Here is a 129,509-nt window from a genome sequence, read left to right as displayed (position 1 = left end):
CATCTTCATATGTACACTGTAAATACATATAAAATAATACAAAATACAAGGTTTTACACTCTATAAATTTGTATTTGTACTCTTTCCAAACCGAGCCTATTTGTATTTATACTCTTTACAAACTGAGCCTTAAGGTGTTTATGGTACGAGACTATTAATTACTTTTGTCCTAAAATGCACCACGATGAATGTTTTACCTCATCTATGATAAATATTATTAGATTATTCATCGCATACATTTAGCATACCACTAATGTCAGGCCAAATGTAGTTATAATAGAAATCATGGTTCAAAGTATCAATACGCCCTTGTATATTGGCAGTATCGATGTAAAACTTTGCACTCTTCCACCCATTGCATTTTTCGAAAAGCAACTGTCACTTTCACGGTTCAGTGTAAAATGTTATCAGTGTATTTTTATACCAATAACGTTTTACACTGATTCCAAATACAGCCTTAAAGTTCCCATGTATTTTCTAACAAATTCTTTAATCTACTCTATATTTTGACCTCTCAAATTCTTCCTCAACATTTTGAGAAATTATATAAAAAGATCCCTTCTATTGGTTTGATGTAAAGAAACCGAAGATGGTGTTATCATGCTTTCAAACACAATAAATTTTGCAACTTGCCCATGAATGATAATATTAGAGTGTTTATTGACTAGAATACCCCCAAAAAAAGGCTCTTTTACATATTTCAATAAGAACAAATAAAATGGAACTAAGATCTAGTCACAACAAAAATTGTCCCAACACAGTTCCAACATGATATGTGACTGCTCATCTCACCATAGAACTGGGACCTACAAAAACACTGGGACCCACCATGCATGTGATGCAGTTCTTTCCTAGTTCCATGCTTTTACATTTCATAGTATTTTGAAAGTCACTTTTACATTTCATAGTTGATGGGTCTGATTTGGGTAAAATAAATACAAAAATATTCCTAACTTGATAACGAACTAGAAAAATCTAATTCTAATAGGCCCAAAACCATACCATATTATTAATAGTAGGGCCCATGCCATGAACAAGCTTTGCAATTGAGATGAAGAAGCCTTGTAACATTCTTAGTTGGGATGAGGCAGACCGATTTCAACCCGGCCAAACATTATTTTTTGGTTATGTATTGTTAGACAAAATTTGTATTAATTTTTATATTTTTTTATTTTATTATTTTAAATTATTTTATTAATTCAACCTATTATTAGTTTCAATTGTATTTTATTTTTGCTATTTTTTAAAATATAAGCATTAATTACAATTAAAAGAATTAACAAAATTAAGTATTTACTATCAATTCAAATGAATATTTATATTTACCATATTTATTATCATTTATTCATTTTCTTTTTATACCTTTTTGTTTCCAATGATTATTTGTATTTGAATGACTATTTTTTCGCATTTATGTTTTTTGTTTTCTACTTTTGTTATTTTTTATATGATTATTTTTATTATTTTTTATTTACTCATTTGCTTTCTTTATTTCCACAAACTCTAATTTGACAAGGATAATAGTTCAATTCAGAGTTAAGGATTTTTTTTTGAAAGCAAAGCATCTATTATATCAAAAATTTGTTGTTTAGAATAAGGGTGGGGAAAATCCAAATTAGAGGATGAGTAAGAAAATATAAATTGGATAGAGGAGGTACTCTTCAATGCGTATTTTTCAATAGGTCTTCTATTTCTTTTTCTTTTTTATACTCAATACCTAAATAGAACTCAAGTCCTCTTTCAACTTGGATTGGATTTTGAAAAAAAAAATCAAAATATCTCAAATTTGGATCTATTTGACATTTAATTCTTTATCCAATTAACTAAAATTCCTAGGGTACATTCATTTCTCTATTTAATTCTAGAATTTGGATTTTTGGGTGTATTTACTATTTAGTTTGATAACAACCTATCCCTGTATATAAGTTCATTATGTTTGAAATATATTATTGTTGACTTGGGCATTAATTATGATTTCTTTCATTATTTTTATTTTTGTAAGATTTACATTTCCTTTTAATTCTTTCTATCATCATATAGGACAATGGGTTTTCTGATGCATTGCATGGAGCCGCACCAGTTGAGAAATTGCAAGAATTAGGACCTATTTCCAACAATTAGTGTCAACTTTTTTGAAAATTATTTGTTTTTTTCATCATTTATATGCAACAAACACGGAAAATTAAATAGTGATTTTCAATAGACCTAAAAATCAGGTTAGGTTCAGGCTTACATGGCTTTCCATCGATTACTTTGGCTAGTTGAAGTAGTACACATGGTCGATGCAAACTAACAACTGGAATATGTTTTGGTCTTTGTCTTGAAAATCTGTGTCATGCCTACGGATTATATGGGAACTTGAATGTTTGCAATAGCTTGACTTCTTGCGACTGTCTCTCTGGGTTCCAGCCTCTTGGGCTATGTTTGGTTTGAAAGAAAAGGTAGGAAAAGAAAGGGAAAGGTAGAAAAATCTATATAAGGTTTGTAAAGGTTTCGTACTTTTTCCTTCAAACCAAACACAGCTTTGATGACCATGCATGGAACACCTGTTACTACCTTTCTACATGCTTGTAGAACAAACTAGGTAGGTGTTTGGCATCGGTGCTGGGAACCTTACACTGTTTTCTCATAAAAATAATGTTAAGCATGTGGAGTTGTAAGTACCATTTTTTCTTATTTTTTGTTTGGAACCGGTGCTGCCACATAGGCACTTTTTGAGAAAACATCACTGATTCTGTTTGGTACTAGTGCTGGCAGCAATGCTTTCAACATTGATCTATATTATCCAACATCCAGGATGATACCACATCACTATATTGTTGGCAACAACATGATGTTTTCTCAGAAAACATTGAATTTGGCGTTGCTTCGGACCATATTTTCCCGATTTCCAAGGCATGGTCTATAGTAACATTTTCTCTGGAAAAACAATACCAAAGAAGATGGCGTTGTTTGAAGTACCACTTTCTCTGATGTGGTGCCTACATGGCACCGTTTTCTTAAAAAATGGCATCAATGCCAAACACCCACTAGATCAAAAGTGGAGTGTGGGATGGCCAAAGCTTCAAGAGCGTCCTTGAGTTGACATCTAAGAATGTCATTTGCAATTTCAGGTATATTTATAATGAGAATGAGAGATATTTCACTTACTCCTTACGAATTTGGATCTCCTGCACATCAAATTAAAGGGTGTCATGTGAAGACCGCAACATGTGCAAATCTCACATGTGGAAGTGGGATTAACGGACGTTTCATCCCATCCCATTTTTAACATATTAAATTCATATTAATTTTAAATTTTAAATCAAATAAAAGGTAGGGAAAAGGTTTATGAGAAAGGAAATCTTCTTCCTCCTTGGTTCAAATCCAAGTTCAACGAACTCCTGACTATTCTTCTCCTTTTCAAATACAAGACAAGACATTTATTTTTCCTTTGATCTCTTCCAAATCAAAATGGCAAGGTCACAATGTTATAGGTAGAGACTAGATAATTTTAACGCCATCGACGGGAAATGACCAACTAAATCATTGGTAGTATTAATGTAAGGTTTTTATTTTCAGTTGGAGATTTCTCTGCTTTTTTATTCTGTTGAAGGGAGATTCAAATTTTCAAGAATCTCTCTTCTCCCTCCCTTGCGTTTGATTTTTCCTCTTCCTACTCTTGAGTGCATGGGAAGACTCATTGTTCCACATTGCTTGGGAAAGGAGTAGAAGTAGAGTATATTTGTAGTTTTGCTCTCTCTATGGGTAGATACCCATAGGAGGAGAGCACTATAGATATTTCATGCATGTGAGGGGGGTTGGGGGTGCTTTTCATGCGCGTACGGATTTTTAGATCTGAGAACACTCTATAAAAAGAGTGTTGGATGGCCTAGTTTTTATCAATCACATTTTTTACTTTGTCTTTTCTGCATATCTAAGCATCAGTCTTCTTTGGTTCACGGAGGTCCAGTAAGCGAATGCACACCTACCAATAGCTTGTGGGCTGTTTTATCTTAGCGACCGATTTGCGATCACCCGGTTGCATCATAGGGGGAAAATGTGGTTTTAAGGAGACTGACCAAGTGGCACGACTCAGCCCTCCTTCTCCTTGCAATTCCTAGTTCCGAGTTTCTATAACATCACAGCACTACAAGTTCTGTTTGGAAAGTGATTACCGATAAGTTCCATTATGCCTTCTTTATTATTTTTGCAACAATCTTAAAACTGCATTTATGGAACCTATCCCTATTAACCCCTTCATGAGGAACCAGATACTGTCAATAGTTCCCGACTTCTCTAAGATTGAACTTTTCAATAGAACCAACTATAAGCATTGGAGACAACACTTGCTTTTTTCTTTAAAATAGTTAAGGGTAGCCTTTGCTTTGACTGAACCAAACCCATCAAACATGGAGGAACCAACCCATTCAGTTGTTGTAGAACATTGGACTACAGCCGATCACCTCTGCACCAACCATATTCTAAATTGCATGTCCAATGAACTGTATAATGTTTATTCTTCCTACAATTAAGTCTATGAAATCTAGAGTGCATTGGACAATAAGTATGCTCTAGAAAATGTCGGAAATAAGAAGTATGTAATTGCGAACTTCTTGCACTTCACCATGAAAGAAAACATGGACGTATTTGCCCAAATAGATGAGTTTCAAGTTCTTGTGAGGGAACTAGCAAAATAAGGCATGATACTGCTAGATGAATTCATTGTTGGTTCCCTCATAGAGAAACTACCACATACATGGAATGATTTCAAGACTAGTATGAAGCATAAGAGAAAGGACACTACTTTGGACCAAGTAGTGGTCCGAATTAAGATAAAAGAAAAGAATAGAAAGAAAGATGAAGACTAGTTTTCCAAAACCAATCTGGTGGAGGAAAAGACTATAAAATTCAAAAAGAATATAAATGTGAAAAATGATAAGAAATCCAAGAAGTAACAAAAGAAAGGAAATTGCTATGTATGCGGCAAACCCGGACATTACAAGAATGACTACCAATACCAAAAGAAGGACTCTAGGAAACCGAAAATCAATTTGACTAAGGATGTTATCGCAGCCATGGTAATTAAGGTAAACTTACATAAGAAGCCGAAAGAGTGGGTACTAGACACTGATGCTACCAAGCACATCCGTGGGGACTACAGTTCCTTCTATGAGTATACAACTCAGTCTGAATGAGAGCAAGTCTTCATGGGAAAGTCACAAACTTCGAAGGTCATTGACAAAGGAAATGTGCTCCTGAAATTAACTTTAGAAAAAATTCTAATGTTGAATGATGTGCTGCATGTGCCGGAGATCCGACGGAACTTGGTATTAGGAGAACTCCTCAACAAAGTGGGACTAAATCTCACATTTGAAACAAACAAGGCCATGTTAACTAAGAATAATGTTTTTATTGGAAAATGATATAATGTTAGAGGATTGTTTGTACTGAATGTTTCTGATATTGTTATGAATAAAACTACTTCTTCTGCTACTTATATTGTTGAATCTTTTGATATTTGGTATGCTAGACTAGGACATCATAGTGCTCCTTATTTAAAATGATTATGTAAATTAGGAGTTTTGAACATTCCTACTAATTTTACAAATGAAAAATGCCAAGTATGTGTAGAAGAAAAGTTCACTACGAAACCTCATAAAAATATGCAAAGAGAAACTGAAAACAAAACATTGCAACTTATTGGTTCCTTGTAATTAAAATAATTGATAATGTTGTTGAAAATAACACAATAATAGAGTCCTAAAATGCAGAGTTCTTTGAGCACATATTACCTTGGAGAAAAGAAACAATAAATAAAGAGCCTTCCCAACACCAAATTAGAAACCAAGAACAAGTGAGTGCTCAAGGAGTCAGTACTTCACTTAAGCAAAAACTAGACTTAAGAAAAGTAAAAGACAAAGAAGAGAAATAAAGTTGGGTGACAGAATGTTCACATTTCTAGTAGACAAAGACGTAGTAACCTATTAGGAAACCATAACTTCATCTGATGCAGTATTTTGGAAAAAAACCATAAAAAATGAAATAGACTCTTTAGTCATTAACCACACTTGGGTACTTATAGATTTTCCACTTATAACTAAGACATTGGATTGTAAGTGAATTTTTAAGAAAAACTAAAACCAAATGATACAATAAATAAATTCAAGGACATGTTAGTTGCTAAAGGGTTCAGACAAAACAAAGATGTAGACTTCTTTGACACTTATTCCCTAGTTGCAAGATTAATAAAAATTAGAATTTTGTTTGCTATAGCATTCATTTACAAACTAGTAGTTCATCAAATGGATTTAAAAACAACTTTTTTAACTGGAAAATTAGAAGAAAAAATATATATTAAGTAACCTGAAGACTTCATAATGCCAGGACAAGAAAATAAAGTATGTAAATTAATCAAGTCTCTATATGGCTTAAAACAAGTTCTCAAACAATGGCATGAAAAAATTGATAATGTGTTAGTAACTAATGGACATAATAGAAATGATTCTGATAGATGTGTTTATAGCAAATTTGAAAATAATAAAGGAGTCATGATCTGTATATATATTGATAGTATGCTAATAATGGAAATTAGTCTAGAGGTAATAATAGAAATAAAACAATTCCTAATGTCCAAATTTGATACCAAGGACTTGGGTGAGGCTGATGTAATCTTAGGGATTAAAATCCATAAACAACAAGGAACTTTATTCTCTCCCAATCACATTATGTAGAGAGTATTCTTAGGAAATTTGGACATTATGATTGTAAACCGGTTAAAACACCTCTTGATTGTAGTATTCACTTAAGGAAACATGTAGGGGAACCTATTTCACAAAAGAAATATGCAAGTATAATTGGATCTATGTCTTATTTAATAAACTGTACAAGACCAGACATAGCTATAGCTGTGGGAAAATTAAGTCAGCATACTTATAATCCCGAAAATGAACATTAGAAAGCTCTAATAAGATTATTAAAATATTTAAAATGAACCATTAATTTTGGTTTATACTACTTTATTTTTCCTCCTGTTTTAGAGGGCTTTAATAATGCAAATTGGATTTCAGATTCAAATGATTGTACTTCCACTAGTGGATATGTGTTTACTCTAAGTAAAGGAGCAGTATCGTGGAAATCGGTAAAACAGTCATTCAACACAAGTTCAATAATGGAGGCCGAGTTTATTGCACTAGAATTGACAAGGTCCAAGGTAGAATGGATAAGGAACTTACTAGTAGATATACCACTTTGGCCACGGCTAGTTCCATCCATATCTCTTCATTATAACAGCCAAGCAGCAATAGCCAGATCTAAGAACACGACGTACAATGATAAAAGAAAGCACATCCACTTAAGGCATAACCTACTAAGACAATACCTAAGCGAAGGTACAACCACTCTAGATTTTGCAATGTTTGAAAAGAACCTTGCAGATTCATTAACCAAACCACAAACTTATAAGGTGGTTTATATGGCATTAGTAGGAATGGGGCTGAAGCTCGTTACAAAGTCATTAGTGATGGATACCCAACCTATGTGAAAGGAGATTCCTGGAATTAGGTTGAATTGGTAAAAATGAATCGCTAAATGACTTGAGAAAGCACTATCAACTTGTGTCCCATTTCAAGTACCGAGGTAAGATAGTGCTTACTGCAGTTTGAAGAGGTTGAACATGAGGCTCTTAATTAGTTAAGAATGGTGTGTGCAGTGCACACTAATAACTGACCTAAGTGAGTGTGAAGTGTGGCCACTTTTAAAACAAAATAACTACTAAAGAACTGATGAGTTGAGTTGGTTGGCCAGTTAGCTAGTTATGACAAAGAGGAAAGGTTGAAGGAGTCTGACTCCACCCGTACTCTATAACATAACCTGTCATACCTAAGTGTTGAATGAAGTCCAAAAGACATCACTGATGTGGCATAATCCAGCTACTCTCTGTTGGATACGATCTGTCTGCCAGCAACGATGAGAACGAGGTTCCTGAAAGAAATGAGTCAGAGATCCCAGGGTGGCTCACCCGGCGAGGATACTCCGATGGCTAAGTTAGAGCATAGTGATAGTATAGAGAGCTTGAAGATGATAACAATGAGAGAGCTAGAGAGTGAACATTACACACACAACAATAATAATAGAACGTACCTTCGCCCCTGGGGGGGCGGGGTCCTTATACACTGTGGCCCAGGAGTGTTGGTGGAACGGTCACTGAATCCCTGCTATGATGGGACCTGTCGCATGTTAGGTGGTTGAAACACCGCCAAACGGTAACACTATCACTTCCCGTCAGAACGGGAAGTTTGTGAACTAATTTTACCGTTATAAAGTACGGTCTTGCGGGATACAGAGTATGGGGGTGTGTTCCTTGAGGTTTCCATGCGGAGGTCTGAATGGTAGGCGAACTACTTGTAGGATACCAGGCTGCTTCATAGCGAGTTAATTGGTAGCGAGCTTCTCGAGCTCGTGCTTAGGTCCGCCCCTAACATGAATGCCAAAGTGCCCTTAGGCCGAGGTGATCCCGGTGCGATCTTGTGCTGAGGTATATTTGTCTCGAAAGAGTCCTAACCGAAGTGGTTACATCTGTTCGGGCTCGATTTGTAATGAACTTGGTTTCGTTATCCTGGTCGTGATCTGACACCGGGACGATCTTAGCCCGAAGTGACTTTAGTTCGGGGCACTAGCGTACCCAAGCTCGCTTTGTAGCGAGCTGACTTATGCTGAGTTGTCACCTGTGTTGAGTCACGTCCATGTGCCGATCTGATCATGTCGAGTTGTCGCTTATGCGGAGTTACGTCCATGTGTCTCCCTGTTTGGAGGTCGGGCCAAATTATCCTTCATCAATTGCCCCCACTCCTCGAGCTAGGGGTCTTGACCTGGTATGAGGAGTTCATGATGTGCCAAGTGGATTTGGCTCGAAGTCTAGCTGTTGTCAAATGGATCGCGTGCGGTTTATGCACGGATGTCAAGCGGTCTATAGGCTCGGCGGACGCCAAAAAACACACTAAACTATTTTTTATCTCGAGGGTCGTGCAACCAGTTTTCTCAGGAGCTGTCGGATTGCTTTAATCTTGATTGTTGCTTCTCTGATACAGTGGCTATAAATAGGGAGACCCGAGACTCATTTCCTTCACCACAATCTTATTAGTCTTCGATCTGAGGTCGCGCTTTGGCTTCTTTAGCTCGGGTTTTCTAGTTCGCCATTTTCTTCTAATCCGGTCATCTCTCTTTGGTGAGTCTCCCTTCGCTTTTCATTTCAGTTCTGTTTAGTTCCATGTCTACTTCTAGTTTCGATAGTCTTCTTGATGAGGCCGAGGCAGGTACCTCAGCCCAGGTCGGTAGCTGAGATGGGGCTACCCCGAGCTCAGAGGAAATCCATGGCCTTCCCGAGGTACAGGCACCTCGGGAAGCGTGAAAGGCCTCGGGTAGTCTGGCATCCACTTCTCACCAAGGTCGGGTGCCAGACAACTTTGGCCCTTCGACAATGACTTTGGACCGGCTTCAGGCCTTAGTTCGCCGGTACAACCTCCCGAGAGAGTTCTCCTACAGTCTCCCCTCAAGTAACTTCACTTGGGAACACGATCATAACGAGATCGTGATTTTTGAAGAGTAGCTCGTGGCTGGCCTTCGCCTTCCTTTACATCCCCTAATCGTAGAAGTCCTGATGTCTTTTGATATCACCATAGACCAGTTACACCCGAACTCCATCCGTAATGTAGTAGGGACCATTTCACTTTTTTATGAGTAATGTCTTCCCCTCGACCTCGATATCTTTTCCACCATTTTGTCAATCAAGAAAAATTCTTCCTGTGCTCTTCTCAAGCATAGGAGAACCTATTACCTATCTCCTCGTCCGGGCTACAAGCTATTGCATGAACTCCCCAATAGGATCCCGCCCTGGAAATGGGATTACTTTGTGGTCCATTGCCCCAAGGGGTGGCCTTTCCCAACCCATTGGAGGCCGACGATTCAGGTTCCTGGTGTTAGACTGGGCTTGAAGACAAGGGAGATGCTCAAGTCTTGGGTGGAGCTCGGCTTCATTTGCTCGGACTACCTTGCTGAAGACAAGCTCGTGCAGGCCAGCTTGAGTCCTGGTAGGTCGCCTTGGGCTTTTACCTTTTTAAGATTCGATTAGTTCATGGCTAATCTTACCTTTTGTTTTTTGCAGCTACCATGCCGATCAATGCTGAAAGCCTCTTGAGGAGCTCCCAGAAGGGGAAGAAGAAGGCTGCGAAGAGACTGCGCTAGGAGGCCGATCTTTCACCTAAAGTCTTAGGTGTAGAGCCGGTCTCCACTGTGCAGGTTACCCCGAACTATTGAGTTACCAAGCTTGGTAATGAGTAAGGGTAACAGGGGTGGAGTAGACATCTTAGGGTTTATACCCGAGCTGTCTTTTCCTTCGGTGTTAGAGGTAGCTTACTTATGCCAACGAGTTATCCAGGTCTTATGCAGCGCCTAGGTTCTTGTTAGTTCAGCATTTTGTGGCCCTTAGGCTTTGGGAGGGACCCGTAGTCTGCTCCCAAACTTTGCCCACGCCGGAGTGGCAATTGGGTCTTCTTGTGGCCCTTAGGCTTTGGGAGGGACCCGTAGTCCGCTCCTGAACTTCACCCATGCCGAAGTGGCAACTGGGATCTTCTTGTGGCCCTTAGGCTTTGGGAGGGACCCGTAGTCCGCTACTGAACTTCACCCATGCCGAAGTGGCAACTGGGGTCTTCTTGTGGCCCTTAGGCTTTGGGAAGGACCCGTAGTCTGCTCCTAAACTTCAGCTATGCCGAAGTGGCAACTGGGGTCTTTTTGTGGCCCTTAGGCTTTGGAAGGGACCCGTAGTCCGCTCTTGAATTTCACCCATGCCGAAGTGGCAACTGGGTCTTCTTATGTCCCTTAGGCTTTAGGAGGGACCCGTAGTCCGCTCCTGAACTTCACCCATGCCGAAGTGGCAACTGGGTCTTAAGCAGTAATGTGGCCCTTAGGCTTTGGGAGGGACCTGTAGTCCACTCCTGAACTTTGCCCATGCTGAAGAAGTGACTGGGTCTTAAGTAGTAATGTGGCCCTTAGGCTTTGGGAGGGACCCATAGTCCACTCCTGAACTTTACCCATGCTGAAGAAGCGACTGGGTCTTAAGCAGTAATGTAGCCCTTAGGCTTTGGGAGGGACTCGTAGTCCGCTCCTAAACTTCACCCATGCCGAAGTGGCAACTGGGTCTTCTTATGGTCCTTAGGCTTTGGGAGGGACCCGTAGTCTGCTCCTGAATTTAGTTGCTCCTTGGAGACCTGTAAGGAACTAAATGTCAGAGGACCCGGGGTGACTAACCCGGCGAGGTCGCTCCGTTGGCTAAGTTAGTACTCTCATAGTAGACTGTGAGCTAGAAATCACAATTTGAGAGTTAGAGCTTACTTACTTGTTTCTGAGGCTGGTGCCTTTTCAATTCGTAATCAAAGGTAGTATCGCCTTAGGTTGCTGATGTTCCATGCCCGAGATACTTGCTTTTATTCTAGGGTTTCGAGCTCGTATGTACCTTCCCCGAGTATCCGCTTTACTTGGTAAGAACCTTCCTAGTTTGGTCTGAGCTTGCCTACACCGGGCTCTGGTACCATAACTTTCCGGAGGACCGAGTCCCCAACACAGAAGTGTCACTTCCTGACTCAGGTGTTATAATACCGAGCTACTTTTTACTGGTAGGTTGCGGTCCGGATGTACGCGAGATCCCGTACTTCTCTTACTAGGTCGAGGTTGGTGCGGAGCTCGTCACCGTTTCCTTCCTCTTCATAGTCTTCCAGACGTAGTGTAGGTACCTCGATCTCGGTTGGGATTACCGCTTCCGTGCCATAGGTGAGGTTAAAGGGGGTTTCTCCTGTGGCGGTCTTGACGGTAGTTCGGTAAGCCCATAGTACGCTGGGCAACTCTTCTATCCATAGCCCCTTAGCTCGAGATAAGCGGGCTTTCAGTCCGCGGTTCCCATTTTAGCACACCAGTTCTGGAACTTGATATCTTCAAAATGCTTACCATTGTCAAAAATGAGCACTCGAGACAGTCCGAAGCGGCATACTATGCTCTTCCAAAAGAAGTTTTGCACGGTTCGAGCTATGATTGTTGCTAGGGGTTCCACTTCTACCAACTTTGTGAATTAATCCACTGCTACTGCTAAGAATTTCCTACGTCCTACCGCTGGCGGGAATGGTCCAAGGATGTCGATCCCCCACTATGCGAAGGGCCATGGGCTGGTGAGGTACTTCAGGTCGGCAGCAGGTTGGTGATGGATGTGGGCGAGAGCCCTGCCCCCCAAGTGTCCGCCGCATAGGCCTTCATGGGTGTCGTGGAGGACGAGCTCAGCCTCTGAAAGTCGCAAACAATGCAAGTAGGGGAGCGTGTAGGATCTTCGATACAATCGTTCGTCTATCATGACATACTTGGCTGTCTGTCGTTCTACCCTTCTGGCTGCATTGCGATCTGTAGGTCAGGTTCCATGAAGTAGGTAGCTCGCGAGTGGGTCAATCCAGCTCGGCTCTGTTTGTGCAACGGGAGCCATACCTCTAGTCTGCTCAGGTCGGCTAGGTCGCGCGAGCTAGCTGGGATTTACCGCTCGGGGTGCTCCAGCATGCCTCCTTTTCCGCTGCTCAACTGGTTCCGCAGCGGTGTTGCTGACCTCTACACTGCCAAATGGTGCTTTGGTCGGAAGCGATTCGGACTGCCAACTACTACGGACTAAAATGTCTTGCCTAGAGTTCTCAGCTAGGACTTCGAACCGGTTTCCTGCAAGAGTGCCTTCAGGTCGTGAAGGTCGAGGTGGACTGATTCTGGTGGGCCGAGTATCTCTCGACCTGCTTACTTGTTGAGAAATGGGAGGGACTTGTCTTTCTCTCCTGCCGCGAGATGAGACCTGGGAGGTCTCCCCCCAACCAGGATGACTGCTTTGGTGGCGAGGCTTGCTCGAGGTGATTGGACACTGAGGTGGGGTAGGTTGCTGGTTCTGCTACAGCGGCAGGAACTGCTGCTGGTACATGTGATGTAGAACTTGTTGTTGGTACTGCTGGAACTGTTGGACCTACTACATTTGGGCTCGAATAGCCCGTACGTAGTATACCAGGTCGCTTAGTTGGTTTTGTCCTACTCCAGGGGGAACTATGGATGGTTCAACGGAGGTTGCACCCACTACAGGGGGAAGTGGGGCGTTTACAGGCTCAGATGGTTGAGCTACAACAGGTGTTGGGATCCCACCCGCGGGGAGTGGTATGGTGAACTGGCCTAAACAGACGGTTGGGAACTGAGGCTGCCCCCCGGAGACGTTTGCTTCTCTGTTTGTCCGGCGTTGCTGGAAGAAGCCATGGGTTTGGTTTTTGAGTTTTTAGGGTTTTGGAATGGAGATAGAAAGGCTTTTTGTAACAATTTCCCATAGATGGTGCCAATTGATGTGGCATAATCCAGCTACTCTTTGTTGGATACGATCTGGTTGCCAGCAGCAATGAGAACGGGGGTCCTGAAAGAAATGAGTCAGAGATCCCGGGGTGGCTCACCCGGCGAGGATACTCCAATGGCTAAGTTAGAGCATAGTGATAGTATAGAGAGCTTGAAGATGATAACAGTGAGAGAGCTAGAGAGTGAAGATTACACACACAACAATAATAATAGAACGTACCTTCGCCCCTGGGGGGGCAGGGTCTTTATACACTGTGGCCCAGGTGGGTTGGTGGAACGGTCACTGAATCCCTGCTGTGGTGGGACCTGTCGCATGTTAGGTGGTAGAAACGCCGCTAAACGGTAACACTATTACTTCCTGTCAGAACAGGGAGTTGGTGAACTAATGTTACCGTTATAAAGTACGGTCCTGCGGGATACAGAGTACAAGGGTGTGTTCCTCAAGGTTGCCATGCGGAGGTCTGAATGGTAGGCGAGCTACCTGTAGGATACCGGGCTGCTTGATAGCAAGCTTCTCAAGCTCGTGTTTAGGTCCACCCCTGACATGAATGCCGAAATGCCCTTGGGCCGAGGTGATCCCGGTTTGATCTTATGCTGAGGTATATTTGTCCCGAAGTGGTTACATTTGTCCAGGCTCGATCTATAACGAACTTGGTTCCGTTATCCTGGTCGCGATCTGACACCGGGACGATCTTAGCCCGAAGTGACTTTAGTTTGGGGCACTAGCGTACCCGAGCTTGCTTTGTAGTGAGCTAACTTATGCTAAGTTGTCACCTGCGTTGAGTCACGTCCACGTGTGATCACGTCGAGTTGTCTCTTATGTGGAGTCACGTCCACGTGTCTCCCTGTTAGGAGGTTGGGCCAAATTCTCTTTCATCAATCACCATGAATACTTTTCTCACAATGATGCTCAGATTGTTCAATCTTCTTGTAATTTTGAATCTTATGGGGGATTGTTGGAGGGAGATTCAAATTTTCAAAAATCTCTCTACTCCCTCTCTTGTGTTTGACTTTTCCTCTTCCCACTCTTAAGTGCATGGGAAGACTCCTTGTCCCACATTGCTTGGGAAAGGAGTGGAAGTAGAGTATATTTGTAGTTTTGCTCTCTCTAAGGGTAAGGACCCCTAGGAGGAGAGCACTATAGATATTCCATGCATGTGAGGGGGGGGTTGGGGGTGCTTTTCACACGTGCGTGTTGAGCCGGGCCAGGCTGGGTCTAGGCATGGGTGTGAGCGTGAGCGTGGGTACGCACGCGTTTTATACTGAATCATTTTTTTTGCTTTTGACTGGATTTGATTTCCGAATTAAACAATTTTGTGTCCATTCAAACAAGTGTCTATTCTAATTTCAAACTTAATGTTTTAAAACGTTTTCTCTTTCCTTGTTCGTGTCTCTTCCTCTTTGTGCCTCTTCGAACAGGTGAACTGTTCTAAAGAGGCTCCTGTCTGAAAGGACACCTTTGTGTCCATTCAAATCTGAGAACACTTTATAAAAGGAGTGTTGGACAACCTAGTTTTTATCAATCACGTTTTCGACTCTTTGTCTTCTCTATGTATCTGAGCATAGTCTTCTATGATTCATAGAGGTCTGGTAAGTGAGTGCACGCTTACCAGTAGCTTGTGGGCTGTTTTATCTTAGCGACCGATTTGCGATCACCCAACTGCATCATAGGGGGAAAATGTGGTTTTAAGGAGAGTGACCAAGTGTAATGACTCAACCCTCCTTCTCCCTGCAATTCCCAGTTCTAAGATTCTGCAACAACATCACAGCACTGCAAGTTCTGTTTGGAAAGTGATTACCGATAAGTTGCATTCTGCCTCCTTTATTATTTTTACAACAGATTATACCCCCTTTATTCGTGTTCAAGATGTCCAAATGATGAAACTGAAAGATTAATTTAGGTTTTCTGATACATCCGAATCAATACAAAAATCAATTAATTGTTGGACATTTTTTCTCTATCGGTTATTATTCATGGTTTTCAAATTGTTTATGATGTTGAAAGTTGAATCATGGAAGAAAAATGGTGGGGATCCTAGTAACAGGTGATTGTATTGTTGCATGAAACTTGAGGTGCTGAGAAAGGCTCTTTATCTCAACAAAGACCCTCCAAAGGGTACGATTTAAAGCTCCGATAGTAGATCCAAATATGCTGCAAAAATCCATGTCCCTAAGGTAAAGGCAAAACGGAAGACTTGTTGTAGAAGGACAAAAAGTCTATATGGGATTGTAAGCCCTTGAAAGCTTCATCACACATTTGGAGACATAGATTCAATTACAGTTTCTCTTTGCGCAAGTAAACTCAATTGAAGGTTTGCCACTCAATTTCAACATCGGTCTATGCGTTCACTGGGAGACAAGGGAAATTGGGTTGCAGATGTGAGATTTACACATGGATGACATAACACCTTCTGATTTGATGTATAAAAAGTTGTGTAAAGCATAGTGCAGGAGAGGTGAATTGTTCTATCCCAAACATGTGAATTACCCTACCTAATATTTCTCCATATAAGGCTATTTTAGCGTGGGGCTAAAATATAAAATAGAAAATCATAAACTTAGATATACTGCATTAGCCCCAACAAGAAATCATTTCATCTAATTGAAGGTGGGGCTACGACACTGTCCTAGCAAATATAGGTTGGTATTTCTCCTTTGGCAACCGAACCATTTGGCACCATCGCATCCTCAAGGGCCTCCACCCATGGATGATGGGATTTCATCTTTTACGGATGTCATTGTTTTGGGCCCATGGGTGCAAATACTCGGACGTTGCATGCGGACTAGTAAATGGGCCTTTTGCAACTGGGTCCCTAGGCGCTCGATTGTACACTAGATCCTCTGCCCTGGTCCACCAACATCCTGTGGGCCTATCGGGTACCAACGACAAAATCATCTGCCTTCTCATTGACGAATTCTTTCCCAGTTTTCCCGAATATCTGAAGTAACGCCTATGATCAGTCTATATTCCCCTAAAACCATTCTATTCTATTTAATTTAACGGCCATGCTCAATAAAATATTCCATCAACCAGGCTATGAAACACTGAGATCTGAGATGTGAGATCCCATCTTCTCTGATGGGAAAATTATCATACATCTAGCACACAAGCTCAATCAAGATAAGCGTGACTCATATGAGATCCCAACCTCACAATGACAGGTGGCAGAGTGTTACTGGTTAGACATTAGCGTGACTCATGTCAGCCCTCATCATTCCACGTGTCAATTTTAAAAGCATTCTCATAAGTCATAACTCATATGAGTGTTTTTGTACGCAACTTTGCATCTGGTACGCTCCATGTGCACGTTAGAAGAATCACGGAGCCACCAATACACGCTCCAATCCCTCTCCCTCTCTCTCTTTCTCTCTCTCTCTCTCTCCTGAAGTCCATCTCGTCAGAGTGGCGTTAATATGACGAGTCGCTCGATCCATCCGAGAAATGGAATCATAAAACGTATCCACGACCCTTCAGTCCCCCCACCCTCTCTCTCTCTCATTTTTTCTCGCGCTCTCTTTCTTTGTTTCATTTTTATCCCAAACCCGAAAAGAAAGAAAAACCAAACCGAAGCACGCAACGCAACCTTCGCGAACACAAGGGAGATCGGATGCTCGTCTCCCGCCCATAACTCTTCCACCTCGATCTAACTGTTTTGAGGTCCTCAACTCACGATCTCTCGCTCTCCAGAACCCTATCCCCTATCAAAATCCATTCATCCATCGACGCCGCTACATTTTTCGGATGATTCTTCAGGTATGCCCGACTCCGGTTTGTCTCTCAGTTCCTTTCTCTAGGGTTTCAACGCCATTTCCATTTTTAGCTTGCTCGAAAATTCGAAATTTTAATCGATTTCATGATGTTTTTGTTTGGCTTGTTTTGTTTAAGGATCTTCATGTGCATTTGTTGTCGATTGAATGAAGTTTGAGATTTGATTGATCAATTCTGACTTTTTGATTTTAAGAAAGATTTAGTATTTCTTTTTGTTGTTTGTTTGAGAAGTTTGGAATCTTTAATGATAAATCCTAGCTGGGTAAAGTTCGATTTCCCATGTGATTGTGATTTAATTAATGCCTGGTTCCGTGGAATCTGGTGGAAATTTTAGTTGTGCAGCTTCATACTTTCATTTCTATTTCCGACGGTCTCCCTGTGTGGTCCTTTATCTTGCACGTTGGTTGGAATTTCTTGAAGCGATTCATTTTGGTTTGTCGGAAGTTTGGGGCTTGAATTTTATTAAAGGGGATCCTGGGATGGGTGCATCTGTGTCTTTGTGACCAAATTATCTTGGATCTGGAGTTGCTCGAACTACGAGGTAGGTGGGTTGCTTTTTGGTGGTTGAATTAGATTTTGTTTCAGGATGGTAATCTTCTTTTCTTGTTTATCATTTGAATTCTTCTAAGTTATAATGGCTGCTGTTAGTGGGAATTCGTTTCTGCACATGGATCAGGTTTTGGGGATAGAGGGAAGTAGGAGCTACTAATGGAAGAACTGGGCATTCAGTTGAACTCTGATTTGTTCACACGGAAGCCCAGGAATTTGGACTGGACCCTGAATTTATCACTATTTTATGGCATTTCTCCCAACTTCCCCATTCCCACCAAGGAGAAATGAACAAATAAACATAAAGCAGTTTGAACATTTTTTCCTAGTCTGTTCTGATGTTACTTTCTAATTACTATAAGGAAGAGTGTTAGTGTGCTCTTTTGTGAACTTGGATTAATGTGGGAATGATTCTGTCCTCCATGCTTTCCCATTTCTTTTTGTCTTCTTACTATTGAATCTGTTTTCTTTGTGGACTAGGTCCAATAACAGGAAATTTGTGTTTTTTTTCCACTGTCCCACATTCATGGATTTATTATCTTTTGTGGCATCCAGCATCCTGACATTTATGCACTTAAGAAACCATTCTTGATTGATGGAATGACCCCATCTTGTTTGTGAAAAGTTCACACACATGGTTTTTTCCTGATAAAAGCTCCATTTTTGTCATCCCCTGGTACCAGAAAATTATCAAGAAAGAAGAGTGAACTACAACTACCAGTGTTTATGATCTATCCCGCCTATTAAAAAACTATAAAACATCAATTTTCTTTTAATATGGCTTTGTAAAATATTTTCGGAGAAGACTGCAAATGAATTCCGAAGTGCAGAGACTTGAGAATTCAATAAGATTGTGGCAGTTGCAGGAGTAGGAATCCAGATTAAAATGATCCCTTTGGATATTATTAAGATATTGGGTGCTTCCCTTGGTGCATAGGAATAGGAATAGGATTAACAAGTCTGGATGTGGTTTACCCCTTTAGTGGATAGCAGTGTAAAGATCTTAGTTGGTTTTAAAGATGTGAAAATACCTTTTGACTAGTCTTTGGAGAAAGTTCAGATATTTTGTACTTGGGATTAGTTCATCAAAGCGCTTAGGGCCATAGTGACTGCTTCACTAACTAGCAGTCAATATCCATGATGCAGTCAACTGGAAGACAGTGTAGTGTTTTAACCAACACCACTTTTATTTTTAGTTTGTTATCACATTCATGCCAAATGCTTTAAGCACTTGTGGTATTATGTGGGTGCTGATGGTATTTAAAATAGAACAAAGCATAAAATAGAAGAACAATGGAAGAGTTCTCTTAGGTCTTTTCCCAATCAATAGTGTGCTAATATGGAATTGCCACAAAACAAGGGGACCTTCAGTTTTCTTTGAGAACCTGCTGATAATCTAGGCCCTATAGATACTTGCACAACATCTTGTATTCATAGATCAAAATAATTTGTGAATGAAGTAAGTTTTAAAAACAGAGTAAAAGCTCTTGTAAAGACTATCTTTCTATGTTTGCAAAATAAAGATTGTAAGTTAAACATATATAGGGTATCACCCCCCTTCATTGGATATAATAGTATAATTAATACCTCACTATCATTCATTGAAAAAAATAATACCCCACTATCAAAATAATGAACTCAACAAATTGACCGTTAAGTTTTGGAACTTTTAGTTTGGTATTTTCTGTTTTTGGTATTTTTTCTACGATGGAGGTTTGGTTTATTTTGTACCTATGTACTTTCCCCTTTTCACCTAATAATGAAGAGTTTTACTTGATATATGAAAATGGTTCTCCATGTATTAGCTTCCACCCATGTGCTAAGTTTCTGCTAGTAACTCACTATCATGTGGCATCTTATTCTTTCTTTTTATTTGTGTAAATCTACACTTCAATCATGGTCACTTCTTGGGGAACAAGAACAACAGCTGATGATTTTTAAGGTTGATATGTAACTGATATGTAACTGATATGACACTAGATGCTCTATGGGCATTTCTGAATGTACTCTATAATATGAATTGTATTGTTAAAATATGTAATATGATATGGTGGTAAAAACAATGATATGCCTTAACAGAATGGAATGGAAAAACAAGATTCATGTAGCTGACTGCATATAGACATAGTTGGGACAAGGCTGAGATGATGATGATGACAATGTCTTAACAAAAAAATGTGTACATGTTAAAGATTTAATTAAATTTGGTGAGACGTAAGTCTTGAGAAATGAAATTTAGCTTCAAAAACTAGATATTAAAATTTGATATGATCATAAATATGAAATACCCATACCAGTAGCCGATATGAGATTTTAGGAGATGGAGGGTTGTATCCCTAATTCCTGTATCCATGTCTATGCTTGGTATCCATTATCTGGGCACAGGGCTAAAAAAGAAGGGGAAGAAGTTACAGAAAGTCTCTCAGATAAGAAGTGAGAGCTCTTTCTTAGACAACGGATGTGCTTAGAAAATGGATAAAGCAGGAGATTTGCCTCTCAGCGGAAATGGTTTGTGGGACCAGGGTGTTTTTTCCATTGTATTAAGGTAGGGGATGTGTGGGTTGGATGGATTTGCATTTTTGTTTGATTATTTTCATGTTCTGTGGTAGGGATTTTTGTGACATTTGATTTGAGTTTTGGTAGTGGTTATTGGAATGGAACTTTTCAGGATGTCATGTTTATTTGAAGGGTTGATCACCTTATGCCTAAGGGATTAGATGTGAGTGTGGTACTGTTGTTTGATGGGTGATGTCTTATCACCCTGATGTATCCTCTTTAATCTTTCCCTTAATAAAGTGTATTTTTTATTTATCTTCCAAAAAAAATCTGGCCACAATAGCTTGCTTGTTCAGAGGATCACCTTATCAAGTGGATAGGCTGGATTTGTCATGTCATTTATGTACATGGTTTCTGTTGAGGTTGTTAAGGGGGTGGAGTTACAAATCCATGCTTGAAAGCTTGAAATTTAATTCAAAATGAAAATAGACCTCCCAAAGATCTATTATCAGTGGAGTATTTTTACAATACGATTATTAGTCTAGTCCTTATGAGCATCTGTTATATGGTTTCATGTGCTCTATTCCTTATGTTTTAATGTCAAGGATGAATAGCTTTGTAGCTTTTGATGCATTCTGGGTATAAATTATTTATACTAAGCACATATTCTTAGATTAAAGTTTCTTTTGCTATTTTATCTGTCAGTTTGCTTGGGAAACACATTGAGGATTTCATATCAGAGAGTTTCTTTGCTTTTCAGGTATTATCATACTTATGTAGATTGTCATGCATGAAGATGACTTTTACAATTCTTTTTTTATTTGGAAATTGTCAGAAATAATATGATGCTTTGTTCATTTCAGTCCTCGAAAACTTCCTAAGATTCTTGTGACCCTTATAATTTCCTCTAGGATTTACTTTCAAGTTCAACTCTGACTCTGTTAGGTTGTGTCTATTGAATAATTTGATATTCACTTTAAGCTCTGCCCTTTATCTGTTTCAGTAATCTGGATTTGCTAATCTTCATTTGATTTTATCCTCATTTTATCTTTATAAAAAAAAATAAAGATATGTTACCATGTGTAGTTTGGGATAAGGCTTAGATGTTGATAATGATGATGGCTTTTCCAGCTTTCTATGTTAATATTCACATGCTGTCTTGAGTAAGTTATGGTTCTAGTTTAGTTTCTCATCTGGAGAATCCAGGATCCATTGTTATCTACTGTATTTTGTTTTCAATGACTTTAGCTTGAAATGCTTCATTTCAAGACCTGTGGAAATTCTGATTGATTAAACAGTTAATTAATTATGTATATATGTAAATGTGCATGACTTTATATAAGAGTTAAAATATTATGCTTATATACATATTAGAAGAAGAAAACTAAAGAATTAGACAAGGAATATAGTTTCAGTGAGGTAAGGACCTTGGGTGCTGATTTCAAGGCACCTGGTCTCAGGCTAAATGAGGTTCCACAGGAGTGCCATCTTGGTGTCTCGGCTGCTATAGGGCTTTAATACCTAAATGATATATGACAACTTTGGGGATCAATCTCTAGTAGAAACTAGGAAAAAGCAATAGGAAATACAAAATATGGAATTAAAAGCATACATAGAGTCACACCCCACTTCCTTACTTTTTTTTGGGTTTTATGTATACTGATTTCCCTAATCTAAACACAACCAAATAGCTTTTAGTCATACCTGTAGATGGAATGAATTCAAAATGAAGTAAAGTTTCCAGAAATCTCTCATAAAAATAATTCTTTGACATATCCAAGATTGACATGAACTTATGAATAGAAACAAATTCTAAAGCTAATGATTACAAACATGAGTTCTAAAATAACACGATTCTTTAACTTAAAAACAAAAATAGAAACCATAACAGGACTCTTTGGACAGTAGACCTTTTCTTAAAAAAAAAAAAAGACTTGACCACTTCCATCAACTCAGTAACTTTCTCAATTGATATGCGAAAAAATGCAATGTTTTTATTCTTTGACAAATTACTGAATTACCTACCTACTTAAATGACCCCAAAGTCAAGTTGAAATGGTCCATATGTCTGTTACATATGTTTATTTAGGGGGTGTTCGGTATTGTGGATGTTCCATGGACTTGGTTCTAAATGTGCCACACCCATTAGGTGTTCTTTTAGGGGTGTGGCACATTTTCAAACCATCTCTAGATGGTTTTGAAAGACAAAATATTACAATTTCTCTTCCACACCAAAATCTTATGGTTTGGTCAACTCCATGGTCGATTCAATCATTATTATTATGTATTGCATTAAATGACCAAGACATTTTATTGAAAAATTTGTTGACAATGGATCCACACCACAGAGAAAGGTCCAGTGGATTAAAAAACACCACATTTTGTGAAGACCTAGTACTAAACACCCCTTAGTGATTTAGTCACTCTTTACTCAATTATGAGATTATGATTAAAGATTGCTTGTTGACTTTTGTCTTTGTTCATATGTTCTTTTCTTGAATCTTCCATTATACTCTTAAGGAAATTGATATTTACAAACATGGATTCGGTTTTTCCCCTTTTCCTCTTCACCATAAATATTTGATTCTTTTTGAGTGCTTACTCTGTCTTTCTACTGGGTTTTGTATTTTCCTATTTTTGGGATCTACCATCTTGATCTTCTCATTTTACAGTCTAGCCTAGAATGCACTTCTCAGGTTGGCAAGAATGTACTTAATGGTCGAAAAACAATTTCTTGCCTCTCAAAAATCTTTTACATTCATTATGAATAAAGTCAGTATTGGCAAAGGAATTGTTTTGTACGTCTCAAGGCCCAAAAACAATTTTTTACCCCCTCAAAAAATCTTTTGCCTTCATTATGAATATAAAGTCCTTATTGGCAAAGGAACTCTTTTGCAAGTCTCAAGGCCCATCATTTGGGTTGTTTGCCCACAAGTGTGTGAAACTACAGGTATTTAGATTTTGGGACCACTGTCTGTTAAGATGATCACTGACTAGAGAGACCCTAGATGCTTCTCATTGGCTTGGCACCTACATGATGTCCAGGAACATAGGTGAACACATTGTTTAGTTAATAAGCTTGTTCTCTTACATTTTTTGTTGTTCATCATATAGCAAAACTTTAATTCTTTTAGTCTTGTTTTCCAAAAGTAAAAAATGAATTATTTAATAGGATGCTAGCAAACTTTGGAAAAAAAGGAAATCTTAAAGACTCTTCCTCCTAAAAGGTAAAGTATAAAAGACTATAGCAGCTTCTCCTCCAAAATTGAAGATGGGAAAAAAGAGCAAAAACTTTAAAATTAATGGTGCCAAGCCAATAAGAAGCATCTAGTGTCTCCCTAGTTAGTAGTCACCTTAACGGACAATTGAAATTTTGGGCGGTGAACTTTGAGCGGTGAGAATCGAACCAGCGGTGGAAATCATAGCAGGGATCATGTTGTCTTGCTGGTGAAGGGTTTTTTGTCTGAAGTTTTGATGGAGCGTAGAGTCTTTTACAGTAGATCAGGTGGAGGGAAGCGAAGATGGGAAGCCTCCAACAGGTATCACAGACTAGAGATGGAAGGAAGGGCTAGGCGCAATCTTTCTTACAGTGAAGTGGTGGTTGCGGGGGTTTGGCCTGCTCTTGGGGGGTTGGAGGTGAAATGGGTTAATGGTAAAAGGGTGGTTGCTACGGATCCTCAGGGGGTGAATGTGAGAAGAGAGTTTTGAGGAACTGTTTGGTGGGTAGGTTTCATTGGGGGGAGGAGATTAGGGAGGTAGAGAGGTGGGCAAATAGTTTCTAGAGGGAGGTGGGGGGTGTGAGAGTGAAGAAAATGGCGGACGGACTTTTCCTCTTTATCTATCCGTCAAGAGCTGGTGCAGAATTGGTTCTAAGGCAAGGTCCTTGGCAGTTGGGGAGGAACCCCCTTTTGCTGGACTGGTGGGGGGTAAGTGCGGAATGTCATTACCCTTACCCTTTCGATATTGGAGAGGACCTGGGGTCGTGTTGGATTAGGGTTTTCGGCCTTCCACTCCTGCTCTGGTGCCCAAGTGTCATAAGGGCTATTGGGGATGCTTGCGGGGGTTTCATAGAGACGGACGATTCCCCATTGGAGATTGCAATCTGTGAGTGGGTAAGAATGAAGATCCGCAGGGGGAACCAAATCCCGAACAAGGTTGAAGTGGTGGTGGGGGAAGTGGTCTTCACTATTCAGATTTGGAAAGAAGTTCTACCGTCTGTTCAAAGATGGAGAGGTGGAGAAGAGCCGTCTTGTGATGTCCAGAAGGAAGACGAGGAGTGTTCAAACTTCTCCAAAACCTTGGTCCTGGAAGATTGTGGCAAAAGTGAGCTCCCCTGTGTTTCTGAAACAATGCGATACAAGAAGACTGTGACGCGAGGTGCTTCTATGACAGCTGGTGATAGAGAATATGACGCAAGTTTGGGAGATCATTTGAGCCTTCTTATCTTGGCAACTTTGAATGGTCCAGATGGGCTCACCTAGGGTCCAGCTGTGAAGGAGATTCGAAATTTAAATATGGGGGCAGCGGGTAGGTTTTGGGAGCTGAAGCCATTAAAGACTTAATTAGAGAGTGTCTTGCTGAGCTCCAACTGGCACCTAGGGAAGATCCTGCACCAGTGAGTCATCAGCCAGCCTCCTCCAATTGGGTCTCAAGGGGACCATGATACTTCGGATGAAGATTCTGGGCCTTGAGTGCTTTACCCAACCCAGCTGGCTCTTCAATCTTTCAACCTGGAAATTGGCCTAGGCTCAATGGTTATAATGAGCTCAGTCCCCCCTTTGCTAGATGGGCGATAATGTCTCCAGATTTCAGTCCTCCGGTTGGATGTTGTCATCAGGGTATGGGTACTAGGGAGGCTTGGGATTCTCAGGATCGAAGGGGGATTGCTTCACGTAGGGAGAAGAAGGGTGGAGGGGGGATTTTGGACCCCAACGGGTTGTGAAGTCTTTACCGTCCCAATCGACTGCTTTGGAAGATGAGGTTCAGTTAAAGTCCAACCAGCTTGTGGTCTGGGAGAGGAAGAGGATCTGTTGGAGGTGGATCCATTAGTGATGGTGGCCGCATATTCTCAAGTATTAGGTGGTGGAGGTGTTCTTGAGGGTGCTGGGTCAGAGGTGGAAGGTTGCTCTTTCAGTGTAACTGATAGGGGTGCTGCCTTGGTTGGGCACCTCAAAAGATCAGCAATATGTTATTGGATCAGCCGAATCTGGTAGGGGAGCAGCTTGAAAGTGCTTCTGGTTCTTCATGGGTTTCTTCTAAGTTGTTGGGATTGGGAAAGTTTCTAGGGATCTCGCTAGAATGTTTGGAAGAGGAAACAATCAAGTACTTGGAGGGGGTAGAGAAAAGAATGTGTTTGTTGGCTAGGGGGAAAGCTGCAGTAAAGAAGGGGGTAATAAATCTAAAAGAAGTAGAGAATTTCTACGTTTGACGTGGAGCCTTAATGAGAAAAGCAAGCAGTAGTGAGGGGAGTTTGAGGGGGGAGAAAGGCTTAAGTGCCAAGTGTTCTGTTAATTTTAGTTTGTTTATGGAGCTCAAGATATTATCTTGGAATGTTAGGGGGTTGGGATCGGGGAGAAGGAGGCTTGTAGTATGTGATTCTCTGAAAAATTCAGGTTTAGAAGTGGTTTTGATTCAAGAAACTAAATTGGAAACTATGGAGGCTGAAGTGGTTAAAAGTATCTGGGGGGAGGGGGAGGGGGAGGTTAGGTGGAGGTCAAAGCCGACAGCTGGTAGTGTAGGTGAGTTACTGAGTATGTGGGACCTGACAGTTTGCAACTTGATTTCTCATCAGATAGGAAACTTTTCAATTTCCCTTGTCTTGAAACTCGCAGATGGTAATGTGTGTCAAATTACTAATGTGTATGGCCCTAATGACCGAAGCCGGAGGGAGGAGGTTTGGGAGGAATTGGCTGTAGGTAGTCGAAGTCTTGCTTTTCCTTGGGTCATTGGTGGGGACTTTAATGTCACTCTTTCTGGGGATGAGAGAAGCTCGGGTGGGAGAAGATCAAGGGATATGGTGCAATTTGCTGATTTTATCAACAGATTTGAACTTTAAGATTTACCCCTTCATGGCAACAGGTTAACTTGGACCAACAATCAAGACCTTCCTACTCTAGTGAGACTTGATAGGTTTCTGGTTACTTCTAACTGGGAAGATATTTTCCTGGAGTTTAAGCAGATTGCCCTTCCAAGACTGTTGTCAGACCATATTCCTATTCAGTTGGCTTGTGGTGTTAGAGTGAGAGCAAAAATTCCTTTCAAATTAGAGAATGCTTGGTTTGAGGACGATTCTCTTGTTCCTTTGTTGAAGTCTGTTTGGGAGGATTTGCAGGTGGGGGGTACTAGTTCATTCATCTTAGCAAAGAAATTGGAGGCCATTAAAGCAAGACTAAAGATTTGGAAATTGGAGAAAAGTTTGAGTCTGGATACTGAGAAGAAGGCTCTCCGGAGTCCATAAAGGAGATTGACACAGGTGAAGATTTAGGCCCTATTGCTGAGGAGCTTAGATTAAAAAGATTCCAGGTTAAGTTGAAGCTTGACAAATTGGCAGTGGCAGAAGGAATTAAATGGAGGCAAAGAGCCAAAGTGGCTTGGCTGAAAGAGGGGGATAGGAATACACATTATTTCCACAAAATGGCAAATGCCAAAGCTAGAGCTTCTGTAATTACCAGGCTGGAGGGAGAGGGCAGGGTGGGTATTACTGAGACTAATATGAAGCTTGTGGCAACTAGCTTTTACAAGAAGCTGTATAAGGAATCTTGGTCCTTCAGACCTTTTCCTAGATTCCTTTCTTTTAACCAGTTGAGTGATGAGCAGTCTTCATTCATTGAGAGAACTTTTTCTAAGAAGGAAATTAAAGAAGCTATCAAGTTGTTGGCTGATGAGAAGTCTCCAGGGCCTAATGGTCTTACAAATCTTCTCTACTTTAAATGCTAGGATGTTGTGAGACAGGATATCTTGAATGTTTTCTAGGACTTTTTTGAGAGGGGTGGGTTCATTGCAGAGAAGTCTGAATACTACCTTTATTACCCTCATTCCAAAGATTGAGGGTGCAGTGAATGTTAAGGATTTCCGGCCGATTAGTCTGCTACATAGCTTCTACAAAATCCTAGCTACGGTTCTTGTTGAAAGATTGAAAGTAGTTCTCGGTATTGTTATCTCAAATAACCAAAGTGCTTTTATTCCGGGTAGGCAGATGCTAGATTCAATTCTTATTACAAATGAGCTCATTCATTCTAGGAAAAAAGAAGGTTCTCCAGGTTTGATTTGTAAACTTGATACAGAGAAGGCCTATGATCATGTTAACTGAAGATGTGTAGACCTTGTGCTTCTTTAGATGAATTTTGGGTAGAAATGGAGGAATTGGATTAAAGTCTGTATCTCTTACCCAAAGTTCTCATTCTTGGTAAATGGACAGTCTGCAGGTTTCTTTGATAATTCCAGGGGTCTTAGGCAGGGAGACCCTCTATCTCCTCTCCTATTTATGTGTTGTGGAGATCATCACTCTTTTTTTTGTAAGAAGGCTGCTATGTTAGGGGAATGGGAAGGTTTTGCAATGGTGCCGGGGGGTGAGAGTGAATATTCTTCAATTTGTAGATGATACATTCTGTTTTGTGGAGGCGTCCCCCTCTCAGGTGGTGTTAATCCTTGGGATTCTCTCTTGGTTTGAAGTGATTACAGGTCTGAGAGTTAGTTGGAATAAGAGCCAACTTATCCCAGATGGACAGGTTTCCAATTTAGCTGAGTGTGCTGGTATTCTGGCTTGTCAGATTGCATCTCTTCCAGTCAAATATTTGGGTCTCTCGCTTGGGGTGAGTGGTGGTTCCTCTGCTATCTGGAACCCAGTTATTGAGAGATTGGAAAGGAAGGTGACTTCTTGGAAGGCTAAATATCTATCTTTTGGGGGGAGGGTGACTGATTAAGAGTACCTGCAATCTGCGTATCTACTTTCTATCTCTGTTTTCCATTCCTAGGAAGGTTGCAAATCAGATTGAAAAGCATCAAAGGAAATTTCTTTAGAGAGGCTGGGAGGAGGAGAAAAAAAGTGCACTTGGTGAGTTGGGAACAAGTTTGTCTCCCCAAATCTGAAGGGGGGTTAGGTATAAGGAAGCTGAAACCATTTAACTCTGCCGTTCTATGTAAATGGATTTGGAGATTTGCTGTTGAATCTGATGCTTGGTGGAGGTCTCTTATTGCCAGAAAATATGGTGTGAGTTGGGGCAATCGGAGAACTAGGGATCCCCCTCCTAACTGGGGTATCTCACTGTGGAAAGGGATAATGAAGCATTTTCCAGATCTGGCCAGGGGGATCTCAATCAGGGCTGGTAATGGTAATAGGACCAAATTCTGGAAGGACTCTTGGTGCACAGATGCTCCTCTTGCTGAGTCCTTCCCACTCCTCTTCCAGTGTGCTTCAGACCAAGAGGCCTCAGTTGCTGGGTGCTATAGTACTTCTGGTTGTTCAGTTCTTTGGACTCCCTCTTTTCGAAGAAATCTCTTTGATTGGGAAGTCGATGAGGCAGTGAATCTCCTGACCTGTCTCCAGTTTCAAGAGTTGGATTATAGCTCAGGGGATAAGTAGCTTTAGACATGGAATTCTGATGGGATGTTTTCAGTTAAATATTTGGCTGCTATGCTTGGTAGGAGGGGTGTTCCTGATTTCCCAGTTCAGCAAGTGTGGAATCCCATTAGTACGACTAAAGCCAGTTTCCTTGTTTGGACTATGGCTCTTAATAAATGCCTTTCCAAGGAGAACCTTGTGAGCAGGGGATTTCAGATTTTGGACCTATCTTGCAGCTTGTGTGGGTGCAGTGCTGAATCTACTGATCATTTGTGTATTCACTGCCCATTCTCTGCTCAGCTGTGGAACCACTTCCTCAGCTCCTTGAAAGTTTGTTGGGTGATGCCGAGGTCGGTAAAAGAGCTGTTATGTGGCTGGCATGTCGTGGGCTTGAGCAAGAAAAAGAAGACTTTATGGAAGATGATTCCAAGTGCTGTAATTCGGTGTATCTGGACCGAGAAGAATAGAAGGGTGTTCAGTAATAAGTTTCTAAGTCTGGAGCACTTAGCTCAGAAGTTAGTGAGCAAGCTGATTTCTTGGTTGTCTGTGGCGGCAGATTTTAGAAACTGTAATGTGTCAGATGTACTTTTTTCTTTGTCTTGATGGCTTATGTAATTGCTGAATAGATCAGTCAGCCTGTTCAGGGACTGATCTCAGCCTCTTGTGTGTATTTCTTTCTCAATAAATATTACTTTACCTTTTCCAAAAAAAAAGTTGTTAATAAGCCTTGCCTAATACTCTACACAACAGAATTGCTATTTTAAGTTGATGATAATGTCAACTAGCGCTGTAAATGTACTAGATCAATGAAGCAAAAAAATGTTGGATCAAATGGTGTTTACCTGGATCCAAATTTGATCTGTTGATATTTGGTGTGGAATTGAATCTTATCTGTCTGATTTATATTTGACTCTAATTGGTTCGGATATTGGATGCCATTAATAAATTATACTAAAAATTATCAGAATATTATTTATCATTAATAAAATTAATAGAAAGTACTTTGGTATTGTATATCAAGAATAAAATGACTTGAAAATAACTTCTATGTGACCTATGAACTCGTAAGCATATAACATTGAAACCAACTTTACTAATATTTACATATTAATATAAGCATATATTTAAAGATCATTGGATTGAGTATTATTTGGTATAAAAAAAGAAATATTGGATGTTATTGCTTGATCAGGGTGAATCCTTACTTGATCCAATTATAAACAGATTGAATTTAAATAAAGTAAAAATAATTAATACCATTGCAGTCCTAATGCTGACCTAGCAAAAAAAATATTCTTGTTGCAGTCAGTTAAATTTGGATTTTAGTTGTCTAGGTGACTGCCTAAATTATTAATGGACATCTTTGTACTATTTCTCTAGGTGACATTTGCTCACTACTCTTTAGGGTGTCATCTAACTTATGTGGCGCCTGGGAAAACCATTGACACATCATTTGAGTCTTTCAGGAGAAGCATCACTTCAGGATTTCTAGTTTTGCACCAATGGTAGCAAAGCCTACTGTTTATTATCAAAAAAAAAAAAGTAGCCAATCCTACTGTAGTGCCCTTCTCATGCTTCTGCCTTCCCTCGAGTTTTTCTGAGTACTGTTGCATGTAATAATGAGCATATGCTTGTTGTGGTGCTCAAACAACTAAAATGAATTGGTGGACTAAATTAATTTGGTATCAATACTTACGTAGTGTTTGTGCCAGCTTCTTGTGTAGTTGCCTGTCAAGTAAATTAGTGAATTAATAATAGACATTTTTTAATTATATACCAGATAGTCTGGACTTTTGAGGTTACATATTTACTCAATCGGGGTTTTTGAAGTTGCATATTTACTCCTTTTCTTCAAGTTTCTTTCTACTTGCCATGGAGTAAAAAGAGGAAGCTCAAAGAGTTTTGTGTTAAAAATTCAAGTGGAAGATGCAGAATTGTTTTTAATTTCTAGTTTGCACCTTGTATATATATTTTTCTGATTTATTTATCTTCTTTTTTTTTTTATATTTTTACCACTTATTCGGCGGCACTTATTTTTATCTGTCCTGATCAAGCCTAACTTGTGGAATGTCTTTGCCTATCAGGAGTAGCTTGGAGATGGCAAGGAGTTCCAGGGGTCGTCGTAGACTTGCTTCCCGCCAATACAGGTCAAATCCATATCCATTGCCATCTTGCCAGCGGGAGGTAAGGGAGAAGGAAATCAACCAAAAACAGAAAGGCTGCAACGTCTTGGAGAAGAAAGACTGGGAGGATGCAACCTGTTCGGTCTGCATGGAGTATCCTCATAATGCTGTTCTCCTCCTCTGTTCCTCACATGACAAGGGCTGCCGTCCATACATGTGTGGTACCAGCTATCGCTATTCCAATTGCCTTGATCAGTTCAAGAAAGCCTACACCAAAGTAATGTCACCTCCTCATGGGCAAGCATGGCATGGTTCAACTAACCACACTGTTGGTTTGAATCCGGATTGGCCTAATGAGAAGTCTGAAGTAGTGGAGCTTTCATGCCCTCTCTGCCGGGGCCAGGTGAAAGGATGGACAGTGGTTGAAGCTGCACGTGAATATCTCAATAACAAAAAGAGAAGCTGTATGCAGGATAACTGTTCATTCATAGGAACATACAAAGAGCTCAGAAAACACGTTAGGGCAGTCCATCCATCTGCACGACCTCGTGAAGTAGATCCCATACTTGAGCAGAAATGGAGAAGACTTGAGCGTGAGAGAGAGCGTGATGACGTGATTAGCACAATAAGGTCATCAATGCCGGGGGCAATGGTCCTTGGAGATTATGTGATAGAAGGGAACCATTATGGCTTTGATACAGATGATGGGGATGCTGACGAGGATGATGGGAATTATGGGTTGCACTACAATGACAACTTATTCAATTTTGTCTTTTTCTTGAGGCACCAAGCAGGAGATGGTGTCAGTTTTAGTACAAGGTTGAGGCGGCTTGACAGGGGTCTTCATCGTTCATTGGATGAAGATGGCCGTGGTGGAATTCCTCATGTCACAGCTGGTGGTAGTTCAATCAGCACAACTGATGGCAATGATGATGACTTACCAGTTGATCGCCGTCGAAGGAGAGTGGTGGAGCTGGGTAGATCAGAGAGGAGGCTGAACCGTAGAAACCGAAGAAGGGCAGTTATAGATATTACCTGAGCGAGAGATGACTGGGGGTGGTGGGGGTTCCCTGGGGCTTGTTGGTTTGGAGCATTATTTGGGTTGGGAATAGGGGAATGGGATGTTAGGTTTTTAGTTGATGGATCAAGGCAATTGACTGTCTTGTTCCCTACATAAGTGCATGGTTATGCCTCATTTATTTATGTGGAATAGTCATGTGATAAAATGACTAGTAAAATTGGGAAAAAGGAAAAAAAGTGATTTCTTTTTTTTTTTAAATGTTGTGTTTGTAACATTTCCTTTTCTGTTCTTTAGAAGAAGCTCTTGATACAAGGGGAATTTCCAATTGCTACATTGTTTCGTTAGGGCTTTTGTCAAAAATATTATCTTAAACTTTCCAAATTTGTTCTTTTTCGTTCTGGGATTATTGATTTTATTAATCTTTAACTAGTAAAAGAAGGGGCAATCCAGTGAACGAGTCTCTCACCAATGTGGGATCTGTGGAGGGACAGATATATTCAGTCTTACTCTTACCCTTGCACATACAGAACTGTTTCCAAGATATGAACCCTTTTCACCCAAGTTGTAAAATTTAATTAGTAATTATACATCAATTTGGACATACAACCGGATGACAGCATTTCGGAGATTATACTTGTTGAGGATGCAGGGCATGCAGCCAAGCCAAGGTTCAGATTATCAATACAATATATATATATATATATTGGTTTCTCGGTGTTGGGCCGAAGGGCACAATACTTTAACTGAATCCCACTGCATGAGGCTTTTAAAGTTTTCTTCCGTATCCAACCGATGCATGGATAAATTTTGATGTAAATATAATTTTGTATGAAACTGTATGCTTTTAAATTTAGTTAAAATATAATGAACTGTGTATATTTAATTCCCCTATTAACATGAAATAAATATTCGCATATAAGTTGATTTACTGTTTTTTTTACTCCAATGTGCAAATTATAAATTTATGATATATTATTTAATATTTATGCACATTAATCCACTGTAGGTTTACCATTAATATTTTAATTTTGGATGTTTTATGCATATTAATTTGTAATAATATGTTGATGTGCATTTTAAATGCAACACTGAAATTAGTTGGAAGTCTGGTATGTTGATAGTAATGTATTATTTTATGCATGCCACTTTTAACTATTTACAATAATGCCACTAAATTTATACTTTTTTCATATTTGTTAAAAATTGTCTTTATCTCTTATTTTATTTACAATCGGGCCATGTTGGGCTGTGCCGTGTGGATTGTGCTTCCCTCCCTTGAAATATTTTAAGAAGTCGGCCTGGCACAGCCCTCGACCCAAGACTGCATAGGCTTGTGTCATGTCGTGGGCTGGACTGGTCCGCGGGCCAAGTTTTAGGCCAAGACTTAACATAAATTAAAAAATAGATAAAAAATTAAAAAGATATTAAAATTTTATTTTATATGAATTTTGATGTATACAATTGTTTATATATGCAATATAAAATTAAAAATAAAATTATATAGTATATAGTTATTATATATAATATATGGCCCAAGCCCATGCGAGCTTGTGCTGTGCCATGGGCCAAGTCTTAGGCTAGGCCATATATATATATATATATATATATATATATATATATATATATTATTTTGAAAAAAAATAATGAAAATTTTAACATAAATTAAAATAAATAGACAAAAAATTAAAAAAGATCTTAAAATTTTATTTTATATGAATTTTGATGTATACAATTAAAAATAAAATTATATATATTATAATTATTATTGGGCCATGAACCGGGCTAAACCATGTTTTTATAAATTAAAAAATAGATAAAAAATTAGAAATTTATTTTATATGAATTTTGATATGTAAAATTGTTTATATACGAAATAATAAAATGAAAATAAAATTACATGTTAATATATTATATAATTATTGCATATAATATATGGCCCAAGCCCACTTGGGCCTGTGCCATACCACGGGCCAGGCTGGTCCAAGGGCCAAGTCTTAGGCTAGGCCGAGCCACGAACCTATTTAAGCCATGTTTTTATTTAATTTTAAAAAAAGTAATAAACATTTTAACATAAATTTATAAAAATAGACAAAAATTAAAGATCTTAAAATTTTATTTTAGCCCAAGCCCATACGGGCCCGTGCCATGCCACAGGCCAGGCTGGTTCGCGGGCCAAGCCTTAGGCCAAGCTGAGCCACGAACAGATCTAAGCCTGTTCACGGATTTGGTAGCCTAGTAGTTCAGCCCAACCCATTAACAACACTAAATTAATCAATTAAATAATTTGAGATAGTCTTTACCAATCTTGTGTTGATAATACATAAAGCTTTATTATTTATTTACTTATTTTGCTAAATTATTTAATTAGTTATTATTGCTACAAAGTAAGGCATAGAATCATGTATATATTTATATATATTTACTTTCTCACTTGATTGTCTATTTATCTCATTTATTTTATAAATTTATTTATCTATTAAATTAAATTAATTATTATTTAACTATTTACAATTATTCCACTATATAAAACAAAAATACAATGACAAAAGTCATCTCTCCCTCTCTCTCTATTGCCCGATAGCCATGAATATATATTTATTGTTTTATTTTATTAAATTATATATATTATTATCCATAAATTTTTTTTATTTTAAATAGATTTTTTTTCCAATAAACTTTTAATTAAAAAATTTACCTTTCACAATTTTTTTTTCCTATATAATAATTTACCTTTCACAAGCCGCAACGGCAGGGCCCCTCCGCTAGTATGTATATAGCAAGAGTTGTTTAATTCTAACTGATGGATTTGTTACATTTAGGTGACCTTTGTTCGTTACCATTGTTTATATCTGAAACGTTTTGGATTGATTGATCAATAGAAATCGCTAAAAGCATTATTCTGTCTACCATATTGTAGTGCTTTGCAAGCATACAAGTCTCTTCAAATTGTGTTAACTCTTAACCTTAGGTTGCAAATTTAAAATTTAGCATCAATCCCCATAAAAGGGCCATCCTCAATTTTCATATGATCATATCACCTATGCATGATACGGACCTCAAGTAATAGATGCTCTTGTGATCCAATCGGACCTGGACCCATCCCATCAGACCTGGGTAAGAACTGACCTGATGATATGTTCGACTAAACCACCACCAGATTTGATATGAACCAACGATGCTCAACTAAACGACCTGACTTTCGATTTTGGATATACCCAGTTGGATGTTGTTAAAATCTAATACCAGAAAACGAGACGTCTTAGAACAGGTCCAATAGGACAGACCAAGTGCCACCCAGGAGAACGGGACCCAGTTACCCAGATCATGTCTGTAACTGTGCGTATGTACAACAGGTAACTGTGTAGGGCATTACGGTCATTCAGCACAGTTGTTATTGCGAATTCATTTTGGCTGCAAGTCCCAGGTTATTTGATATAAGCAATCAAATTTTGCCATGTCATGTTCCACACTCTTAAAAGTTAAGTTCGAGATTCTCCTAAGCTTGAGTAATGCGGCAGAATCAAGGTTTTAAATTTCGCAATGTATAGGCCGATACGTCCCGATACGTATCGTTTCGGAAAGATACAGGGTTTTAAATTTAATTTTCTTCTTCTTTTTAAATTTAAATTTAAATTATATCTTCTCTCTCTCATTAATATCAAATTTAAATTTAAATTTAATTTATCTCTTCTCTCTCATTAATATCAATTTTAATTAAGTCTTAAAGTTTGGAACGTCACTAAATGCTAATATAATTTAATTAAATGCTCATTTAAGTTACATTTAATTGCAGCATTTAATAATGTCATTAATGTTATTTAAGTGAAATAACTTGTTAAAATTCACAAACCAATTGTAACAAGTTTCGAACCCAAGTCATTTGCTTATAACAATAATTAATTGACCATTATGCCAACATTAATTACTTATTAAAAAGACATGCTTTTTATACTTAATCTTTCTTGCCTTGGTGGATGTTTCCCGACAAATGCTATAAATTTGATTATTAATATTTATATAATAATAAGATGAATACAAGTTATATTGATTTATTAAAAATTAAGGTATATATTAACTTGTATACATAATAAATATTATCTAATTCTATATATAATAAATATTAGTATATATACAAACATTTTAGTTATATTATTTTTCAATGGTTACTAATTATATCCCGATACTTTGTATAAATCATTAAAAAATGCTTTTTATGTTTAAATAAATTAGTTATACTCACATAAAACTCATTTTTATTATTGTTCATATTTTTAAGGATTTTTTTTTTGGATTTTCTAATGCATACAAGTGTATCTTGATGTTTCGTCTGTATCTATACGTTTCCAAAGCATATCTCGGTATGTCTCTTAAAATTACCTTTCTGATACACCTTGCGTTTCCGATACTTTGAAACTTGGGCAGAATTCGATTGAACAAGCATTTTCAGTTACGACGAAAGTGAATTCTGCTCATCTGATAGTAGTTCAGAGTTATCACATCATAAATAGTTGAGAGAAGCCTATTTTCGACACCTAGAAAACACTTGTATGAGCATTTTCAATGGACGCATCATAAACATTTGAGAGAAGCCCATTTTCAAAGTTATCACCTCATCAAGTTCCATCTCACTAAAATTTGGGTTGAAACAACTTGAGTGACTACCAGTTCGAGAGCCTAAATCAACTTGTATGAACATTTTCAATAGAGAGACTACACCTAGTGAGAACTTAACTAACGCAGAAACCAGTTGATATCAAGATGAAAATAATCCAAGATTTACCAATAAACCTAAAGTTTTCAAGATTTAAGAACACAATAGCACATACAACAGAACAAATAATCATGGTTTTGAAAACTGGATCAGACTGGATGATCGAACCGGTTGACCCATGAACTGTTCAGGCAATCGGTCTGCTTCACCCTAAAACCACTCATGGGCCAAAAACCATTGATTTGGTCAGCAACCCACTGACCCGGTCAGTTGATCCGTTAACCCAAAAAACAGTTTTTGGCCGCTTTTTTATATTTTAAATCAAAACAGGTCATCCGTTCATACCGAACGATCGGACTGTTCAACCTGGGAACCATCCCAAAACGGTTCTGCGTCCAGTCCGGTTTTTAAAACCTTACGAATAATGGACAAGAATAATTGTAAGAGAACATGCTAGAAAAAATAAAAGAATTCTTTACAGTTTCTTTTTATTGACATTAGGTGTACAACAATCATTTATCTGGTACCTTTTAGACTCTTGCGAACAAGATAGCAGTTGCATAGGCATGCCATATGTGACCAGGAACCGCACCTTGAAGGGGAGACGACAAGATAGTAAAGGGGCTTATGAGGAATTTAGGTGGATGAATATAAACAAGTAGGGTCATGAAAGAAAAAAACATATACACACGAGCTGCAAGATGTAACAGGAACCAGGACTATACAGGATCACATGCTGTGAAGAACCAGGACTATCGATGATATCCTTTAGTACAAGGCCAAGGGTGAATGACATGCAAATCCTTTACCAAACAAAGCTCAGGAAATACCTCTGTATTTTTACAGATCCTTCTTTTTCCCAATAGCTGTTGGGACACCATAACATACAGGAGACGCCCCAATCAAGAATGGCAGTGTGCAAGCCTCTCGGGCTTGACTCATGAATGATCCAATCTTAGGTCTTTGTCCAGAACAATCCTTACATGTATCACTAGATGGAGCTTCTTGTAACTTCTTTCTTCTGCCTTTCTTTGAATTTTCCATTGTTCTGCTTATTCTGAGGGACCCAAATTCATTTGATACTAAATTACATTGGCCACAATCAATAGAGGAAGTAGATCGTTCTTGCAACCAAGCGGCAAGCATGGCTCTACCAAACCGGTCAATATCCTTGTCGGTCACTTCCCATAGATTAGCAACAATGGCAGGGGAACCAGCTAACAGGTATGAGAGAGGAGCACCTTGTGGTGTATAACACCCCATGAGAGAGAGGGAGCCACTACTGCAGCCCATTAGAACAGTAGCAGCACATCTTTCCAGTTTCTGAATCTCATGTCCAGATATATACTGTGTCCCTGTACCATCAAATGTAAACAACTCAATCAACTAATACTGGAAAGGAGGAACAACAGCATGTAGGTATAGTGCTAGCTGCAACAGGCTAACAATGCAAGGAGAGGGGATAATAGCCTATTTGGATGTCATGTGAAAAGAAGTAATTATATTGTGAATTTTCATCTGCATTTAGGACAAACTTTCATCATACAAATTGGAGCCATTCCTCATTGTAAATAAATACTAGAATGAAATCATTTAAGGATTTTTCAATGATGTCTCTTCCATTTTCTTATAGACAACCAAAAAGGGAGTCATGTTATATGATGATAGTTTGGATCATAAAATGCTAAGAAAACGAATAAAATGAAATGGTTATGTTTTAAAACTCACTTAAATGGGCTACAAGAATGATAAAAAAATAACTCAAGAAAACTGACTCCATAAGTTGGGCTTTTGTTAGTGTTCAATGGATAATGACCAATGCGAATACCTTCCTTTTAAGTGTACACAGGAAATCCTATCCATAACAACAACAGCAACAGCAGGAAAACATGAATAGCAGTTATTCTTTTACTTTGAAAAGAATAACAAATAAGCATGGTAATAATGGTAACAACAAGCAAGTAGTTTTAAGTCAAGCATACCGCTTCCATGACCGAAGTATATAAATAGGTCATGGTTCTTTAGAGCGACCATCAACTCTTCAGCTGCGGGAGCAGTTCCAGCTTTCCCCTGGATCACAAAGCAATTAACGTTTCTAATGGTCAAATAAATATAAAATGGAAGCCTTTGGATGCAAATGACAGATAAAAAATGTGTATACTATTCATAGAAGTTCTTATTTGAAGGGTCAGGTAATCCTAAATTGCCATAGAAAGCACAAAGTCCAGATGAGCATGTGCCATAATTTAGAAAGCTTGCATACATATACACCTGAATTTTTAGGAAACAAAAGGTGTAAAATTACCTTCAGCTTTTGATTTTTAAACCAGTCCTCAAACTCAACTTGTGTGTGGCTGAGGTCACCACTAGGATTCAACAAATAAAATGCGTCTAGGGGGTCTATTGAGGGAAAAGCAGCCACAACCTTCCCGATTTGTTCTTGAGGGTGGAAGCTTTTGCTGAGTGTTGCAAATATGCTTCCCACAGATGGCATGCGGTAGACCTCTTGCTTTCTTAGTATTGGTATATTTTCCCATGGAAGCATCTGTTTTCAATCATCAGTGCATTAGCCGACTTGGATGAAATTAATCATGAATAAAGCACTCAAGGCACATATCAATCATTACTTCAGCAAAGGTATGATGAAAGTTTCAACTGTAAAATCAGGCCAACTGTAAGTTCAGCCTTTTTTTTGCCGGTTTGGTTCCTGACATCATCCACATTTACAAATTCTATGCTATTTTCTGGTACAAATAGAGCTCTCCTAAGAGACACTTTCCCTTCAGCCTGGATCAATGTGTTGAAATATCTTCTTTGTTCAATGCTATTTTCTCAGTACAAGAAGCATGATTGAAGGGTATGTTTGTGCAAGGTGCAAAGTGAGGTGTGCACCTTAACAAAGTGAAGTGCCACTTTAGGAAAAAAATCGTATCATATAAGAATATAGAAGTCTTAGTCTAGAAAAATATTTCTGAAGCCTATTAGTTTAATTGATTTGAGTGTCATCTTATTAACACAAAAGTTTTAGTTCTGTAGGTCTAAATCCTTTGTACATTAATCTCTTTAAGCTCTAAACATCATAGTTGAACTCTACAATGTAGCAAACCCACCTGTTAAAACAACATATTTAAGATATTCATCAGACCATTAAAGGTAAGGTGCACTTGGGTTGAAGTGAGGCTTGCCCACTAAGCTTCACCAGTGAGTCTAGGCACACCTGAGCCATGCTTTTGAAATATTGGATATATTGAAACTTAAATTGGCTGGGCATGATAATGATGATAAGAATAATAACAAGCTAGATGATCCTTCCTATTTCAGCTAAATGAAAGAACCTTGTGTCTGATCTGCATCATCCACTGAGTAGGAGCTCCTCTGGATGACCATGTGTTCACTCCCCACCCTATATCAGCTCCATACCCCACTTAAAGAACATGGTAAGGTTAATTTGAAGTTCTGACAGAGTCAAACAACATAATTTGTTAAGACTATATGGAAATCAAACCTCTCATTGCAATTCCTACTTGATTGGATGGTGCAGTGAAATATTTCAATGCCCATTAATATAATCAGCCCAAAAATAGAAAAAAAAAAAAAAGCTTAGTTCTCAATATACATAATGAGTGATGGAAATTTCAAAAACCTCACCTGAATTTCCGAATCCAGAACCAAAATTACAGGTTCTCTGTTGCCACATTTGCACTCTAGCCCACTGGCAACTTCAAGAATCAGTTGTTGAGCCTTGCTAGACAAACTTTCTATTCCATCACAAGTGATGGAAAAGGCAGAACACTTTTCCCCTCCACAACATCTATTGCTGCCTGAGTAGCATTTGTGCAGTAACTGAGAAACATATTCATCTGCTTCAGAGACAGATACAGCACCTCCAAAAATAACTCTCAGAAGATTCTCATGTGCATCGTCTTCGCTTTTATGTTTTAAATCATCCATCAGCTTCTGAAGCACCGACTCCAAGTGTTTGCACTCTGAGTGTTCCCCCAAAAGTAAACATTTCCAGGGACCCAACCAAGAATCTTCTATATCCCTGGATGCATGAAGATTACATCATATCAATGGATTTTGACTTTTTATTCCTCAATAATGTTTTCCAAATGTAGTTAACTATGTGAAAAATTTACATGGCAAGAAACTGAACAACCAAGTTGCAATTAGGTTAATTATCATGGATGAGGGAGGATGAGGATGTATGTTATGTCAGAAAAATTGAAGCACAATGAATTCTGCAGAAGTGGCTCTACCACTCCTACATGTATACCTGTTCACATGCCATTGCTGACAGACACGCTGAGAGTGAGAGGCTTACCTCAACAATTTCCCCAGGCGATAATCAAGCTTCTTTCTACATGTCCACCAGAGCAACCTGTTCTTTTGTGTATCATCTAGGGGAGAGACTGAGGAAGATAGGTAATTCTCCTCCAATATTGATTTGAACAGTGGAGCTACATCATCCACCACTGTGTAGCCCCATGGACAAGACCACTTTTTACTGGACCCATTCTCCTCAGAGATGGAACCTCTTCTAAATATTGCATCATCATCATCATCAACATCATCCAAAGATTCTGAAGAAAAGAAGCAAAATGCTTTAGTAGCCGTGAAGCTTATATACAACAATAATGAAATACATACACATGCCCAGTATTATGTAGCAACACTACAAGGACATGGACATAAGAACGAGAATCTGATGCATGTGTAGGAGCCTGACTTGACCAGACAGAGAAACAAAAACTTGCAGATACATCTATAGAAAATTTTAACTAATAGAATGGCCCATATTTTGTTGAACTTTAACATTATAAACCTATAGAAAATGGTCAAAAAGATTATTATTGTTAATAACATTTTATATAATGACTTTGATGGCCCATTAGCCATGTGGATGTAAACTTAAAGAATGAGAACGGAGCATATGTAATTTTTTTTCAGTTTCTGCTTGGTCTTAATCTGAAGTTTCAATAAGATTCAAGTACTTCATTAACATGAGCTACCTACTTCTCATGATGTTTATGGTCATTTTAAGGCCAAAGATAACAGAAGGAAGACCAGATAGCTTGTTTAGGCACACAGCACCAGGAAATCTGCCTAAACCAGTTTGCTTAGGCACACAGCTGGTTTGAAGTGTACTTTTGTTATGATCAAGATTGGATAAATCACCACAACACACGTCATCCTAAGGTGCTGAAGTTCTTCCTTGGATGCATTCTCAAAAAGTTCGTGATGATGCTATCACGATATTCTTCAAGCTATTGATTTCTACCCATTCATTTTTCAAAAGGTTTATGGTATCAATTTTTTTAAACTACATGCATGATGCAACCATAAACACTAGAGAGTTTTACCTAAAAGAAAATAAAAAAAGAAACCCTTCTTAAACCTAGTGTTTTAAAAGCACAAGGCACAAAAAAAATGCAAGGGCCATTTTGGGCCCAAGGTGCGAGGCGCAAGGCAAGGAGAGCACCTTTTTGAACAAAGGCACACAAATGTAAAACACACTAAAAAATTAAAAAAATGCATAATATTAAAAATGTTAAAATACATAAACATAACATGTAAAACATATTTAAAATGAAAATTTAAAAATAAAATCAAGCATAGCATATAAAACATATTCAAGCATGTAAACTCTTAATCTCTTTATTTTTTTTTTCCAATTGCATTACTTCAAATAGCTAACGTGATGTTAAACATTATGCATTCCTGATTCTATGAGCTACCTTTATACCAAGCCCCTCGAGGCAAGCCCAAACATGTCCATATCAGGGTCTTAAATTCTTAATCCATATAAAAAGGGGTTTTAGAGCTTCAGTGAGTGAATCCGGGGGCAGAGCCCCTGGCCAAGCTGCTAAGCACAAAAGAACAGAAAAAATGCACAATTTTTCAAAAGGCACATGCCTGGGCTGAAGCGCAAGGCACATGCCTAGGTGCACCAGGCACACACCTTTTGAAAGTGGTGCACCTAGGACCTAGGTGAGGCACATACCCTAAAATGTGCTTTGCCTGTCCACCTAGGTGCGCCTTTTAAATCACTGATTAAACCAAAAGAAAAATTAGTTAGTTGCAAGTAATGTATGTATGTTCCCTTTCCAAACTGAATAATGTTGAACAAAGTTTAGAACAATCCAAACTTGTTCTAAAGAAAACATATAGCACCTTGAAGAACTAAATTCAAAGGCAAAAGAGTGACAATAGGTCGTCTCTTTGAATTTAAGCGTGATAGTAGCATCCATGGAAGTGAGGACGGACAATTCAGCATTCCTCTAAGCAGACTAGCACAGCCACCTCCAAGCAAACTTATACAGATGACTGTAGTTGTAGGAAGGCTTACAAAAAAGCCTGTAACAAATTCTTCAAGATCCTCAACTTTTTCTGGTGCAACTCTGTAGTATCAACAGAAAAATAAAATAAAACAAAACAAGAACAATGAAAGAAGGAAACAAACATTTTAGCCAAAACAGTTTTTTCAGTGTGCTACTTTTCATTCTGCAGGTCAAGCAATTAAATACCTGTGGAAATTGCAGGTCTCAGCTATGGTGGATGTTGATCCAATAACATTTGAAACCTGCTAAGCATAAAAAAAGTGATGATCAAATACAAATAATTATATATGCCTATCAACTGATAACAATGTGACAATGAAGGAAAAAAAATGCATATCAGTAGACCACGGCAACTTCGAATTGTTATCAAGCTAAGACATTCGGAGAAGAGAAATACCATACCAATAGCCGTTGGTATGGTATCAAGCTAATACATGTTTTGCATAACATTTGAGGAAATTTATTTGGAAATATAAATCTTTTGCAATTTATTTGGTTATTTGGAAAGAGATTTGGAAAGAGAAAAACATGATTGAAGGAAATAAAAAGACAATCATTGCTAATATTGGTTCTATCATATTCAATTGGATGGTAGTGCACCCTAAGCTTGAAGACGTTAACTGCCTTTTCTTTGGATCAGATCTCTGGTCATTATAGAGTATTCACCTGATTACTCTGCTTAGTTGCCGGTGTTTGTATTGTGACATTTAAGTGTTGTGTAGGGGTGGGTACGAGCCAAGCTGAGCTGGATATTTGGCTATTCGAGATCAGCTAGCCATAAAACCATGAGGCTCGAGCTTAGTTTGAGCTAGAGAGTTGAGCTCGAGTTCGGATCAACTCAAAAGCTTGTAAGCTCAAGCTTAATTGTGAGTCAAGCTTCCTATAAAATTAAAAAATTATAATATAAAAAAATATTTTTTTATTTTATATATAAAAACTAAAAATATTATATATGTAATATATTATTTTTTATTTATATATTGATATATATATATATTATTTTTTATATGTATACTATTTTAGCTCGAGCTCAGCTCGATTAGAAAACAAGCCTATATATTGGGCTCAAGTTCAGCTCGAAGCTCTGTTTAGACCAAGTTGAATCAAGCTTTTCACGAGCCGAGCTCGAATAGCTCATGAAAGGCTCGATTCATTTCCACCCCTAGCATTGTGAGACCTACAAATGTGGATTTGGGTCCCTTTATTTCTCTGTTATGTTTTTTTTTTTTTTTTCTTTTGTTGGACTGTATGGGCCTAGGCTTGTTATGTATTTCAAACCTTTACCAGCTGCCACCCATTAAGGGGAAGTTTTGTCACTTATGTAACTATTGAACTTTCATATAAATAACAATTCTGGGCCGGACAGAGATAAGTAGCCACCCATTTCTCTTCATTCTTCTCCTTCTCTTCTCTAACCTAGAGCAAAAGGTTTTCGTGGTATGAGAGCACTAAATCTGTCCTAGGTCCTGCATTCCTGCATACCTTTTTGTCCCTTCTTCCATCTTCTTCTTCTTCTCCTTTTCACTGTTCACTTTTCATTTCTTCTTAAACCCTAACTCTGGTCATAGCTTACTAGGGTTTCTCTTTTCTAGGGTTCTGCCTTGCCATTGCTGACCAAGGAGACCCTAAGTTAGTTGCCTATGGACTGTTAGTGCACAAACCAAAGTAGTCAAAACGGCTATTAGTGTGGCCTGTTTTCTGCAGGTCTAGATGCTGAAATGTTAAACCCAAGCAGTTCAAGAAGCTTTCTGGGAATCGACAGTGAAGGGACTACAGTCCACAGGTTTTTTAATCAGATTTGAACTGAGGGAGGTTGTTATTCAAGGGCTTCTTTCACTGTTTTCTCTCTCACTTACTGTAAGCTGATTACTTTGTTAATACTTGGACTGAAAGAGTAGAGTCTTCCTTGCTTACCCGTGAAGGAGTACATTACTGCTGAGGTGTCTTCCAAAGAGAACAGGACAAGTGAGAACTTCTTGAACATAGAGCATCCTAGTTTCCCTAGTCTTCAAATCACAAGTGTGACGTTGGATGAATACAATTTCAAAGAATGGTCTATTTCAGCAAAACTCCATATCACAAATCATGGAATACTGGGGTATATCAATGGACAGGTTAAAGAACTGAAGATTGAGACACAAGAATATGGGAAATGGCATAGGGAAAATGCTACTGCTATGTCATGGCTGTGTCACAGACCTACTAATGGGCCCATGGGCCAAAAATAAGAAATCTAGAGTCTTTGGGGTGGATAAGGTTCGGTTGTTGATACTTTTGTAGATAGCTATCTAATTGGAGTCTGTTAAAAGTCATAGGTGAGTCTAGGATTGTGGGAAGTGGTTGGGATAAGTGGTCAAGTTGTTGCTTAATTTTAGGAGCCAAGTTTTTAGGAGTCAGTTATTATCCAAGAGTCTATTTAAGTTGTAATCTTCCTCTTAATGAGCATTATGATGAGAATTATCTTGTTTTTTTTTTATCAATAACACCAACTTCATTAAATTAAAAGAAGAGAGGGAATAAGAATACAAAGGGGGAGATAAAACAACTTAGCTCCCCAAAAACAGAAAACAAAGGGAATGCAAAGAGAATTATCTTGTTAATTGAGATTTTTATCTCTTGGAGGTGTTCGTCTCCCTCAAAGCAGACAAAATCTTTGTTACGCCCTATCTGGGTCTGTAACAGGCTGTTGTCTTCCATGACACCCAAGATTGCGAAGACAGTTCAGCACTATCCTATACCCCATATGATTTGGGAAAAAAATATTCAACACTTATGGACAAAGGAAGAACAATGCAAGGGTGTATAGATTGACTCAAGATATTGTCACTTCAACTCAAGGAAATACATCAGTTGCAACATATTTTGTTACTCTAGAGGGGCTATGGGAGGAACTTGATCATCATGAAATCATAGACTAAAAATAATCTGAGGACAAGGAGATGTATCAAAAACAAATTGAAAGGAGGTGTTCAAGATTCTTACCAGGCTAGACTCTTTATATGATGGCATTTGATCTCAGATTTTGGGAAGGGATGAACTTCCCAACCTACAACATGTGTTATATCTGATTAGAAATGAGGAGAGTAGGAGGAAAGAAATGAAGGTGGATGCTCCCACACAAGAGATTGAACATTCAACCCTTGTTCATGGTTTAAAATGTTCCTAATTTCCTTAACATTTCTACATATTTTCATTTTCACTTCCATGGGTAGCGTAGAAGAAATAATTCTATAACATAAGTTGGTGAAAACATTGTAGATGTGTGGATTAACAATGCTATTGTCCACCTAACTTCATGATTACCACTTTGAGTTAGCTCAATATTCATTTCAAACATGAAGTTAAATATTAGTTTTTGTTTGTGTAATAGATTCTTTGATTGATCTATTACAACCATGTACATTTTCTATGAGTTCAAATTTTGTTGTAACTCATTCTATCATTAATCTCTAAATCTTAAGGTCTATAGAGCAACCTCAATGAAATTTTATTGGAATCAACATATTCCCAATGAACACTACCAACACTATGCAGAGTGGAAGAAATAATTCTATAACATAAGTTGGTGACAACATTGTAGATGTGTGGGTTAACAATGCTATTGTCCACCTAACTTCATGATTACCACTTTGAGTTAGCTCAATATTCATTTCAAACATGAAGTTAAATATTAGTTTTTGTTTGTGTAATAGATTCTTTGATTGATCTATTACAACCATGTACATTTTCTATGAGTTCAAATTTTGTTGTAACTCATTCTATCATTAATCTCTAAATCTTAAGGTCTATAGAGCAACCTCAAAATGTTTTCTTTTGTCTATAACCTTAGTTTCTTAGCTTTGTTTAATGATTTGGATCAAGATAATAATTTAAAAAGGTTTACCTATGCTTCCTTTATCATTTCATAAAACATCATTCTATATTTTGAATATTTTACAATGTTTCCACCATGTCTATAATTTTTATAATATTTCCATATGATATTTCCAACATGTTTCTTATATTTGAATGACCAACATTTCCAATGGCATCTACATTTTAAATCTTGTCCTTGCTTTAGCCAATGTTTTAAAAGGCGTGGGAGGTGTACAACTAGAGGCATGCCTCCAAGAGAAGCACCCCCAAAACACCCCAAGGTATATGCCAAAAGAAATGATACCTCTGAGGCATACACCTCAGATGCCTTTTGCACAAGGCATGCTAGAGGCGTACACCTCATGTGCCTCACGACACCTCATACAAAAAGACAAAAGAAAAGAAAGGAAAAAGAAAAGAATGGAAATGAAAGGAAAATAAACAAAAGAAAGAAAGAGAAGGAAAAAAGAGAAAGAAAGAAAAGAGAAGGGAAGGGAAGGGAAGGGAAGGGAAGGGAAGGAAAGAAAAGGGGAAAGAAAAATGAAATCCCCCTTTCAGCTAGTGTTATGCATCTTCGTTCTTCTTAATATAAATGATTTTTAGTTACTTAGAGAGGACGCATAAGGAGAGATAAGAAAAATCTTGTGTTCACACTATGGAGGGGAGAAATACATTAAGAATATATGTTGGATTTTACATCCATTTGAAACCAGCAGCCCTTAGGAAAGATAAGATCATAAGAAACTGAATAAGGGCTTGGGATCCCATGGGCATGTAGCAAGCTCAAATATGGTTGATGGAGTACATAAGACTGCAACCACTAGCACTTCGCATATGGGATAGACCATTGCTCCTTCCAATTGCTTCCCCAATTTCACTATAAAAGAGGTAAATATTCTAAATCGGGCTATGGCTCGATTAAATCAATCTTCTATTGCTTCCTCGTCTTCTTTTTTCCTTTATCAATAACTGAACTTTATTAAAGATTAGAAACATATACAAAAAAGACATGGAGAGAGGTAAATTCTCTTAACCCTCCCCAAGGGTTCAATTACAACAAAGTCCAAAACAAACCTTCCCTTCCCATTGTGTCTTCCAGAACTGGCTGACAAAACAAACGATTGGGAGTGGTCATGAAGCTGGTTGTCTCTACTATGTCAATGAAAATATCAGTTTTAACTCTTAAAGTATTAACTAGTCAGTGTAGTAACTGCAAGGAGTTTAGTACCACAATTTATCTCCGGCATGCCAGATTGAGTCATTTATCTTTTCTCTTGTTAAGTGTCTTATATCCAAAGTTCAAAAAAGAATCAACCGAAAGTCTTTTTCTGTGATGTGTGTTAGTTGTTTAAGCATTGTAAAAGCAAACTATTCAAGTTCCAATAATGACGTAAAAGTTCCTTTTGATTTAGTTCATTCCAATGTGTGTAGTCCTTCACAAACAATGCAACTGAATACATCAAGAATCTCTGAACTCATTCTTTGAAGATGAAGGGACTTTACACCAATCTTCTTTCATTTATACTCTACAGAAAAATAGAGAGAAAGTATAGACATTTAATGGAATGACTCGTGCTTTATTGTTCCAAAGCAAGGTTCCCAAGAAGTTTTGGCCTCATGTAATGCTCACAACATTGTATCTGATTAACAGGATGTCATCCAAGGTAATGGGTATGAAAATCCCCTTGCTTGTTCTCTGTCTACATTAACCTGTGTTTTCTTTACCTCCAAAGGTTTTTGGTTGTGTATGTTCCTAAAAGGACTAAGTTGGACCCTAAGGCAATCTGTAGGGTGTTTTTGGGAAACTCTCCTAACAAAAGGGAGGCAAGTGTCTTGATCCAACTACTGGGAGAAGTTCATTACTAAAGATGCCACGTTTTGTGAGTCACAACCGTTTTTTGAGCCCTATCAAAATTCTCTTCAAGGGGAGACTAGTGGAGTGGAAGAGATCTCCACTAGGGTTAATCCTTGTCTTTGCTCTTGATCCCTCTCTTCCAATTGCTCCTCCCGATCATACTTCCTCACATACTGGGAGAAAGTTCATTACTAAAGATGCCACGTTTTGTGAGTCACAACCGTTTTTTGAGCCCTATCAAAATTCTCTTCAAGGGGAGACTAGTGGAGTGGAAGAGATCTCCACTAGGGTTAATCCTTGTCTTTGCTCTCGATCCCTCTCTTCCAATTGCTCCTCCCAATCATACTTCCTCACATACTTCTTCCCTTCTTATTGGACCTATTGAGTTTGCTAATCCAAATGGGACTCTTGTTGGTACTACACCTATCATTGGAGCAAATATTCCTAGCCCTGGAAATGAAAGAGAGCAAGTGTTTATCAAAGACAAGAAAGAGGAACATGCCGACTGATGACTACAATCAATTGGGAGATTTTGAATCCACCAAGGTATTGTTCACACTACTGATTCCACTAGTCTTGATTCAGATCTTATTGCCTTGCAAAAACCTGGACATTCATGTATTCTTCATCCTATCGATAAATTTGTTTCATATTCTCACTTGTCTCCTGCCTATCACACTTTTACCATTGCCTTCTCTTTGTCTATCACACTTTTATTACTGCCTTGACTTCTGTCTCCACCCCTTCCAAGTACTCAAAGGCAATTGTTGATCCCAACTGGAGGGAAAATATAAATGAGGAAATGAGAGCCTTATTGAAGGAAAACACTCGAGAGCTAGTGGATCTATCAGAAGGGAAAAGCATTGTGGGGTGTAAGTGCATCTATATGGTCAAACACAAGGATGATGGCTCTATAGATAGATACAAAGCTAGACTAGTTGCAAAGGGGTTCACTCAAAAGAAGGGTGTAGATTAGGAGACATTTACCCCAATGGCTTATCTAAATATCATATGGATGTTACTCTCCCTAGCAGCAAATTTTTTCTGGGAACTACATCAGTTGGATGTTGAGGATGCCTTTTTGAATGGAGACCAACAAGAGAAAGTCTACATAGAGCTTCCTCCAAGGTATTACATAAAGTAAAAGGTGTATAAATTAAAGAGGGCCTTGTATGTACTTAAACAATTGTCAAGGGCCCGATTTAAGAGATTGTGCAAGGCAACGATACTATAGGATACCAACAAAGCAGTTCTCATCACACACTGTTCCATAAAAACATTGGAGGGAACTTAACAACATTGTTTGTATATGTTGATGGCATGGTTGTCACTAGAAATGATCCAATGGAGATTTAAAAGTTGAAATGTTTCTATTGAGTTAGTTGCTCATATACTCATCAAATATCGGTCTATTATTGGATGGTATGTTCTCGAAGATTCCCTCATCTCTTGAAAGTGCAAATACTATCTCTTAGTCTTCTACTAAAACTGAATATCATGCTATATCATAAACTTATAGTGAAACCATAGTTTTCAAGGCACCAAGGCAAAGCTAGGCAATAGGGGAGAGCCTTGGCACCTAGGCTTCTCCTAGGTGATGAGTTTTAGAAAATAAAAAAATATATAAATCCTAGGGTAGATCCCTAGGTTTCATAGTAATAAGTAGTGATCTTTAACTAATAATCACCATAATTCTCATCAAATAAGTATAAACCCCATATCAATAGATAGAAAGTGAAGATATTTATGAGTAGAAAAATAAGTAAGGAAATAAACATACAAAACATAAGGGTTGAGCCCTTGTTTTGATCTTAGGAAGAAGAAGAAGTCCTATTGATTGTTTTTGTGTCAATTGGATAAAATCTTCAAGTTATTTTTCAGTTATCAAGTCTGGTTTAAAGTCCTAAAGGGTTCAAGACTATGTCACTGACTTGTGTCACGATTGAACCCAAACAAATAAGAAAATAACAAAAGGAAACTAGTATAAGAATAACAAATATTAATACTATAAATCCACAATATGAATAATTTAGTCTAGTAATATTCGTTGTACTACTATTAATAACATAAAATAAAAATTTTAAATATTGTGTGGTGTCTTACATATAAATATGTAGGCGTTTGGATGAGGCAACCCTGCAAGAATGCCTTATCGCCTAGGCGCCACCTTGACAACTATGAGCGAAAATATTTGGTTGTGAGGTCTACTTCATGACTTATGTGTTACAATCTCTAACCCAACACCTCTCTATGCTGGTATGAATACAATTAATATTGTCCTAAATCTAATCTTCAATGAATGCACTAATGTATTGAAGTCGATTGTCACTTTATTTGAGTCTTTCCAACATTATTACTCTCCCTTACATAGCTTTTAAATCTTTAATTAGTTTATATTTTTTCACTATTGTTCTCCCAGTCCCTATCAACATGTTTTTGCTTAAGCCCAGGTGGGCCTTCAAAAGTTCACCCCGTTAGACAGTGTATGCCCTTAGCTCCAATTATATTCATGTACATATATATTTATTGTAAATGAATAAAAGTACATAATTGATTCATGTTATATTTGGTGTGTTTCTGTGTAATTACCCTTAAACTAGACACTTATGAGACTCGTGTTAGTTTAGAATGTTCTCAGCCATTGGATAGACTTGGGGAGGTTTATCCTGCAAAGGCTGACACGAATGTGCTACCAAGTCGGTTGGGGTAGCTTGTCTCAGCTGTCAGGGTTAGACCCGAAACACATGTAGTGTGTATTTGCTTGAAACACTGAACCCGGACCATTTTCCAATTATGCCCTGGACCTTGGAGACTGGTGGGCAAAACTAGAAAGTTACACCCAACCCCTAGACTCGACTATGGTACTGCATTGGGTGTCAGATTAAGTTGTCTTTGATATGCCAATCAGTGAAACCCTTCGGGGGTCAAAACCTGGGTATGTTGGGGCAGTCTGAGAATTCACTCAAGTGGGTGATCATAGTGACAGGATCAGCCCCTTTGTCAGACAAAGTGAATGATCAGGGGTTGCACTCTCTCTGATGGAAACCAAAACTGTCGGTAGTCGATTTCAACTGTATTTGAGATTTGTTTTTGCAAAATATATTTATATGAATACATATATATATATATATATATATAAATTATGTTTTATGAAAAGGTTTGCAAAAGGTTTTAATTCCTGGGACCCATCCGAGCAGAGAGTGCAACACTTTACCTTGTAGAAGCAGGTTTTGGTACCTTCTTTGGGCATGAACACCTACTTTGGGAGCTACATGTGTGGATTCCATATCAGGCATTGCTTTCCCTTTCTTTTGGTTTCAGATCTGGTCCGGTTTGGTTCAAGAGCGATCCTTGAAAAATGCAGTTTTTCTAAAACTATGAATACAATTCACAGAAGGGAGAAAATAAATTTTTGAAATTTCACCAGCCACCCTGCATGGTTCGTCCATCCATATGATGGATTTCCCCTTCACACCCAACATCATTCTTCACTTTAGCATTTGATAGAATATGTTCAGTTAGAATACTAGGTCCCTAGCCTCTAAATTTTATCAATAACAAAGAAATTATTCCAAGAGTGGGCCTTGGCGCAATGGTTGGGTTGCTCACTTGCTCCATTGCAACCTGGGTGACCAGGGTTCAAATCTTGGAAACAGCCTCTCTATATGTGCAGGGGTAAGGCTGCACATATCTCTCCCTCCCCAGACCCTGCATTTGCGGGAACCTCATGCACTGGGATGCCCTTTTTAACAAAGAAATTATTCTGATAAGAATTAAATATAAACAATCATACAATCATGTTTGGAGAGTTTGTACAAGAGTTTGAATATCATTGTGGCATATTAGGAATTCCTGAAACAGCAGAGCCTGGAGTATCAATTTAAGAAGACAACACTAAGTCATCTTAGTGATATTTAGTACTTTTATAATAACAAAACAGAAGCCAAAATTATTTTTCTAGCACACCAGAGCCTGGAATATCAGTTTAAGAGAATGGAACTAAGTCATCTTAGTAATATATTGGTACTGTTGCAATAACAAAACAGAAGACAACACTCTAAAGATGACTATATACAAATCAGAATGACATAAAACCTAACACAATAAAAATAAATCCTCAAATTACTTTTCGAGCACAGAAATTACTAGGTGGTTTCCCTAAACAGTGCATGCAAAACATTTCAAAATAAATATGGAAAGGCATACCTGAGAATTTACAAAGTTTTGGCCCTTAAGTTTTGCACTCATACTTGAAAAAAACAGGTAGTTGAGATGTGTACCAAGTGAAGCTTGATGAAAATATGCTGCCCAATGACTTCTAGAGAGAGATTTGCCAGAACAAAAAGGGAAATAAAAGAGCCCACCTGAGGTGGAAAGTAAAAATATTGCAGCAAGCAACCTAGATACCTGTTTCAGTATCATTACACAGTTAAAACTCAACAATTTACATTTCAGTTTAACTGTTTTTCTTATAATTGGTAATAAAGAGCAATACATACTAAAAAGTTAAACAAGATCAAAGAGTAAAAGGATATCAAAATAAAACAGTCCAAAATCTCCATTTTGGTATTCTTGCCCTTAATTCAGAATTTCATCTTATAATTTGTCACTCCTTCTGGAACATAAGGTACTGTTAGATAATTATGCCCCCAGAAGTCCAACATTTCTTGTAAACTACTTTATTATGCATAGCGTTTGAGTTTCTAGTGTAGTTATGTGTGTCACTGTGGTGTGTTTCTATGTTATACCCTCGACCTGCATTTTAGGACTATGTTATGAGACTAAATACTCAATATGCAAACTAAATGTTCTCAACAAATGGATTAGCCAAGGTAGTTTATCCTGACAAGGTTGACATACTTGTACCGCCTAAGGGTGGAGCAGTGTGTCTCTGCTGCTAGGGTTCAGATCCAAATTATAAGTGTTTATGAAACATTGAACCGGACCATATCCAATGTGCTCCTAGACCTTTTGATTGGTGGAGCAATTGGATAGTTGCATGTAGTCCCAAGACTTGATATTGGTACTTTGTCGAATATCAGACTTGTCTCCTTCTGATATGCCAACCAGTGAGGTCCTTTTGAGGTCAATACATAGGTATGTTTGAGAAATTAGAACAGTATCTAGACAAATGTTCAATTAATGGCAGAGAGACTGTACTACAAATGTTCAATTAAGCTTGTTAACCTGAAGAACATAATCCAATTTGAACCAATAGACCCAAGTACTTTGGGTGGTAGAACTTGGATTGGTTCTGATTGACATATATGAGCCAACTTAGAGGCCTAGGTGGGTCCCACCTCCATTTTGAAAGGAAGAATTCTTGGTTTGTTTGAATTAGAGGCTTGTGGGTCCCATGCCACACAAGACTCTCCTTCTCACATTCCACTTGAAAGAAAAAAGAAATTTATTAGGACTAGGAATGGCAACGAGGGGGTATCATATTCCCCGTCCCCGATCCCCGTCAGGGATAAAATTTGCCATCCATCCCCGATCCTCGAAATTTTTTAGATAACAGTATTTTTTCTGAAAAATAAATTCTTAAAACAAATAAAAAATTTAATTGTAAATAATGTTTTAAATGTGTTTTGATATATAGAAATAATATATATATATATATATATTTAATATAAATAACATTTAATATATAATCGGGTTCGAGACGGGGTGGGGACCTCAATCCCCATCCTTGACCCAGACCCCGATTGGGGATTCCTATTAATCTCCGTCCCCGTCCCTGCCCCGCCAAAACAATCCCCATCCCTGACTCCATTGGGTTGGGGAAGTCGGGTCCCCGTCGGGGATGGGGAAAATTGCCATCCCTAATTAGGACTGGGGAGCCCTATTTTGAAGAGTTCTAATGTGATTAGGACTTGATTGGATTGACTAGTCGAATTCAAGGCTGAATTGAAACAAACTTATTAGCATGTCTCACCTAATCTGGTTGGGAGACATTGAGAAATTCAATTAGGTCTCCCTACACTATAAATACCTGGAGATCAACCAGCTCTAACACACTTGCATTAACTCTCAAACTCTAATATTCAGCTTTGCAAAGGCTACCTACTCTCTAGATTCTAGGGTTTTTGGACTATATCTTCTTCCAATGTTGCAGCCAGACCTAAACCTTCAGGTGCTACATATTTGCCTATTTGGTGGAGAATTAACATAAGAGGCGGTGCCATTGCTGCAATTAGTTGCTGGTTTCAAGAGGAGAGTAACTTGGATCGAGGGGAGGTTGTGCCATCTTCAACTCTCACATCAATTTGGTGAGAAGCATTAAGAGACTTGGGCATGAACTTCACAGCTAGGTACTGCACTTATGGTGATCTCCATCATATTCAGGTATTCCTTAACCTCTCCTTGGTCTGAAACTCATTGATCTGAATCACATGTTTGATCCTTGATGGAGAAAATATTTGTCGTAGGTGATGATTCTCAGCATATTAGGGCTGCCAACAGTTGGATCTGGGTCGGTTCTAGGTAGAACCTGTCCTAAACCGATTATTAATCAGCACAAAAGAGTGAACCCAGAACCATCCCAATTAATAATCAGGTCCGATCAGGTCTAATCCAATAGATCCGATTATTCTGAAAGCTATATTTATTTATTTAAATTCATTATCTATCAAATTTACCATTTCAGACATGAAATATAGTAAAGTTAGGAAAACATTATATATATATATATATATATATATATATATATATTTTTCATACAATAATCGATTAGGGTCCTAATCGGTTCTGGACAAGCAAGAACCAACCCGATTATTAATCGGGACAAAATCATGGAACCAGAACCAACATAATCAGTTCAGTTCAGTTCAGTTCAGTTCGGGCAGTCAGGCAGAACTGACCCATTGACAATCCTAAGAAGTATTCACTGTAGTAAGTTTTTGAACTTATACATGCTTGGGGCTGAGAATCTTTCACCATCTCTTGGCATTAGCACTTTCAGTTCCTTATTATCAAGATTAAATCTAGGTTTCTTTTGTAATGAGAAAAAGTAAATGTCATTGTTGCAGGATTTGTTTCTTTCCCATCTGTTTTAGCATGTAAATATATTGACTAAAAGGAAGCAAAGAAGGAAAAGAAAAAAGAAACGGTACTGTTTGGAGGAAAGCCAAAATTATGAGGCATAAGCCTCTATTCCATATATATAAACTGCTTTATAACTATAGCAATTGACTAATATCTGGTTGTATAACTCACTATAACAGCCTTATAAACAAAGGCTATTTAAAACACTGAAAGAGATATAGGTGATAAATAAACACTAAACTCCTATTACAACTCGAGCACTACTGAACTAAAAAAATACTCGTATTTCAACAATCCCTCTCAAGATGAGCATAGATGCTAACCATACCCAGTTTGCCTAGAGTACAATTCAGCTTGAATTTCTAGACTCCTTCAGCAAAAACACCCACCAACTGTTCATCTGCCTTCACAGAAGGAGATAGTTGGAATGAAGAGTATAGGAAGAAGAAGAAGAGGTATCGAAAGAATAGGGTGTGTTACTATTCACACCCAAATGTTTTCATTTAACTTAGTAAAGAAAAATCACATTCATAATCTCAATACTCCCCCTCGAGCTGAGCATAGATATCTATCATGCCCAGCTTGCCTAGGTTTCTTTCAAGCTTCAGCTTGTGGAAGCCCTTGGTCAGACAATTAGCAAGTTGATCTTTTGACTTGACAAAAGGCACACATATTTCTCCACCATCTATCCTTTCTCTAATGAAGTGTCTATCAACCTCAATGCGTTCTGTATGATCATGTTGAACTGGATTATGTGCAAGGTTTATAGCAGCTTGATTATCACAATACAGTCTCGTTAGAACTTCAGCTTGGATTCTATATAATTCTAATACACCATGAGCCATAGCCCTATATTCTGCTTCTACACTAAATTGAGCTACAACTAATTCCTTTATAGTTCTCCAAGACACAACACTACCTCCCACCAATGCACAATAACCAAAGGTGGATCTCCTATCATCCACAGAGCCTGCCCAATCAGTAGCATTAGTATAAGCCTCAACTTTGAGATGCCAATGGTTGGAGTATAACATTCCTTTGCTTGGGACCCCTTTAAGTAGGCAAGGATCCTATTAATTGCTTGCATATGTGAAGTTTTGGGTCATGCATATATTGACTCACCTTATATATGGCATAGGATATATCAAGTCTGGTCAAGAAGCACAAGTAGAGAAGTTGACCAACTAGTCTCTGATAGGCACCATTTCTAGAAGAATGTATCTGTCATCAGCATTTAATTTATGATTGGGATCAATACGAGTTTCAACTCGTTTGCATCCTAACTTGCCGACTTCTCTACAAAATGAAGATCCCTTCCTTTTGAACTTGCCACTTCTATTCCAGAAAAAGTATCATAGATTCCCAAGATCTTTGATCTCAAATTCAGAAGCAAGAAATGACTTTAGTTGGACTATTCCAGTGTTATCATCTCCAATGATAGGAATGTCATCAACATATACTATCAGCAGAGTCACTAAGTCATTAACTCTTCTTATGAAAAGAGTGTGAACTACATGTGATTGAGTGGACCCAATTTTAAGAACAACATTTCTGAATCTATCAAATCAAGCTCTAGGAGACTACTTGAGCCCATAAAGGGATTTGTTCAGATGGCAAACCTTCCCTCACTGTCAGAGAAGTTTACTCTTGGGGGAAGATCCATGTATACCCTCTCTTAAAGATCTCCATTGAGGAAGGCATTCTTCACATTCATCTAGTATAGACACCATGAATAATAAGCAGCAAGAGACAATCATTTGGATAGAATTCATTTTGGCTACAGGTGCAAAGCTCTCCTAAATAGTCAATCCCATATGTTTCGATATATCCTTCTACCACCAACGTAGCTTTGTATCTTTCAATTAAGCCATCTGCCAAGTGTATAGCAATATACACCCACTTTCAACCCATTGGGACCTTACCCTTAGGAAGTGGAACAATCTCCCAGGCTTGGTTCTTTATGAGGACCTCCATTTCTTGATTCATAACATCTTTCCACTAAGGCTCCGTTTGGTTTGTGGGAAGATTTAGGTGGGATGGGATGGGAAAGTGTAAAAATCTACTCTTCCATTGTTTGGTTTTATACATGAGAAAATAATAAGAAAACATTGTTTCAAGGAGAAGAGAAGAGAAGGTGAGGGAGAAGAAAACACAATGTCTGCAAACCCAGATCTGTGTCTGCAACTGTATCTACGAACCCAGAAGAAGAAAGAGAAGAAGAGAGGAGAGAGGGAAGAAGGGAGTGTCTTCGATCTGTGTCTGCGAACCCAGATCTAAGTTCTACCATGGCAGAACTTAGATTTGTGTCTACGAACCCAGATCTGTGTCTGTGAACCCAGAAGAAGAAAGAGAAGAAGAGAGGAGAGAGGGAGTGTCTCCGATCTGTGTCTGCGCACCCAGATCTGAGTTCTACCATGGCAGAACTTAGATCTGTTTGCGAACCCAGAAGAAGAAAGAGAAGAAGAGAGGAGAGAGGGAGGAAGGGAGTGACTGAGAGGGGGTGCTGCTGCTGCTGCTCTGTTTCTAGGTTCGAACGGGTAAGGGTCGCACGGTTTTGGGATCTAATATCCCACACTTTTCTCACCCCATCCCCCTCTTACCCTCAAACCAAATATGAGAAAAAGGAATATTTTTGGAATATTCCCTTTTTCTCATCCCCATCCCACAAACCAAACAAAGCCTAAGGGGACTGCACTTCATTTGTAACATTACAAGGAATTGAAATAAAGTAAATGGCAGAAACATAAATATAGTAGGAAGGTGAAAGGGTATCATAAGAAACATAGTGATTGGATAGGTAGTGCATTTCCTATTTCCTTTTTGAACTGCAATGGGAAAGTCAAGGTCACATTGTGAGGTATTAGGCTCCATAAAAGTGGGAATAGGAAGCTTAGAGTCAACAGGAATTCCAGGTTTAAGGTTGCTTTTAGGATTAACTAGAGCTAGGTGATCAGATTGCCATGGACATTCAACCTCATGAGTAACCTTCCTTTTGCACCTTATGAACCACTATTGCTAGGACCATTGCCAAGGAATAGGGGAGGAGGAGCAGGAATCCTATCACCACAAGTGAGAAGAGAGGAAGGATGAACTAGGAATATCCATAGAGGCAGGAATAGGAAGACAAAATGGAGACTAGTCTTCACAGACCCTCTCCCTTTGAAGAAAGGGATGAGGTGACTAAAAAATAGTAGTAGATTCAAGAAATTTAACATCCTTACACAAATACCATCGGCTAGAGTGAGGATCAAAGCACTTGTACCCCTTTCGATCTGAAGAGTAACCCAAAAAAACACACTTGATAGACTTAGGGTCAAGTTTGAGGCAACAGGGACTCAAATCATGAACAAAAAGTAGTCGTACAAGACTACAAATATCTCTTAGGTTTTGAACAGAAAATAAAGAAAGGAAGAGAGAAGAGGAGAAGAAAAAGAAGAGATATGAAGAGAACTCATTGAGAGGCTTTAGAAACAAGAGAGTGGTTGGTGTATTGAAACAGCCACCCCACCCCTTAATTTATATACATAGTTTCCTATTTGTAAAATAACTCAATGCTTACATGGCAAGATAAGATAAGATTAAAATTAAAACTAATCCTAGATAAGATAGAATAAAAAGAAACTAATCCTACTAGGAAAGTTGATTAAATCTAAGTACATCCAAGGGTGTCACACGAATACTAATGTGGGGTCCACAATTTCCTACACTCCCCCTCAAGTTGGGAGTAGATATTTGTCATTCCCAACTTGCATAGGTCTGTAAAGAGACTGGGCCGAATTGGCCCTAACAGCTGCTTGTGTGATATCCTTTATTTTTATCTTTTATTTTATGTTGATGGGCCTCACTTAATGAGCATGCTATTTGTTCTTGTTTTATTCTCTTTATCTAATTGCCAAGCTGGCCGCCCACTTAAGGGCATACTTGTCATCATTAATTTTTAGAGATTAATAAAATAGGGTTAGAGGAGAAGGGTGAATTATTCGACTTCTTCTTCTCTTACCTCTTCTCTTCGACATACACAGCTCTTGCACTATTATTCATCTCATTTGCACTGTTAATTACTAATTTTAAATCTGATATTAGAAGACTAATTCACATCTTGGTATCAGAGCGAGTACAATTCTTCTTTCTTCCTTTTTCTTCGTTCCTGTACACTCTAAAATCAAGAGTGTATGGAGAGATTGGTTCTCTATAGTATAGAGAATCACTTGCCTAGTTGGTAGAAGGGTTTGGAGATTTAAGTTCTGGCCGAATTTTGCCAAGAAGTGATGTTGTTTTGCTGCTGCCCGAAACCCTAGCCAACTAGAGATTTTCGAGGTTACCAGGAAAGGTGAAGCTTGGGTGTGGCGCTCTGTGCTTGGAAGGTGTCTTGTGACTGCTAAAGGAGGGCGGTTCAGGTTAGGAAGAGTTTGGGTCAATCTGGTTGGTGCGGCACCATCTTCTCTCTTCCTCCCATCTGTTGGACGGAGCAAAACCCTAGTTCTTCAAGCACCCTACTTCTGGTTTGACTTCAAATAAGTTTGCATAGTTAAAATTTCAGTTCTTTCATTTCTGTTTGATTAATGGAGACATACGGAAGTGAGTTCAAGCAGGTGTCGATTTCTGGACCTACTCCAGTAGATTCCGTTTTGACTGGTGTTACCACGATTAAGCTAGATGGGACGAACTATCTTGCCTGGGCATAGTCTATAAAAATTTATGTTTGTAGTAGAGGAAAACTCGGGTATCTCACAGGCAGCAAGGTGAAACCCGAAGAGACAGATCCTGAATTTGAGAGATGGATGCAAGAGAACTATACCGTTATAGGATGGTTAGTTAACTCTATGCAACCTCATATAAGCCAGCACTATCTCTAGATGTCTTCTGCTAAGGAGATATGGGACAGTGTAACTGAGACTTATTCACAGAAACTAAATGTAGCCCGAGCGTACAAATTGAAAAGTGATGTAAAGAACCTGAGACATGGGGAGAAGAGTGTAGCAATCTACTATTCTATACTAAAATCCCTATGGCAGGAAATTGATGTTATGGAAACTGTGGTATGGGAGAGTAAAAAGGATGCCGAAATGTATAGAAAGCTAGTGGAGAAAAATAGGGTGTTCGAGTTTCTCACTGGACTCAACCCTGAGTTTGATATTATCAGACGGAATATTTTGGCCAGAGATGAGGTTACTCTATCACAGGCATATGCCATGATAAGTAGTGAGGAAAGTAGACGACAAGTTCAGTTGCAGAGTCCACCTACAGAACACTTTGCACATGCGAGAATGAAATCTAAGGGGCCTACTAAAAAGGGGGAGTAGGTGTGTGAATATTGCAAGAAACCACAGCATACCAAGGACACCTGCTGGAAACTTCACCCTGGACTACTCCCTGAGAGGTTTAAGAACAATCCTAAGAAGGGCAATCAAGCGGGAAAACCCAAGACTGCTAATGGTGCTACAGTACCTGAAGGGGGAAGTAAGGAGAGTGAGAAAACATCAACCATTGAGCAGTTGGCTGCAATGAAGTTAGACTTTGAGAAGTATGGGAGGCTCCTAAATCACCTGGAAGCTACAGTTTCTTCAGCCAACCCTTCCAACAATACATCCTCTTCATCGACTTTTGCTCACTCATGTACATATGCCTCAACAAATCATGCTTCAGTTTCAGGTAATCATAAACTCCCTTAGATTATAGATTCTGGTGCATCAGACCATATGACTAGCCTATCTAACCTTTTTTGTTCATATCATCTCCTCTCTGAGAAAGAGAAAATATCCCTTCCCGATGGGTCACTTGCCCCCATCTCTGGTAAAGGAGATATAAAGACCTCTGACACCTTGTTCTTATCTTTTGTTCTCCATGTTCCTAAGCTTAACACAAACCTTTTATCTATTAGTAGCTTAACAAAATCCATGAACTGCAGCATAACCTTCTTTCCCACTCATTATGTTTTTCAAAACTTGCAGTCTCAGAGGACGATGGAAGTGGCCGTGAGGCGGACGGAATATACTTGTTGGACACACTAGATCAAGCCTTGGGACCACCTCATGGAGTTGCTTTAGAGTCAGTTGTGTCAGAGTCTGTTAACAAAATTTTGTTATGTCATTTTCGGTTTGGTCATTTGTCTTTTTCTGCTTTAAGTCATCTGTTCCCAGATATGTTTAAAGGAGTGTCTTTATCTAGTCTTCATTGTGAGTCATGTGAGCTAGCAAAGCATTGTAGACATTCCTATTCAATCAGTAATAAAAGATATGTTTCTCCTTTCCATATTGTTCACTCTGATGTGTGGGGGCCATATCACATGCCAACCATGGGGGGCTACAAGTATTTTATCCTTTTTATTGATGATTATTCTCGTTATACTTGGATTTATCTCATGAAATCCCGGGATGAAGTACCAATTATTGTGAAAAAATTTTCATGAACTCATCCTCACCCAGTTTAATACCCGTATCAAAATATTCCGCTCTGACAATGCTAAGGAGTATTTTGAGAAAACCCTCTCCACCTATCTTGAAACTTTTGGGGTTATTCATCAAAGTTCTTGTTCCTACACTCCACAACAAAACGGGGTGGCGGAAAGAAAGAACAAATATGTGGTTGAGGTTGCCAGATCCCTTTTATTTGCATCCCATGTTCCTGTAAGGTTTTGGAGAGATGTTGTTCATACTGCTACCTACCTAATCATCCGTATGCCCTCCAGGGTCCTTGGCTTTAAAACCCCCTTTAATCTTCTCTTCCCGGATGAGGATCTCTTTTCTCTCCCTCTCTGTGTCTTTGGGAGTACTTGTTATGTGCATATTCATAGTCACCAAAGGCATAAAGTTGAACCTAAGGCTCATAAGTGTGTGTTTCTGGGATATGCCTCTACACAAAAGGGTTATTGTTTTGAGGAGAATGGTAAACAATTCTTTATCAGGGTATAAAAGGGTGAATGGAGTTTTCATGTCAAGAACCCACGAGGGAATCCAATTGATAAGATAAACTGTTGTAAGAATGACATCCGCCCAAAAACATATAGGCACATTTAAGGTAAACATAATGCCTCTAGCTACCTCCAATATGTATCTATTCTTTCATTCAGCAACTCCATTCTGTTGTGGTATATGTGGACAGGTCTCTGATGGATAATCCCATGATCAAGCATGTAGGAGGCTAATGGGTTTGAAAAATATTCTTTTGCATTATCGGATCTAAAAATTTTAATTTTGACCCCAAATTGGGTTAAAATCATTTGATGAAAGATCCGGGTTAATGCTAAAACCTCATCTCAAGAATGCATAAGGTAAACCCAAGAAAATTGAGTATAATCAGCAACAAATAATAGGAAATATCTGTACCCTCCCATGGCAGTGTTATGATAGGGTCCCCAAACATCAGTATGCACAATTTCAAAAGGAATATTGCTTCTGTTATTACTTAATGAATAGGTAGTCCTGCAATGTTCTGCAAACTCACAACTTTCACATTTCAAACTTGTCATCTGGACAGATTCAAATATACTAGGAAACAAACTTTTCAAAGCCTAAAAGGATAAATGGCCCATCCTATTATGCCAAAGCATCACCTTATCAACAGACTGAGAAACAAAGGATTTCTTAGTTTCACTATCTTCCTGATGAGCACTTCCTCCAAGTAGGTAGATTCCATTTGTCTCATGGGCAGTCCCAATCACCTTCCTTGTTTCCAAATCCTGAAAAACACATCAATCAGGAAAAAAGGTTACTGAACAATTCTGTTTTTTGTAATGTTACTAACTGAAAGCAAGTTAGTATTAAGCTTAGGAACATGCAGGACGGAGGATAGGGAAATTGAATCAGACGACTTGATGTCCCCTTTGCCAGAAATAGGAACAAGGGATCCATCATGGATACTTTGTCCTTACCAGAAGAAAAATGATAGATAGAGAAAGGTGATGGCAAGCCAGTCATATGGTTAGATGCTCCTGAATCTATTATCCAAGAATGTTCTGTATTACCTGGAGTTTAAGCATGATAAGCTGAGGCCCAATTACCTAATTGAGCAAAGGATGATGTTGAAGGAGCTGATGATGGCTGAGGAGATGATACTGCGTTACTGACTTCACTTTCCAATTGTGTCAGAGCAGCTCGGACAGCAACTAGGGTGTCTAGAGGAGTGCCTCTTGAGGCCGTTGAGGCTGCACTATCAGTGTTGACAGCCATATTGGCATTCCCCTTTTGGTTTCTGAGTTTTGCTGGAACTAGATGTGGATGCAGCTTCCAACAAGTGTCTTTAGTGTGTTTAGAATTCTTGCAATGTTCACAAACTAAGTCCTTTTTAGCCTCTTTCTTCATATCCCTTTCCTTTTCTCCCCCGGGCTTGGACTTAATTGCTGCTAGGGCAGATTCGAAAGGTTGCTGCTGTAACATAACCTTTCTCCTAGTTTCTTCGTTGTGCACTAGGGAATAGGCTTGAGACAGAGTCACACTTTCTCTTGTTAATAGCTGTTGTCTTACAATATCATACTCAGAATTTAGGCCAGCTAGGAACTCAAATACTCTGTTAGTTTCAACTTGCTTTCTGTAAGTCTGTGCATCTTTCTGACTCTCCCATTCAATTGTCTTAAGGTGGTCAATCCCATGCCATAGAGATTTTAGGGTTGAAAAATAAACAGAGATCTTGTTTGTGATTTTTAACCTCACATTTCAACTCATAAGCCCTAGCAACATTAAGGGGCTAAGAGTAGGTTTCTTTCACAACATCCCATATTTCTTTAGTTGTTTTTGCCCATAAGTAATTTCGGCTAATGTGTGGCTGCATGGAGTTGCACAGCCATGTCATCACCAAATAATTTTCCTGAATCCACTTAGCATAAGTGGGATCCTCCTTAGTTGGTTCCTTCACATCTCCCAACAAATAGTTCAGCTTTCCTCTTCCCCCAATGGCCATCATGGCTAATTCGGCCCACTCTAAGTAGTTTGAACCATCAAACTTTACAGTTGTAATATGGAAGGTGTTTTCAGTCATGCCACCTAAACCAGTCCCAAAAACACCCTCTCCTTAGCTCTTAAACTCCATTCTTAGGAGTTAATTAAAGGGCACTTCCTAATTATTATACCAGTTGGCCTACTGGGTCCGTAACTAGTAGTGGGACTAGAAGAATTCTGATTCAGTAAAAGAAACCTTTCTAACTACTGTGGTAATCGGCCTACTGGGTCTTGAGACTGATAACAGAAAAAAAAAAAAACTAATTCAGCTGTAACAGTCCTGGTGAAACAGCTCTACTAGGTCTTCCAAAGAGTAAAGAATAACTTTAAATCGAGGGAGACAAATCTGATTACCTCCCTGAAATAATAACAGTCCTGAATCCCGAGGGTTTTCTCTTAAACCCCAAAAGAAATATAGAAAGGAGAAAATTTTCTAACCGTACCTCTTAGATCAAGTTATTCTTGCTGCCAATCTTAAGAAAGATTGAAATCTTACCAGGGAATTCTGAAACACTGTTTTTTTTTTTGATCAAAGAACTTCTGAAATTCTGATCGTCTCTTCCAGTCTTGAAAAGAAAAAAGGCTGATCTCAAACCAAAATTCCTCTGAAATTCTGATAGCCGCCTGATCTTGATCCTCTTATCTTTCTCTGATTCTTCCTAGTTATCAAGGATCGATCCAATCTTTGGCCTGCTGCTATAGATAACCTCCAAGAATCAGCCAAAGAACTGATCTTTCTATTCTTCCATCCCTAAGCATTTCTCATGTGGTCAGCTGGATCAAACTCACATGAGAAGCCCTAGATCTTGCTCTGATACCAAGTAGTCGTACAAGACTACAAATATCTCCTAGGTTTTGAACAGAAAATAAAGAAAGGAAGAGAGAAGAGGAGAAGAAAAAGAAGAGAGATGAAGAGGGAGAACTTGTGGAGAGGTTTTAGAAAGAAGAGAGTGGTTGGTGTATTGAAACAGCCGCCCCACCCCTTAATTTATATACATAATTTCCTAATTGTAAAATAACTCAATGCTTACATGGCAAGATAAGATAAGATTAAAATTAAAACTAATCCTAGATAAGATAAAATAAAAAGAAACTAATCCTACTAGGAAAGCTGATTAAATCTAAGTACATCCCAAGGTGTCACACGAATACTAATGTGGGGTCCACAATTTCCTACACAAAACAACTAGAACCAAAGACTAAGAGGAAGACAGAAGATGAGACCATTAGGGAAAAGATATTGATGAGGAAACTAAAGGTGAAGAATCCATGAAGGAAGTCCATTAATGAGATACATTATTGCTTTAACTGCATCTCCCAAGAAATGAGTAGGCACGTGCGTCTATAAAAGTAGCTCTTTGGCAACTTCAACCATGTCTATGTTTTCTCTCTACCACACCTTTTGCAAAGTATGGAAATATGAGCCTGATGAATTGTTCCTTTTTCTTCAAGAATGAGTCATAGATATCTGAGCCGGCCAGAAGAAGGGGCGAGCCAACTACTAGACCACAGGAGGTTCATAGCAGGCCATGTGACTTTTTAAGTTGTCACGTGGGTCGGGTGAGGGAGAGGGAGATGGTAGATGATTCCCATCTATCATCTTCCAAGATAGGCGCGGCTGAAATGAACCTGGTACAGAGGCGGCAAACAGAAAGAGAACCCAGATCTCTGAGATGGGTCTCTCAGCGGGGTGTTGACGAACAAGCTTCTTGTGCAATAGATCGCCCTAATCCGCACTACTTGAGGGACAGAACAGAAGAAAGGGAAGAGGAAGATAAAGGTTGGTTAAGCTACAGTTCGGAGAACAAAGATGAGGAGAGTTCAGGAGAGACCTCAAGCCTAGGGAGTTTGGAAGATGAAGAACTCCAAGAAGATCAAAACAGGGAGACTAAATCTGGAGTGTCTATTTCTTGGAGATTGGGAGGGCACACAAAAGGAGATCGCGGAAGTACGGAAGAACAAGACAGAAATCACCAACAGAACAGCTCAAATAGATGGGGGGCAAATCCAATGCCCACAAGTGGATAAGCCTTCACCAAGCCTTAGCATAGTTGTCAAGGCGACGCCTAGGCGACAAGGCGCCCTTTGAGGCTCGCCTCGCTCAATCGCGTAACAGTTTTCTACTTCCTACTATAAAATACTTTTTTGTTCATTCTTTTTTGAGATTATAATTATAAAATAGGCATTATTAAACTAAAATAATCATTTTGTGTGTTTACATACTACTTTCTTTTTATTATTTTCTTATTTATTAGGGTTTAATCAACACAAACATTGCTAAATGCTGTATTGAACCCTCAAAGACTTAAAAACCTGAACCAATAAGTAAGGAAGAACTAAAAATTTTATCTAATCAGCACATTTTCCTCTTCCATATATTCTGCTTCTACTTCTTCTTCTTCTTCTTCTTCTTCTTCTTCTTCTACTACCAATACTTTTTATTTTCTTCTTTTCCTATAACAAAAATAAGGGTTCAGCCCCTATATTTTTTGAATTTTATTTTCCTTCTTCCTTTTCTTCTCATGAATATGTTGATTTTCTATACTTTAATATGAAATTTATACTTTTCTTTATGAAAACCATGAATAATTATTAAAGAAATATGGTTATGGTACCTAGGGAACTACCCTAGGATCTATTTTTTAACATAAAAAAATTCATCACCTAGACGACTAGGCGACTAGGCACCCCCAGTCGCCTAGCCTCGCCTTGGCACCTTGAAAACTATGAGCCCTAGTGCTAGGAAAGAAATTGAGAAGGCATTAGCTCACGTTAACCCAAAACTGAGCAGAGATACACCACAGAGAGGTAAACATTCGGGTAAGAGAAGCGCTTTTTGTGTGAACTAAATGACGAGGAATATTTCCGTCCAAAACAAGGAGACAGGAAACTCCAACTATTCCTTACTGGGTTTGACAACCATCTGTCCTCCTATGCACCTTGCTCTAAATTCTCAGTCGAGCCCAGGTAACTCCGTCAACTATATACATTTAGTTTTTGATACTGATGGTGTTCTTGTGTCCATTGTTCCAAATGCCCTTCCTAGTTTGGAGTCAGAAGCCCATGATCAGAAGGCCACAAGAAGACATCAGGGGGAGATGGAAAGGAAGGAGAGGGTGGAGGAAACTTGCAGGGATAAAAGAATTTGGGGAATCATTGAAAGTATAATGGGTGAAGTTGAAATAAATGAACTAAAGAGGAAGGTTACAAATGGGATAGAAATGGTTTGTAGCGGGGAGTTTGAGGGCAGAGTTGAGGAGATGGCTAGGAGTGGAGAGCACAAAGATAGTAAAAGAGGGGAGACTAGTAAGGAGGATTCAATAGCAGAATTTGTTGGAAAGCTAGGGTGTAAACTGAAGAATCCAAATGATCTAAAAGCTTTTCTACAAAAAAAAAAAAAAAAAGAAGGGGGAGAGTAAGATTAAAAAAAGAAAATTGAGTGAAGTCGAGAGGTTAAAAAGAGACATTGAGGGGAATAGGAAGTTTGGGGTGAGAGGGGAGAGAAGGAAAGGGATTAAATAAATCTCTAATGGGGTTAGGGTTGATTCCTAAAGTTGAAATGAGAATCCTAAGTTGAAATGTGCGGGGGTTGGGTAGTGTGAGGAAGAGAGCAACTATCAAATAGACTGGAGGAGAGAAAGCAGAATTTGATGGAGCAGATAAAGGAATTGGATTTGAAGGAAGAAAGGGGATCTTTTAGAGAAGAAGACAAGGAGCTGAGATGGAGTGTGAGGAGGCAAATGGAAGATCTCTTGTTTCAGGAGGAAATAAGCTGGAGATAGAAATCTAGATGTAAATGGTTAAAGGAGGAAGATAGAAACATGAGGTTTTTCCATTCAATGGAAAATGGTAGAAGGAAGAATTTCATTTCAAAATTGGAAGTTGAAGGTGCAATCATTTCCAACCAGTCAGAAATAGCAAAGGCCTTTGTAAATCATTTTAAAGCTATTTTTAGAAGGCCGGTAAATGAGAGGGTTTGGCTGGAGGGGCTGGATTGGCCTACTCTAAGTGGAACGGACAAGGAGGGGTTAGAGAAGAATTTTGATCTAGAGGAGATAAAGGAAGCAATGTTTTCGATGGATAGGACAAAAGTTCCAGGCCCAAATGGGTTCAGGATGGCATTTTATTAGCACTGCTGGGATATCGTGAAGCAAGATATTGTGCGGGCCTTTGAGGAGTTTCACAGAAGGGGAATAATTAATCGGGGTCTAAACTCCACTTTTATTGCTTTGATCCCAAAAAAGAAAGAGGCTTCACAACCAAAGGATTTTAGACCTATCAGTTTGGTGAATAGTCTGTACAAGATAATTGCAAAAGTGTCGTCTCTAAGGGTAAAGAAAGTTCTTCCCACCATTATTACAACCAATCAAGGAGCTTTTGTGAAGGGGAGGCAGATCACTGATCAATTTTTTATTGCAAATGAGAGTCAGGAAAGTTTTAGAAAATCCAAGAAGGGTGTGGTTTGCAAATTAGACTTAGAGAAGGCTTATGACCTAGTTGATTGGTCCTTCTTGGTGGAGGTGATGAGAAATTTTGGCTTTGGAAACATGGTGTAAATGGATTTGGGGATGTGTTAGGAGCTGCCACTATTCTATCTTGGTGAATGGAACTGTGAGGGATTTGACGGATTTCTTTCCTGCCTTGAGGGGAATAAAACAAGGAGATCCACTTTCCCCCTTCCTATTCACTCTGATTGCAGATGTTTTAAGGAGACTGATTCATAGAGCTGACTTGAAGAACTTAGTAAACGGATGGAGAGTAGGAAGAGAGCAGGTACCACTTACACACTTACAATTTGCAGACGACACAATTCTACTCTATGAAGGTGGGGACATAAATTGGATAGGGAATTTGAAATTGGCAATACAACTATTCGAGCAAATGTCTAATCTCAAAGTGAACTTTGATAAGAGTTGTATGGTGAGAGTGAATTTGGAGGAGAGGGAAGTAAGTGAATATGCAGGTTTGATAGGGTGTGCAATTTCAGAATGGCCTTTGACTTACTTGGGCCTCCCCTTAGGAGATAATCCCGTGGAGGACAGCTTCTGGAACCCAATATTGGAAAGATTTGATAAAAGGCTTGCTTCCTGGAAGAATCTCACTAGGGGGGAGAATCACTTTGATTAGGCCTACCCTAGCTAACCTTCCTGTTTACTTTCTGCCTGTGTTTAAGATTTCCACAAAGGTGTCGAATAGGATGGAAAAGTTAATGAGGGATTTCTTGTGGGAACCAGGAGAGGAGAAGAAAGATCACAGGGTGAGTTGGGAGGTGGTAACTAGAAGTAAGAAGTTAGAAGGGCTTGGAATTAGGAATATCAAGAAAAGAAATATGGCTTTGATGGGGAAATGGTTATGGAGGTTTCCAATGGAAAGGGACAAATTATGGACAAAGATAGTGGCTAGCATACATGGGTTGGAAGACAATGACTGGGATCTAGGAATCTTGGTAAGGGTTACAGTTGCTTCCCCTTGGAAAGCCATTCATGGTTTGCTTCCGGTTTTCTCCCCTTGGATAAGGTATGAATTGAACTCTGGTAATCTTATAAAATTTTGGGAGCAACCTTGGGTTAGGGATTCATCCCTGATGGACCAATTTCCCTCCTTGTATGCTCTGTCAGATTTGAAAAATGAACCCATTTCTTCTTTCTTAGTTCCTTTTGATTCTACTTCCAGTTTTGGGTGGAATCTAGGGTTGAGAAGAACAATCAGGGATAAATAAATGGGTTGTATTTCGTCTTTGCTATCCATCCTTGAAAATGTTTTCTTGGACCTGAGTAAGGATGACTCCAGAATTTGGACCCCTCCTCCTCTGGTTCCTTTTCTTGTGCATCATTTTTTGAGACTTTGGTCCAACCTCCTACTCCCTTTGGGTTGTCCTTTCCTATTAAAGAGATTTGGAGCAAACCCATTCCTCCTCGGGTTGGTAGTTTTTGTTGGGAAACTTTACTGGAAAAATAAACACAAATGACTTGCTTCAAAGAAAGAGACCCAATTCCTGTTTACTTCCCAATAGGTATGTTCTTTGGAAAGCTGATGGGGAAACAGGTTAGCACCTTAAGGTTGCTTGTCCGATTACTAAAACTATTTGGGAGTGGGTGTTTTCCCTTTTTGGATGTACTTGGAATCCCCCCATAAGTGTGCAAAGCATGTTCTCTCCTTTGTTCTCAAGATGGCCTAAGAAAAGAGGGAAGGTCATGTGGAGAAGCATTAGGGCGGCAATGTGTTGGTCCATATGGGAAGAGAGAAACTCACAACTTTTTTCAAACAAGCAAATAACCATGGAGAACTTAACAGAATTGATACACTTAAGGGTAACTTACTGGCTGAAATCTGTGGAACTATTCTCAGATTTTTCCATGGCTAACATATTGAGAAAGTAGAAAGAAATAGCTACCTTGGCCCAATGTAAGAGGACCTCTAGACCTTCTTGGTCCCCCCCCCCTCCTTCAGGATTCATAAAACTGAATTTTGATGGTAGTAGCTTAAGGAATCCTGGGCCTTCTAGGATTGGGAGAGTGTTCAGGAATGAGATTGGGATTATTATTGCTATTTTCTCAAGCCCAATTGGAGAGGGTGACTCACTTAGGACTGAGATTCTAGCAATTCTGGAAAAAAATCCAAAGAGCAAGAGAATTAAATATTCGATGTTTGGTCATTGAAGGGGACTTAGAGGTGGTGATTAGGTGGCTGAAGGAAGACAACAATGGTTTGTAGGGCTACAGAAATGGAAAGAAAAAATTTAAATGACTGAGTAGGGATATTGAGGTGAAATACAGTTGGATAAAGAGAAGCGCTAATTCAATGGCTGATGGGTTAGCCAAGCAAGGGGCACTTAAGGAATCTATGTTTTGGGCTAATTTTTAGCTTTCTTCTTTGTTCCTTATTGTGGGGGAGTTAAGATAGTTTACCTCCCCTTTTTTGTACTTAAGGTTTCACAAATTTTATTATGATTAATAAAGCATCTTGTTACTGATCAAAAAAAAAGAATGAGTCATAGATGCTTTTCAAAGCACTCCTTAGCATTGTTAAACTTATTATCTTGATTTTCTTATCAATCTAAGCTTCCACCATCCTGAAGAAGTTTTGAACAATGGAGGGAACTTCATCCCTACTCTTCATTAGATAGAGCAGGTGTATCGAGAGTAATCATCAATGAACATGAAAAAGTATTTATAGCCGCACATACAAGAAATAGAATATGGGCCCCAAACATCAATATGTATCAAATTGAAAGCAACATCATTTTCTCTATCACTTGCAAAATATGTAGTTCTACATTGCTTTGAAAGATTACAAACTTGCAATGAACATGAAATTGATGTTGCAATGAACAAACACATTACAAACTTACAAACTTCACATTACATTGTATCGAGAGTAATCATCAATGAACATGAAAAAGTATTTATAGACGCACATACAAGAAATAGAATATGGGCCCCAAACATCAATATGTATCAAATTGAAAGCAACATCATTTTCTCTATCACTTGCAAAATACGTAGTTCTACATTGCTTTGAAAGATTACAAACTTCACATTACAAACTCAAGTTGGACACAGACTAACACAAGTTTGGATTAAAAACTTTATAGACTTAAAAGGACACATGACCAAGATGGCAATGCCACAACTTCAAAAGACTCAAATTTTCACTTCGACATGATTCGATCTAACACAATAATCCTTGCTCAGGGGCATGATAAAAAGGTAAACTCTATCAGCTTCATGTCTAGTTCTAGTCGTCCTCCCTATGCTCGTGTCCTAAAAAATACAATGTGAAGAAAAAAAATATCACTAAACAATTATGGGATTTGTTAAGACAACTAATAGATAAAATATTTTTGTGCAACCGAGGAACATGAAGGACAGAGCTCATGAAAAGATTACAAGTGAGTGAACTTGACTTCACCTAGACTCGAGATTGGAGTATGAGATCCATCAACTACAATGATCTTACCTTTCTTTGGAGCTAGTTTATAACAGGTGAAGTGAGAAGACATACTAGTCATGTTACCAATAGCTCTAGAGTCCACAATCTAGGAACTAGGAAAAGAAGATTGACAAGCAAGTACAATAGCTAATTTAGCAACATTATAAGGATTACTAGAGCAAGCTGAGGTGGAGGACCCGGATTTTTCAAGTTGAGTCAGTAGGATACATTACTCCCGATACAAGGCATATCATATCCATATCCATGGTCATGGATACGGGATAAACCACAAACAGAAGAATATCAGTGACTAGTTTGATGAAATTGTATATTGATTGCTTTTGAATTGTTTTTCAACATTAATAAAAATTAAAAATTATTATTATAAAAATTGAAATAAATAATTTAAGATTTAATTTTCCCCCAAATTTTAATAAAAACTAAAAGTTATAAAAATAATATATATTATCTACATTAAATGATTTATATGTTTTATTTTACACATACTTATATGTTAAAAATTCAAACAAACTTATTATTTGAAAAACAGTTATATAAAAATACTAAATAAATAAATTTTCTCAACAAAATTAATAGAAAATAGAAGATTATGATTACAAAAATTGAAATGAATAATTTAAGATTTAATTTCCCCCAAAAAATTTAATAAAAACTGCAAATTATAAAATAGTTTATTTTATCTACCTTAATTGACCTGGTTCGTTCAAGCTTTAAAGTACAAATACGATACTCTCAATATGAGGCATATCATATCCATATCCATGATTATGCATTTAAGATACACTATGACTAGGTTCGTATCGCATAAGCCATGTGTATCAACACAATATGCCTATATATCGGGTCATATCACATTTTAATACACACTAATATGGAAGCGTATCAGTACTAGCTTGATGAAACCGTGTATTGATTGTTTTTGGATTTTTCCAACTTTAACATTAATCTTGTAACTTGGACTAACAATGGTGTGAGCTAGTTTCACTTCCATATGTGTCTACGTAGATCAAGAAAACTATGATTAAAGAAATCCACATTTCTACTAAGCATTCATAAACCTATCAAACCTGGAAAAAGGAGGCTACCTGAATCCATAATTCATATAAAGGAGGCTACTAAGCACTCATATCCTTGAAGCTTGTAAGGTACCCTAGCTTCTACACCCTCAAATATACATATACATTATAGACAGACTATGCCCACTATAGATGATTATTCCAACTAAATTTGACATTGGCTAGTTGGATGCTAAAATTATACCTAAAACCACTAAAGCCAAAGTTGGGATTCATATTTTGCTTAAAATCACTCCTAAAGGATTCATAACAAATCCATCCTTCTAAAAAGCTCAAAATATAATTAGCATCAATCCAAATGCCGATCTACAAATCTAAAAAGTACCTCTATTCATTGGGTGTACAGAAGCTCCTCTACTAAAAATAGTTACTAGAAGAAACTGGAAAACAAGTTGATGCTTAATGAAAACCCCCTAGAAACCAATTCCAACCAAATCACCCACTCTACATTAATGAAAGAATGCTAGAAATACCTGAGCATTGCAGCAGATTGCACCATATAATGTTGAAGTAAAAGATTCTCTTGTTTTTCTTGATTTTAAGGAAAACCTACAAACCATTCTTGAGCTTCAACTAACCTTCATTTAGTTCTCCAAGAGCCATATAAAACCAGACAACATATAATGATTTGATCAGCCTCTTCAACACTCAATTTAGGCCATGAATCCTAGATCTGCATGAGTTATACCTGGAAGAACTCTACATGAAGATCACTGCTCTAATACCAACTTATTTATGGAGAAAAGAGAGTATAAGATAAGAAAGAAGAAATTGTTTGTTTATATATATATATATATATATATATATATATGTGTGTGTGTGTGTGTGTGTGTGTGTATGTATATGGAATAGAGGCCCCTTGTCGCCTTGGCGATGAATTTTTTGAAGTTCAAAACATGTATCCTAGGGTAGTTCCCTAGATTCCATAACCATATTTCCTTAATTATCCATAATTTTCATAAGAAAAGTATAAAATTCATGTTGAAGCATAGAAAATCAACAAATTTCATAAGAAGAAAAAGAAAAGAAAATTCAAAAAATATAGGGGCTGAACCCCTATTTTTTTTTATAAGAAAAGAAGAAAAGAATAGGTGAAAGAAGTAAAAGAAGAGAATGTGTGTTGATTAGACAAAGTTTTAAGTTCTTCCTTGCTTATTGGTTCGGCTTTTTAAGTCTTTGAGGGCTCAATATAACAGTTAGCTATGTTTGTGTTGATTCAACACTAACAAATAAGAAAATAATAAAAAGAAATTAATATATAAACACACAAAATGAATATTTTAGTTTAATAATTACTATTTTATAATTATAATCTCAAAAAAAATAAGAATATAAAAGTATTTTGTAACACAACATACAAAACTGCTTGCTGATTAGGCAAGGTGAGCCTCCAAGGGCACCTTGTTGCCTAGGCATCACCTTGACAACTATGACTACCACTAAGCTGAAAATTGCTTGTATTTCAATAGAGGGAAAGAGTTTTAAATTTAGTAGACTTGCACTCCCCGCTATGGCCCTAATAGGAATTCACAACTCTCCACTCAGAAAATGCCCCAAATATCAAAGGAACTAGTCAAGTGAAAATAATCAAAATCTAACTATGAGCATCAAAGGTAAATAGAGAAGCGGAGTATCATATTCATTATCATGAAATAAACCTAATATAGAAGTGGAATGAATCACAAATGACAAGAACCAGGCCAGACAAAGAATAAAAAACCTTCTGAAAAAGCAATGGTAGCTCCCGGCAGAGAATAAAAGCTTGCATCAACCAAGAAACGATCCTTGAAATCTGAATTTGGGACATATCACAACAGGTGACCCTTGCAAAGTTTAAAAAAAAATGACATTCAGTTCAGCCACTTCTGTCAGTATCAACCCCTAAATATATTATTTTAAAGAAATATTTAAGTTCAAATAAAGATAACAGCAGAGATATGCACTTTGATAAATAATAGTATTGAAAATGTAACATCTGCCTGAGACCTACGTCAAAGGCCTGCCTTCAACATATCATTACCTTTTAAAAAGGTAACAAAAAGTCACCATTACTCACATGCACATAAAAACAAACAATAGAAAAAAAAAAAAAAAAAGTTGCAGAATACCTGGTATCCTTTAATTGATAGTTCTTCAAAGAAAACCAACAGATGTTGTACAAAATTGTAGCACGTTCAATGGCGAATATGTCACCTGGTCTTCCAATATCAATGAATTCAAGCAAAATGGTATGTGGAATACCAACATAACTATGAGAATATTTCTTTGCATTGGACAGTGCCGAGATGCATTGCCAAAATATTTCATGTACCTTATGAATTTCACCATGTATTCCTATGCATTTTCCTAAAAAAACAGCAAATCCAACAAAGTAAAATGTGTATCAATCTTGACAACAATATCCAGTGCAATTCTAGAATGTTTTTTAGTAAGCAAAATCCTAGCTTATCTAACTAGAAAAGAAAAGCATCTCCTTATTTTGCAAAGAATATCCTTAGATGGTAAATCCACTGGAGCCCCAAAAAGCCAACATGTAGCGGTCATTTACTTGTTTTAGATTCTCAAGTAGAACAAAGTCAGAATCTGTTTCTCCATACCAATTCCAATGAGTAACCTTATTGAAAGCCGCCTGTTGTGAAGCTCCCATTTTGTAGAAATGAAATCCTTCATTGACCCATCTTCCATAACTTTCATGAGAAAACATGTCCAACAATTTGCTTTGTCACAAAAGCATGATTCTTCACATCCATAATGAGCAACTGACATTGTTTCCTGTTGCATGACCAATCCTCCCTGCATAACAGTATTGGAACGACCAAATACATGATTGCCACTTGAATATTGAGTAAGTTCAGGTTAGAACTACACTTACATTACCAGAAGACTGCTTTCTGGAGCGAGTTATCCTTGGATTATGATCAGCTTTAGTTTGCTCCTTTGATGTATGTTTTGATGCATTCTTAGGCTTTCTAGGCTTCCTGACTTCCACTTCTCTTGATCCCCCGGCTTCAACAGTGTTTATATTCACAGGAATACAAAGAGAGTTTTCCCACTCAGAAGGATTAATTTTTTCTAGGGATGATTTGTACAGGTCTATTGCAAAAGTTAAGCTCTTCAATGAACTCTGTTCGGTGCAGCTAAATCGGCTTCTAGTTAAATCTGCAATTTGTTGATCAATTGAAACTTCCAAGGCCAACTTGCACTGTTTGCATGAAATAGTTGTACTTACATCCACCAATGTTTGCTTACAAATGTTCAATTCATTTTCTGCTAGATCCCAATGTTTCTTATTATGGTATATTTTCCCTGAGGAACATAAAAAGTAAATTATGAGCTATCAACTCACAAGATCTTTTTTCTGGAGGTGAAATCAAGAATTATTTTCATTGGTCATGCTACTGGTGGTGGTGGTGGTGGTGGCTGGAGTAAGGGGGTTGCATGTATCATAGAGAAAGGTTAATTGGCATACCCAATGTAGATGAAAAGGCAATATTAAAAAGTTGTAAGCCTTGAATACATGAGATACTCTTCCCTCCAAGTAAAAGAGCTTCAGCCTCAGCTCCATTACCAATTGCTTCATAGATAACTCCAACCTATGCATAATACAAGCAGTTAGATGATAGTATAATGCTAAAGAAGACTGAATTCTAGTTCACTTTGTAAATCAAGCAGTACAAGATGATGAAATAAACCTGCAAAGTGCTCTCTAGATAACATTGAAGCACATTCCATGGACTAAGAATACAGTCTTCCATATCCCATGACTCGGAGTTAGTTACGCCTGGCCAAACTTCGGTAGCAACAGATCCCAATATGGCCAGATTAAAATGACCATACTTATGGCATTCAGTGGCTTCCCCACTTTCACTACAGTTTCTGGTTTGTTCAATGGAATAAATAAATTTCTCTTTTAAGAGTTTACTACGTAAGGAGCGAGCCTCTCTTGCATATGAAAGAGCCTAAGCAGCAGCAAAAACTCATTAGAAAAGGACAGATGCCAATAGGGAGAAAATGCAAATAGTATGTAGAAATGAGACATTTTCATTTCTGTTTATTAAGACAGCAAGGAAAAAGAAATAAATTGTGCTTATCAATTATAGTACCCAAAAAAGCCAGAAAATTTATATCTTACATTTAAATAAACATTCTAAAATCATTTTTCCAAGGAATTCTTTAACCAATAGTTTTTACTTGTCTGTAGTGTTGCCAAAGTCAGTCATTTATGATTCCTAAACACCTGTGCATGCCTAAGGTTCTGATGTCAGACACAATATACCCAATGATACACCAGATACTGTATGGACACTTGTAGCATAAACACTTGTATAAGTATTCTGAAATGAAACTTAGAATCAAAAACTAGAAATGGAAGTATGATACAGTCATGGCAAATGGGATACTTCCACCAGTATCCATGACCTTATAAATTAGAGCAATTTTGTCAGACTACTGCCTGTCAACTCAGTAAACTCTTCAAAATAAAGTTGGTTGTTTAATAATAATCGTGGTGGAAAGACATTTTATTAGTTATTAGAGATTATTAGTTTAAGTGATTACCATTAAAAAAAAAAAAAATCTATTTTGAGCATTCTTATGCATGCAATCTTTTTTTTTAATTTTTGTGTCATGTTGAACTTCTAAAAAAGTTAGTTTTGCTTTCCAGTAGGCATCCCCACTCAGAATTAAAAGAAACACTTTACTTTTCTTTTCAAAACACTAATATTGATTTCAAGATGAAAAATACAAACGAAAGGCCAAAAGCATCAAGAGAAAAGAAAATTCTTAGTTTAGGTTTTGGCTTATCCAAAGACAACAAAAATTGTAAATTATTAGAATGAATGACCAAAATAATATAAATAATAGCAGCTACAACCAACAAATAGAAATAGGGAAGTAGGCAATGGTAGTTTGACTAATGGTACCAGACTACTATGAAGTACATGATATTTCACACATCTTTTTCATTCTTATGGCTGAGAATGAAAGAAGTATATAAGGAAAATGATTTGTCTATTAAACCTCTCTTATTATTTTATAGTGCCAATTACCAGGAAAAATGGATGATATGGCATTCTATAAAAATTGGTAAATTTTGTTTAAGGGTTTCATTTTGATCAAATAAAACCATATTATATGGATGAGTAAATAAATAAGGTATATATTACAAATATCATATGGATATACTAAAAATACATTCTAATATCTAATCATATGCAAAAGAAATCTTAAAGACTTATTAGTCAGTAGATGTTAGAGAATACAAGTTATAAACCCTGGAACCAAGATGTTTCCTTAAGATTTTGTTAGATTATATGTTATTTATAAAAATATTTATAAAATAAAGGACCCTACTGTAAATTATACTTTAAAATAAAGTACAATTAAAATCCATCACTAAACTAATGATAGTTGTAACTTATAAGAGCAGGATTCCAGAGTCCAACAGACAAGGGTTTTACCACTTTAAAGGTGGACATTTAATTCTTTATGGTATGACACCAGCAGCTCAGAGCTTAAAGTCTCAAACACAATTATTTGGGTTAGTACAGAATCGATATATAAAAGTAATGTAAGTTACCTCTAGTAGCCGGCCACTTGAAATTAATCTTTCAGCCAAATCATAACAAAGATAACCAGCAAGAAAAGCTGAATGTTTGGGTACTGGAACCTATCATAAGGTAGAACACCAAAGTTAATCAAACATATAGGACTGTGGCCTAATACCCATAAGCTAATGATCTAGCTGAGCTACTTTGGTGGAGCTTACTCTTGACATAAGATCTGAAACGACCTCTTTTACTTCATCAAGGGTGAGCTCAATACCTAAATAACTTTTAGGATGATGACTTCTTAGTGGAAAAATGGAAGAAGAAAGTGAAAATTTCTGCTGAAATCCAATTAGAAGAGGTTTGGATTCCTTTAAACAACTTATCCAGAAATCTATGGAGTTACAATGAACACCATATTGCTCTGAGAAGTCTACAATGAAAGCTTCATCAACTGGTGATATGCAAAGGGCATGGGCAAGCCTCCTATTAGCCCATAGCATGGAAAAGCTCTTCTCTAGTGACACATTTTTTCGTTTCAATAGTATGATGATCAGCTTATAGATGTCACACTGAAACTGCATGGAGCCCTACAGTTATACAACAAAGAAATTGATCACAATCAGAAAACAAAGTCATTATAGAGAAAGATTCCCAGCATAATACACATGCATGGAATCTACTATACCTAGTAATGATAATAAAACTCACCTTCAACAACAATAGATCAGCAATTCGATACAACAAAGTTATCAAATTCTCGGTTACAAATTCACAATGATTAGACCAACAGTCCTGAGTGATTATACCCAACCATAACTTTACTGCATGATGAATATCATGCAAGATTAGCTGCTCGGAAAAGAATCCCACAAAGTATAGAAAACAAAAGGAATGGTGTCAATATCAAATCTGATAAAGAAAAACACAAGCTCATTTCTCTACGGGCCATAGCACATTATCACCTTTGAGTTGGGTTCAGTCTCCTGGGTACACAATGCACGCAAGCTATATGCAATAGCTAATTGATGATGTACTGAAGCACTACTGCTGGAAGGCTCACGAGATATGTCATTCTGTTTCAATAAATTCCACATGTCAAAGACAAACCAACTTCAAAAACACACAAGGATCTTGTAATGTCAGTAGGGCTGCAAATTTGAATCGCATTTGGATAGGGGTATATCTGATGAGATCTGATAAGAATCCAAGAGGCCCAAATTTGATTCGATATCCAACAGATATATAAAATACAGATTTGTATACATTTCATTTACATATTGATTAAAATATTAATAAGTTCATACAAAATTACCATAAACTTACAAAATTAAATGCAGAACAATCTAGATCTCAAGGAACGGTTCAACCTAAACAGTTAAGCTGTTAGGTGAGGTCCATGAATAGGCTTTTATTTGCTAACAATATATTACAAACAAAAAGATAAGTTTATCTAAACCTCAATATTCACTTAATTCTAAAGAATTTTAATGCTAAAAAATAATATTTTGCAGATGTAAAATATAATTGGATCAGATCAGAATCAGATCAAGTAATATCTGAACTTGATATGATTAATAAACAGATCACATTTTCAGATCCAATTTGATATCAACTATGGCTAACCGAATCCAACTTAAAAGAATCAGTTTCAAATTGGAATAAATCGAATTCATTTGCAGCCCTAATTGTCGGTTCTCAATTTAAATAACCTACATAACAAAGTATAGAAAAATAAGAAAGAAATAGCTTACAAGAATACATATAGCCTCTGACAAACATTGAATGCAGCTGTCCAGGTATTCAATTCCCTGAGCCCTAAAAGCCCCTCCTTTTCTAATAAAAATCCTAGACTTCTGTAACCAATTCTCCTTTGTAACGTATACATCCAACAGGAGAGTATTCATTATTTCCAGTTGCATTCTCTGGCATAAATTTGGAAGTTGTGCCATCATTTCTTCATATGCTAAAAGCTCCTACACCCAATTCAATTATAAAAGAAAATCGCTTGAGAACTTATGTCTGACAATAAGTGAGCATCGACTGGTAACTTGTAGAATGAAAATAAAAACCTGTTCTAAAATGACACCAACTGTCCTTTTTGACCATGTCGGAGAAGACTTTGAAAGCAAAGAGTAAAGGGTTGGGACATGATCCTCCATATCAACACCCTTATAGTCTTTGCATATTATCTGGAATCAAGAAAAAAAAAAAAAAGGTTCAGATAGAACAGTACAAAATATGCAATAAGTGAAAATTAGCAGGAAGCATCACTAATCATACCTTAACCCATTGCTTCACCAAAGACATGGGACCATTCAACCCTTTAAGCAAATTCCCAGCAATAGACCAATTCAGAAGACTATCAACAATGCTCTCATCCACATCAGGACTGCCACATTGATAAAGAACATCTAGAAGAAAAGCACTTTTTGCACATGTCTCATTCACAAAATCTTTAACTGCATCTTCTGAAAAGTCATGAGAACCCTCTTGTTTCCCCATAAATTTATGGCAAAGGCATGAGACACAAGTCCAAGATGCTCTACAGCATAACCTCAAAGCCACTAAAGCCTGTGAGGAATGAATAATACATGAATAAACAGTAAATATGTTAAATACAAGAAGATTTAATAACAGAACATCACTTTGAGAGCTTTTAATATATATTTAGCAATAAACACATAAGATAGAGCGCAGGATGAAACTTAAACCCATTTGCATGAGCAGAAAAGTATTGATAATATGTCTCACCAGTTCAGGGGGTTCAGGAAAATTCTCCTCCCTCAAAGTATTTTCCAGATAAATAACTCTACTAACTAGGATTCATATGATCCAAGGCTGAACTGGTAACAAACTTATAGAAAACTAAAAGAAAATAATGTTTTTATTAATTCATCACATTTTATTAATTAATAATAAAGAAAAGTGGAAAAAAGTTCCAATAATGCAAATTTGAAGGCTTAGGTTTGAAGGCTAGGCACAAGTCTAGGGAAGGTGAATGAAGGTAGGTCCAGGGCTATAGGGCTGTATGATAGCAATTAAGGATGAAACTCCTGCAATATGTACAAATTTTTAGAAAGAGACAAAAAAATTCAGTATCTTAAGATTGAAATAGAATTTCTTTAAACTCTTTTAAAGGAGCCTTTGAGGTGGCAAACTGAAGTTGAAAATTGGATTTGGAGATTCGTAGATTGTTTCAAAGTTATAAACTTTTGAAAACTATGGTTCTAGAGGGAATTTTAGAAACTGTTTAAATGGGATGAGCAGATACATAAAATATGGGGGTAGCTGAACAAAACCTAGCTCAACCAAAGTTTTCTAGGGATGATTCAGAGTGAGAAGTTTCTCTCTAAAGAGAGTGTAAAATTGAGCATTGAAGAAAATTGAAAGAAAAAACTACCCAAGATCTCTTTTTTTTCTTGGCCTACCCAAGATAAATTGAATCATCCCTTATTTTGTGTTCAATGATGGTTTCTGATTGTTTTGTCCATCTTTGATAGTTGTTGGCTACTTAGGAAACTTAGAAAGAAGACAAGAAAAGAAAGAAAAAGCATAAGAAAAAAATTAGGAATCACTCAGAAGGTTCCTAGAATCACTCTAGAACTTTGTCAATCAATACCTACAGTGACACAAGAAGAAAATAATCTCCCAAATTCATTAGGCACACTCTTTGCAGCTTCACTCAAACATACAAACTGTCTAGGATCAGTCAAACTCTTTCCTAGACTATGAAAACCCAAAGGTACGATTTACCACTCACAACAACTTAAAAAATAAAAAATAAATAAAAAGAACCCTTACATTACTTAACCAATAACTGAAATTTTAAAAACAACTAACCCAAAAATAGACAAATCAAATTAACAGGCTAGACCCCACATGTAACACTTAGCATAACCAAAGTACTCCTATGATCAGAATCAGCCCAATAGCCAAGAAAAATCATGAATCTTTCTGTTGGAAACACTTCAACAAGTCAACAGCGTGCATCACCAAGGATCTTCAACCAAAACAAATAAGCTCAAAATTAATGAATCATTCCCCCATCCATCACAAATCAACGTGGGTGAGTTGCAATCACTTGAATTCATGTTGCTATGCCATTGTCCCATCACAGTACTAGCAATGTGTGATGACCAGTCGCATGGTCTTACACTTTTAATTGTCAGATCTGATTTTCCTCCTGCATTCAATTGGATATTTGAACTCTTCCTAGAAGCACATAAAACAAGACTGTCCTAATAATCACTCCAATGGAATCCATATCAAGCTTTGACAATTATACAATCAAAAATAGAATCAAACTCTACAAATCAGTATTCAGAAGATAACTACAGTCTCAAACACAAGGTACAAAAGATCACCCCTACAAGGACTTTTAGAAACTAGAGAAATAAGAGGCACTCACTCCAAAGGCCTTAGAAACCTCAAGAATTCAAACCAGTCACTCCAGAAAAATCCAAGTATACTAGAATCTTTGTGTACTACAGTACATTTCACCCAATATGCTGAACAGAAAAGTTCTCTAATTCTTCTCACTTTTTTTGGCAAAGTTTCAATACTCCTTTCTTGAGATCAACCAACCTTCAATTATTTCTAAAAAAATCTGAACCCAAGCAATTAAAGAATGAATAGTATCTCGACCAACTATCAGCCAAAAACCAATAAGTCGCCCCAAAAACACTATAGGGATACTCAAATACAGTGTTTTAAAAGGTGTGAAAAGCGTATGGCTGGAGGCATGCCTCTAGGAAAGACAACCCCAAAACGCCCCGAGGCATATGCCAAAGGTGTTGACACCTCTATGGCATACACCTCATACACATTTTTCGAGACGTGCTAGAGGCATATGCCTCATGCACCTCACACACACTTCATATAAAAAGACACAAAAAACAAAAAACAAAAAAAAAGAAAGGAAAGGAAAGAAAGGGAAGGGAAAGAAAAAGAAAGAAAAGAAAAGGGAAGGGAAGGAAAGATAAGGGGAAAGAAAGTGGGCCAGGGGCTTTGCCCCCCAGACCTCCCAGTCCCTTTCCAATGCCAGCCCAATTTGGTTTTTTTGTTCTAGGGGAGTCTTGCTCCGCTTCAACAAGACCCCCCCCCCCTTTAAGCTAGTGTTATGCATCTTCATTCTTCTTAATATAAAAATTTTTTTATTAAAAATAAAGAAAAAGGAGATCCTCCTTCCTCTTCTTCCCCATCCCCCTCCTCTTGAGGAGGCTTACGCCGCTTACATTCTAAACTACGCCTCACGCCTCCGGGTAGTGGAATGCCTCGCATTACGCCTCTGCATTTTAAAACAACTAGATGAGCTGTATCTTCTTGTCCAAGTTATGAGATTATTGCCAACTAGTCATACCTCTCACAATTCTCTTGCTAAATTGATGATGCGGCCAGATCTCTCTTTCAAGTGTTGGAATACTTTCTTTCCAAATTTGTAGAAGATTCTATATTTTGAGAATATGGAAAGAACTATTGAGATTTGAACAAGATATATTTTGCAATATGGCAAACTTGGCCCCTGAAACATTGCACCACCCAAGTTGTCCATATGGCAAGGTGCAAGACACTGTATTGCAATGCAAAATACATGCAAAACACCTCATTTGTAACTGTATCGCAGCTTCATCGGAGGACCTTATGGGCTTGAGTTTGCTGGGCATCCACCTCCAAGTCAGCTATGGTTTCACAGGTTTCTTGGGCTGTTCCTGTATCATCAAACCTTGCCAAAAAGTTTGACAAATTGAACCCACATACAAAATGAATATGGGCAATGGAGCAGCAAGTGTCTGATTGATTCCCACTAATTCTCACATAGAGAGCATTAGTGCACCATCACCATTCCCCTGACCATTAAATTATCAACGGTTTGGATACTATTCAGGATTGCAGCCCAAGTAAAAAACATCACCTTGGATGGAAGTCCTAACTTTCAAATACACTTTCATGGCACATCTTTTAGAGAATAATCATGATCAAAATTGAAGCAAGTCTCTAATTTTCTTGGAATTTTTGGACAATATCTCTAAGATACTTTACTATGCACAAAAAATCCTGAAAAAGAATCTTCAAAAATCCTCTAAAACTCAAACAATCTAAGAATGGAAATAATTAACAATTTTGGGAAAAAAATGAAATTATTTATAGTCATCTACAATATTACTATTTATAGTAAGATCAAAATTAAGTATTTATAGTAAAAAGGTCATATCTGCTAGTGCTAATAGGAATTCAAGAGGAAGAAAAAGTTTAGAATAGGGAGATAAAACTAACAAGACTCACAAGAGGAGATCAGACACACCAGAAAAAACTAAACTGAACAAAAACTGACCAAGAACAATAGCAAAATGAAAAAAAAAAACAAAAATATACCAAAAGAACCTAAAAATTAAAAACTAAAAGATAGCTGAGATTGTCAACATTTATGCTACAATGGTACCATTAGTTGAACTAGTTCATGTCGTGTTGTTCATTATTTCCTCTAATAACTTTCCTTATCATTAACAACAATTAAACGGGATTTATTGATTACTGATGAAAAGGCAATAATACTTACAGCTCAAGAGAGCAAAATTGGAAGAAACAAATACAACATCTCAAGCTAACATGCCAAAGTGAAAAGTAAAAATACAAGTCTTTGCATGTGTAACCCTGGTCCTAGTGCTCTCCATTCCAAATCAGAGCTTACCATTCCTTTCCGTGCTAGAGAATTAACAGACTATTGTGTTACGTACCTAAAGGTTAAACAGCTTGGTTTAACATGTTCCAACAGTCTTAAGGCTTTTGGCATGTTGGTCAAATATGTAACAATTGGCATAAGAACCTATGACCATGCCTCAAGTTTGAATCACAAAAAGGGCTACCTAGAGCAGAGTAAGATCTGGCATGGAAAATCCAAGAAGGCCACCTAGAGTAGAGTAAATGCCACTAGAGAGAAAGGGCTACCTACCACCAAAGTAACAGCTGTCCAGAGTGAGAACCATCAAGACATTGGATGCAGAAATGTAGTGACTGGAATAAGATTCAACAAAGGAAAAAAAAAACCATCAACCTTAGTAGCAGGAGAAACAAGGCAGTGTTTTAAAAGCGCAAGATGCAAAAAAGCGGAAGGGACTATTTGTGCCTGAGACACAAGGGGCAAGGCGAGGCACACACCTTTTTGAAGCAAGCCACAAAAAATACAAAAAAAAAAGGTAAAAATCAAAAAGAATGCAAAAAAATTCAAAACAAATGCCAAAAAAATTAAAAAATGCAAAAAATTAAGAAATATTAAACATAATGTTAATAAAAAATATAAACTTAAATTTTAAAATAAATGTTTTAAAAACCTGTTATCTAAAATTAAAATGCATAAACATAACATGTAAAGCGTATTCAAATGAAAATTTAAAAATAAAAGCAAACATATAAAGCATTTTCAAGCATGTAAAACCCACAATCTCTTTTTTCTTCAATTGCATTACTTCAAGTAGCTAATGTGATGTAAAACATATTGTATTCTTGATTCTATGAGTCACCTTTGTACCATGCCCCTCGAGAACCCCCTATTTGCTAATGTTGTTCATTAATTCATCCCAATAAAATATCTTCTTAAAAGGCAATTAAAGTTATAAAATCATTATTTTTTATGTGAGAAATAAGAATTTAAGACCCTAACATGAACTTGTTTGGGCATGCCTCAAGGGGCGTGGTCGGGGGTCCAAGGGCAGAGCCCCTAGCCCAGCCATTAGGCTCAAAAAAAAACAGTAAAAGGCACATAATTTTAAAAAGGCATACGCCTAGGCTGAGGCGCAAGGCGCATGCCTAGGCACAACAGGCATGCGCCTTTTGAAAGGGATGCACCTAGGACCTAGGCGAGGCACATACCCTAAAATGCGCCTCACTTATGCGCCTACGCGTGCCTTTTAAATCACTGAAACAAGGGCTTTATGGCCACATCACTTACAGAAATCAGGGCACTTGCATAGACAAGTTGATGCAGGAGTTGGAGGGTCAATTTTGGATTTTTATGGAATTTTATGTATTTTTGTATTTTTGGACAGTAGGGGTATTTTTGTCATTTTGCAATTATTTTGTGGGGTCCATTGAAAGGGTTTAATTTGTGTAGTATAGTTTGTTTATGTATAAAATTTCAGAGTCATTACATAAGTAGGATTAGTGATTTAAAAGGCGCACCTGAGGCATGCCTAGGTGCACAGGCGAGGCGCATTTTAGGGTAGGCACCTCGCCCAAGTCCTAGGCGCAGGCGTGCGCCTTTTGAAAATTTGACACTTTTTTGCATTTTTTGAGTCTAGCAGCTGGACCAGGGGCTCCACCCCAGGCCCCCGTGCCACCCCCTATTTGGTAATGTTGTTCATTCATTCAACCTAATAAAACATCATCTTAAAAAGCAATTAACACTATAAAATCATTATTTTTTGAGTGAGAACTAAGAATTTAAGACCCAAACATAGACTTGTTTGGGCTTACCTCAAGGGGCATGGCACAAACGCGGCTCGTAGAATCAGGAATGTAATACGTTTTACGTCACATTAGCTACTTGAAGTAATGCAATTGAGAAAAAAAGAGAGATTGTGGGTTTTAAATGCTTGAAAATGTTTTAGATGTTTGATTTTATTTTTAAATTCTCATTTGAATATGCTTTACATGTTATGTTTATGTATTTTAATTTTAGACAATAGGTTTTTTAAAACATTTATTTGAAAATTTAAGTTTATGTTTTTATTAATATTATGTTTAATATTTTTTTATTTTTTTGCTTTTTTTTTATTTTTTGGCTTTTTTTATTTTCTGACTTTTTATTTTTTAGCATTTTGTATAATTTTTGCGCCTTGCTTAAAAAGGCATGCACCTTGCGCCTCAGGCGCAAATTGACCCCTGCACCTTTTTTGCGCCTTGCGCTTTTAAAACACTAAGTAGGATATGACAGCTTAGTTTGAGTTCTACTAGGATTATTGAGTCTAACAATTTGACTCCTAGGACCATTATAAGTTTAATGGTTTGACTCCTAGGATTATTATGACTTTAGAGTCTATAAATATGTATGGACTATGGACGTTTTACACAGGGGCGGAGCTAGGATTTTTTATTGAGGGGGGCCAAAACCTAGAAAACATGGATAGGGGGGGCAAAAGCTAGGAAACATGAGTAAAGGGGCTAAAATACAAGTGGAACTTAAATAGATTTAAAGGGAATTTTGAAGGAATAGGGGGGCCATGGCTCCCCTCCGCCACCCCTGGCTCCGCCCCTGGTTTTACACACAGAAATGAAGTTTATTGAGTTTTCTTCAGCTTATGCTAACTATGGTGAGTGATTCCTATGCCCTAGAGTATTCTAGGCACCCTGTGAGTGATTCCATGTATTTTCTCTCTTCTTTGTGTCCCTATTTTCTCTCTTATTCCTTCAAGAAGACATTACAACCATCAACAACCATAAAATTCTAATCAAAGGACTAGACCAGTCAACATTCTCTAAGGACTAGAACTGAGTTGGTCCTACATCACAGGTTGAGTAGAATTTTATGAAGCTTAGAAAGTCAAAGTTACGGTTCCTTGGAATACTCAAATTCGACAAAACTTTATCCCAACCATATCAAAACAGTTGTATGATTCCAGTTTTATCTTTCCACTCCATCAATGTTACTGTGCTTTAGAATGGAGTTCTTTACCCAAAATCTCCCTAGTCAGACTGCCAATCAAAGGAGCACCTATAATTAACTGGATGTTGTCCCATCTTTATCTAAAACCGAAATTTTCTAGTAGATCAATCTTATCTTGATTTACTTCAAAATTCCCATGAATGATAGCCAAAAACATTTGCTAATAGAGGAGTTGAATGTACTTTACTGACTGTAATCCTTTTATTGGATGGCATCCTTTTCCGGATGTTTTCTTGGTAAGGTTTCACCTAATATGCCAGAAGGCACCACTATTATTTATGCTCTACAGAAACCAAAAAAAAGTACATCTAGATCTAGTACATCAAGTATCTTTAAGGTTCTTTCCAAAAATATCTCCTCCAGTTGCATCTTCTGAAAGACCTTCCTTTAAATTCTTTCCTAGTGAAATTAAAGAAGCAAAAAAGAATCAATAGGCTACCTTCTAAAGAAACAGACATGTTCAAACCAAACATGCAAATAAGATGGTAGTTGCCAAGAAAATCACATGAGGTGTTTAGTGTTCAAAAAAAATCTAATAAGAGGACATTTCCCTCCCAAGGGAATCAACAATCTAAATGCCATAAAGTAGTTGACAATTAAGGCAATCATCATAGAGACAAAATTAAATACCAATTTAGTAACATAAAATAAACCAAGCATCTCCTAATAATATGTAAGACATACCAAAATCCAAGATATATCTCAAGTCTGTTAAGAAAAATACCTCCTTTACTTGTTTAGATCTGTACAAAATTACAGCAACATTATAGAGAGCAGCGACAAGAAACTTTAGCTCTTGATATTGAACCCAACCATTTGAAATAATGTGATCAATGCAATCAACACTCCTCTGAAATAACAAATAAAATTGTTTAGCCATAAAAGAAACAACACTGCTATTTTTCTTTTAATAGTATCAGCCCAAGGGAATCAAAAGCCAACATATAATGAAATAAAAAAGGAAATTTGTTATTTCAATATCAGGAAATGAGAATAACAACCTGGACACTTTTCTTCATTCCAAGGGAGACTGTAAGAGCTGCCACTGCTACATGTAGCAATGTTTTGCGAGAATCATTAAACCTGTCTCTCTCCTTCTCTGATGTGCATCTGCATCAAGACATGTCATTAGCAAAATATCTAAAATGTTTTTTTTTTTTTACGTTTATGTACTTGTTCACCCACCACTGCCTATCTTTTAGCATTTTCTGGTAGTACTAATCCCAGATCAAGGAGAGTGCTTATGTCAGGCTCACAATAGTATATATTTTCTCTCAAATCTTCCCACATGGATCAAGATCCATTGTTTCAAGATAGACTTGAACAGTGGAACAAGATCCATGTAGCAGAATGAAATTCAGTTATAATATAGAAATCAAGCTGCATGAATGGCACATATATTGGGAAAGGATGGAAAAGGGTTGGAAGGGGAAAAGTACCCAACTGGCTTACCTGAAACAAATGAAAAACACATTGCAGAATTGATGAAACACATCCTGAATATAACTGTTTTTAGTAGAACAGAAAACAACTTCTGACTCTGCAAGTATATGTTTCTTTGCTGTATTTACTAATTCAGAAAATGGCTGACATAGAAATTCCAAGGCATTTAAGTAGGATAGCAAAGAAGCTACTCCATGCTTATGCTTGCAAGTTTTAGAGATATCAAACATAGAATCCATGGTTAGGCAAGATATGCCCCTTGGGTCCATTTCTCCACCACTATAGGATATACCATTCTCACTACTAGCAGGGAAAAAGTGGCTTTCTAATGAATGAAGCAAAGAATCCAGGTGTTGTAGATTGTCCTCATTTCCAAACAATAACCTAATTGCAAATTCTTCCTTTGAACTTTCAGTGATTGAAGTTCCACCACCCCTTGAATGAACATCATTGCTTGAAATGAACAATCCGGCAGCATAGAGTTTCAGAATCAAATCAACTGGTGTCAAATCCTGCTGAACAATTTATTGGTTATAATTTAGCATAAGGAAAAGACATTAGCAGAAAGATTATCACATTTTACAAACTGTATGTGTGCATCCATGTGTGTATGTGTAAAGAGGCAAAGGCTTGCTAAACAAATCATTTTGCAAAAAGATCCATGGATCTTGCATGTAGTATCAGTGTCAAGGATGAGGGCCAAGAACGACTCCATTTATTCCCTTTCTCCAAATTCTATTCATGAGCAAGTTTCAGAGCAGAAGTCCCAACCATGTAAACAAACAAAAGGTCCTTGTCCCAGAAATTTTTTTAATTAACAAAGAAGCTTTTAACAGCTAAAATCACTTGAGGAAACCTGCAGCAAATTTTGGGTTATAGAAACATCAACGGAAAGGGACCAGACAAAAAACACAAGGCTAATACAGAGAATACCTTAGTAAATTGATTATCTAAATAGGCTATATCCTTCTCCACACTAATATAGGTCAGCTGGCAGGGAAGAAGACTTCCCTACTTCTGACATTTGGAGAGATAATGCAGCCAATTCAAATTCTATGTCTGATAAAGGAATCTTGGGACTGGCCATGCTTTCACTTGCAAAGCCCATGTCACCCAGATCAGCCCTGTACACCACCTTTTAGAGCTTCCCCAGCTGATATTAACTGTTCTTTCTTTCATTTTTTTTAATTCAAAAGCCTCCAAAAGAAAAAGGGTTTAGTTATTAGCAATGCGTTCACTTCCCAGTCTACATCATCCCTATGCACCAATTTTTCAAGCTTCCCCCAAGTAATGTTATGGAAATAATAGTTGTATTATAATTTATAAACTGTAGAGAAAGCTGAATGAAATTGTGAATCTTATCATAAATCCTTGATTGTTTCTGTTGTTTGAAATTTATTGAAAAATTAAAGTATATATAATCAAGCATAAGATGATACAATATGTGCTTTATGCATATCTACCATACATGTATTTTATACAACAGAGTTTACTACTTGTACACTGGCTCTTTAATTAGCTTATGATGATATAATCAAGTTTACTTGAAAGTCAATCAATCCACATATAATGGCTCTTTAATTAGCTTATGATGGAAAATGAACTCAATAAGGTTTCCAAATAGGTATTAAATAATATAAATAAATCCTTCTAGTAAGGACTTTAAAACTAAAGACCCTTAAAAATAAAACCAAAAAAAAAAAAAGATAGCAAGTAAAGAACTAGGTCCCAATTGAATTTATTCAAATTGCTGAAACAAATCTTAAGATTTGCAAATTGAATTGTAAAATTCAAATAGAAATTGTGATATTTTTTAACTAAAAGATTTAAACATAACATTTATACAATCAAATTGTGAATCATGTTCTAGCCATCTAAGCTTTAAAATTTTTAATTCAAAATCTACCAAGAGAAAAGGGCATAGTTTGGATAACTGGCAATGGCTTTTGGGCAGCAATTTGCCCCATGAACAGAGGATGAAGGGAACAAGTGGAGGTTCAACCTATATGGATGATTCCTTTGTCAGAAATGATTCTAGCAGCCAATCTGTACCCACAGACGCACACACACAGGATTACTTGGTATTCAGGTGGATAATCATATACATGATGGAGTTCACTTGCAACTTCATTAAAAAGTGTTGCAACTTTGTCTGTATTGATATTTGCAGTTCTACATTTGTTGGTACAATAACATGCTAGATCAAGAAACTCATTTACACTGCACACCATAGCCACCTGCCATGAAACAAATAAATGTCATACTCCATTGCACACATTAATGAAATAAAAAGTAAGCATAATTGCTTTTCAAGTTATAGTATTGAAATAAAAGACTGTCCATCCAGATAACACTAGATTTAACCTTTGGTATTTAAGTACAAGTGTTACCTAGATGACTGAAACCATGTTTATCCAGGGTTCGAAATATTGATATGATACACCCCATTCCAGGAATATCATATAGTATCTTTTTGTCATTGATACATTATTAAAAGGTTTTTATAGATTTTGTTGTTTTTAAGTTATAATAGACGATGTAACAAGTCCCCCTGTCAGTTCGTCAAGCAAAAAATAAAAAGTATATAGTTTTGACTCACCCAATAGGCATGTACATGTGTATCGGGGGTATCGATATTTTGAACGTTGTGTCTATCATAATCATGTTTATTGTTGCATGTCTAACAGGTAGGAAGCAACTCAAAGATGACGTGGAAATAAAACATGGTAAAGAATTTCATAATCATGTTATTTCTTGCATGGTCGATAGATAGGAAACAACTTAGAAATGATATAGAAATAAAAGTATAAAATGTACCAAAGAATTTCAATTTCCCCACACCATTACAAAAATTTTATTAAATAAAGAACCAAGTATTCATCATACAATTCCCCACAAAGAGGCGCAAGGTGCAACCTCCAAACTAAGTAATATAACTTAGTTGAGTAGAAAAGCATATTAGGTATTCTTGGTTTTTTGTCTAAGGTGGTTTGGATTTGTAAACAAAATGATTTTTAGCTATGTTTTTGAGAAAAAGGTAAAGCTTTGTATTGCTTTAACTAATATAAATATGTACAAGTAAATGCATGTACGGTGAGCCACTGTACATAAGATCTCCTGCCAACTTTTACAAAAACAAAATAGCAGGATCATAATAGTTTTAATGGGGAATGCCTCTTAAAAGATCTGTTGCAGCCAACCAAGAGTAAGTGACACCAACTCACCAAGTATCACTTAAAAGATTTCATCAACTGAATAGCTTTTTTTATCGATAACAGCATTTTATTAATTACGAATGAAAGTACAAGACATTAAATACAGAGAGACTGTGAGACATAAAACCTCTTATCTGTCCCCCAAATAACCAGATCCCTTAACAATTGCACCCAGAACAATGAGTCTCTCCCCACCCCTTGTTTGGCTAACGCATCTGCTACATCAACTGAACAGCTTTTTGCCTCAAATATTCTCGGATTCATCTCCTTCCAAATACACCAGGTAACTGCTGCAGGTATGGTACCCCATAATTTACTCTCTTATTTGCTAGGCCCTTCACCATCCAGGAACTCAAATGTCCTGCGGCTGCTACCCTCTCCAGAAGGCACCACCTGTCAGATGAGGTTGATCAAGCTGCAAAAGTGAGAGTATATTCCTCTAACCACCGGATATTGCAGTAACAGATGGTTTGTGGTTTCTCTGTCAGATAAACACAGCATACAGGTTTCAGATTGTATGTTTATGCCCCTTCTGAGTGCTGATCAACTGCTTGTAACATGATTTAACAGAGAAAAATCGAGATTTTTCCCACCTCCAGCACCTTGCATCCTCCTGATCTGGATTTGGACGTGTTAAGTTAAGTAGGCTGAGTTTAGATTCCGTCTTAGAGATGGGTGCCAGGTCAATCCACCTTTGGTTTCATAAGCATCAACCACTCTAGAATCTCTATTTTCGGCTAGAACAAATAGGGAAGGGAATCTCTCCACCAAAGCTCCATCATCACACCATATATCTCTCCAAAAATAGACTCTGTCCCCAATACCCACCTCCAAACAGTATGTGGAAGAAATTTATTGTGAAATTCAGATAGAACAGCCATAGGGACCTTCATTGATACCTGGATCCTAATTAAAGTTTCTAGCCCTAAAGTTCTCCAAAACAATCTGTCTCCAGAGGAGGTTTGGATGAGTACAGAATATCCAAAACCATTTTAGAATAAGTGCAATATCCATCTCCTTCACTTTCTAAATCCCTAAGCCCCCCACTGTTTGAGGCAAGCAAACTAGATCCCACTATACAAGCTGTATTTTGTCTCTATCCTGCCGTCCTCTCCAAAAGGAAATCCCCGTGAATTTTCTCAAATTTGTCTGCAACTGCTGCTGGTATTGGGAATAATAATAAGAAGTGGGTAGTTGGGAAAGGGTACTCTTTGGTAGAGTTTTCTTTGCCCCAACTGATAAGTATTTGCACTTCCAAATTGCTAGCTTCCTACTCATTCTTTCTATCACCGGGTCCCAAATGCCTTTTGCTACACATCTGGCACCCAGAAATAAACCCAAATATGTGGTGGGAAGATTTCAGAATTTACATCCAAGAATGCCAGCAAGTTCTTCAATGTTTTTCCACCTTGCCTACGGGAATGATTTCACTTTTGCTCAGATTCACCCTCAAACCAGACACTACTTCAAACCATTTTGCCTGTCATCAGCGTATTGTAATAAGATCACCATTTTGCCTTGTTCGTTTACCTCAATGCCTTGTAGAGCCCCACTCTCCACTGCTCTTTGTCATGAGGGAAGTTCTTCCATTGCACAAACGAACGACAATGATGACAGAGGGTCTCTTGTTTGAGCCCTCTAGAGCTATTAAATAATCCAGTTAATTCCCCATTTAGACTGCATTTGTCATTCCTTATTTTAAGGACTTGTCTCCTTTTTGCAGTTAAAAACTCGGTATTCATAGGGACATTTTAACTGCAAAAAGGAGATAAGTCATTAAAATAAGGAATACCAAATGCAGCCTTAATGGGATTGAAAATTTTGGAGTTGATACACATAAAAAAAGACCATTGCCCAATGTTGGTCCCAAAGTTGATATAATCCTAACCTTTGGAATTTTTTGAACAAAGTGGACACTCTCAGAGTTGATACTCTGAGGGTTTACCATTACACCAAGTAATGGCCCCTAAAGTTGATACTCATACTCTCATCCAATTTCTCCATTTTCTGCCAAAGTGCATACCACCAAGTATGTAATCTAGGAAATCCATGTTCAAATGATCATACACCTTCTCTAGATCTACTTTACAAAACAGCCCTTCTTTAGCCATATCTAGGTTTTGTCCTCTTCTAGACATTTGATTGCAATAAAATAAATTCTAAGTAGGTGACAATAAGGTGAATATGTATGTTGTCATCCCTAAGTAACCATGGCATTCTTTAAAGAGAATACAAGAAAATGTAAAGTAGGCAATGAGCTAACGATATGATTTAAATAGGTAAGCTGCGAAGAACCTCAGTCAACATTGCAGAATGCTGGATGGATAAGACAGCTCACAAAACTGCAGCAAGCAGCAGATACAAGAGGGTGGTGAATGAATGAGGATAAGGGAAGAAACTGAAATGGAGGTTGGTTATTCGCAAACTTGGCCGTGAAGGAAATAAGGCTGCTTGTTGGCTAGAAAATACAGGTCATAGTAGGAATATATCAAATAGTGTTGCAAATGACTTGGACCTAAATCATATTATTTTGTGGACTCATGGGCTCAATGATCTCCCCCTGAGCTTTAATTGTATTTTCCCATTTTACCAAAAAAAAAAAAGGAAATGTAATGGACATTAACACTGCCCTGTTGGGCATTGGGCGAGTGGTATTGGAGGTATGGAAACACTCAGGGAGGATTCTGGATAAGAGTGGTTGCAGCTAAGTACAGTGTCAGCATTTCAGGCTGGGAGCCAGGAAGCCTAAATCAAAATTATGGATGCTCCTTATGGAGAGGCTTTGAGAAAGCCCGTTACCCTTTTCTTAAAAGGAGTAAGATTTAAAACCGGTGATGGCCTCAGGGTAAAATTCTGGGAAGACATGCGGTGCGAAGACAGACTGCTGAAGGAGTGTTTTCCTGCTCTTTTTGAGGTGGCAGTAAACAAAGAATCAAGTGTGGCAGAAAATGTGCAGGTGCAAAAGGGCAGTGTGGTGTGGGTTCCTCAGTTCAGGAGACTTTTAAATGATTGGGAAGTAGAGGTTATGGTGGAGTTGCTCAAAGATTATATGATATTCAGAGAATAGTGGGCAAAATGATGTCTTGGCTCTCTCTGTAAACAAATTGTTCAAGGATAGAAATTACAACACTTTTTGCACATGAGAATATCTTTTTGTAAAGCAGGGCTGGTGAGTATAGGATTGCTTGGACAGTGTTTTGTAAATCCATGTGTACAGCATCTTCTTGTATATGGTTTTGTTCTCTTTTCTTCCTTTTAATGCCATTATACTTTACCTGTTTTCAATAAAAAAGGAATACCATGGGTGAAATTAAAGCAGCAAAAGGAATGAAAGCATTACATACTCTTGGGTGCATAGATCAGCAAATTGGTTTGCTAATACCTTTGGCTAAAGAGGGTGTAAACAGAAACCAAATATTCTGTCGGGAGTTGTAAATATGTAAAACTTGGGACAGATCCATAAGATCCAATAAGTAAAATGTTATGGTGATGTTGTCACCATTGGGCTGCTAGGCAGTTGTACATTTTTTCTTATAAAAAAATGTTATATTCTTATTTCCTACTTAAAAAATTGGTTTTATAATTTATTTTTAGTTTCTTATCTTTTTAAAAATACCTTATGTTAAAAAAAAATAGTGAACGATTTTAGCAAAAAAAAGGGGTTTTAGAAGAATGAAATAAATGTGCAAATACCTTGCATTCACAAGAAATAGAAATCAGGGCACATCTTAATATGTCAATGATGACTGGAACTCCACTCTCCGGATGTAAGAATAGAGATGAACAAATCCTGCGGGCAAACTGCATATTGGACGTTTCAATTTTATAGGCTTTGTAGAATGACGCAGTAGAGAAAGAAATAATTAAAATAAAAGAAAATTCTAGTTAAGTGGATGAGGGTTGAGTGAACACAAACCTTTACAAATTGATCCCTCATAGATGATTTCAAGAACTCGGTCAATGTTATCATACAGAAAGAATTTAACAAGTCCCCATCAAAACATGTAGATTCCCCTACCATGAAGAGCAGGCACTTGTTGAGATTGGTCACAAGCAAGCCGTGTAACCTTTCAAATACCTTAGCATCAAGAACCCTACAATTTTCATATGGAAACATTTCAATAAGTTACATCACCTCAGATTTAACAATGTTAGAAACAAACTCAACTGTGTAGGGTACAAACAAGAGTAAGGACTTGACAAAGACCAAATTCACACCTGAACCATGGCCCGAGCTGATCCAACAAACTGAGAACACTTCGATAAGCTCCGCCGTCTTTGCTCTTACTCATGAAAGTACACTTAACAAGAGTTGCAACTACCTCCACAAGCAACAAAGCAAGGTCAGGATCAGCATTTTCCTTCGTCATATCCGGCAAAAGCCCATCTTCGTTCTTCTTACCCTTCGCTGGTTTAGAACCAGAAGGGGCCAAACTAATTGATCGGAGGCTCTCAAGAATGACACGCACTTCACATTCAGCTTCTCCAAACCGCCCCCAAGCCTCAAAGCAGTGCACCAATCGAATCCTCTGGCAATGCATAGAGTAGGGTTTACACGACAATTGTGAAGAGAGGCACGACAAGCAATCCAGACAGAGCTTGTAAGTATCGAACAGTTCTTGGGCCCTTTCATCCTCTTCGCCGCAGCCCGGTTTCGGTGACTCCGAGAGGCGTTTCGGTAAGAGAGAAAGTGAGCGATTGAGGAAGGGGAGAAACTTCTTTGCGAGAGGACGGATTTGAGTCCAATCAGGCTCCGTCTTCTTCTTGCTCTTCTGGGTCTTCTTCGGCTTCTTCGAATCTGCATCTTCGCTAAGAACAATGAAGTCTGCAAAGGGTTTTAAGTAATCTGAGAACCGCCGATGAATGCCTCTGTAATCCGAGTTCTCTAACGCTGCGATTAGAGAAGACTCGGTGGAGGAATCCATGGTGCCCAGTGCGAGATGCAGAACTGAGGAATGTGGAGAGGGAAATGAGAAAAGAACACAAGGGCGCGAATGTCACCCGCCATGTGATTTAAAGCAGCACGGTTTTGGAATGATTGTGGGTCTGCCTTCGTCAACGTCTCAAAACCTCAACGGCTCGACCGGATGTCGAACGTATCGGAGCGGATCGGACAAATCGACCCGAACCGTGTGGCAGGCAATGGCTGAACCTCGACCAGAAATGTTTTCAATCCACCGTTAATCCGGAAGATCGAACTGCTCAACTGTCTTTCGATCATGTTTACAGATTGGTTTTGCGAATTAAAACCCAAGGCTTTGACTAAAATCCATTGATTTGGACAAAACAATCTAACTCGAGTGGTTGGACCATTGATGATCGATCTAACCACTGGGTCACGATTCATGAGTTTAAAACTTATGAAGGCCATGACTTTGTTGTTTGTGCTCACTCGTCCAATTGGGATGATCTTTATATAGATTTGGGGTAATTTTTTGAGATCTCTGTGTCGTGTTAAAAGGGCATCTTGCCATGCTATTTGTGTCAAAAGAATACACATTTGGCCTCAAATTCCATATTTTAATTTTTTTATAAATATAAGTTATAATAATAAATTAAGTATAAAATAATACATATATACATGTATTATATATACAATATAAATTATATATTATTTTATTGTTAAAACACATGTCATGGCCCAATGGTTGAATGCATGATTATTGGATTGGGTTGGATTGAGCCAATATCCGGTCCATTAATGGAAGATAACAATACAAGTATCAATCGATCAGGTTTGAGTTTAAATTAATCTAAACTAAAACAAATTTGAACAGATTAGACGGTCCAAACATTGAATTGGACCAGTCCAAAATGGTCTAAAACATTCATTGAATTGGATTAGGCCTGGTCCATTTATAATAGACTCACATTGGATTGGATTGGATTGGATTGGACCTAATCCAATCCAACTGACACCCCTCCATTCAAATTTTAACAAATCCAACCCAAGCTGCACCCCTAATTGTCATATGTTTTATTAACCAGCACTCGTATGATCAGATTAGAATGTCATATAAATCAAGCTGATTTGAGAACCTGATCTTCAGCCTGACCACCGAAATACAAGCTTTCTAAAAACATTCTTCCTTCGGTGATTTATATAGGGCATGAAAGAGGTTAGATCTGGAACAAATCCTGCCAAATTCGATCCGTATCCGGATGTGAGCCTGATTACAGGTCATATCCCAAAGGAAATATTTGGACAATGGTATCCATGCCCAAATATGGCCTGCATGGGCTGGGCTAGGTTCAAATGAAAAACTTGTGTCAAGGTCGAGAAACTCGAATCCAGATGGGCTGGGCAATATAAGCCCAATTAGATATGATGAACCCTATTTGGAATCCAAACATTTATGGGTCAGAGTCTGGATCTCTTGCCTACATCTACCAATATAATATTACAGTCATACATAGGAAACATTTCATTATCTTACATAGTATTATGCATGAGAGATGTTCTCAATTCACGGGGGTAATGTACTGTGAATAGATGTGGGCAAAGTTCTTGTATGCAGGAGATCTGGAATTCAGATTTTGGGTCTCCTGATCTGTTTCATGCCCTAGTGACTTTGTTTATCATCTTTTTTGCAGTTTGTTTATTAATTTTTCTAATTTTTCTGCATGTAAAGCCCATTTTTAAAGCAAAAGTCATTATGTCTCTGAACTTGGCCGACCCCAAGTTGTGAGTCTCCCAAACATCTATAATGCTTCATCATGTATATGTTTACATGTATTTTGCCTCTAAACCATTACCAGAAAAGGCAGCAATGGTATTTGCTGAACAGAATAATATAAATCTAATCAACCAGCGTCATACCAACACTTGTGTTGGCCACTTATCATGCTATCGATGTTGCCCAGCATGATCAGTGATCTAGCTTTAATCACTGATAATGGTTTCTCATAGCTACCTCCTCCTTCTACAACTCTACCATTGAATATAGGCCCTGTTTGGTTTACAGAAATAAGGGTCTGGAATTAGAATTGGATGTCAAGGTTTAAATTTCATTATTTTTTAGATTCGTTCTGTTTAATAAATCCCTATTAAGTAGGTAGTTTCTAGCTTTGACTCTTTCTCTGTTCTTTATCCGTTAGTGTAAAACATCGGCTATTTTTTCTCTCAATTAGTTATTGTAAAGGCTATTTATTAGCCAAAGTTGTTGATCAATAAAGTTGAATCATTCCAGTTTATTTTTAAGCTTGTTCGATTCAAGTTCTGACTCACAACATTCTGGTATCAAAGCCACCACTGGGCTTGAAGAAACAAAGCAGCAGCCTTTGTGATTTGCAGCAGCAAGAGAGATGATGACTGAAGGAAATTTTGTGCAACCCACTATTCCTCGCTTTGATGGTCATTACGATCATTGGAGCATGTTGATGGAAAACTTTTTAAGATCCAAGGAGTACTGGAGCCTTGTGAAGACTGGTTATGTTGAGCCAGAAAGCGGAACAGTATTCAGAGGCGCAACAGAAGAAGCTTGATGAGATGAAGCTGAAAGACTTGAAGGTGAAAAATTATCTATTTCAAGCCATCGATCGAACTATCCTAGAAACCATCCTACAGAAGAACACATCCAAACAGATATGGGATTCTATGAAGAAGAAGTATGAGGGCAATGAAAGGGTGAAACGATCCATTCTTCAAGCTCTTCGCAAAGAGTTTGAAACTCTTGAAATGAAATCTAGTGAAGGTGTCTCTGATTATTTCTCAAGAGTGATGTTTGTTGCCAATAAGATGAGAGTTCATGGTGAACAAATGAGAGATGTTACAATAGTAGAAAAGATACTTCGATCATTGAGCGAAAAATTCAATTATATTGTTTGCTCAATTGAAGAGTCAAAGGACATTGATCGCCTATCAATTGATGAACTGCAAAGTTCCTTAATTGTTCACGAGCAGAAGTTCCATAGGCACAAAGGAGAAGAGCAAGCACTAAAGGTAACTCATGAAGAAAGTACATGGGGAAGAGGTCGTGGTTGCGGATCCTTTCGAGGAAGAGGCAGAGGCAGAGGACGTCAATCCTTTAACAAAGCTACTATAGAATGCTACAAGTGTACAAACTTGGACATTTTCAATATGAATGCCCAAGTTGGGACAGAGAGGCCAATTATGCTGAGGTTGGAGAAGAAGAAGTGATGTTGTTAATGTCCTATGTTGAAACAAAAGGGAGGATGTTTGGTTCTTAGATTCGGGCTGTATAACCATATGTGTGGAGACAAAGCTCTCTTCTGCGACTTTACTGAAAGCTTCAGGCAAATGGTGAAGTTGGGAAATAACTCAAAAATGACAGTGATGGGGAAGGGTAATATAAAGCTGAAAATGAATGGACTCAATCATATAGTCACTGAGGTATTTTATGTGCCTGAACTGAAGAACAATTTACTAAGCATTGGGCAGCTGCAGGAGAAAGGTTTAGCAATTCTTATTCAACACGGCAAGTGTAAAGTCTATCATCCTGAGAAGGGCTTGATCATTCAAGCAGAGATGTCTGCCAATAGAATGTTTACCTTGTTCGTTGCGTCGTAACCAAAGAAACCAGCTTGCTTTCACACAGCCACACAAGACTTATCACATCTCTGGCACTGCCGATATGGACACTTGAGTCATAAAGGATTGAGGACTCTTCAAAACAAAAAGATGGTGAATGGACTACCACAATTCGAGGCCTCAAAAACTGTGTGCATTGATTGCATGGTTGGAAAGCAGCATAGAGATCCAATTCCAAAGAAGAGCACTTGGAGAGCATCTTCGAAACTTCAACTCATCCATGCTGACATATGTGGCCCTATCACACCAATCTCAAATAGAAAAAAGAGGTACCTAATTAGCTTCATTGATGATTTTAGTCGAAAGGTATGGATTTACTTCTTGGTCAAAAAATCTGAAGCTTTAGTTATCTTTAAACAATATAAAAGTTGTGTTGAGAAGGAAACAGGTTCATATATTAAGTGTTTGCGTACTGATCGAGGGGGTGAGTTCACTTCACAGGAATTTGATGAATTTTGTAAAGAAAATGGCATCAAGAGGCAATTGACAGCAGTTTACACTCCGCAACAGAACGGAGTTGCAGAGATGAAGAATCGGACCATCATGAACATGGTTCGAAGTATGCTTTCGGAGAAGAAAATTCCAAAGACTTTTTGGCCAGAAGCTGTGAATTGGACAGTGCATATTCTAAATCGAAGTCCTACTCTAGTAGTGAAGAACATAACTCCAGAGGAAGTTGGAGTGGAGTCAAGCCTTCGGTTGAACATTTTCGAGTGTTTGGTTGTATCTCACATGTTCATGTACTTGATGTCAAGAGAACCAAGTTGGAAGACAAAAGTTTCACTTGTGTGTTGTTGGGAGTTAGTGAAGAATCTAAAGCTTATAGGCTCTATGATCCAATAGCCAAGAAGATTGTAATTAGCAGGGATGTAGTTTTCGAAGAAGAAAAATCTTGGGATTGGGATAAGAGCTATGAAGAACAGGTGGTAGCTGTGTTGGAATGGGGAGACAATGAGAAAAATGCTGCTGCAAATAATGAAGATGAGGCCGAGATTGAAGATGGAAGTAGTGCTGAAGAGGTTGCAACTGATTCTCCGAATCTGGTAGAAGAAGAGAGTTCACCTAGTTCCATTGAAGGGAGAGTTAGGAGGCCACCTATTTGGATGAGAGATTATGAAACGGGTGAGGGTCTGTCTGAAGAAGAAGATGAGACCAATTTAGCATTGTTTGCATCTGCAGATCCTCTTTATTTTGAAGAGGCGGTGAAAAGTGCAAAGTGGAGAGCTGCTATGGATTCTGAAATAAAATCCATAGAAAAGAATGATACTTGGGTGCTAACCGACTTACCTGCAGGTGCAAAGAAGATTGGTGTCAAGTGGATTTACAAAACAAAGCTTAATGAACATGGAAATGTAGACAAGTACAAAGCACGTCTTGTAGCAAAAGGCTATACACAACAACATGGAGTTGATTACACAGAGGTGTTTGCACCAGTGGCAAGGATGGATACAGTTCGAATAATTATTGCTCTTGCAGCTCAAAAGAGTTGGACGATTTACCAACTTGATGTGAAATCAGCCTTTCTCCATGGAGAACTAAGTGAAGAGGTGTTTGTTGAGCAACCAAGAGGCTATGAGCAGAAGGACAATCCACACAAGGTATACAAACTGAAGAAAGCCTTATACGGACTCAAACAAGCTCCACGAGCTTGGTTTAGTCGTATAGAAGCACACCTTGTGAATGAAGGCTTTGAGAGGTGCCATAGTGAGCATACCTTGTTCGTCAAAACAAGCAAAGGAGGTAACATTTTAATTGTGAGTTTGTATGTTGATGACCTCATTTTTACTGGAAATGATGAATCAATGTTTTATGAGTTCAAGAGCTCTATGATGCATGAATTTGATATGACTGATTTGGGAAAGATGAGGTATTTTCTTGGAGTTGAAGTATTGCAAAAGACTGATGGCATTTATATCAGAAAAAAGAAATATGCTTTAGATGTGCTGAAAAGATTTGGGATGGAGGAAAGCAATTTTGTCTATAATCCGATTGTTCCAGGTTTTAAAGTCTTCAAAGACGAAAATGGAGTCAAAGTTGATGCAACATTCTTCAAGCAAGTAGTAGGGAGTCTCATGTATCTAACAGCAACTCGACTTGACCTGATGTTTGTAGTAAGTTTAATTAGTAGATACATGGGGCATCCAACTGAGCTTCACTTACAGGCTGCAAAGAGGGTGTTAAGATATTTGCAAGGCACAACAAATCTTGGGATCTTCTACAAGAAGGGAGGGAGTGATAAACTGGTTGCTTTTACTGATAGTGACTATGCCGGTGATTTGGAGGATAGGAAAAGCACATCGGGGTATGTATTCATGTTGAGTTTTGGAGTTGTGTCTTGGGCCTAAAAAAAATAGCATGTTGTTTCACTCTCCACAACCGAAGCTGAGTTCATAGCCGTAGCATCCTGTACATGTCAAGCTGTTTGGATGAGGAGAATCTTGGAGAAACTCAGTCATACACAAGGTAATTGTACTACTGTGTTTTGTGACAATAACTCAACAATTAAATTATCAAAGAATCCAGTAATGCATGAACGAAGCAAACACATAGATGTTCGCTTTCATTTTTTGCGTGATCTTACTAAAGAAGGAGTAGTGGAGTTAGTTCATTGTGGCACACAAGATTAGATTGCAAACATGATGACTAAGCCTCTCAAGATTGACACGTTTTTGAAGCTGAGGAAGCTCATGGGTGTTTGTGAAATTCCAGATGTAAACTAATTGTTGTTAGCAGTTAGTTTAAGGGAGGGTGTCAAGGTTTAAATTTCATTATTGTTTAGATTCGTTCTGTTTAATAAATCCCTATTAAGTAGGTAGTTTCCAGTTTTGACTCTTTCTCTGTTCTTTATCCGTTAGTGTAAAAACATCGACTGTTTTTTCTCTCAATTAGTTATTGTAAAGGCTATTTATTAGCCAAAGTTGTTGATCAATAAAGTTGAATCATTCCAGTTTGTTTTTAAGCTTGTTCGATTCAAGTTTTGACTCACAACATTGGAATGGGTTATTTTCTATTCCAACTGTTTGGTTGGATGAAATTGGAATCACATTCTTATTCTTGCTGGAATGGTATTTCCCCATTTGACGGAATGGTCATTCCCTGCCCCTCCCTTGAGAATGAAATCTCATTTTTGTTGATTCCAATTCTTATTCTCATTCCTATCTCAATCAAATAAACTATAAGAATAGACCATTCTAATTCTGATTCCAACTGCAATCCAAACGGACCCAAAATTTCTTTACTATGTTTCTTCAAGGGACTGAATCTAATTACTCAATTTATAAAGCAAGCCAATTTTGTGTACCCAGACCTTTGTAATGTTCTAATATACTTGCTTGAACACCCTGAGTCAAAGGGTAGATACATTTGCTCACCTCGGAGTTCTATTATCATTAGACTTGCAAAAATGTTGAATGATTAATCATTGGAGCTTGAATTTGAACTCTTTGGCTGCACATGATTGAGCCAACTTTTGTGAGTTCATATAATTTATCATTTTGTTGTTGTCTTTTTCTTCTTATTAGTATATTTTTTGGAGGGGGTTGTACACTTGGAGGCTGAGCTGTTTTTGGTCCTTGGATGTATGCATGTATGTATGTATATATATAAACATGTATTTCATCATTTAAATAATGTAGTTACATTCTAAATGTAATATATGTATATTTGCATATATTATTTTATGGGATTTTGAGGCCAAAAAAGGTTTTTTTTTTGCAAAAATAGTGGGACAAGGTGCCATCGACTCCTTAGAAATGCATAGATCTTGAAAAATTTACCCAAAATAAAAGAATCACCCAAATTGGACAACTAAGCACAAAGTTGTGGACTCCTGAAGTTTTCATACACATGTGGTGTGTAACTTTTTACCTATTGACTCAGTTGAATGGGTCAATGGTTTAATTGCCCAGGTCAAAATAGGGTTTTACCAAGTTAATGTTTTTTGGTCAAATCTTAGGTTTTAGGAAAACTAGACCCAAAAACAAGGTTGGGAGATGGTTTGAACGGTTTAATTGTCCAAGTTAATAATGAGTTGAGGCATTTCACACATGGTTTTGAAAATTGGACTTGACCGGACAGTCAAACTGGAAAAATTGAGAATTGTTATTTCACTAAAAATCGTTGATTTGGTCAACAAACCACTGACTCGGGTGGTCAAACCATTCAAACCATTTGAACCGTCTAACATTTTTGCTTGTTTTTAATTTTTTTATTTTTTTGTCATAATGGGCCATCCGTTCGGTTCGAACAGTCGGATTGCTCGACTTGGGAACCGGACCCCTGACTGGTTCATTATTCGATTTGGTTTTAAAAACCTTGATTTCACATTTGCAATTTTGCATCCCAGTCAAATGCATATTTTGTCCTACTAAAGAATTGCATATTTTGATAAATTTAAAAACATTTAAGGATATTTTCTTTAAATTTCTATCAATTTTAATAGTTAAATGCTTTAACAAGGCATATTTAAGTAGTTTTGGAAACCACAAGATTAATTTAAGTAGTCTAGTGAAATCATAGGGGTATTTTTAAGTAATTAGCCCTTATTTTTATTATTAAAATTTTCCCCAATCAGAATGCTTAGAAAAAGAGTGTTTCACCTTTTTTTCCTTATCAATGTGCATTACATAGAATAGTGCAACAAATGCCTCCTCCCCCATTTGATGTAGTTAGGAATGGCAACAGAGTGTGTTCAGGGTGGGGACCATACTCCCCATCCATGACCCTGAGTTTTAAGTACATCCTATGTATGATTGACCAATGCAAGTGAAAAAAAAAATAGAAAGGAAGAGGCATGCGAATGAGATAATCATGTATTAAGGTCTCCTGCTGAAACTTTTTTTGGCTCTCCTCTTGTAACTTGTGGTCCATACTTCTACAAAAATTTGGATTGTTCGATCTCTTCATTGCCCTGCACATAGACAAAGAAATTCTGTCTTTACCAAAAAAAAAATAATAAAGAACTTCTATGTTCTACACATTTCAAACAATCCCATAAGTGAGGGATTCAATTCTTCTTATCAATAGTTAGGACCTTGTGAATCTAGAAATCTCTCTCTCTCTCTCTCTCTCTCTCTCTCTCTCTCTCTCATTAGATAAAATTTGCCCTTTTAACTTGAATTATCTAAGGAATAATTTTGTACTTTAATAAAACTTTAATTAAGATGGTTGAAATTGCACTAATCATTTGTACTATTATTAAATGAATGAGGGTGTGTAACTTTTTCTTAACTAAAATACCCATATTTGTGAATTTAGTCTATCACTAATTGTGAGGGTTGAAAATATAATTTCAACTATTACTTTTCACTTCATTTAATCCCCTCTCATTAAGTATTATATTAAGGTATTAAGTCATATTCTCCTTTATTAAATCTTATATTTGAGTTGTTTTTTCACTAATAAATTATATTAATTATATCTATTTTTAATACTTTTAACAATATAAACCCCTGTAATTTAAAACTAACTCATAAGCCAGACCATTCTTTAATCAAGTGGTGACTAAGCAATTCAACCAATTAAATCAAATTGGTTAACCCATGAAATCATAGTTAGATAATACAACTTTTAAAATAGAAAATTACAAAAAATAGACATATTTATGATAACTTTATTAATCAAATTAAAAAATAAGGGTAAAGTTAATAGATGTTATTTTTCCTATGTATAGTACTGTAGGGGTACTATTGTACTTTCACTCTTTTTATTTTAGTTGTTGTCACCCTAGTATATATATTAAAAAAGTTGCGTCGCCAACAGTATCTTTTGCTCTCAGTTCTCTCTTCTCTCTTCTTCTCTCTCTCTTTTGTCTCTTCTTCCATTCTTCTCTCCTGCATAACATGGTATCAGAGCCAGACTATCAGATCTGAAAGGAGAAGTCAAGTGAACAGTTTTTTTCTTCTTTGCACCAGATTTCCAGATCTTCCGCCCTCATCTGTTGTTCGGCTGATTGAAGATCTCACACACTGAAGTAGCTTTTCTCTCTCTCTCTCTCTTACCTTTTTTTCTGGTCGTGTGCTAGGGCAAAACCTGTACTAGGTCTACCGATTGGATGTGAGGTGATCAACACCTCTTTCTTTCCTTTTTTGTGGGGTCGACTAATCCCTGTGAAGCTGTAGGTCGTGAGGACCTTTTCTGTGTGCTGCAACAACAACTTTTATGGTGAACTGAAGGTTAAAAGTGATTAGTACTTGCTGTAATAGCAGTCCTGTTGATGCGTAGGTCAAGAGATGACCTGTATGCACTATGGCAACACTTGTGTTGAACTTGTAAGTCAAGGGAGGACCTGTTAGTGCTGTAACAGAACCTGTGTTTTTTACAAAAGGAGGTGTGTTTCTAAAGAAAACAAAAATTTTTTCGTTACCCCTCAGTGTTGAATTTCTTTAAGGCTGTATACCCCATTTAAGAGTTGTTTTTGAATATGAAATCATGAGTGGTGAAGATTCTGTTACATCCAGTGTTTCCTCGATGCTAAATGGAATGAATGGGGGTGTGGACCTATCCTTTCCATGGCTGTTATTCCTCTTGATGGTTTAAATTATTTAGAGTGGTCAAAAGAGATCAAGTTGTACATCACTACAAGGGGAAAGATAGGTTATATTAGTGGGAGAATCAAAGAACCACATTTTGGGAGTGCTGAATATGACAGATGGAACTAGGAAAACAACATGGTAATGTATTGGCTTTTGGTTTCTATGCAATCTCAAATAAGAAGGAATTTCATGTGGGTTGAAATGACAAATGAGATCTAGGAACAAACAAAATTAACATATTTGAAATTGCGACACTATGCAAAAATATACCAACTATAGGTAGAATCGTCTACTTGTAAATAGGGGGAGAGGTGTCTATCTGTGTACTACTCAGACTTGACCTCTGTTTGGAAGGAGTTAGATCATTATCAGAGTGTGGACTGGAAGTGTGATGAAAATGCAAAACTATACAAAAAAACTCATCTCCCAATAGAGAGTGTTTGCTTTCTTACATGGTTTGAACCCTACATATGAATCTATCAGAGTCTAGATCCTAGGTAGTAAGGATCTTCCATCAGTTCAGGAAGTTTATGCTCTTGTACAATCAGAAGGAATTTTATGAACAGTTCTGGAGGAGATGCAGTTGTGTTGGCAGCGAAAGAGAACGTTACTACCGGTGGGGGAAATACTTCTAAGAAGGGGGATCTTCAAAAAAAAGATGGATGACAAGGACAAATTGTGGTGTACTCATTGCCAGAAACCCTGACACACCCGAGACATATGCTGGGATCTTCATGAGAAGCCTAAATGGGCTCAAGATATGAATAAGAAGCAAGGTTCATATATGAATAAAAAGTCAGGACAACAAGGTACAAGAAAACACACTATGGCAAACATGTCGGCCCCCCATTCATACTGTGACTCAGACACATCCATCTGGATCTAACCTAAGGGAGGATATTATAAATCCCTTTCGTGACCATTTAGAGCTCTATGGTAGAGCAATTCGTCACATGGATGCTCCTTCCTCAACTTCATTTGCGTTTACATCAGGTAACTTTGCCACAACTTTCCATGTTGCTTCTCATAACCCTGACACTCCCTAGATCATTGATTCTGAAGCGTCAAAACACATGACTGATACATCCTCTTACTTTCAAACTTATCACTTTCTTTCTGGAAGAGAAAAGGTAAGACTAGCTGATGGATCATACACTACCATAGCTGGTCAAGGAACCATTTATCTCCCTTTTGGCCTTACCCTCTCTGATATTTTACATGTTCTAAAATTTCCCATTAATTTGTTCTCTATTAGTAGTATTACTAATTCCTTAAACTGCTCAGTGACCTTTTTCCCTTCTTACTGTGTGATCCAGGATCTGGCCTCGGGGAAGATGATTGGTAGAGGATGTATAGTTGATGGACTTTACATGCTGGAGAATAAGGCTATTGGTCTTTAAGTCACAGAGTCTAAAAGTCAGTCTTGTAAGAGTCAAGTTTTTTTATGGCACTATCGTCTTGGTTATTTATCTTTTGAGTCTTTGAAAGTGGTGTTTCCAGAATTGTTTAAGTTAGTGTTCGTTTCAGATTTTTCTTATCAAACTTGTCAATTGAGTAAGCAGTGTAGAACTCATTTTCTTTCAAAAAATAATAAATATGAATTTCATTTTCACATTGTTCATTCTGATGTGTGGGGCCCTGTTACTTTACCATCTGAGAATGTCTACAAGTATTTTATTACCATTATCGATGATTATTCTAGATATACATGGGTATATCCCATGCGGATCAAGGATGAAGTACCAAAAATTATCCAAGATTTTCAGTGGATGGTCTTCACCCAATTTCGAACTGAAATCCAAATTTTTCAGTCAGATAATGCTAAAGAGTATTTTCATAGTGATCTTACGGATTTTTTTTGCTTCACGTGGTTCACTTCACCGTAGCTCTTGTGCCTGAACACCACAACAAAATGGTGTTGCTGAAAGAAAGAACTGACACCTCCTTGAAGTGGCCCGGGTTTATTACTCCATATGAATGTCCTAAAACGCTTTTGGCTTGAGGTTGTCCTTTGTGCTATCTACTTCATCAACCGTATGCCCTCTTGTTGGTTAGAGTGCAAAGCCCCACATTAGCTTCTCTTTCCTAAAGCCCCCCTTCTTCCCATTCCTCCTCATGTGTTTGGTTGTCATTGCTTTGTCCAAATTTTGTCACCCACTCATGGAAAATTGGATCCTCGTGTTATTCTTTGCATATTCCTGGGGTATTCCTTTATTCAAAAGGGATACTGTTGTTTTGATCATGTTTCTCAAAAATTCTATGTTTCCATGGATGTCTCTTTCTTTGAGAGTGAGCCTTTTTTCCCTATTTCTCCTCAGGGGGAGAGTAGGAATGAGGAGAAACTGGTTCAGCTCCCTCATCTTCCCGATCCTCCTCCTTTTTGTGTCTTCTTTCATCGTCACAAAGGCCAACAAAATTCAAGAGCTGTGGAGAATCCAGAAGTTGCACCTCCAATGCCATTAAACTCTTTGGGGGTGGATCATACTCACTCAGTTATCTTGGTTCCCATTGATGTCCCTGACCCCATTGCAATTAATACCACTGTAGTTAATGACCTTGACATTCCTATTGCTCACAGGAAAGGTGTTAGATCGTGCACCACTAAACACCTCATTTCCCATTTTGTTTCCTATGAAAACATTTCACCCTCTTTTCGAGCCTTTCACACATCCATTGACAGTGTCCCTATCTGTGAGAATGTGGTAGAAGCTCTTTCAGTACCTGAATGGACAGATGCTATGAAGGAAGAAATTAATGCCCTTCATAAAAATGGCATATGGGAACTTATAGATCTTCTTAAGGGAAATGATCCAGTTGGATGTAAATAGGTGTTCACAGTCAAATATAGGGCTGATGGCACAATGGAGAGGTATAAAACTCGCTTAGTGGCAAAGGGGTTTACACAAGTGTACGGAGTTGATTATGTAGAGACTTTTGCACTCGTTACCAAGATGAACTCCATCAGAGTTCTATTCTCTCTTGCTGCTAATCTTGACTGGGATCTACATCAGCTTGATATCAAGAACGCATTTTTGAATGGTGACCTTGAAGTGGAAGTTTACTTGATACAACCCCTTGGTTTTCAGGCTCAAGGCAATGAACAAAAGGTGTGTAGGTTGAAGAAGTCTTTATACGGGCTGAAACAATCACCGAGAGCCTGGTTCATCAGAAAGGATACAAGAAATGTCAATCTGATCACACATTGTTTGTTAAAAGAGGTGAAGGTAAAATTGCTACTTTGATAGTATATGTTGATGATATAATTATTACTGGTGACTGGAAGGAGGAAATCCAAAAGTTGAAGAGTTTTTTTGCTATACAATTTGAAGTAAAGAACCTAGGTCCTCTAAGATACTTCCTAGGAATTGAAGTTGTCCATTCAAAAAGGGGTATCTTCATTTCCCAAAGGAAGTATGTCCTAGATTTACTCCAGGATATAGGAAAAATGGGAGTGAAACCAGTTGATTCCCCTATTGATCCTAACCATAAATTAGGTGACAGCCAAGGTGAACCTATCAAGGATGTGAAACAGTTTCAGAGACTTATAGGGAGATTGTTATATCTTTGTATGATCCGCCCAGACATTGCTTATGTAGTTGGTGTCCTTAGCCAGTTCATGCATGCCCTTATGACTACTCATCTTGAAGTAGCAGAAAGAATCCTCTGATACCTTAAAAGGTTTTCAGGTGCTGGCTTGTTATTTCAAAGGCACGGACATTTGAAGTTGAAGTGTATACTGATGCAAATTGAGCAGGATCCCTAAATGACATAAAGTCAACTAGTGGCTACTGTACCTTCATAAGAGGAAATCTAGTTACATGGAAAAGCAAAAAGCAAAGTGTGGTAGCTAAATCTAGTGCTGAAGCTGAATATCGAGCAATGACTCATGGAGTGGCTGAAATTATGTGGATAAAGAATCTATTAAGTGAGTTGGGTTTTCCAGTGGACAGACCTATGACCCTATTCTGTGATAACAAAGCAGCCATAAACATTGTTGCTAACCCTATGCTACATGGTAGAAGTAAACACATCGAAGTCGACAAGCATTTTATCAGAGAGAATGTTATGACGGGGGAAGTGTGTACTCCCTATGTCAACTCTGAGGATCAACTTGCAGACATCTTTACAAAAGGACTACACCACTGACGACATCATGATTTATGTGACAAGTTGGGCATGATTGACATCTATGTCCCAACTTGAGGGGGAGTGTTAATAACTATTATTTTTCCTATGTATAGTACCGTAGGGGTACTATTGTACTTTTACTCTTTTTATTTTAGTTGTTGTCGCCCTAGTATATATATTAAAAAAGTTACGTCGCCAGCAGTATCTTTTGCTCTCAGTTCTCTCTTCTCTCTTCTTCTCTCTCTCTCTTTTCTCTCTTCTTCCATTCTTCTCTCCTACATAACAGGTAATAAACAAAAATTATTTTCTTGACAATGAAAATGAAATACATAATCTAAAACTAACAAAAATGAAAGCCACATATGGTGTGTCTTTTTGCAAATTGCATTTTTGTCTTTTCCTGTTTGGTTGGGAAAAGAACTAGCTGTCAAAAGACATGGCCCCAGAAAGATGCATCTCCAACCAAATGGCTGAAATTATTTTCCTATTTGATAGAGATTAATAGTTCTACTTTTGGGTCAAATGTGTTGATCTTTAATGTCATAATTAAATAATAAAAATTAATAAAAGATAAAAGCACAAAAAATACATATATTTCGTAAAAGGACACATGTATAATATCACATTTTTGTTGTATTAAATAAAAACACAAGTGTGACATATTAGAATTATTTTTATGCACATAGAAATATAGCAAATTATAGAAAAAAATTGAACACATCTATAATTTGGATTTTACAATTTTCATTTGATTATTAATTGAATCAAATACAGATTTCACTCCATCTAATCCCGGATTAAAATTTGAATCTAATTATTTATTGGTTTTAATATATAAAACATATAATTATATTTAAAATTAAAAATATTTTTATAAATTATATTTATATGAATTTATATATAATAAATTCAACATATTATATTTATATTAATTCATTAAAAATAAAAGTTGAAAAGTAAATAACGTTTTGTAGACTTAGATTAAAACCAAATCCTATTGGATTCAAATGCAAGTTTTCAATAGTTGAATTAGATATTGGAGACTAATCACAATCCCACACCGAATCATGGGATTTGTATAGTAATATGTTTCCCTTTTTTTTTATTTTTTGCATAATTTCCTTTTCTTTATTCTATATTTGATCTCCTTCCTTTTGAGAGATCCTGTAATGTGTATATATGTACACCTCTAACCAAGCGTAATTGAATAGAAGTTTCTCACTTATTCAATTTTATTGTGGTATTAGAGTAGTCTTTCATTAAGCCAAGCAACTCTGTTTCGTTTTTTCTCTCTCTCTCTCTCTCTCTCACTTATTCAGTGGTCACATTGAAATAATATGGTAAGTTCATGGATATTACAGTCATTATCCAAAGAAATTGCCACAATGTGATTTATGCTGAAAATGCTCATGGAATATGGGAAGATTTAGAGGAGAGCTCGCTTGTAACACTTGGATCTGTGCTCGAATGTAGTTGCGGAGCCATTAAAGTACTTCGGTAATACCAAGATCAAGGGAAGACCATGCAGTTCTTAATGGAACTTAGGTGGCGTTTGATAAATTTGAAAAGTTAAAAAGATATTAAAAGTGTTTGGAATTTGAAAAGAGGCATATATGCTTTTCTACTTTTTAGAGGCTCTGAATAGATAGGGTTGTTTGTGTTGAATCAACCCTTCAACATCTGAAATTCCCTGATTTTACTATTTTACCTATAAAATAGACTATTTGATAAATTTGAGTTCAAATTGTATTATTTCATAAAAAATAATTTATTAAGATCAAAATAATATTGAAAAATATAAGTAAATTATAAAAAATAAAAAATAATTTATTAAAATAAGAATAAAAATGAAAAAATACATATAAATTTATAAGTTAAAAATAAATTATTAAGAGTTAAAATAAGAACGAAAATAGTAATAAAGTCTATGAAGCAATGAAAAATATTTAATAATTAATAAAAATTAAAATAATTAATAATTAATACAAATATAATTTATAAAAATAAAAAATAATTTATTAAAATAAGAATAAAATTATTAAAAATATTTAATAATTAGCAAAGATAGGATTTCCACTACTGAGAGTTGCAGCGGTGGTGGGGAGAAGATAGGAGAGAGAGAGGAAGGGGGAAGAAATGGAAGGAGAGAATTATGAGCCGGTGATGCTTTGTTCACAATGACTAGTTCGAGGGAGAGGAATTACAAAGAGGGATGTGGCCGCTGGTTGATTCTAAATCATCGTTGCAACTTGTTGTGGTAGTAGAAGAGGTTGAGTGGTGTTGAGGATGTTGCCAAGAGAAAGAGAAGAATGGAAATGGAGAGAGGGGGAGGGGGGAAGGAAGTGAAGGAGAGAATGATGAGTTGGCATTGCTTTGTTCACAATGATTGGTTCGGGAGAGAGAAATTATAGAGAGGGATGTTGCTGCTGGTTGATTCAAAACCACCGTTGCAACGAGTTAAAGTGGTGGAAGAAGTTGAGTGGTGGTTGAGGATGTTGCTGAGAGAAAGAAAGGAGAGAAAATGGAGAGAGAGAGAGAGAGAGAGAGAGGAGATTGAGTTGAAGAACAGGAGGTAAAAAATGGAGATTTGAGTTGAAGAACGTACCTATGAGAGAATGCTTGACAACGATGAGCTCTTTTCTTCTTCTAGTTGAAGAGCTCGAATGCACTGATCATTGGGTTAAATGAGGGACATCATGAGTCTTACAAAATTGTAGTATGCCTATTTTTTTTTTCTTTCAACGTGGTCTAAAAGCATCTGACCATGTTAAGAGATTGACCGACCTCTTTCAATTTCAAATTTGAAATGGTGTTTTAGATTCATAATTAGATCAAGTTCCAAATGAGCCTATTATCTGAAAAACAAGTATTTTAGACGTTAGACGTCTAAAAAGGGTTTTCAAATGCTCCCTTAATGAGTCCTAATCAGCTATACGTAGTCAAATACTCCTCATGGATCCCTTGCCAGCCATCAACAAAGCCTTTTTCTTTGGTGCTACAAGAAGAAAGGCAGCACAATGTTGCAACAACTAGTGCTTAGGTCTTTGAACCTGCTGTGTGCTTTGGTTGCAAAGACTTACAACAACAATGATCATGAGAATTGATGTGTGGCTCATTGTGACACTAGCAAGTGCACTAGCCGTTCAAGTAATAAAGTAGTGAGTGAAGTATCGTTCCCACGAGGAATTAGGAAACAATTACCAATACTAAATTGAGCACTTCTTATCTAATCAACAAATAAATCAAAACTCTAATGAAAGCTAAAAAATCCTAAATTAAAATCTATCTAAATCATTGGCCCAATTGCCTTCAAATCAGGTTAGAAGAATAAGCAGTAAATGTCAATCTCAGAATTCAGCAATCTATCAATTTGGATCATTCGAATAAATCATGATTGAGCCTTGGTTTGGTGAAACCCCAAGGTCATGAACAGCCTCTCTTAAGCGCATGTTCATCCTATGCATTTCATCTATTTTCTTACTGAGTGCTCCTATTTGTGCAGATAGTGCTGTATAAGTGTCAACATTATGCAAGCCTTGCTGCTTCCTAGTTTGAGTTCTTTTCGAATGCCATTGATAGTTGTTGGCTGCCATTTCCTCAATAAGTGCATGGGCAACCTCAGGAGTTTTATTATTTATGGATCCTCCGGCTGCAGCATCTAATATGGTCTTATTTGAGTCAGTAAGACCATTATAGAAAGTCTGCACTTGCAGCCAAATGGGGAGGCCATGGTGAGGAACTCTCCTTAACAGCTCCTTGTATCGTTCCCATGACTCATATAAAGATTCCCCCTCTTACTGGAAAAAAGTAGTGATGTCATTCATCATTTTAGCAGTTTTAGAAGGGGGAAAATATTTAGAGAGAAAACGGCTGGCCATTTCGTCCCATGTGGCTATAGATCCTGCCGGTAATGAGTTCAACCAAGCTTTGGCTTTATCCTTCAAAGAAAATGGGAATAACCTCAGTCGGATGGCATCATCACTTACCCCATTGTGTTTGAAGGTGTCACAGATTTCCAAGAAGTTAGCAATATGGGCATTTGGATCCTCATGGGCCATACCACAAAACTGAACCGTATTTTGTATCATTTGGATTATGGCCGGTTTAATTTCGAAGTTATTGGCAGCAATAGTTGGCCTGATAATGCTGGAGATAGTCCCGGTGAGGGTGGGCTTGGCATAATCCATCATAGTTCTTTGTTCAGCCATTTCTTGTGCTTCTTGTTTGACTTGCCTAGCAGCTCTCAAACGGACACAGAGAGTCCGTTCAATCTCCGGGTCGTAAAGGATCTCTTCCAGTTCAGGTCTGCTTGTCATAAACTGTTAAAGTCAAAGCAATAAAAATGCCAATATTCACAAAAGAAAATAAATAACTAATCCTATCACATTGAAAATGTAAAGTGAATTATTGGAATACAAAAACCTACATCCTATCATGAATAAATGAAGCCGATTATACTAAAAGCAGATTTAAACAAATCATCTTATTCAAGGTTCCTTTATCTACATCCATCGATTGCAACATCTGAATTCAGACCCAATTTAGTTGAGTTCAGATCTACAAGTCTTTGGTATTGTTAGTCCAGAGAAATTAACAAATAATAAATCAGATATGAGCTGTATATCTCATACACACTCATTGGTATACACTGCAATATACATCCATTAAGGTTGGAATCAAGTCTGTGATGCTTTAGGGTTGAAATCAGATCTGATCTGAAAAATAATTTAAAAGGATCTGAAATAAACTAAAACCAGTCCTGAGTTAGGCTTGGGTTAAGGATTTTAAACTCTACAATTGAAGCTCAAACCTGTATAGCTGATGCATATCAAACACTTGCTAAGACCTGAAAATTGGGTCTGCAATGTTTGGTATTGCAAGCTATTCGGTCCATACAACTTTTATAGAAATCTGAAATCAGGTCTGCTAACTGTTGCACTATAGCAGCCCTGCTACAGATCTGAATGCTAATAGAAATACTTGGAAAGTGCTAATTTTTCTTAAATATCTGAGGCATAACAATTATTCAATCCAAACATACACCTCCTTAGCTAATGTAGCTCGGTTATAAGTGGATAAAGCAAATGTTCAAGTCACCCAAAATCCAAAATGTGCTCTGTATCAGTTCAGTCCTCAACTATAGTTCAGATCTGTATCAGTTCAGATCTGAATTTTCTTTTTCATTCTTTGCTATCCAATTACCTTTGGGGTATGTCGGATTTATCATAGGGTGAATTGGGGTGATGATGGCACCCAATTCACCTTAAACTTGTATCAGTTCAGGTCTGAGTTCATCTGAACTCAGATCTGAACTGAGCAGTTCTGCAATAGCAGAATTCAGGTCTGAACTCAAGTCTGAGTTCGGATCTGAATTCTCAATTGCCTTACCTTCAGTTATTGCTACCAAATTGTTTTTGGGGAATAGCAGAAGTGCCCTAGGGTGAATTGGGGTGGTGATGACACCCAATTCCCCTCAAAATTGCATCAGTTCAGGTCTGAGTTCAGAGGAACTCAGATCTGAACTGTTGCAGATCTGCAATAGCAGAATTCAGATCTGCAATAGCAGAACTCAAATCTGAATTCTGATCCGAATTCTCAATTGCTCCTCTTGTTGTTCAAAAGATCTCCCTTTTTTTTCATTTTATATATATATATATATTTTTTTTCTTTTTGTAATGGAAAAAGAAATAAAATTCTGAAACACAAGCAATTCTTTTCGGTTGAGTGCTGTAGATCTGAAATCTGCTGATCTGAGTGCCGAATGCAACTCAGATCTGCAACACTCATGTTTTTGTGAATTTTTTTTTTCTTTTTGAAGGGAACAACACCAAGATTGAATAGAAATCAAATATGCCTTTATTAAAATGAAACTGAAACCAGAAAAAGAAAGTAATCTACTTAAGAAAGAAGAAACATAACTACAGTAGTACAGCAGTTGTAGTCCAAGCTGAAATGAAAAAGTTAGCAAATTAACCCAACTATGAATGCAATGCTGAATGAGATCAGATTAAGAATGCTCAATGTTTCCTAATATTGTTTTTCTAAATTCCCCGGCAACGGCGCCAAAAACTTGATGTGTGGCTCATTGTGACACTAGCAAGTGCACTAGTCGTTCAAGTAATAAAGTAGTGAGTGAAGTATCGTTCCCACGAGGAATTAGGAAACAATTACCAATACTAAATTGAGCACTTCTTATCTAATCAACAAATAAATCAAAACTCTAATGAAAGCTAAGAAATCATAAATTAAAATCTATCTAAATCATTGGCCCAATTGCCTTCAAGTCAGGTTAGAAGAATAAGCAGTAAATGTCAATCTCAGAATTCAGCAATCTATCAATTTGGATCATTCGAATAAATCATGATTGAGCCTTGGTTTGGTGAAACCCCAAGGTCATGAACAGCCTCTCTCAAGCGCATGTTCATCCTATGCATGAGTGACGGTTCTTCTATCTCTAGCAAGAATCTAATCCCCATGCATGCATTTCTTCAAACACTTCTAAGGCATCAATTCAAATCTGAATTGATCACCAACTGAATTGTGCAAGTTATCTCTAACCTTGCACTCAATTCAGTTCTTGAATAGTAGATCTGAATTCCTAGAGTCTCTCTCAAGCACTCTAGGAATTCCAAGCTGTAGATTAATTCGGCCAATCTGAAAATTGCAGATCTGAATTCTCTTTCAAGCATTTCAGATCTTGCAATCTCAGATCTGAGAATTCAGATCTGAGTTTTGAAGGTTAGTTGGCCGAATTGATCTGCAATAACACCCTTATTCAGGAAACTTCAAGTACAATTCATGACCATTTGAATGAATAAAAAAGAATTAGATTGCTGAACTGAAATTTTACAAGCTGAAATACATCAAGGAAGAATGGAAACAAGGAGAAAGAAGAAAGAAAATATAACAAAGAAACTGAATTCAAATCAAAAGAGAATGAAACTACAAATGATTTATTACAAAAGATCTTTGAATCACAAACCCTCAATTCGAACTCACCTTCTTCTTCTAGCTTGTTTGTCTTGAACTTCCTTCAGCCCTTCTTCTTCTTCTTCCTTGCGCCTAGCCTTCTTCTCTTCTCTTCTCTCAAGGTGGCCGAACCTCTAAGAGTGGGAGAGCCTTCCTCTCAAGCAATTGAACACCTCTCTCCCCTCCTAGAGGCCTCCTTATATAGTTTTTCAAGGGGGCTCTTGCCCCTTCTTGAAGTCTCTAGAATTGGGTGTATTATACCCCTCATGAACCTTCTAGAGTGCTCCCTCCTTCTCTTCAAGAAACATATAGGAGTTGCCGCCCCTAGCTCCCTTTGGGCTGCTATTTGGGCTACAAATGGGCTGGGCCGAAATTTCCTTCTTGCTAGGCTTCTTCCCTTGGGTTTTCCAAAGAGTTAGTTTGCACTACTTGGGCCGAATGAAACTCCCTTGCTCTCATGGCTGGGCCGGGCTGAATTTGATAAATTTTGGGCTTTCTTTTATTGCTTTTGCCTTCTTTTTGTTGATTTTGGCTCCCCTTGAAATCTTTCTTGCAATCAAGCTAAAATAGGGCAAAATCTAATTAAACCAGCATAAAATTTCATGCAAAAACCTCATAAAATATAGATAAATTGTAGGTTCATCAAGAATAAGGGTTCCAAGAAGAATCAAAAGAACAACAAATGAGACTACAATTGTGATTATTGTGGATGGCAAGGGCATACCATTGAGAAATGTTACAAACTCAAGGGGTACTCACTCGGTCATAGATTTTACAAGAAAAACCAACAAGGTTTGGGCCATCAAACTACTCAAACATTCAAGGAAAACCTTCAATTAATGCTAGTTAATCTACAAGTGCTTCTAGAAATTTCTCTCTTACTCAAGAGTAATATTTTCAACTTTTGAATTTGTTGAAACAACATAAAGACAACATGCCACATGGAAGTAATGAAAGTCCTAGTATTAATCTGTTAAGTATTTCTCTTAACTTGACATCCTCCAAAGTTCCTTGGATTCTTGACAGTGGTGCAACAAATCACATAGTACATTCCCCCTCTCTTTTAGATTCTATCTCACTACCTAAGAATGATAATAACAACGATAAATTGCCAAATAGGACCTATGCTAAAGTTAGCCATATTGGGACTATTCGTTTATCTCCTTCCATTATTTTTTATGATATTTTGTCTGTCTTTCATTTCATTTCAATCTTATTTCCATTAGCAAATTCAACTCATTACTCAATTTCTCATTAACTTTTACACACCACTGATGTGTATTTTAGGACCCATCTTCGAAGATTATGATTGGAGTGGGTGAAGAACATAATGGGTTATACTACTTTGCTCCCAAGGAATAAATTACTAAGGGTTCTAATATTTGTAATTCTATTAAATCATTATCTTCTTATGAAGTTTGGCATAAGCGGTTAGGTTACCTTTCAAATAAATGTTTATCTTTTCTTAATAGTGTAGTACCCAACCTTTCTATTTCAAATGTTCAACATTGTTCTATTTGTACTTTTGTAAAACAAACTAGACTTTCATTTCCCACTAGCACAATATCTACCTTTGCACCTTTTGAATTAATTCATTATGACATATGGGTGGATATCAAACTCTCTTAATTACTGGCACACGATATTTTTTAACCATTATCCATGATTTTACAAACTGCACGTGGGTTTATTTAATGGCACACAATGCTAAAACAAGTTATCTATTATAATCTTTTATCAATTTGGTTTAAACCAAATTTGAAAGCATTCGTAGTGATAATGGTATTGAGTTTAGCATGGCGACTTTCTTTCATTCACATGGGATTTTACATCAAACTAGTTGTGTTGCAACTCTACAACAAAATGGAGTAGTAGAGAGAAAACATAGACACATACTCAATGTTGCTCGAGCTCTTCTTTTCCAAGCAAATTTACCTATCAACTTTTGGGGAGGTTTTGTTTTTACAGCTGCAAACTTAATTAACCGAACCCCTACACTTGTTCTCTTTGGAAAAACACCCTATAAAAATCTTTTTGGGCAGCTACCTCGATATATTCACCTTAGAGTTTTTGGACGTCTATGTTGTTCCCACTCATACTGAACCACGCCATAAATTTGCACCACGTGCTAAGCCTTGTATATGCATTAGTTATCCTTATGATTAAAAGGGTTAGAGGGTATTTTGATCATGAATCCAATTTCACCATGCTATGACATGATGTTGTTTTTCATGAGGACATTTTTCCATTTGACCAATATAAGAATTCTAAACAACTACATCTCTTGTTTTGCCAATGCCTATTGTTGAACTAGCTGATACCACCCTTGAATCCTCCTCAAGAAACTCATGGGACAAATCTTTCACAACCACCATCTCCTTTCCCATATCCTCGTCATACCACCCATGTTTCTCATCCTCCCCACTACCTTGAGGCATATCATTGTGGTATGACCATGAGTAATTCATCTATTCCTTCATCATCTTTATCCATTGTAAGTAAATATCTTCTCTCTAATGCTTTGTCATATGGTCAATTATCATTTTCTCATCGAGCTTTTTCCATAGCCATCTCATATGTTTTTTGAGACTAGGGCTTATAAGCAGGCTGCTCAAGATCCAAAATAATGTAATGAGATGTTCAGAAAAATACAAGCAGTTGAAGATAATAACACATGGGCTCTCACCACTATCCCTCTTGGCAAGCAAACAGTCAGATGCAAATGGGTTTATAAGGTGAAATATAATCTAGATGGAACAATAGAGTGTTACAAAGCACATTTGGTAGAAAAAGGGTACAACCAACAAGAAGGTGTTGATTATCATGATACTTTCACTCCTGTGGAAAAGCTCACTACAGTACGGGTTTTACTAGTTGTGATAGCAATTAATAATTGGCATCTACATCAACTTGATGTCAACAATGCCTTCCTTCATGGACATTTGGAGGAAGAATTTTATGTCTTTGCCTTTAGGTTTCCATACTCAAGTGGAGAATCAAGTGTTTAAGTTGACAAATCATTGTATGGTTTGAAACAAGGCTCTCGACAATGTTTGATACCTTCTCCGATAATCTCGTCCAAGCCAAATTTGACTATTAGGGGTGTCCACGATTCAGTTAACTGAACCATGGGCATATTTTGCAAACCGAACCGATGGTATCGGTTTTCCATTTCTCTAAACCAAAATCGAACCGGTACCACCAGTTAACCGGTCTACTAGTTTTGGTTTTTGATTGGTTTGGTGCTTCAGTTTTTTATATTTATAGTATATATTATATAAATATATATAGTATTATATTATAAATAATAAATGATATATAATATATTATAAATATTTTAAAAATATATAATATATTTATAAATAGATTATTATAAATATAATATAAGTATATATATATATATATAATGAATATATATTTATATATAATATATAGAAAATATGTGACATATACTAAAAATATATATAAAATATACATATGAATATATATACCAGTCGGTTCAGTTAACCGCTGGTTTTTTTGTAGGTTAACTGAAAACCAAACTGGTCCTTCGGTTTTTCAAAAATTCCAAATTGAAACCGAACTGATCGGTTTGGTTAACTGCATTCTACGATTCGATTTTCTCAATTTGGTTCAGTTTTTTGGTTTTTCATGGACACCCCTACTGGCTACTCGCTTTTTGTATGTTGCATGGGATCCATTGTCACCATAGTATTAGTTTATGTGGATGACACTATCATTGCTGGAAATGACATGTCCACCATATCTTCTCTAAAGAATCACCTCAATTCCAAATTCACACTTAAGGATCTTGGTCCACTTAAATATTTTTTTGGGAATCGAAGTTGCCCATTCCAAGAAGGGCATTTATCTTGCCTAATGAAAATATTCTCTTGAATAACTTGAAGATGCTGATATTCTTGGCTCTCACCCAACAACTACACCTATGGATCATTACCTTAAGCTCTCTAGGAATGATGAGACCTCTGTTTCAGATCCTTCTCAATATTGTCACTTAATTGAGCATCTGCTCTATCTCACCACTAATCGACCAAATATTGCATTCTTAGATTTATTTCATTTATTAATAATTATGACATTGATCACTTTTAGTAGTTTGATTTAATAATGCTATTCGATATCCTATTGAATCCAAATTTGATTTATATCCAATTTCATCCAATACTCCAATCCAATTGCAGCCCTATATGATAACCATTAGCATTGTTATATAGATGTTACATGGCTATCAAAGAACTTGGAGGCTAGAAATATGGGTCAACCTGATACTAACATGATTTGGTTGAGCATTTTTTAAAATTTGAATGTTCTTAGCCCAAGCCTGATGTGTAAATTCTTTAAATCTGGTACCTAAATTGCAATCCTACCGAAGACGGTGATGAGCAAGTCAATAACGTTGAGCATTACAAGTATCTAACAAGTAGAGTCTCATGATGGATTAGAACATGTTGAGTCCACTAGAAGTACAAAGGTTAAAGCTTAGAATACAAATACCATTGTTGATGCTGAAGCATTTTAGGCAAATTGAGCCCATCAACTGTAATGAGATAAGAAGAGGTTTAGGCCAATCTCCAACAAATGAGTGGCACATGTACATCTTTGCAATTTCACAAACCAAGGTGAGATGGTGTATTTTCAAAATATATATCAACAAATGAGTGGCACATGTACATCTTTGCAACAAATGAGTGGCACATGTACAACCTTACTCTTCGATATGACCTCCTTGCATATCTTCAGAATCTTCATGCAGTTTTCGTCTCCATAGTCGTGTAGGACCGGCTGATCGAGCAACCATTATACAAATTAATAACAAAATAGACTTATTAACTAATGAGCGGTGATCATCTAGCTCAATAAAAAAAAGGAAAATTCCCGATCAGCACCCTGTACTTTGACTCGAGTAATAGTTTGGTCTCCGAACTTTAAAATGTGACAATCTAGTATCTAGACTTTCTTTTAAAATGTGACAATCCAATACCTAAACTTTCAAAATGTGAAATATCCAATACCCGTCATTAACCAGTTCATTAATCAGCTATTGTGACATTTGAAAAGTCAAAAAATGTCCTTTGAATGCCATCTAATTCTCTTTATCAACCATCCAAATATTGACAAAAAATTGAATAGTCCTAAATCCTAGCCTCTTCTATTCAAAAAAGTTGGTGATTATTTAGAAGAATCTAGAATTTGGGACTATTCATTTTATTGTCAATGTTTGAATGGTTGATAAAGAGAATTAGATGGCATTCTTGACTTTTCATTCTTGACTTTTAAAACATTGATTGTGGATCCATTTGTTGATCACACATTTACTCACTCTCACCTTCATGAACACCGCATCCATTTTTGGAATGGATACAAACATATCACCTTCAATCCAAGTCAGCTCGGGCGCATTGGCTACTACTTGGGGCAGATCAAGCACCACACATTTTATACTGGGAACGACTTAGTGATGGCATACACAACTACCCTAGTACACCCGCCCATGTCAATTAGGGACCCTACTCCATCAAGATGTGCGCCTTCTTGCAGCCCTTCAACAACACTTTCACCATCAAACTCGTTTGATTCGTCATCCCTTCGCTAAACAATCGATTCATCACTGAATTCTTGCCAAAGAATTCCTCCATCCTTGTTAATGTACATTAACAACCAATACCTAAGACCTCCAGTCGCTAGTAATGGTTGTTGGATGCCGGTATTTGGTGATGATGGCTGCCATCCAAACCGATTAAGGTTAGTTTTTGATGAAGGGTGATTTGAGATCGTGTAGCATTAGTTTTCATAGAAAAAGAAGAGATGCAAAGAAGACAATACCTGAGGTTGATCCCATCGCCGGTGATGGTTGTTTGTCGCCGGCGGTAATGGTTGTTAAGTCTCCGTCGGGTGGATGGGGGGAGAGAGAGGGAGAAGATAACAAGTCCCTGCGACACTTAAGGGAGAGGAGAGGAGGGGACTCGAAAAAATGGGTTTTGCTTGCAACCTGCAAGCTAATGGTGTCTGCGACACTTAAGGGAGAGGAGAGGAGGGGACTCGAAAAAATGGGTTTTGCTTGCAACCTGCAAGCTAATGGTGTGAAGCATCCCCCACATGCTTCAAAGGTTTACACGAATTGGAGGACGCGTGCGCAAATGGTGCTCTGACTAAAGGTGCCTGGATTGAAGCCATGCTCTTCTAACCTCTCTTTTATAGATATTGTCCCCCTTCTAGGTATTCAGTTAACAACTTTGACTTCATTGGTAACTTTTAAACCTCCATCACCTGAAGACTCTCATTGATCAATAAGGAATCAAGCTTAGTTCCTTGTCTTCTGCTCCGTTGACAGGCTTGTTGATTGTTGTTAACAACCTAGTTGGTGTTTGACAACAATGCATTTTACAACTGTTCCGCTTTTGTTGATGTGTCATATGTGCTAAACTAGCAAATAAATAGAATCGACTAGAAAATCGTATTTGGCATTTCCGATTCTTAAAAAACGTTTTTATAATGATTAGTCTTGGAATTCAAAAAAGGCGGAGTTTCTTGAATCGCTTGTGTGGTTTTGAATTGTCCTAATCACCTGGCAAATTAAAATTTGAAAAAGCTGATTAATTTTTGAGAGGTCATACAATTGTCATTATAAATATATTTATAATATTAATATAAATCATTTTAAATGCCCAATCGGCCTATATCCCTTTTTTTGTATTTAAAAAAAAATTGTAATAAATCACTTGTAACTCTAGGCTAACGGTTGTGAAGTACTACGTGACAAACACTTACCCAATTTACAAGAGAGGAGGCCGTTTGTTTGTTGAAGGCCTGAAAAGGCATTTCAGACATTGTCCATGAGAGCTGAACCTCAGTTGCGAAAACAATGGTGGATGGTAAAAAAAAGGTCGCATGTGAATGGCGGAGACATTTTTATAGCAAGATGTACTAAACTTATTCAAAAGAAAAAAAATACCTACTTGATAAGGTCTACAAAAAGGGGTTTGTTCGATCAGCACCCCCTAGAAATTGAAATCTCAAATAGCATGGTAATTTCCCCCTCAAAATTGAAATCTCAACTAGCATGTTAGCATGGTACCGAAATCGAAACTACGGTCAACTCCCAACAAGTATGAAATTGGTTTCAACTCCTCGTCCCCTTACGTCAGTCAAAAAATTGTAAGTTTTTTACCCGTTATACCCCTGGACCCCAAAAAAGAGAAGTTCTGTTCTAAAAAGCTCTGGGCCTTGAAGTTCTATTCGAAAACGTAACCGTCTTCTTACCCATCTCGTCCTATAGAGATCCCGACCGTTTTGTCTTCTTTCCCATTTCGAACGTAAGATTTCTCCGTTCGCTCCCGACCGTCTTTTTCCCCATTTCAGACGTTGGAGGATTTTTCAGAGGAGATTCCTTTCTCCAAAAGTTCCTCCCTTCCCTCAAAGTTTTGACCGGAAAAGAAGAAGAAATTCATTCTCTCCCTTCTCTCAAAAAAGAAGTAGAATCCTTTTTCTCAAAGTTTCGACCGTTTGAAAGATTTTTAGAGCCCCTTGTGTTCACCGATCACTGGTCGTCGACGGCACTCTATATTCACCATTCAAAGGAAGTTCGAGGGCCGGTTTATTGTACGCCGGCCGTCAAAGGCACTCTGCATTAACTGTTGAAGGAAGCTCGAAGCTGGGTTTAGCAGCTGTTGGAAGGCTTCTCAAGCCCCCTACGTTCAACTGACTTGGAGGCCTTGTGTTTCCTGTGTTTCCGACTCACTCCACTTGGATGCCCCTATGTTTCCAAGCTAACTCCGATGCTTTAGCATCCCACTGGCCACCCGTGCGAAGCCTTTCCCAACTCGTTGCACTCTTATGCGTTGTTCTCAATCAGTGTCGGTGATTGACCGTTCAACTCCCTCGTTGAATCTTGGTAATTTGCGACACACTGAAGATCGGAATCCCTGTTTGTTGATGCTTCTCGACGCAAGCAATTTACTTTGTTACATTGTTTTCTCCTTGGTTGAGTGCTGTAAAGACCTCTGTAAATGAATTTTTTAATGTTGCTTAGTTCAGTGCTAATGCAAATGAATTGTTCAATGTTGATTACGATATGGATGTCATTACCGTGAATTATTGAACATTTGTATGTATGAATAACTAACAGAGTGTTGGGAATCAATCCCCCAATAGTTTGTAGTATAATACTAAGTATTGCTATTGCAAATGGAAATGCATCATTGAATTTTAATAAGCCGAAATAATCCATAGAAGTTGTTTTATAATTGTTGATTAAAATCTGAGATAGTATTTTTAGTGGGACGATATTATTTGTTAGCATTGATATAAGGCATTGTAAGTTACATGTGTTGCACTTGTAGGACCAGGTGCTACATGGCCCAACGATTGAAAGTGATTCTTCTAGCGATTGCAAATGTTTTGGAACGCCTTAGAAATGTGGAGAGAGCAGTTGAAGTTTGCATAAGACAGATTGAGTCCATGAAACTAGCTCATGAGTTAGTTATTGAATGTATGGCTACAGACAACTTGTTTTTGTTCCTTTTGTTATTATTCTCCTGCTGGTCTTGTGGAAATAGTTTATTGTAAGTGGTGAATACATTGGTTCAACGTTTTTACGATTGTGTTAGAAGACTCCCCCCTTTTGTTTTCATGTTGGCAAACTATTTTGGCGTTTTATTGTAGTTATGTTGGACTTTTAAATATAAATATATAAATATAATTGCTTACAAGATTTTTTTTTTTGTTTACTGAGAAATATTTGTATATCCATCGAATAAACATTCTCACAAGAGGTAGAGAAACCTAGGCCCACGATGAAGGCCAATGGTGGGAAATAGTGCTTTTATAGAACCATCGGTTCCCACCGATGGTCTGGTTCATTAGGCCAAGGGGCGACCAAAAGGTGTTAGGATGCTTGGTAGGTCAATGGCAGTAGGAGGGTGTGGGTATGGTGACCATTGCATCCCTCCACACCTACCGGATCAGCCAATTGGTGAACCTAGGTAGATGAGTGGCGGTACCACCTCCATAGGGTAGGGAGAGGTCTACTGGACGTCCACAAAGATGGCGGAGACACCCCGAGCCAATGGGAAGGACCGACGATGGGAAACTGTCATTTTGCAGAACCATTGTCGGTTTGGGCCGTTGGGCTGATGGGCGACCAGAAGGTGATGGGATGCTCGATGAATCAGTGGAAATAGGAAGGTGTGGGTTTGGTGGCCACCGAACCCCTCAGTACCGGCTAGAACGGCCTCTAGGTGATTCTTCCATTTCATCCTGTGGGATTCAGAGACACCCCAGGCCAAGGGGAAGGCCGACGGTGGGAAATGGTGCTTTTGTAGAACCACCGTTTCCCATTGTCAGTTCAGGCCATTGGGTTGACGGGCGGTTGGAAGGTATTGGGATGCTTGGTAGGTTAGTGACAGTAGGAGGTTGTGTGTTTGGTGGACGAAAGGTGTCGGAATGCTTGGGCCTTGCTGAATTGCAGAGTCTTTTCATCAACTATAAAGCAATGGCTAGTCGAGTTCCATGATTTTACTAGATAACTCAGAAGGGCATCTCTACAGTCACATGTGGCAAATCCAAGAAGTGTCCAAAGGGAGTCTGTTGGAGCCTTCTCTTGTGCTCCAAACTTAGAGACAAGCTATTCAACATCTCCCTAAATCGTTTCGTGAAGCACCTTGTCCCAACTTTGTCACCTAACATTTCTACCAAGAATTTAACACCTTAACGTTAGCACAAGAGACAATTCGAAAACAATGTACCATTTCAATTTCAATAAAAATGTCAAA

The 129,509-nt window shown here is 37.6% G+C and overlaps 3 protein-coding genes, 1 long non-coding RNA gene and 1 other non-coding gene across 7 annotated transcripts in view; 3 read left to right on the top strand and 2 right to left on the bottom strand.

The window, feature by feature from the left end:
• The first annotated feature begins 16,676 nt into the window (after positions 1-16,676).
• On the top strand, positions 16,677-32,296 carry LOC148852220 (uncharacterized). Of its 3 annotated transcripts, XM_088946211.1 has the most exons (4): positions 16,824-17,140; positions 17,490-17,696; positions 20,906-20,960; positions 30,845-32,296. In XM_088946211.1, exon 4 carries the CDS (start codon positions 30,858-30,860, stop codon positions 31,920-31,922), a length of 1,065 nt encoding a protein of 354 aa, XP_088802337.1. In that variant the 5' UTR covers positions 16,824-17,140; positions 17,490-17,696; positions 20,906-20,960; positions 30,845-30,857; the 3' UTR covers positions 31,923-32,296. The 3 variants fall into 3 exon arrangements, with proteins under 3 accessions (XP_088802336.1, XP_088802338.1, XP_088802337.1); XM_088946210.1 differs by lacking the exon at positions 17,490-17,696 and having other exon boundaries at positions 16,677-17,140; XM_088946212.1 differs by lacking the exons at positions 17,490-17,696; positions 20,906-20,960 and having other exon boundaries at positions 16,677-17,140.
• LOC148852221 (uncharacterized) lies at positions 26,834-28,781 on the top strand. The gene is made up of 5 exons (XM_088945752.1): positions 26,834-27,087; positions 27,173-27,459; positions 27,881-28,068; positions 28,174-28,177; positions 28,291-28,781. The coding sequence occupies exons 1-5, from the start codon at positions 26,834-26,836 to the stop codon at positions 28,779-28,781; spliced, it is 1,224 nt and encodes a 407-aa protein (XP_088801878.1).
• A 4,773-nt stretch (positions 32,297-37,069) lies between the features above and the next one.
• On the bottom strand, positions 37,070-98,515 carry ESP (separase). Its single transcript, XM_088946209.1, has 28 exons — positions 97,756-98,515; positions 97,454-97,631; positions 97,231-97,338; positions 92,401-92,559; positions 90,332-90,837; positions 89,881-89,989; positions 89,604-89,729; positions 81,502-81,792; positions 81,291-81,410; positions 80,973-81,194; positions 80,184-80,294; positions 79,930-80,070; positions 79,440-79,808; positions 79,251-79,340; positions 77,365-77,631; positions 77,142-77,265; positions 76,545-76,978; positions 76,270-76,465; positions 75,781-76,018; positions 75,393-75,495; positions 52,873-53,073; positions 43,143-43,198; positions 42,790-43,016; positions 40,940-41,198; positions 40,264-40,660; positions 38,921-39,160; positions 38,598-38,685; positions 37,070-37,970 (listed from the first exon to the last, which is right to left on the bottom strand). Exons 1-28 carry the CDS (start codon positions 98,460-98,462, stop codon positions 37,456-37,458), a joined length of 6,582 nt encoding a protein of 2,193 aa, XP_088802335.1. The 5' UTR covers positions 98,463-98,515; the 3' UTR covers positions 37,070-37,455.
• A 17,957-nt stretch (positions 98,516-116,472) lies between these two features.
• LOC148852218 (small nucleolar RNA R71) lies at positions 116,473-116,579 on the top strand. Its single transcript, XR_016100056.1, has one exon. It is a non-coding gene; the product is annotated as a small nucleolar RNA R71 (small nucleolar RNA).
• A 10,066-nt stretch (positions 116,580-126,645) lies between these two features.
• The window catches only part of LOC148852217 (uncharacterized), a 5,322-nt gene continuing 2,458 nt past the window's right edge, over positions 126,646-129,509 (bottom strand). The window contains exon 2 of the long non-coding RNA XR_016098976.1: positions 126,646-127,739. This is a non-coding gene — a long non-coding RNA (uncharacterized LOC148852217). The remainder of the gene's footprint in view (positions 127,740-129,509) is intronic.

This window comes from Nelumbo lutea, chromosome 5, assembly GCF_056320005.1.
Source record: "Nelumbo lutea isolate HS-2025 chromosome 5, American lotus-T2T, whole genome shotgun sequence".
Classification (NCBI taxonomy): Eukaryota; Viridiplantae; Streptophyta; class Magnoliopsida; order Proteales; family Nelumbonaceae; genus Nelumbo; species Nelumbo lutea.
This window is presented reverse-complemented; position numbering and strand designations above follow the sequence as displayed.

Excerpts from the sequence above, each read along its gene's own strand:
- LOC148852221 (XM_088945752.1), top strand. The coding sequence starts at position 26,834 with ATGGCAAATGCCAAAGCTAGAGCTTCTGTAATTACCAGGCTGGAGGGA. Across the intron at positions 27,088-27,172 it reads AAGTTGTTGGCTGATGAGAA|GACTTTTTTGAGAGGGGTGG; the intron begins GTCTCCAGGGCC and ends AATGTTTTCTAG. Across the intron at positions 27,460-27,880 it reads GAAAAAAGAAGGTTCTCCAG|GTCTGAGAGTTAGTTGGAAT; the intron begins GTTTGATTTGTA and ends AAGTGATTACAG.
- LOC148852220 (XM_088946212.1), top strand. The coding sequence starts at position 30,858 with ATGGCAAGGAGTTCCAGGGGTCGTCGTAGACTTGCTTCCCGCCAATAC.
- ESP (XM_088946209.1), bottom strand. The coding sequence starts at position 98,462 with ATGGATTCCTCCACCGAGTCTTCTCTAATCGCAGCGTTAGAGAACTCG. Across the intron at positions 79,341-79,439 it reads TTTCAGATCTTATGTCAAGA|GTTCCAGTACCCAAACATTC; the intron begins GTAAGCTCCACC and ends ACCTTATGATAG. Across the intron at positions 77,266-77,364 it reads ATCTAGAGAGCACTTTGCAG|GTTGGAGTTATCTATGAAGC; the intron begins GTTTATTTCATC and ends TATTATGCATAG.